This window comes from Amblyraja radiata, chromosome 32 (genome assembly GCF_010909765.2).
Source record: "Amblyraja radiata isolate CabotCenter1 chromosome 32, sAmbRad1.1.pri, whole genome shotgun sequence".
Classification (NCBI taxonomy): Eukaryota; Metazoa; Chordata; class Chondrichthyes; order Rajiformes; family Rajidae; genus Amblyraja; species Amblyraja radiata.
Genome location: NC_045987.1, coordinates 22,058,988 through 22,176,356, shown reverse-complemented (window position 1 = coordinate 22,176,356; position 117,369 = coordinate 22,058,988). Strand labels below are relative to the sequence as shown.

The 117,369-nt window shown below is 41.5% G+C and overlaps 1 protein-coding gene across 1 annotated transcript; it reads left to right on the top strand.

The window, feature by feature from the left end:
- Positions 1 to 17,836: 17,836 nt before the first annotated feature.
- On the top strand, positions 17,837 to 116,872 carry scai (suppressor of cancer cell invasion). The gene is made up of 17 exons (XM_033049103.1): positions 17,837 to 18,157; positions 66,534 to 66,670; positions 80,621 to 80,716; positions 81,601 to 81,687; positions 83,992 to 84,090; positions 84,513 to 84,609; positions 85,665 to 85,763; positions 89,949 to 90,101; positions 91,856 to 91,957; positions 95,350 to 95,451; positions 95,818 to 95,896; positions 97,370 to 97,469; positions 99,726 to 99,807; positions 105,724 to 105,796; positions 106,678 to 106,851; positions 108,379 to 108,479; positions 114,538 to 116,872. The coding sequence occupies exons 2-17, from the start codon at positions 66,561 to 66,563 to the stop codon at positions 114,682 to 114,684; spliced, it is 1,701 nt and encodes a 566-aa protein (XP_032904994.1). The 5' UTR covers positions 17,837 to 18,157; positions 66,534 to 66,560; the 3' UTR covers positions 114,685 to 116,872.
- Positions 116,873 to 117,369: the final 497 nt, after the last annotated feature.

Below are 117,369 nucleotides of genomic sequence, written 5' to 3'. Positions count from 1 at the left end.
AATTTTGAGGGGAGTAAAAAATTACGACTGTGCACAGATTGAACCAAACGTTCTGCTGTATTTTCAAAACTAACTGGAATTAAAAAAATAAAATAAAATAAAAGACTGCCATTCTAATCTCAACGTGGATAAAATGGATCTGGAAAGACAGATTTGCTTAGATTTTTGATGATTGACTATTTATAACATAGCTTGTGAGATTGTTTGTTCCTTTTATAACTTGCTAATTCTGCATTGTATTCAATTTGCAATGGGTTTGAACAAAAATGCACTTGAAGCCACACTATAATCTACTTTTGATTTGGTATCCATAACGTGTGTTGTGGTATTACTTTCTCATGACAGCTTTGTTATATGACAATCATGGGTAACCAGTTTTATAGTTGTGGGAAGTATGGACTATCATATATATTGGTGATTTTAACAACATGCTTTAAGGTGTGAGGATGTCTAGTATGGATGGTATTCAGATATCGCAGAAAGCAATACAATCGCATAATTGTGGTGGAAATTGGTTCCAGAGATAATCAGAACTGTACTGAAGCCCTAAATTTCGTCAAGTGCCTATCAAGAACTGGTTCCCCTCTGCATCTATTACTACTTGTACTTCTGAACAATTTATCGTCCACTGTGGTGCATCATAGGTTCACGTTCCCTGCATTAAAATTCCATCTTGTAACAACACAATCTACCATATAGGATTTGATCCAAGATTTATTCTCCATTATGACTTCTAACAATTGTTACGGCAAACGCGAGGAGCTTGCTCGAGACAAAGATTGGACCTGCATTATTTTTCCCCATTTGCCCCGTATACTTGCCTGCATTTGGAAGAGAGAGGGATAATTGGGGAGAATCAGGGCGGCTTTGTCAATGGCAGGTCATGTTTAGCTAACTGAGTTTATTGAGGAGAGGATGAAAGTAGTTAAGGAAAGGACAGTGGATGTTGCTTACATGGATTTTAGTAAGCCATGGTATGCTGAAGCGAAAGATGCATGGTATTCATGGTGATTTTGAATCTGATCTGACTCGCCCACAGTTGACAGAAGGTAGTGGTGAATGGGTTTTCTTCTGGCTGGAGGTGTGTGACTGGTGGTGTTTTGCCGGCCTTAGTGATGGGACCTCTGACATATTTATGTTTTTATATACAGTACATCACAATGTTGATAGGTCGGTTAATACATTTTCAGATGGTACCAAAATTTGTGCCGTTGCAGGCAGTGAGGAAGGCTGTCGAAGGAAGCAGCGGTGTGGATCAGTTACAGATATGGGGGAGACCTGGCAGATGGAGTTTAATCCAAGCGACTGTGAGGTGTTGAACTTGGCAAGTCAAATGTATGGGAAATTGTACCGTTACGGGTAAGACCTTCAGCATTGATGTGCATAGGGATCTTCGGGTCTAGCTCTGAAAGTAACAACACTGCTCGATAGTGTGGCATGTCACATGTTGCCTTCATTGATCGGGACATTGAGAATAAGAGTCAGGAAGTTGAGATGCAGCTTTATAGGTCATTGGCTAGCCTCCACTTGGAGTATTGGGTACAGTTCTTTTTGCCCCATTACAGGAATGTTATGGAGGTTTGGGAGAAGGTATGTAGAGGTTGCTGACTTTGAGTGCTGCCTGGACTCGAGGGCATTAGCAAAAGAGATGAGGAAACTTGGATTATTCTCTCTGGATGACATGAGAATGAAGGGAGATATGATAGAAGTTTATCAAGTTTGAGGTGTTGAGGGTTTCCAGAACCTTTCCCAACAGGGTGAAAATGTCAAATATTAGAGAGCACAGTTGCAATGTCAGAGGGGCACGTTTAAAAGAGATGTGCAGGGCAAGTTGTTTTACAGTGGTGGGTGCCTGGAATGTACTACTAGGGGTGGTAGTAGAGGAGATAGAATAGTGGTGTCTGAGGCTTTACCCAGACGCAGGGAATGGAGAGATGTGGATCATGTGCAGGAAGACAAGATTAAACTGAGGTGTTCAGCACAGACATTGTGGGCCGAGCGACCTGTTCCTGTGCAGTTTTATGTTAATTGTCTTTCTGCCTTAAATGCAGCAATGATTCTTCCTTTACAGCTCTCTTGGGTAGACAATACCAGAGGCGTAACCCCTTGAGAAGTTCATTATCTATCTAAGATAGGCAACCTTTTACTCCAAAGCTAAGCTTCCAAGTCCTGGACACCCATGTCAGAAATCTTTCTACATTCGGCCTGAATTTTGTTTCCATGGTATATTCTGCCATAATCTGATGGCTGGAACTGTTGTAGTGCTCTGGTAATGGCTCATCTGCCTGCTTACACCATCTCTACTTTTATGCTCCATAGCCACTGCAATAAAAGGCAATGTTCCTTTTTACTGCTGCTAATTGCATGCTTCACTTGCACGCTAACTTTGTTTCATGTACTAAGACGCCCACCACAGCCATGTCTAGCCTCCTATTTAAATAACTTTGCTTTTGTATTAGTGCTTTACAAATTGGTCGGTCCACCTATTTCCCACTGTCACCATTTGGTGTTTACTTGTCCACTCAAATTATTTGTACAGTGCCCTCCAATTATTTATTTGCCTCTCTGTACTCCACAATTTGAAAATAGAAAATAGAAAAAAATCACATGTGGTTAAAGTGCACATTGTCAGATTTAATAAGTGCCATTTTTATACATTTTGGTTTCACCATGTAGCTGTGTTTATACATATTCCCCCCATTTCAGGGCACCATAATGTTTGGGACTTATGGCTTCACGGGTGTTTGTAAATGCTCAGGTGTGTTTAATTGCCTCCTTAATGCAGGTATAAGAGAGCTCTCAGCACCTAGTCTTCCCTCCAGTCTTTCCATCACCTTTGGAAACTTTTATTGCTGTTTATCAACATGAGGACCAAAGTTGTGCCAATGAAAGCCAAATAAGTCATTATGAGACTGAGAAACAAGAATAAAACTGTTAGACATCAGCCAAACAGGTTTACCAAAATTAACTGTTTGGAACATCATTAAGAAGAAAGAGCACTGGTGAGCTTACTAATCGCAAAGGGACTGGCAGGCCAAGGAAGGACTCCACAGCTGATGACAGAAGAATTCTCTCTTGTATTAAAGAAAAATCCCCAAACACCGGTCCGACAGATCAGAAACACTCTTCGGGAGTCAGGTGTGGATTTGTCAATGACCACTATCCGCAGAAAACTTCATGAACAGAAATACAGAGGCTACACTGCAAGATGCAAACCACTGGTTAGCTGCAAAAATAGGATGGCCGAGTTACAGTTTGCCAAGAAGTACTTAAAAGAGCAACCACAGTTCTGGAAAAAGGTCTTGTGGACAGATGAGATGAAGATTAACTTGTATCAGAAAGATGGCAAGAGCAAAGTATGGAGGAGAGAAGGAACAGCACAAGATCCAAAGCATACCACCTCATCTGTGAAACATGGTGGTGGGGGTGTTATGGCCTGGGCATGTATGGCTGCTGAAGGTACTGGCTCACTTTGTTGATACAACTGCTGATGGTAGTAGCATGAATTCTGAAGTGTTCAAACACATCCTATCTGCTCAAGTTCAAACAAATGCCTCAAAACTCATTGACCGGCGGTTCATTCTACAGCAAGACAATGATTCAAACATACTGCTAAAGCAACAAAGGAGTTTTTCAAAGCTAAAATATTGTAAATTCTTGAATGGCCAAGTGAATCACCTGATTTGAACCCAGTTGAGCATGCCTTTTATATGCTGAAGAGAAACTGAAGGGCCTAGCCCCCAAAACTAGTATTAGCTAGTGGCTGCAATACAGGCCTGGCAGAGCATCACCAGAGAAGACACTTAGCAACTCGTGATGTCCATGAATCACAGACTTCAAGCAGTCATTGCATGCGAAGGATATGCAACAAAAATACTAAACATGACTACTTTCATTTACATGACATTGCTGTGTCCCAAACATTTTGGTGCTCCGAAATGGGGGGACTATGTATAAACACAGCAGTAATTTCTTCATGGTGAAACCAAAATGTATAAAAATGGCCTTTATTAAAATTTGACTCTGCACTTTAACCACATGTGAATTTTTTTTTCTATTATAAATGCCAAATTGTGGAGTACAGAGGCAAATAAATAAATGATGTGTCTTTGTCCCAAACATTATGGAGGGCACTGTATCTCGTCACAGGCATTCAAAACTGTACTCAATGTGCTAACAAGCCTAGCTATGTAGCCTATTTCTTGCAGAGCATTTCATCGGTCACATTTTCCTGCAACATACTCTTGCATTTCCATCAATTGCCAATTCTCCTGTCACCGCAATACAGTCAGGCAATATAGATCAATCAATTAACCCATTCCTTTGGAATGTAAAAGGAAACCAGAGCACCATGGAGAATCACACGCAGTCGCAGGGAGAATGTACAGATTGCACCAGAGTCCTGGTCAAAGCCAAGTTAATTAAGCTGTGCAGCACTAATTCTAACTGGTGTTCTTTCGAGGATAGCAATTTTGTAGGTCTCATTTCCCCACACTTTCCTCCGAGACCTGTAAATCCTCTCTCATATGCCTACTAATTCCATTTTGAGGCACTGATTGAATTTTGATTCCACCTCAACAGTCATTAATAGTCACACAATCTAATATTCCCCCCCCCTGCTTAAAGTTGACCAATCCAAAAGCAGATATTTTGGCTCTAACCAGTAATTATGTTCCTTCATTAACCTCCATGACGGGAGGTTTAAATCTGTGATATACAGCTTTACATTATTGGACTTTAATAGTCTGTGTAACAGAGCACTGTGACTCACCAACTGAGCCCTGCCTTTTCCCCAGCTGAAACCCAGACCAAAAGATTTCTCGCCAGCAATTTCAAATGCGTTCTATCTTCTCAGCACCTTAAATTATTCCAAAAAATAAAATCACAGACTGCATCCTCTCGATGTTGCAAAGTTATACTGCAGAAGCACACTTTCTTTTCTCACGCAAGGGAATTACTGCTGCCTGTAGAAACAAGGAACTGCGGATGCTGGCTTAACCAAAAGGACACAAAATGCTGGAGGCAGCATCTCTGGGGAAAGTGGATAGGTGGCATTTCAGATTGAGACCCTTCTGCAGACTCCAACATATTCTCTTTGCCTCCCATGTCAGTTCAACACCAGAAAGTGCATCCTTTCAAACTTGGCACCTCGTCCTTTCTTTATCCCACTCTTCCATTTCTCTAGAACACTGTAATAAAATAATCAATCCATTTTTGTTTGATTGTGATGTTTTTCAATAACCTGTATTTTGCCCCTAATCACTTCATAATTACTTTTGAAAATAAATTCACGTCTGGTTTGCCTCGAGGTATAGTTAGTATGTTCTGGAAAATATATCTAGTGTGGCCTTTAAGGGAGCCAGAGATGTTTGTGTATTCCCAGGTACAGAATATAATTCCACCCACACAGAATGAGGCAGAATATAATAGAAGTTTGTCCTTTATAAATTGATGTAAAGTAATCCGCTGTACCCCTGGCAAACATTGCGTGGGTAGCAGTCAGTGTATGCATTTATTGCACTATAATTCAACAAATATTCCACCTTAATTGGATATGTAAATCTTGTATGGAGGCTGGATAAACTAATTTACTTGTACGCTGCACACTAACCAAAGACATTTTTCTCAAGGCTGGGAGTAAAACTTTTTATTTCACTTCAAAATTTATGTCATAACATTCCTGTGATCTCAATTTAACAGGAGAATGAATGAAGCGTAATTTGGTTTTAATGTGTGAAGAATTATCTAAGGTTAACTGTTGCCAATTTTCACAGCTAAAGAAGACATCTGCTACATTTAGCCACAGTTGCTTTGTTGTAATCATTTAATACAAGAAAGAATTGTCTGACATATTGGGCTTTTTCCCCAAAACATTAACCCCTTTTAACAAATGGCATCTGTCCATTAGAAGACCTAATTCTCCTTTGAACTGAAGAGATGGTAGGCATATTTTTTGATAATTACTTAAAAGAAAACAAATAACAGATGAGATGCTTGCACAGGAGAAAAAGCTGCTGCAAGTAACTTGTTATAATGTTTTCTTGGTATAATGTTTGTTTATTTTGTTAAATCTTTCAACTGATTGATGAAATCTACTCGGTAATCTACGGCAACAGTGGTTCATTTGGTAGAACTCTGCTTTAAGTTTAGAACTTTCGAACGTTATGAGTAAAAGACCCATTCCGGCGAGGTGTACAAGTACTTTGGCTGACATTTTATCTTCCACATGAAACCAAACTACCACTTGCTCACACAAGTAGGCACGGCTAAGAGAGCTATTCCAGAGTCCTGGCCAATGTTTATATCTTCAACTTTATTAAAATGGATTTTGCGGTCATTCCATTAATGTTTTTGAGAACTGCTTGAGCACAAAACGGATGGCCAACATGACAACAGTGATTCAGCTCAGATGTACTTTGGCTGATATTCCTTTGGGATGAAAGGCACTATAAAAAAGGAGATATTTCAAGGCTTTTGTTTTAACGCCCTTGGCCTTGAAATGGTATAGATTGTAAACCTGAGCAGCTTCACAGCTCATAAACATCATTCCAAAGACAATTTTTAGTGCAATGTCCTGACACGATATCATAAAGTGCAATTTGATATCTATTTGTCATGGCTGATTTAAAAAAAAAAAAAATCATATTTGATATATGAAAATTCAATTCTAAACTGAGTTCTGGCTCCAACCTGCAGAGACAATGCTAAAATGTGGTTACTTTTTGATCTGATCACATTGGTACATATGCTTATACAAGTGAACACAAATAATTACATCAGTTGCCAAAATAAAATGCAACTACAATTTGCGATATCCATACCCAAATTAAGGAGAATTGCAATAATTAGAAAAAATCCTGTTGAGGCAAACTTTGCTGTGCTTTAGAGTCCCATGTCGCACATCAAGGAAAGGGGCCCTTTGTCTATGATAACCATTAGGTATACTATTCCCATTTACCATCACTTGATCTGTTGCATGACTCTAGATTTAGTAAACATTTTAATTGAAGGTTACTATTGCAATTACGATATGAATAATGTGCCATTCATTAGGGTCAAGGCTGAATTTTGTTTTACAACAGTGGTGCTTTCTATGTCCCTCATTCTCTTAATGACTAAAAATCTATTGATCCCAGTCTTGAATATATGCAGTGACTGAGCCTCTTGGGGAAATAATTCTAAAACCTGTACTTTGGAATGGGAATTCAATGCAGTAACGTTGATTCACTATTTAATTATTTATGTGTTTTACAGCTAAATGCAATTATTCTTCATTTCCACTAGTCATGCATTTCTGCCTTGACTATCACTGCCGTGCAGCCCGTCAAGCATTAGGTTGCAGCCAATCTGTACAAAATGTTACGTTTCCTATGACTAGTACGCACTTCAGAGCAGTCTCTGCGGAAGGCGGAAAGTGGTGGGGATGGGAAGATGTGATTGGTTGTGGGATCGTGTTGAAGGACACGGAAATGTGGGAGAATGATGTGTTGCTTGAGGAGGCCGGTGGGGTGAAATGTGAGGATCTTTACTTTTCGATAGATGAGTAGACACTTTGTTTTGGCCTGTTTTTAACCGGAAAAAACCCCATTTCTTCCAATCTTGACTTTATTCTTTGTAATCTTGCCGATCTTTTCCCAATTACATTTGTAACACTCTGATGCCCTCTGTTACTTTGATTGTTACATGGTCCAAACTAGCGCACATCCACACCAGTGCTTCTGGGCAATTATCCTTTACCAAAGCCAATGGGGCATTGACCCCATTCTTCACCACTGTTTATCAGAGTATTATTAGAGACACCCTTCTCATCTTTCACGTTTCACGGATAATCCTGTGTAATTCTTGCTTCCTTCAAAGAAATGGCATCCGATAATTTCACCCCCACACCATCAGAAGGGAGTATTCTGAAGGGATGTTTTCTCTCTGAATCTCTGCTTCGATTCACCAGCACTCTTTCTCATGTTGCTTTCGCATGCAACTGTAAAGGATACACGTAGAGTTGTTGAGAGCCTGTCTGAAAAAGGGTTTCAACCCGAAATGTCACTCTTTCCTCCTCTCCAGAGATGCTGCCTGTCCTGCCGAGTTACTCCAGCATTTTGTGTCTATCTGCAAAGTTGTTATACTGACAGAATCTTTCACCTTTTCTCTTTCCTGATTGTGTTGCTATTCTTCCCTTCTAGGTCATACAATAGATGAACACGGAGCAAAATGTATGAAGCATTTAACAAATCTTTGTTTTTGTGAATGTCATGGCTTCCTAATTTTCTTTCCTTCCTTTTACCTCTTCCCATCCCAGGAACCCAAACAATCCTTCCAGGTGAAACAGTTCTTCTGGTCTTGTACACCTCATTCAGTGCTCACAATGTGGTCCCCTCTCCTTTAAAAAAAAAACCATACACAGATTGGGTGACCAGTTTGAAAGATACTTCTGTTCAGTCCACAAGCATAACTAGACTAGACTAAAGAGCAAAGCTTTAAGATGAGAGAGGCAAAGTTTAAAGGAGATATGCAGACGAAGAGGGTTTTGGGTGCCTGGAACGTGCTGCTAGGGGTGGTGGTAGAGGCAGATGTGATAGTGGTGTTCAAGAGGCTTTTAGACGGGCACATGGACATGTAGGGAATGGAGGGATATGGCTCACATACAGGCAGAGGAAATAAGCTTGGTATCATTTTCAGCAGTCAATGTGGGCCAAAGAGTCTGTTCCACATTGTTCTATGTCCTATAACCCTGAGCTTTGTGTTGCCTGACACTTTAATTCTCCAGTCCATTCCCACTCTGACTTCCCTGTCTTTATTCTGCTGCATTATTCCAACAAAGCCCAACTGAGGTTAAGAAACAGCAGCTCATCAGTCATCTGGTCGTGTTGCAGCCTTCGAGTCTCCATATTGAATCTGACAGATGCAGAGAATTAGCCTTTCCATTTTGTGTCAGAACTGACCAGTTCTGAAGGTAAGGTCAACCTGTAATGTTAATTCAGTTCTGACCTGCTGATTTTTTTCCAGCTCTTTTTTCATATTTTCAGCAGCTGTTTTTTTCTGCATCTCTTAGTTCCAGCTTTATTCTTTTCCATCCTCAGACCTCATTCACCTCCCTCTATTGTTGATGAAAAGGTACATCATGGAAACAAGCCCCTTGTCCCACCGAGTCGACGCTGACCATCGATCACCCATTCACACTAGTTCTGTTATCTTACTTTTTCATCCACTTCCTACACACTAGAGGCAATTTACAGTGGCCAATAAACCTACAAACTGCACGTTTTGGGGATGTGGGGGGAAACCGGAGCACCCTGAGGGTGATCACAGGGAGAACGTACAAACTCCACATGGACAGCACCGAGGTCAGGATCGAACCCAGGTCTCTGACGCCGTGAGGCAATGCGCCGTGGTTCCGCCCTTTACTTCTCCTTTGGACAGATCAGCCGTAATTAAAGTATCTGTTTTATCTGGGCTCATGAGGTCTTTACTGATCAGAGACATTCGTGTTTGAAGGTACACAAATATGCTGGAGAAACTCAGTGGGTGCAGCAGCATCTAAGGAGCGAAGGAGATAGGCAACATTTCGGGCCGAAACCCTTCTTCAGACTGATCACCGAGGTGAGGTTAATTATTTTTCATATAAGAATGTCATTAGTCGCTGGAACTCAAAGGACAGTGAAAGCAGAATATTTGGTCTTTTTCAAGGAGGTGGCAGGTAGATTATTGATAGCAGACTGACGAAAGGTTACAAAGTGCTGGAGTAACTCAGCAGGTCATGCAGCATCTCTGGAGAACATGGATAGGTGACATTTTGTTTTAGGATTATTCTTCAGACTTTGTTTGTAAATCAGTATCTGCAGTTCCCAGATTCTACCGATGAAAGGTTCCCACCGGTTGACAGGAACGTGGAGCTGAGGTTTAATTCAGGCCACCGTCTTCTAAACGGCATATCAGGCTCGATGAGACGGGAGACTTAATGCAAACATACGAATACATGCATTCGTATGTTTGCATTATTTCATTTCTAATATTAAGATGCTAATCGTTATATTCTTCCAATCTGGTTTAAAGGTATATCATTTTTTTCAAATAGAGTCCCGAGTCACAATTGTGTCTCAGAATTCAATTGTGCGAGTTTAAGTAACTGCAATTCACAGCTGAACCTGTCCAAAGTTAACTTTCAGAACAGATCTTGAGATCGTGATTACACCGATAATTTACCATCTGTGGAAGAATTATCAGTCTGACGCCACACACTCTCCAAGGCCAGCAACAGCATTGATGCAAGCCTCAGATTTATGGCACAATCCAACGTTAGAATTTAATGGGAAGACAATAATAGCAGACCAACAGTTTGAATTTTTGGGTTTCAAATTACGTCGAAACTTTGCATAATTATGTTAATCTGTGCTTGTACCTGGAAATCTGGAGTTGGCATAAGTAATTCCCAGCTACTCCAGTGTTTTGGAGATTTTTCCAGTCTAATCTCAATTGCTGAACTGTTTTTTTTTTAAACACTGTTTTTGTGTAGTCTCCTCAAAAGGCGTTTTGTGGCAAAATATGTAAATGAGATTTCAATGGTGCACAAAGCCATCATTACTGTTTATCAAGCTCTCTATCTCTGCATTCAAGAACTACCCAGCTTAATCTCACTTTCCACAGAAACAAGAAACTGCAGATGCTGGTTTACAAAAAAAAAGACACAAACAGCAGGTCAGACAGCATCCCTAAAGAACATAGATAAAGGTCCTGACCTGAAATATCACCTAATTAAGTTCTCCAGAGATGCTGCCTGACCTGCTGAGTTACTCCAGCACTTTGTCTTTTTTACACTCACCTTCTGCAGGTCAGGCTCTCCAAGTGCAGTGTGGATGTGATGAAGGACTCTGCCTCTCTCACTTGAGGCAGGGAATTGCAGACTCCACCAGCTATAGGTGAATTTATTTTTTCATTTTCTCTCTAATGCTTCTAACAATTACTTCATTTTTATGCCTCTTGGTTTATGATTCCTATTTGCTCTTTTTACCCCACTCATAATTTCATGCACCACTACGACTTCCTGTGTTCCACTAATCCAACTCAAATCTATCCACCATTTTCACACAGCCGTTTTTGTTAGACCTGGTAATATGGGCAGAACAATGGCACAGCAGTAGAGTTGCTACCTCACAGCGCCAGAGACCCGAGTTCGATCCTGACAATGGATGCTGTCTGTACGGAGTTTGTTCATTCTCCCTGTGATAGAGTGGGGTTTCTCCCACACTCCAAAGATGACATGTTTGTAGGTTAATTGGCTTCGGTAAAATTTTAAATTGTCCCTAATGTGTAGGATGGTGTGAGTGTACAGGGTGATCGCTGGTCAGCGGGGACTCGGTATGCTGAATGGCCTTTTACTGAACTATATGCAGTACTTAAGCTGAGAACTAACTTGTGTATATAGTTCAACCACAACTTCCCCTGATCTGCTATTCTATAAGAAAACGGACACAAGGAGTCCTCTCTTCCCATCGACAACTCCTTTTCCCATCTCCAACCTCCTCCTCCTCCTCATGGACTACTCCTGCCAACCATCTACCCTCTCTAGACCTTTTTCCAACTACTGGTGTGACATCAACTGAGTTTACTTCTCCACCCCCCCTAACCACTCCAGCGTCACCCCCTCTCAATGCACAGCCCTCTGCTCACTCAGCAACATTCCCAACATTGTTATTAAAACTGCTGACAAGGGAGGTGCCGTTGTAGTTTCACGGGCTGATCCCTACGGTGCTGAGGCCAGGTGCCAGCTCTCGGACACCTCCTTATATCCACCTTTTGACCATGACCCCTCAGATGAACACCAAGCCATCATATCCCTGACTCTTTCTCATCTCACAGAGCAGAGCTCTGAGGAGTGTTGTGGAGCAGAGGGATCTAAGAGTGCAAGTGCATAGTTCCTTGAAAGTGGCACCACAAGTAGATAGGGTGGTCAAAAAAGCTTTTGGCACATTGGTCTTCATCAGTCAGGGTATTGGTTTTAGAAATTGGGATATTATATTACAGTTGTACAAGACATTGGTGAGCTCACATGTGGAGTATTGTGTTCAGCTTGGATCACCCTGCGATAGGAAAGATCTTAAGATAGAAAGACTGGAAAGGTTTACAAGGATGTTGCCAGGACTTGAGGGCCTGAGCTGTAGGGAGAGGTTACACAGGGTAGGACTTTATTCCTTGGAGCGCAGGGGGATGTGGAATGTTTTTATAGAGGTGTATGAGATCATGAGGGAAATAGATAGGGTGAATGCACAGTCTATTCCTCAGAGCAGGGAAATCAAGAACCAGAGGACCTAGGTTTAAGGTGAGATCAGAAAGATTCAATAGAAACCTGAGGGGAAACTTTTTCACAAAGAAAGTCGTGAGTATATGGAACAAGCTGTCAGAGGTAGAAGAGACAGGGACTATAACCTCCCCTATAACCACTCTCCTCCTGGACTCAACCCATATTTCACCTGATGATCTCATAAACCATCTCAACTCCACCTTGTCCACCTCCCTTAACACTATGGCCCCCCTCAAAACAAGAACCGTAACTTTCAACACATCTTCACCCTGGTACACACCTGCACTTCGTAAACTGAAACAGACTGGTCACCGACTTGAACGACTCACAAAGAAATCATCTCTCACAGTCCACCTTGAAGCTTACAAACTCCACCTCACTGACTACAAAGATGCCCTAATTGCTGCAAAGTCTGCCTACCTCTCCATATTCACCGATCCCTGCCTAAACCACAGAACCCTCTTCTCCACAGTGGGCAACCTCCTCAAGCCAACACTCTCCCTACCTCTACTCCGGATCTCTGCAACTCATTCCTCCACTTTTTCGCTGATAAAATCAGCACCATCTATCAATCTTTATTCCCTGTACCCGACTCCCCAGCATCTACTCCACCACCTACCAAGGCCCCTCCTTTCAACATCTCCACTGACCTCCTTACCCCTCCTCCACACTGCTTCCTCTCCCAGTTTGACCTGGTCACCCCTACTGAAATCTCCAAACTCATCAGCTCTTCAAAACCCACTACCTGCTCCCTCGACCCTCTCCCCACTCCCCTGCTGAAGTCCTGCCTCCCCGTTCTCTGCCCCTACCTCACTAATCTCTTCAACTCCTCATTGGCCCAAGGAATTGTCCCCTCCGCTTTCAAAACTGCTGCTGTCACACCAATCTTAAAGAAACCTGGTCTTGATCCCTCCTCTCTCATTAACTACCGCCCAATCTCAAACCTCCCCTTTCTTTCAAAAACCCTGGAGCGTATCATTGCGTCGCAACTTCATTCCCACCTCCTTGCGTATAACCTACTTGAACCCCTCCAATCTGGCTTTCGCCCCCTCCATAGCACAGAAACTGCACTCCTCAAAGTCCTCAACGACCTCCCCACCTCTGCTGACACTGGTTCCCTCAACATCCTCATCCTCCTCGACCTGAGCGCAGCCTTCGATACAGTGAACCATAACATGCTGCTCACCAGACTCAAAGACCTCGGCATTGAAGGCTCTGCACTCAGCTGGCTCCGTTCCTACCTTTCCAACAGATCCCACTTCATCTCTCTCCACAACCACACCTCTGCTACAGCCACAGTCACTCAAGGCGTTCCCCAAGGCTCCGTACTCGGCCCCCTCCTCTTCATCATCTACATCCTCCCCCTTGGTCAGATACTCCGCCACTTCAACCTGGACTTCCACTGTTACGCCGATGACACCCAGATCTACCTCGGGACCAAATCCCCTCACAAACCCCCCCTCTCCCATATCAACTCCTGTTTGTCAGCTATAAAAACCTGGATGCAACATAACTTCCTCAAACTCAACAGCGATAAGACAGAATTCCACCTCATAGGCTCCAAAGCCACACTCAGCAAAATCAATAACCCCACTCTAACCATCGACGGCACCACTGTCTCCCCATCTCCCCAGGCCCGCAACCTTGGCGTGATCTTTGATTCCACCCTCTCCCTTGAGCCTCACATCCGCCATGTCATTAAAACCTCCTTCTTTCATCTCCGCAACATCGCCAAACTCAGACCCTCTCTCACACCTCCCGCTGCTGAAAGACTCATCCATGCTTTCATCTCCTCCCGACTGGACTATTGCAACTCACTTCTCCTTGGCATCAGCTCCACCTACATCAACCGACTCCAACTGGTCCAGAACGCAGCCGCCCGACTCATCACCCACACCAAATCCTGGCATCACATCACTCCAGTCCTGAAACAACTTCACTGGCTTCCCATCTCCCATCGGATCACCTACAAAATCCTGATCCTCACCTACAAAGCCCTCCACCATCTGGCCCCCCCATATCTCACTGACCTCCTCTCCCCCTACCAACCCTCATGGTCCCTCAGATCCACATCAACCGGTCTCCTCTCCATCCACAAGTCCAACCTCCGCAGTTTTGGGGACAGAGCCTTCTCCAGGGCAGTTCCCAGGCTCTGGAACTCCCTCCCCCAACTGATCCGCAATTCCGTGTCCCTCACCATCTTCCAGTCCCGCCTCAAGACCCATCTCTTCACCTCTGCCTATCCTTAGCCCCACGTCCCCCTCCCTTTTCATCTGTGCATTAATTGCCTCATATTGTGTTTTGAATTGAATTCTGTCTTTACTTTGTGTACTAGTCATGTCTCTACTATTTATTTCATTCCCCTTACATGTTTTTCCTCTACCTGCTAAATTTTTGCAAGGTGTCCTTGTGACTCTTGAAAGGCGCCCATAAATAAAATTTATTATTATTATAACAACATTTAAATGACATTTGGACAGGTACATGGAACAGTTTAGAAGAATATAGGCCAAATGCAGGCAGGTGGGACTAGTCAAGATGGAACATTGTGGTCGGCATGGGTAAGTTGGTTCAATTAGCCCGTATGCCTCTATGACTATGACTCATCACCTCCGAAGATCTCCCCTCCACAGCCTACAACCTCGTCGAACCCCAGCTCTGCCTGCATCAATCTCCTTCCCAAAATCCATAAACAGGACTGCACTGGCAGACCCATTGTTTCCAAACTCATTTCCACATACCTCGATTCCATCCTATCCTCCTTTGTCCAAATGTTGTCAGCCAAGTCCCTCCCCAGATGCTTCCTGACCCACTGAGTTCCTCCAGCACTTTATGTTTTGCTCATGATCCCAGCATCTATAGTTCCTTAGGTCTCCAAAACATCCAGTATACTTGTTTAATCACTGTCCCTTTACCTTAAGATCTGCGTGCATCCACTCCAAGGCCCATCTGTTCTCCATAGTTCCCCCATTTGTTGTTTATTCTTTTGCTTTGATGAGTCTTCCTAAATACATCACCTCACAGCCATTTGGATTTAGTTTCATTTGCCATTTTTTGCTAACTGAGCAGACCATCTTTACCTTCCTGCAGTCTAATATCTCCCTCCTCACTGTCATCCACAAGACCATCTGCAAACTTCTTTATCGCTCCCTCAACATTTTACTAATTTAAATCATTAATATATATATATATATATTAATGATTTAAATTAGTAAAACGTATATATAAGAAAAAGCAAGGAACTAAACAAATAATCCTGTGGAATTAGATTACCAGAATACTTGTTTTTGCCACCGATACAATTTTGGATCATGTTTGGAACTCCTCATTGAATCCATTTGTTGTTTTATTTCTTTTCTGGTTGGCCTGTCAGGTGTGATCTTGTCAAAGCCCTCTTAACATCCTATTTGATAATATTAAACACACAGTCTTAATCAATTCTCCCTATTTCATGAAAAAAACATTCAAGTTAATAAAATTGGATCTTCCCTTATCAAATGTATAGCCCTGCTTTCTCACAGCCCCAGCGACTTGATTTAATTCTGACCTCTGTTGCTCTGTGTATAGAGTTTGCACGTTCTCCCTGAAGAAGGGTTTCGGCCCGAAACGTTGCCTATTTCCTTCGCTCCATAGATGCTGCCTCACTCACTGAGTTTCTCCAGCATTTTTGTCTACCTTCGATTTTCCAGCATCAGCAGTTCCTTCTTAAACAACTCCCTGAGACCACATGGGTTTTCTCCGGGTGCCCTGGCTTCTTACCATGTCCCAAACAGGCGCTTGTCTGCCACTGTAAATTAGACCGAATGTAGGTACTGTAGTTAGTAGAGGTATCGGACATGGGAGCAGTCTGGGTGATGCTTCAATGGTGAATGGGACCGAGGAGATTACGCCGATAGCCAGCATTCGCCGAATGGCCTCTCCTGTGTCTTGGGAAATATGCCATGACATGACTGGTCCAGACCAATCCGTGCCCTTTACCTGGTTTTATCACGTACCCTTGAAATGAAGGGCAAGGAACAGACTAGCCATGTTGTACATGACTCAAAAGGGAATCGTGGGCATAACTGCAGATAGATACATAACATACTCAACAGAAAGGAGAACAAGAAAGAGAAATTATATGCAAATAGATATCCCATTCGCCAGGACAGATATTTATAAGAACTCATTCTTTGTAAGAACCTTTAGGGAAGGGAATAAACTAGACAGCAATATAGTCAAATCACCTTCACTAGACAGTTTTAAGGGGACATTAACAGCACGTTAGTATGCACAACACATCCAAGTTGGCGATATGCAGAGTACTACCAAAGATCCTATAGGTAGATACTACTGGGAAAGATTCTACTGCCCTGCCGACTACAAATTCAGAAGAATGAATCCAATATTTTGGCCACCACCAAAGTTAAACGAACTGACTTTTAATTACTTAAGAAAGAACTGCAGATGCTGGAAAAATCGAAGGTAGACAAAAATGCTGGAGAAACTCAGCGGGTGAGGCAGCATCTATGGAGCGAAGGAAACCTTCGCTCCATAGATGCTGCCTCACCCGCTGAGTTTCGCCAGCATTTTTGTCTACCTTTGACTTTTAATTACGGTGATCAGTTTATCCCTCTCCGCATTTCACAAAAAATGCAAGCTCCTTGTTTGTATCCGTGTACTACTGACGATGTTGCGTCCCACGACATTCAGGACCATAGCAAAAAGAAACATGTTCACTTCTATAATTGTGTGTGTGTATGTGTTTTTGTGTGTGCCGGTCTTTAAACTGGCAGTCAGGTATCGGGGCAGAATGTCGAGTAATGGAAGGAGAAACACTGTGAACGTGACCACGATTTCTCTCTTCCCTCGCTGTTGAAAAGTCACTGACCTGAAACGTTAACTCAGTTTCATCCACAGCTGATGCTGCTAGATCTGCAGAGAATCTGCCAGCATTGAAAACAAAATTAGTTCAGTTCTCCAGCATCAGCAGCATTTTGCTTTTGTTTTGTCTTCCTTTTCCCTTTCTTTGTTGGTAAAATGGAAACTTGGATAGGTGCCAGCATTTTTTTTGTACTCTGTCTCTCCGACAGGCAATTTCAGATCTGCTTCACTGTGGGATTGGATGGGAGCAGCAAGAGAGAATTCGTGCATGCATCCAGGGTGAGGCTTGCAATTATTTTCTGGATTTTGTCGCATTGCAATTGCAGGGTCTTCTGGTAGGATTCTATTTGTGCATCTTTGCAACGCGTTACATAAGGGGGAAAAAAATAGTGAAAGGAGTAAATAGATGAAATCAGCCGCTCGCTGCTCATCTTATGAACGACGCCTCTCACTGGGCGGCGCGGCATTGGCTGGAGGTTTCCAAGCACCCCGCAGCCCAGCCGTAACGCCGGTGTCAACCAAACCTGATGGGTGCTGGACCCGCCCACCCTCTGTGACGCCGCGTGATCGACGTCCGTCTGATCGAAACACAAGGCGGGATGTCTGGAATGGGGGCGGGTCGGTTGGAGGCGCGGACCAATTGGTGCGCAGAACCCGGGGGATGGGCGGTGCCAATCCAGCAAGCTTGTGTGAGCCGCGCGTAGTAAGAGGCGGCAGCGGCGGCGGCAGCGGGATCGATGGCAGTCGCTCGGCTCCGTGTGTCGGCGGCGAATGGACTGAAATAAGCGGCGCGGCCTCAGCCTGCGGCCTCGGGGGGAGTAGGGTGCACGGACGGGACGAAGGCGCGGAAGGCGGGCTGGACGCAGCCGGAGCCCCGTGGCCACGGTGACGAGCCCCCAGGTGGGGGTTGAGGGGGGCGGCCGCTGGAGGCAGCCGGTTTGAGCCTCTCGTTGGCTGCCCGGTTGGTGCCGAGGGTAGGCCGCGTGCCGGCGGTTCCAGGTGAGCCCGGGGCCGGGACTGGGACCGGAGGGGGAGCTGGGGCTGACAGCAGGTGGCACCGGCCGCCGGCGCTGCGACCGCCCCTCCAGCCACCTGCCCGTGTCTGAGATAAATACAGATAACGTGCACACACACACACACACACACGCACACACACACACACACACACACACACACACACACACACACACACACACACACACACACACACACACACACACACACACACACACACGCCTCTCTCTCACACATAGAAACATCGAAATTAGGTGCAGGAGTAGGCCATTCGGCCCTTCGAGCCTGCACCGCCATTCAATATGATCATGGCTGATCATCCAACTCAGTATCCCGTACCTGCCTTCTCTCCATACCCTCTGATCCCCTTAGCCACAAGGGCCACATCTAACTCCCTCTTAAATATAGCCAATGAACTGGCCTCGACTACCCTCTGTGGCAGAGAGTTCCAGAGATTCACCACTCTCTGTGTGAAAAAAGTTCTTCTCATCTCGGTTTTAAAGGATTTCCCCCTTATCCTTAAGCTGTGACCCCTTGTCCTGGACTTCCCCAACATCGGGAGCAATCTTCCTGCATCTAGCCTGTCCAACCCCTTAAGAATTTTATAAGTTTATATAAGATCCCCTCTCAATCTCCTAAATTCTAGAGAGTATAAACCAAGTCTATCCAGTCTTTCTTCATAAGACAGTCCTGACATCCCAGGAATCAGTCTGGTGAACCTTCTCTGCACTCCCTCGATGGCAATAATGTCCTTCCTCAGATTTGGAGACCAAAACTGTACGTAATACTCCAGGTGTGGTCTCACCAAGACCCTGTACAACTGCAGTAGAACCTCCCTGCTCCTATACTCAAATCCTTTTGCTATGAAAGCTAACATACCATTCGCTTTCTTCACTGCCTGCTGCACCTGCATGCCTACTTTCAATGACTGGTGTACCATGACACCCAGGTCTCGCTGCATCTCCCCTTTTCCTAGTCGGCCACCATTTAGATAATAGTCTGCTTTCCTGTTTTTGCCACCAAAATGGATAACCTCACATTTATCCACATTATACTGCATTTGCCCACTCACCCAGCCTATCCAAGTCACCTTGCAGTCTCCTAGCATCCTCCTCACAGCTAACACTGCCCCCCAGCTTAGTGTCATCCGCAAACTTGGAGATATTGCCTTCAATTCCCTCATCCAGATCACACCACACTCTCTCTCACACACACACACACCACTCACACACCACACACACCACTCTCACCACTCTCTCTCTCTCACACACACACACACACACACACACACCACTCTCTCACACACACACACACATACACACACACACCACTCTCTCACACACACACCACTCACACACACCCACACCACTCACACACCACACACACCCACACCACTCACACACACCCACACCACACACACACACACACGTCAAGAGAGTGTATGTAGGCTGTGCATCGTCTCTACGTTCACCCTACAATGAGCTGTGATGACAGAGCCAGTATTCCTATTCCAGTATTGTATGGTGTGACTAGAGGAAGGCTTTTTAAAATTATGCTTGGCAGGTTATTCCCATGTGACAAAATCATATTTTGGCGTTGATGGTGCATCTCACGAATAATTATGTTGTGCACTTACTATGGCACTATGATATGCATACAATTAAGCCCTTTTATTTATATATATATATATATAGATATATATATATATATATACATACATACACACTTATACATATAGACGGTTATGTCGAGCAATATAGACCAAATGAATGAAAGATAAACAAAAAAGTAAGGATGATAAAGGAAATGGTCCGTTGTTAACTGGAAGCTCGGTGATAACGAGTTTTACATACAGTGAAACTCACCAGGACAACAATGAAGCTAGTACAACGACTAGGGTGCGGGAGAAGGGTTACTTGAAGTTAGAGAAATCAATATTCATGCTGCTGGGTTGTATGCTGCCCAAGCAAAATATTAGGTGCTGTTTCTCCAATTGGCTCAGGAGAGAAAGGTCAGTGTGGGAAGGGGTGTTTGTCAACCGGAAAATCGGGTAGGCCCATATGGACTAAGCGAAGGTTTCGGTGAAACGATCGCCTAATCTATGTTTGGTCTCCCGATGTACGAGTCTATACCTAGAACAACGGATACGGTTGATGAGGTTGGACGAGGTGCAAGTTCCCCATACTTGATACGATGCAATAGAACTCTATTTATCCCAGGAGGGAAATTCCCATACTCATCACCCATACTCAGTTCCCCTCTATCTCCAAAGTATCGTCTGTCTATTTTCTTCCACGGTTGCGTTCCACGGTTCCTCCAGCATTTTGTGTTTTTATACTTTTTGATCTCTTAAGCCCTGTTGTGTACCCTGCCAACCCTGGTCCATTTTTCTTGGAAAGTCATGTCTAACTCTTTGGCCTTGGGTTTCTACCCCTACTACAGTACTGGAAACGATATTATCAATGGAATTGATGGCATCATTGGTGACTATGACAGTAACAATACCCTTTCTCTGCTTGTCTGCAGCCTTGATGTGGTGGAACATGCCATCTCCTATCTGTCACCAGCACTGGCAACATATGCATTCCATGCCTGGTTTGGCATTCCCAGAGATTTGCCTGCATTAGTTTGTCATTTGCTCTAAGAACAGTATATCTGATGTTCCTCCTTCTCTTTCTTTACCACTTCTTCCTTCCCTCCCTCCCTCTCTCCCACACCATTTCCCAAAATCATTCCCTTAACCCATCCTATTTCTCATTCACATGTAGCCCTGTGGCAGCCCCATCCAAGAACACATCTCTAGTGTCCACACTCACATTTTCCGTTCTCCCTTATGCTACTTTGCCACTGACTTCCTCCCTCCTGCTGTTCTCAAATTTTCACACTGATCATCTGTTTTATTTTCCTCCAGCTAAATGTCTAATCATCAAACTTCTTTCCCAAGGCACTCCATCCCTCTGCTTCATAATTGTTTAAAGCGCATCTTGTTCTGCTCTCTTAACTTGATGTTCTGAAAATCTGCTGCTTCATTCTGAAACATCACCTATCCTTTTCCTCCAGAGATGCTGCCTTATCCGCTGAGTCACTCCCGCACTTTAAGTTTATCTTTGGTATGAACCAGCATTGCTGTTCTTCGTTTCTACATTCTACACGCTTGGATTTGGTTACGAACATTGGCACCTGGTTCAGCACCATCTCCATTTAAAAATTCTCATCCATTTTTAATGCGCCTTGACCTTCCCCAATTTCCAACCTTAAATCACTCAATTTTCTGTAGTGCTCGCTTTGGAGCCATTGTCCATATTGTTGTGATGCATGAAAACGCAGCGCTAATTTGTGTATAGCAGTCTCCCACAAACACCAGGAAAATAAATTACAATAGATGTGCAAGGAATGCAGTTGCTGGCATCATGTACAAAACACAGAGCTGGAGTAACTGTGAAACATAGAAAATAGGTGCAGGAGTAGGCCATTCGGCCCTTCGAGCCTGCACCGCCATTCAATATGATCATGGCTGATCATCCAACTCAGTATCCCATCCCTGCCTTCTCTCCATACCCCCTGATCCCTTTAGCCACAAGGGCCACATCTAACTCCCTCTTAAATATAACCAATGAACTGGCCTCAACTACCTTCTGTGGCAGAGAATTCCACAGATTCACCACTCTCTGTGTAAAAAATGATTTTCTCATCTCGGTCCTAAAAGACTTCCCTCTTATCCTTAAACTATGACCCCAAGTTCTGGACTTCCCCAACATCGGGAATAATCTTCCTGCATCTAGCCTGTCCAACCCCTTAAGAATTTTGTAAGTTTCTATAAGATCCCCCCTCAATCTTCTAAATTCTAGCGTGTACAAGCCAAGTCTACCCAGTCTTTCTTCATATGAAAGTCCTGCCATCCCAGGAATCAGTCTGGTGAACCTTCTCTGTACTCCCTCTATGGCAAGAATGTCTTTCCTCAGATTAGGAGAACAAAACTGTACGCAATACTCCAGGTGTGGTCTCACCAAGACCATGTACAACTGCAGTAGAACCTCCCTGCTCTTATACTCAAATCCTTTTGCTATGAAGCTCTTATACTCAAATCCTTTTGCTATGAAGGGACTGGACTGGTGACATTTCCTGTTAGGACACTTTTGACCATTTTATTTCAATGGTTTTTACTGTTGGGGGCACTGGGAGAGCTTCCCTGCACACCTTTTGATTGTCTCGTGGGATCTTCAGTAGGCAGCTGAGCTTCCGGCTCTACGTATCATCTGAAAGATAGCATGTTGTATGCATTGTACTGCAGGTCCGGTAGTCTGAATAAATTCTGCAAATCTCTGAGCAGGGGCTTTATTTTGAAGATGGAGAAAATAATAATAGAAGTGGATGTAAGATATAATCATGTTTTGGGATATCTTGTCAAATTTGGCAACTTTTTGGCCAGACGTTGATATAAATTGAACGAGAGTAATGAGTGGATTTTCACAGTCCCTGTCAAAAGCCATTAGATTTATCAACTCTGGAAATAATTGAATGATCTTGACTTCAAAATCTTTCTGTAAATATTTTCTTTTTTCTAATGTGCAGGAACTAAAATGCAAATTATCTGAACTAAAAATAACATACTAATTAAATTGCAATTTGTTTTTCTGTGGGTACTCATTTTACATAGTGAAAACCAGAATAAGAAAATTTCCTTTCATTACTTGTCCAGGATTAGAGCATCCTTGTGTTTTCATGTAGGCAGAAAAGAGAAATGTTATTATAGATGTTCTCTCCGATTCATTATTTAATTGAATCAAAATCAGATATTTTGAGCCATCTAACTATTGTGGCGCATTGGCATAGTGGCGCAGCGGTAGAGTTGTTGCCTTTCAGCGCTTGCAGTGCCGGAGACCCAGGTTCGATCCCGACTACGGGAGTAGAGTTTGTACGTTCTCCCCGTGACCGTGCGAGTTTTCTCCGAGATCTTTGGTTTCCTCCCAACTCCAAAGATGTACAGGCATGTAGGTAAATTGGCTTGGTAAATGTAAAAAGTGTCCCTAGTGTTTGTAGGATTGTGTTAATATGCGGGGATTGCTGGTCGGCATGGACCCGGTGGGCCGATGGGCCTGTTTCCGCACAGTATCTCCAAACTAAACTAAAAAACAACTTGCATAATTGATAGTTATATCAGCATATAGATGGTTAATCCTTTTCAGTAAAAATCTAATTAAAATCCAGTTATATGCAATTACTATATTATGCAAATGTTTAAGAGGCATTTAAACATGCACTTAAATAGGTAAGGTGTAGAAGGATACACTTCTAATGCAATCATACAGCATGGAAATAGGGCATTCAACCCAACTTGCCCATGCTGACCAAGATGCCCCATCCAAGCCAGTCCCATGCATTTCCTATCCATGTACCTCTCCAAATTTCTTGTAAACTGAATTAGTGCAACTGTGCTGAATGGTCAGCATGGTTCACGTGGGCCAAATGGCCTGTTTCCGCTGCACAGCTCTGATTCTATGACAAGATTTCCAGATTGATATGTTGCGGGGCTGATTGGAGAACAAGCTATTTTAGATATAGTATTGTGTGGCAAGAAAGGGTTAATTGATCTAGTTGTAAAGATGACCATGAATTGATTGAATTTTACTTTGCTTAAAAGTGATGTGATTGAATCTGAAACCAGGATTTTTAATCTAAAATGGAAAACATGAAGTTTTGAGAGATAGATTGATTGGTAGATTGGGAAACAAAATGTAAGGGTATTACATAAAGAACACCTGAAATGTCACCCATTCCTCTCCAGAGATGCTGCCTGTCCGGCTGAGTTATTCCAGCATTTCATGTCTGTCTTCGATGTAAACCAGCATCTGCAGTTCCTTCCTATACAAATAAATGATTTATTTCAGTTGGATGGCTGTGAATGTTGGAGTACTGCAGAGATTGGGCCCTGACGTTTTGGAAGTATAATTTGATCCCTTTGGCTAAAGGGATCAAATATAACATTTCTTGGTGATGATATAATGAATCTTCAAGAGGATATGGACAAGCTGAATGAATGTGTAAAAATATGGCGGAACAATGTGAGATTATCTACTTTGGTAGAAACATTCAGATATGTCGGGTTCTTAAATGATAAATAAATTGGGATATGTTGATGTTCAAGGGGATCTGGTATCTCTGTATTCAAGTCATTGCATGCCAACAGACAGGTGTACAAGGGCAAAGAATCTTACTACAGTTACATTGGCATCTGGTGTGACCAAATCTGGTGTATTGTGCACAATTTTGGTCTCCTTACCTAAAACAATATACTTGCTATTAGCAGGAACACCATAAAGATTCACGCAACTGTTTTCTGGGGTGACGGGGCTGTCTCATGAGATGAGATTGAGTAGGCATGGTCTCTAATCTCCAGATGTGACCACATTGTACCATGATAAATCAGACAGCTTGACGAGGTAGATGTTGGGAGGATATTTATTTTGCGAACGATTATAGAAGTGTGGGTTTGTCAGAATAAGGAGTATATTATTTAAGGTTGAGAAAATCAGAAATTTCTTCACTTAGATGGTGGTGATATCTTGGAATTATCTGCATCAGAGAGCAACGGAGACTGTTATTGATTGGATTCAAAATATAGATCAATTAGATTTCTGGATATTGAGGTCGATGATTAGGCAGGAAAATGGTGTTAAAGGTAGAAATCAGAGGATTGTTGAATGGTCATAGAGTGATACAGTGTGGAAACAGGCCCTTCGGCCCAATTCGTCCACACCGGCCAACAATGTCCCAGCTACACTAGTCCCACTTAACCATATAACCGTATAACAATTACAGCACGGAAACAGGCCATCTCGGCCCTACAAGTCTGTGCCGAACAACTTTTTTCCCTTAGTCCCACCTGCCTGCACTCATACCATAACCCTCCATTCCCTTCTCATCCATATGCCTATCCAATATATAACCAATATATAACTTGCCTGCGCTTGGTCCATATCCCTCTGTCCTATCCCCCTGTCCTATCCATGTACCACTACCTCCTCTGGCTGCTTGTTCCATACACCCACCACCCTTTGTGTGGAAAACTTGCGCCTCAGATTCCTGTTAAATCTTTTTCCCTTCACCTTGTACCTATGTCCTCTGGTCCCGATTCCCCTACTCTGGGCAAAAGACTGTGCATCTACCTGAGCTATTCCTCTCATGATTTTGTATACCTCTATAATTTTTCCCCTCATCCTCCTGTGCTCCACGGAATAGAGTCCCAGCCTACTCAACCTCCCCCTATAGCCCTAGTCCTGGCAATCTTTTTGTAAATCTTTTCTGAACCCTTTCAAGCTTGACAATAGCTTTCCGATAACATGGTGCCCAGAACTGAACACAATGTTCTAAATGCGGTCTCACCAACATCTTATACAACTGCAACATGACCTCCCAACTTTTATACTCAATACTCTGACTGATGGAGGCCAAAGTGCCAAAAGTCTTTTTGACCACCTTATCGACCTGCGACTCGACCTTCAAGGAACCATGGACCTGTACTCTTAGATCCCTCTGCTCCAGAGGCCTGCCATTCAATGTGTAGGTCCTGCCCTTATTTGACGTCCCAAAATGTAACACTTCACACTTTTCTGTATTGAATTCCATCAACCATTCCTCTGCCCGCCTGGCCAATCGATCCAGATCCTGCAGCAATCTTTCACAACCATCTTCACCGAATGGTGTAGTAGACTTGGTATACTCTTGGTCGTAATGTTTATCTATGTTATTATTTAGGTTATTCCTATTAACGAATTGATATTTAACTGTAATTGAATGCGAGTATAATCTGTTGAAAGTAGGAAGAGTTGCATTTGAAAAATATATTCCAGGGCTGATTGTTGGAATTGTGTGTTTGATTTCTACCAAAGATGGAAGTATAATATGAGAACAGAATGTACTGGAACCAGCCAGCAAAATGGACCAAGGGTCGTCAAACTGAAATCATAACTCCTAGTTCCCCTTTCCATTGAATCAGCCTGAACTGCTGAATGTTCCTAGCATTCTGTTTTTATTTCCGATTTCCGAAGCTAAGTTATTCATTTAAATTTTCATCATCACAAATGAACATAACATTGATGTATCGTGTACCCCGTTGAATAAAATCTGCAATAAAAGGGCTAGGGGTGAGAACCAAATGTTGGGAGCAGCTGGTTAAATCACCTTTTGTGGAGATAACAGATGATTTTTGTGTCTTGCGATGTTAATGAGCACCGAACCCTTTGATGCTTTATTGATTTTTGTTTCTAATATGAATATTCTTTTTAGTTATGCTCTTCTTGTCTAGTTTCTCCATAAGCGTAATCAGGATTTATTATCATGGTTTCATTCTGATAATGAGTTCAAGAGTAGTTTATAGTTAACATTAGATCTACCTTAAAATACTCAGTTCTTTTCAACGAAGATAGGATGTTTAGTTTTGTGTGAAATGTCTCATTTTGTGATGGTGCAGACAATAGGTGCAGGAGTAGGCCATTCGGCCCTTCGAGCCAGCACCGCCATTCAATGTGATCATGGCTGATCATCCCCAATCAGTACCCCGTTCCTGCCTTCTCCCCATATCCCCTGACTCCGCTATATTTAAGAGCCCTATCTAGCTCTCTCTTGAAAGCATCCAGAGAACCTGCCTCCACCGCCCTCTTAGGCAGAGAATTCCACAGACTCACCACTCTCTGTGAGGAAAAAGTGTTTCCTCGTCTCTGTTCTAAATAGCTTACTCCTTATTCTTAAACTGTGGCCCCTGGTTCTGGATTCCCCCAACATCGGGAACATGTTTCCTGCCTGTAGCGTGTCCAAACCCTTATCAATCTTATATGGTTCAATGAGATCGCCTCTCATCCTTCTAAACTCTAGAGTGTACGAGCCCAGCTGCTCCATTCTCTCAGTATATGACAGTCCCGCCATCCCGGGAATTAACCTTGTAAACCTTGTAAACTCCCTCAATAGCAAGAATATCACTTAAAATTCAGGAGAATTTTTGCATTCAGGAGAAGTTTGGCAGTTGAGCTGTAATTGATGTGTCAGTAATAAACCTCTGGATTTGATCTCTAGGAAATGAAGAACTGTAATTGAAGCATTAGTAATTTAACATTGATCTCTGTCTTGATGAACTGGTGGATAAGGAAATTGCCACCTAGAAAAATAATTAGGTCATAGATTATACTCCTTGACTGAGCTAAATTTACTTGTATAAGATCTGATGATAACACTTAAAGCAGGTGGGTGATGGGGTAGAATTTATTTTTGCTCTGGAAGCTCTTCGGTGACTGGTGTCTCAGCCCATGTTGGGTGAAGGCTTGATGAGTAGTCCACCTACTACCAGCCATTGGTGGTCACCAGGAATACTTGTTGAGACTGTAGAAAAATAATTTGCTTTCAAATCGTGAATTGAGTACTTTGGGGGAAAATTTAACAAATATATATGTTACTATCCTATCTTGTGTTTAATCCCATATCTAAAAAAGCTTGTAAGGCCAAGAATTTGCATCATATGATGTCACCGATATGTACATAGTTGAATTTCTCTGGTTCTGTTAAGTCTGACAGTTGAGTTACTTTGTCACTTGTGCTCACACATAGAGGGCTGATCAATTTAAACATCTCATCGGTGATTTAATCCTCCAAAGATTTCTTTAATGAGATTAATTTTCCAAGGGAATCAAAGGGATTCACCGGTCTAATACTGCTTAACTTTAAACTGTAATTGACGACGCAGAGCTGCAGCAAGTTATTCAAAGCGCTACACAGTTGTCTTAACTCAGGGATCATTGATTTGCCTGCAAATAAATTCCAAACTATGCATGAACGTTTTCAGAATATAATTCATAACTTTGCACTCTGGACAAGGGACCAAGCACTTATTGCGCACAGCTGCCTTTTGTGTATTGTGTAAGTAGTTGCTTACATTTTCATAAGTTACTGGTTCACTTGTTTCAGCTTTCTCAGCCAATTCTAATTGAAGGTGTGGGTAACGATTTTGGCAAAAATACTTCTGTCGTTTTCCTGTGCAATTTTGAGCCTAGACTCGGGCAGGGTAAAGTTGGCAGTATATCAGCAAGCGTGTTTTCTGACTGGTATGTTTGAAATGGCAGAAAGGGGGGGAGGTGTCTAGGGTGTGGAAATGCACAATAGTGCAAATTTAAGTGTCAAAAGAACAATTACTTTAAAAACATCAGTTAGAGACAAATAAAGCAACTTATTGAAGTGGAGTATAACTGTTTAAAAAAAGAAAAAAAAAGAGACACAATTATCTGAAATTGTATGATTTAGTATTATGTCCTGAGCCTGCAATATACTTGGGTGAAAACAATTGGCCTATGATTTGCTTGTGTTTAAGTTTAGTTTATTGTCACAAGTATAAAGGTACAGTGATAAGCTTTTGTGGGTCTTGGGTAGAGGATAGAAGCAGACTTTACAGGGTTAGGGCTGAATTTGAATGCTGTGGCTATTTTCCTCATATTGCTGTTGCTCCACAGAAGTTATTTCCTACTCTTGTTTCCCCTCAATTACATCCATGGCATCATTGATGCTCTCGGTGATTTCTAAGTTTTGAGCCTCATCTAACACATCTTTGCAATGGGCACCAATCTCGTATACATCTGTCCCACAACAGGGTGATCTGAATCCATTTCACTTCTATCTTGAATAGAAGACATCATTCTCCTTCCACACCCACTTCTTTTCCTGGCTGAGCTCATATTTAGATTCCATGGTCTCTTTCCATCAACCACTCCCTTTCTCATGGCACTTGATGTAACCTGCAGCGAAAAGACATCATCAGAGCAGATGTGACTTGAACATGGAATGCATGTTTTGCAGAAAACAGGTGGGAGATTGTGTAGAGGATAGAACTATGGGAGTTGGAAAGCTAATGGATATTGATAGTTTACCTATCTCTTCAGCTGGAGATAGTGATGATAAGATAGAAAATAGTGGAATAGAACGAAGTTGAGAGTAGGATGGAAATTGGCAACAAAATCATAACATTTTCAAGTTCTTTACGAGTGCAGGAAGCCTCGTCAATCCAATCCATGTAGTGGAAAAATAAATGTTAGGGGTGCTAAATAGGTCTGAAACTAGGACTTGAATGAAAAGAAACACTTAAGATTCTTCTTCATCACAAGTGAGCAGATAGAGCACTGCTTAAAACAGGACTTGTATCATTCAATCTGTATAAACTGTTGTCATTACAGAACATAAAATAATTGTCACTTTATCAAATTGACTCTGGACCTAACTACATTATTTTCCCATCTGATAGTAAGCTGCACATGCAGCTTTTAGCTTTTAAAAACCCAATTGATCTTTGGTCTTTACCAATCCTTTCTGAACTCAACACCAGAGAGGAAGATCTACCCATTTCTTTGCAATAGAGAAATTGTGATAAGTTTACCAATTACTGAGACAAGTCATAAAAATAAAAATCCCAGTGTGGACAGGTTGTGGAGAGTTTCAACTAATTTTCCCAGTTCCCCTTTTTCAATGTGTGTGACGAGATCTTTGAAACACTTGCCCTTAAACGTGTCATTTCACCTGTGTCCATTCTGTGTGTAGTTGTTCAAATAAAATAAAAATTGTTCATGTTAAATCAAGGCCTTTTATTACCCTCTGAGCTTATTTAAAAGGCAATATTTCAAAGAACAGCACTATCTTGGATCTCAATCACTCGGGCCAATGAAAATTAAATCAATTATCTGGTAATTATCGCATAGTAAATTGTGAAATCGTGCACATAAAATGACGTTTCCCGATTTACGATTGTGATTACATTTTGAAAGTATTAGTTGGCTTAAAACACATTAGTATATCTAGAGATATAGACATGTAATTTATATGATGGTTTTCATTTATTTATTTTAAATTCTTACTTTGTATTCAATCAAACATAATTTAAATGTGCAATATAAATAAATGTATCACCTGTTGAGTTCCTCAATAAAATCTATCAATCTGGTATTGACTGCAGCTCGGCCTTCAATGCTGTTCAAGTTCATCCTGCACCCTGACCTTGGGGCCTCAAACTGAAACTGGCTTCTGAAATTCTTGGCCGGCAGACCTCAGTCAGTTAGAATTGGTCATAACATTTCTTCCACCCTGACCCTTAACACTGGTTCCTTTCGAGTTTGTGTGCTCAGTCCCTTGCTCTACTACAGGTGCATCTCTGATTGTGTGGCCAAGTACAACGCCAACTTGATTTTAAAGTTAGCTGATAGTGCCATTGTTGTTGGCTTGATCCACAATGATATTGAGACAAAGTACAGGAAATCAATCTACAACCTAATGTCATAATGTCAGGAATAATCCAGCCTTTGATGTCCACAAGATGAAAGGGGTGCTTGTTGACAGGAAGCGATGAAGTGAACAGTTCTCATCAGCAGTAGACAAAAAATGCTGGAGAAGCTCAGCGGGTGAGGCTGCATTATGGAGAAATGGAGTAGGTGATTTTTTGGGTCGAGACCCTTCTTCAGACATCAGTATTTTTTCAACATAAGTTTCTCCAGCATTTTTTTATCTTCTTTTGATTTTTCCAGCATCTGCAGTTCCTTCTTAAACAGTTCTCATCAGCAAAGCTGTTGCAAAGATGGTCAACAACTTCAAGTCCCGTGGCATCTATGATGCCAGGCGCAAGCTAACCAGGTTCCTTTGCACTGATTTAATGATCAAGAAAGCGCATTAGTGAATTAACTTTTTTTGGGGCATATGAGCTTTCCACGAGAATCCACGAGGATTCACTCAAACATCTGCAGACGTACTGTTGAAAGTATTCTGATGGGGTATATCTCACTTTCTGCAAGTTTGTGCTATTTGCTTAACTCGCATCATGCAAGGCCAACGATGGTCAGATTAGATTATTGAATTATCAAAATTTATCCTGTAGTGCCAGAAAATTGCATCCTCCTTGTGTTCTAGCACAACACTATTTGCTATCACATACTTAAGATAGACACAAAATGCTGGAGTGATTAAGAATAGGGAGTAAGCCATTTAGAACGGAGACGAGGAAACACTTTTCTCACAGAGAGTGGTGAGTCTGTGGATTCTCTGCCTCAGAGGGCGGTGGAGGCAGGTTCTCTGGATGCTTTCAAGAGAGAACTAGATAGGGCTCTTAAAAATAGCGGCGTCAGGGGATATGGGGAGAAGGCAGGAACGGGGTACTGATTGGGGATGATCAGCCATGATCACATTGGCTCAAAGCGCCGAATGGCCTACTCCTGCACCTATTGTCTATTGACAGGCAACATCACTGGAGCGAAGGAATGGGTGACGTTTTCGAGACACCTCAGTCATCACATACTTATAGAACTGCTGGCATAGTACGGTGTACAGCTCTACACCCATTACTATACTTGTCCCACACAGAATTAACAACTTTTACATCATCAGAATTAACTTGATGGAAATTGTTTATGTGTTTCATGTCTATTTACTAAAAGTAGCAATTGACGCCCAAGTGGGACAGGCCCTAAAGTTTAAAATTACCAGCTTATTATGTTTTGGTATTTCTAGATGTTAAGTAGGGGTAGCAGATTTCCATTGTTCCATTTGAGATGTGAGTAAAACCACGAAGGGTGGAGTTTATTTTCAACCTCGTTACTAAGATTCCCACCTGCTTTAACAAGGTATCAATAATATTGGTGCCCGAGAAGAGTAAGGTAACATGTCTCAGTGACTATCAACTGGTGGCACCAATGTCCGTGGTGACCAAGTGCTTTGAAAAGTTGATTATCGCACATATCAACACTTACCTCAATAGGGAGAACACTGATGTGCCTTCCCGATCTATCATTCGTCCTGACGGTATTACAGTCACAGAGGCCGACGTCAGAAGATCCTTCGGGGGGGTGAACCCTCGGAAAGTGCCTGGATCTGATGGTATACCCGATCGAGTTCTCAAGACCTGTGCAGACCGATTGGCGGGAGTTTTTGCAGATATTTTCAACCTCTCACTTCTGAGGTCGGAGGCTTCCACCTGCTTTAAGAGGGCATCAATGATATTGGTGCCCAAAAAGAGTAAGGTGACGTGCCTCAATGTCTATCGACCAGTGGCACTAATGTCTGTGGTGATGAAGTGGTCTGGTTATGGTGCAACTCCTACCTCGACAAGAACCTCGACCCACTACAGTTCGCGTACCGCCACAACAGGTCAATGGAGGATGCAATTTCATTGGCTCTCCACTCTGCATTGAACCACTTGGACAATAAAAACACTTACGTCAGGCTGTTTATGGACTACAGCTCGGCGTATAATACCATCATCCCTTCCAAGCTGGTTACCAAGCTCACGGAACTGGGCCTCTGCGCAGCCCTCTGCAATTGGATCCTCGCCTTCCTCATCCACAAACCACAGTCTGTTCGAATTGGCGGAAACAACTCATCCTCAGTAACAATTAGTACGGGAGCACCTCAAGGCTGCGTGCTAAGCCTCCTGCTTTACTCGCTCTCTACCCATGCCGGTCATAGTGCGAAGTTCGCTGACGACACCACTGTTGTTGGACGAATCACAGATGGGGACGAGTGAGAGTATAGGAGTGAGATCGATCAACTGACCAAATGGCGCCAGCTCAACAACCCGGCTCTCAACACCAGTAAGACCAAGGAACTGATGGTGGACTTTGGTAGGGGATGGATGAGGACCCACAATCCTGTTCACATCAACGGGACGATGGTGGAGAGGATCAATAACTTCAAATTCCTGGGCATGCATATATCTATATATATATGCATATATTGTGTGCTGCAAAATGGCAAAAAGCATTTCACTTCATTACACCTCGGTGTATGTGAATGTGACTAATAAAAACCTTTGAATACTTTGAATCTGAAGATCTCTCCTGGACCCAGCACACCGATGCAATTATAAAGAAGACGCATCAGCGACTCTACTTCCTGAGAAGATTACGGAGATTCGGCCTTTCGAAGAGGATTCTCCTAAACTTCTATAGGTGCACGGTAGAGAGCATTCTGACTGGTTGCATCGTGGCCTGGTTCGGCAACTTGAATGTCCAGGAGCGAAAAAGACTACAAAAAGTCGTGACCACTGCCCAGTCCATCACCGGCTTTGACCTCCCCACTGTCAAAGGGATCTATCATAGTCGCTGCCTCAAAGGCAGCCAAAATCATCAAAGACCCACACCACCCTGGCCGCACACTCATCTCACCATTGCCATCAGGAATAAGGTACAGGAGCCTGAAAACTGTAATGTACAGGCTCAGGAACTGCTTCTTCCCCACAGCCATCATGCTATTAAACACAACATGGAACAAGATCTGCAAAATACCATATTATTATTGCACTATACTTGTTGTTTATTGAACTTTTTTTTCTCTTCCCCTGGTAGGTACCATGTTTATTTATTCACAAATTCTGTTGTGCTGCAGCAAGTAAGAATTTAATTGTCCCATCCGGGACATATGACAATAAAACACACTGGACTCATTGCAATTTGCCTCCTGCCACAACAGGTCAACGGAGGATGCGATCTCGCTGGCTCTTCACTTACCACTGGGATAATATAAAAACACATATATTGTGTTTGTTGTTCGTTAACTACATTTGTTGTGCTGTTGTTCGTTAACAACGGCTCGGTGTTCAACCCCATCATCCCCTCCAGACCCGTTGCTAAGTTCAGGGAACTGGTTCTCTATGCATCCGTCTGATTTCCTCATCAACAGAACACAATCGGTATGAATTGGCAGCAACAATTTCTGCTCGATGACCATCAGTACAGGAGCACTTCAAGGCTGTGTGCCCATCCCCCCCCCCTCTAATCACTAGATGTCCATGACTGTGTAGCTGGACATGGTTCCACCTCCAACTTCAAATTTGTCAATGACGCCTCCATTGTTGGACTAATAATGGAAGATGACGAGTCAGTCTGGGCGGAGATTAATCAACTGGTGCTGGTACAACAACCTTGTTCTCAGCATCAGTAAAATCAATGAACCGATTGACATTAGAAAAGGAATGCTGAGGATCGACAAACCTGTTTTAATCGGGACGGTGGTGCAGAGTCAAATATTTCTAATTCTTGGGTGGGCATAGCTCTGTCCTGACCTGAACCCAGCACATTGATGCAATCATAAAGAAAGGCCACCATCGCCTCTACTTCCTTAGAAGATTGAGGACATTTGGTCAGTGGATACTCTCGAACTTTTCAAACTTTCAGCTTTTGCATCCTGGGCATAGATTAAATCGCACACTGGCACAGCGGCAGAGTTGCTTTCTTACACTGCCTGAGACCCAGGTACAATAGGTGCTGTCCGTACGGAGTTTGTATTTTCTCCCTGTGGCTGCATGTATTTTCCCTGGGTGCTCCGGTTTCCACCAACTCTCCAAAGCCAGGCAGGTTTGTAGATTAATTGGCATCTGTAAAATTGTAAATTCTTCCTAGTATGTAGGATAGTGATAGTGTACGGGGTGATCGCTGGTTGGACTCGGTGGGCTGAAAAACATGTTTCCACACTATATTCTAAAGTTCCACAGGTGCACGACAGAGCGTATTATAGAATGGGTCTAAGAATATCTGCAATCTCTGGCAAATCGTGTGTCTGGTAATTTATTTTTATTTTACTTCCCCCCCCCCCCCCAATTCTATAAAACAGAAGATGCACGGATCTATTTCGTGCTTCGATATGGAATTGTGTGCACGCGGTAACTTTGGAATGGTCCAAAACACACCTGGCTGCGCCTCGTGTGTTTAAACCATTCCACAGTTCCCTTGTGCACACAATTCCTACCGACCCACTCAGACCTGTGCATCATTTGTATATTGACTCGTTACATCTCAGCCTGGTTCAGCAACTTGAAAGCACAGGTTCAAAGGAGATTATGATTGGTGGTGAACACTGGCCAATCCAACACGGGTATTGACCCCATCCCACTATCGAAAGGATTTACCAGAGTTGCTGCCTCAAAAGGGCATCCAGCATCATCAGGGACCACACCACCCTGGCTGTGCTCCCATTTCACTCCTGCCATTGGGAAGATGGTAGAGGAGCATGAAAACTGTAAAGCCTCTGTCCCACTTACGTGTCCTTGGCACGCTAATTACGTGACCTTGTGGTCGGGTTGAGGCGCGGCGGTCCCGCGAAGGTCGCGCGATTTCATGCGCCCGCACAGCCGTCTGGAGCGCGTGACGTCATTTGAAGATGGACACAAAATGCAGGAGTAACTCAGCGTGACCGGCAGCATCTCTGGAGAGAAGGAATGGGTGACGTTTCGTGTCGGGATTCTTCTTCAGGATGAAAGAAGGGTCTTGACCCGGAACGTCATCCATTCCTTCTCTCCAGAGATGCTGCCGGTCCCGCTGAGTTACTCCAGCTTTTTTTGTCTATCTTCAATTTTCTTGGCCCCGCTCTGGGAGTAGGAGTGGGGGCGGATCCGGACCACAACGGCCGTGAGTCCCAGGCCGAGCTCGGCGATCGTTTGCCTGCTTCTGCTGCTTTGGAGGTGAGACATTGCGTCGCGCCAGGGTCTTGGGCTTGTCCCACTTTGGCCGTCAGTTCCGCGACAGGCCGTTGGCGCGCGAAGATTTTGTTCACTACAAAATTTTCGGAGCCCCGCGCGATGTCGCGCACAACTACATACCCCTCCGTGCTTCTCAGTGGGACCGGCCCCGCGTGGCCACACGATGCCCGTGCACCTCAACGCGACGACGAGGTTGCGTAATTTGTGTTCCAAGGACACATAAGTGGGACAGGCCCTTAGCTTCTTTCCAACAGCTATCAGGCTGTTAAACACTACAACCTCCAAATAAGCTCAAAACAAGATAAACTTGGGGCATTGTTTTGTCTTAGCACCTTTTTTTATATATACTGAAGTTTTGTTGTTTATCATAGTGTTTACAGAGTACTATGATAACATGCTGTGCTGTTGCAAGTAATTTCATTTTTCCATTTTTAGACACTCAATAAAACACTCTTGATTCGTCATGATGTGGTCAACTGTGTTAAAGGCTATAGAAAGGAAATGAGCGACAAAAATTTGACTTTTCTGTCGCAGTTCCATTGATCAGCATTGTTCCTTCATTGATAAAAGGATTCAAGCAAGCTGTCGCTTATTCATCAGGCGTGTATTTGAAAGGTTTGTGCACCTTCAAGGATTTTAGAGTGTAAACAGCTGTTGGAAACAAAGTGTTTCTAATGGGCATGTGGTGTGGGGCGCAGCAAAGGGGGGTTGCTTAGTGCAAAGGAATGATGACATTTGAATGCTGAATGATTAATATCAGTTTAAAAGTCAAGAATCATACTCCCTTCTCCAGTCAGGGCAAGGAATTTAGGAGCTAAGAGGTAATGAAAGGTATTTAAGACCTCGGTGAGGCTGCAAAAGGAGTATTGTGTGTATTTCTGTCCACCGCATGAAAGGAAGGTTGGATGGTACTGGAATGGGTGCGGAGGGGATTCACCAGGTTATTGCATCAGTCATGAGGAGAACATTAATCACTTCCCTCTGGACGGCGACTCCGGACTGTCAAAGCTGCCACAGCCAGACATAAAAACAGTTTTTTTCCACATGTACCTGTAGTAGCTCTACTCAATAACCAAAAATCTGTAGCCTCCTTTTGCTCTGGTATTTTATTTAATTCGCATGTTTAATCAATAATGTTTTATTATTAATGTTTAATGTTTTATGTGTCATTCCTAACTGTCACTGTATGTCATGTCATTTGCGGGCGGAGCACCAAGGCAAATTCCTTGTATGAATACTTGGCCAATAAATGTATTCACTCGTTCATTCATGAACAGGCTGGATTTATTTTCTTTGCAACTGAAATGTTTAAAAGGAAAAGCCGATTACTGTGTACAGGATTTTGAGGGGCAGTTGTGGTCGGTATATGGTGCACACTTCCTGAGGGGATAATAAGAGCAGGCATTCTCATAGTGTTTAAGAATTTGCATGAACAACTGAAATGCAGTAGCATAAAAGACGATGGAATGGATGCTGGAAAATGAGATTGGAATAGTTCAAATATGTTGGGCTAAAGGGCCTGTTGTGCAGTGTATCTGTGTTTTAAGTCATCTTCAGGTAAAGTTAAACCATTATTGTATCCAGTCGTGCACTAGCTCTTTTTGTTTGAGACTAGGAATAGGTTGTAACATATTCATCTTTGTGTTTAATGTATGGAATAATTGGTTACCATAGTGGCAAGCATTTTATTGCTGGTTCTTTGCTAAATTAAATATAGCCTTTATCTCAGGCCATTTTGTTATGAACATATCTATAAGAGTGCTGCAAAATCAACTCTGGTTGGGATTGTTTAATAAAAAACACACAATGTGATAGAAAATTATTTTGGCAATCAAAAATTAGACAACTTGCATACCTTTTGAAATAGGCAAAATAATTGAAACTATACTTTGAGCTTTTACCTCATGGGCATAGTTTAAATTGTGCAGCTAATTTATTAAATGCATTGGGTAAATAGTGAAAGATAATACTAGCCAATATTGATCATGCTGAGTTTGTTGAATGCCTCTATTTCTGTGCCAGTTCTGTTAGCAATTTGACTTTCAGTCCAATAGCTTCTGCAAAATCTTTAAGTAAAGTTGCCATTGACATTAATTTGCATCGACAGAACAGGCAGACTTCAGATTCTGTTTTTTCATTTGCATGAGTTTTATTGATTATTTTTCCATTAACTGCTTTAAAATTCAATTTTAACCAGTTTTCCAAATTAAGCAATCCATTATCTTTTTATTAAGATTGCTTATCAATCACTTTAAAAATGCATACTTTTTCCAAGCAATTGTTTGGTGTTAAGCTATTAGGTTAAAGGAGGATACAGAAGGTGAATGTAGTCATACATTATTGCTTTAATTTAAAAAGTTTGAAAATGAGATTAAGATCACTGATAAATTAACAAGCGTTACATAGGAAATAGAAACATAGAAAATTGGTGCAGGCGGAGGCCATTTGGCCCTTTGAGCCAGCCATTCATTATGATCATGGCTGATCATCCACAATCAGTAACCCGTGCCTGCCTTCTCCCCATATCCCTTGATTCCGCTAGGGCCTAGAGCTCATACTGGAAGAATATGGACACAACTAAAATGCAAGTCATTTTCGTTGTTGTTGGGCTACTTTATGAACAGAATTTTCTTTTCCTATCCAACCAGAGAAGTTTAAAGGCTTAACTTTTCTCTTGTAAAAAATGTTGAATTTATACCCTTTTTTCACTTGCATGTGGCTATTTACAGTTTGTCATTTGACTGTTATATATTGGTCATTTTTGACAGAATTACAACCTGGAAACACTGTGTCCATGCTGACCCTATGGGTCTTTTGTTGTATAGGAGGAACCCATATAGACACAGGAATAACGAGCAAACTCCACACAGGCAGTACCTGAGATCAGGGTTGAACCGGGGTCTCTTGCACTGAGGTCGCGCTCCCTCTATTATCTGTACCTCTGGGTCATCATCGAAAACTTTGATAAATTACACCAAAGTTTTGCATTACTAACTTATTTTGCGAGACCCTAGGTGTTCATCAATATAATAAAATGCTCACAGACATTTTCAACAGTTAATTTTGAGCGTTGTGAAATAACGTTGTGGTATGTGACTGGTACCTTGTTCATCAAAGTGGTTTTGAGGAGCATGTTGAAGAGATGTATGTGGAAGGGATTCCAAAGCTGTAGCACAGGCCACTGGTGGCATGACTGCTGGTGATGGAGTATTGAAAATTGGGGATTTGCAAGAGGGTGGCGAAGTGCACAATTCTGAAAGCAGTTGAGCTAGAGAGCATTAACAGGTTTGGGAGGGGTAAATTGAAAACTTTGATATTAAAATATCACCAGAGAGGGAACCAAGATGTGTCTTTTGTTGATTTTTCTTTTTACTCAACTTCCCTCGTGGTTCAGAGTATACTAGACGTTCTATTCTGTCTAAACATTTTCTGTAATGAGTTTATAGAAGCTTATCTTTTAACTTTTTTCCTAAAGTTAGTATATAAAAGAACAAATCTAAAGTAAATGCAAGTCCCCTGGAGATGGAGTAAATATGATGAGGAAGTGGCTGAGGTTTCTAATTTCACATTCAAATACATAGTGGAAGTCTGGAAAAAACATACGGTATGTAAAATGTGTCTTTGCAAACTGAGGCATCAGGGTCCAGTGAGAGTGAAACTTAAAAAGAGGGCGAGCACTTGAGATGTTAACTATTCTAAAATTCAGCAAATCCCTTGTCATTTGGATTTTATTTCAAGGTTCCAAAACAGATGGCCACCTTTTTGAAAATTCTTTGAGTTCTGCAACAGTCCCATTGGGTTGGAAAGGACCTACTGTAAAACCTCCAAGGAGAGTGTGGAAAATCTGGAACAATAGACCTGCAGCTTGCCGTCTGTTGGTGAGGATATTATTAATAAACTAATAACATGGCATTTGGAAAATCGTAAAATGACTGGGCAAGCCGGAGTAGTTTTGTGAAAAGAAAGTTTGACTTTGATTTTTTTCAAGTGGGTGATGCAGTTTGAGTATTCTGGCTTAGAAACTGCAGCACATTTTGTTAATACACTGTGTGCTATTGATGGAGAGGGTGAATGCTTAGGATGGTGCATGGGTGTCAATCAGGTTGCCTGCTTTGTCCTGGACAGTATTGAGCTGCTTGAGAATTGTTGGTGTTGCAGTCATCCAAGTCAACAGCATATTGTACCATGATCCTCTTTATGGATGGAAGAAAGGAGGAATGACAAGATGTTTGCTGCTGAATTGGGCAAGTTATTGAGTTGAACAATTGGTTCACTCTGCCCATTCAATGGCAGTTACTATCACTTTCACACCCATTTGGGGGGGGGAATGTATGAAGATAGTCATGGAGCCCAGCACACAGCATGTGGCCTTGAAACTTGTGGCCTGCTAGGCAGAAGTGATCTCTGCCCTCTTGTGGACGACTGAAACATAGATTTTCTACAGCATATACCATGAAGCACTGGGAAAGTCCTGCCAGCACTGTCTTGACAAAATCCCACAAATGAGCTTGTAGAATAAATGAACTAACATCAGCAACTTCTTCCAGGCCAACATTGCTAGCATTGGAGCCCAAATTACTGTTTGTTGGCTCCAATAGGCAAGCTATGTCATGTATGATGTCAGGCTCCCCAAATGGATGTTCTACTTTGAATTCTGCCGTGGCAGTACAATACCAAGAAAATGGTGAAAACATTTCAAGGATGTTTGCAAAGCAGCCTCCTAAAGTGCAGCATCTGCATCGAGTCGAGTGGCCCTGTCAGCTCAGTGGAGAAGGTGCATTCCAGGTGACATTGAGAAACACAATGAAGATGGTAGACGAGGCATTACCTCCGATTTACCTGCCCTATCAGCTGGTCATGCTCCACCAGTGACAGCATCTGTAAGTGCCACAGTGACCTCATTAGCAACTATAGACTCACAGCTTTAGAGCAGAAGCAAATCACCTTCTATTCCAAGAGACTGCCCAAGTCGAAGGAAAACTGTAACATTTACTTGCAGTTTGATGACTGGTTCTGGAAGGCGATTTGTCACACTATACAGTAAACCCTTGCAATTATGGACCTCTAATAGACTTTGGTTAAAAGTGTTCATTTGTGGTGGCAGTTGGTGGACAGCATGCAGTGCAGCGGAAGAGTGACGATGGGGAGAAAAGGCGAGCAGAAAAACACTCGACGAGCATTGCATTGGGACACTGGTTTGCAGTGGCTGTTACAAAGTGAGGTCCCATGTGTTGGATGCAGATGCAGCACGTACCACTGCACCCGGGCTACGCTTGCCTCGGTAGCACTGCCCACACATCCACCAGATTACCAAATGAGCTGGTGCCACGTGGCGTGCTTCCGGTGGCGGGAGCAGAGAGAGCGAGCAGCATGAAGGTGGCATGAGTACCGGGCCTGACCCCAGTGCACCATGTGTGGGGCCGGGGTTCTATGAATTCCCACTGGTTTAAACACTCTTCCCCCGACCCCTCACCCACCCTGGATGCCGCGTTTTATCCCGCCCAACTTTGGGTTAACAATTATTATTTAGCCTCCACTCCTGCACCCCCGGTTATAGTGGACGATCAGCAATAATGAACACCATTCCCTCCTTCAACCACCAGTTCATAGGGAAAGGGAAATTAAGCTAAATTGTGGAATCATGTAGCATACCTGCCAAAGACAACACAAGATGAATGCTGTTAGTACACGTCCACGAGAAGCATTGTTTGTGTGAGACGTATCGAGGAAATGTTGAGAATTCTTCAATATGGGAAGAGACAGCTGGATACCACATTTGATGCAATTACCCAGGCAAGTCGTGAGTGTGCCATTTTGCAGCTTTAATTAATGAGGCTGTTCACAAGGGAAATTGAGGTTTTGATCAGAATTTATTCCCGTTGGCAATTTTGGAGAACATAAATAACTAACTCTTAATGGGAATGATTGCAAATACTTGTGTTGATGGTTGTATCTGGTTGAATTTTGCATTGAAGAAGTATTGTGAAAAAATATTCCTATGTTGGAAATATAAAATTAAAGTAAGAAGCTGAGCATTTGTAGTGAGAAGAAAACTATTAATGTTTCAGATTATTGACCAGTTCTGATCAAAGTATGTTGATCTGAAGTGTATATTGTTTAGCTGTTTTTTTAAATGCTGTCTTATTTACTGAGTATTTCCAGCACAACCTGGTCTTTACACTTACAGCATGTCTACACACTTCAAGATTTGTAGTATAGGTTAACCTTATTGCAATTTATGTCAAATGTAGTTTGCACGTATTTAAGGCAAGTTACCTTTTTTGTTGTACTCCACTATGAATCAGTGCCGTGCTTGCACATAGTTTAGATGTATACTTTTTACTTCTCATTCAAGAAAATATTAGGTGTGCTTGACCATTTGGAATCCGAGAAATAAAACTAATTACTTTGAGATTGAAATTATGATAATTTGTGCAATGTATATTTCATGGAGTGTAGTTAATATTTCATAAATATATTGGAATGTTAATTATCCCCTGGTTCCAAAAAGAAAAGCCGAAACTCTCAATCAGCAAAATGTGACTATAGCTGTCTGTCTGCCAGTCCCTGCCTGTACACTTCACGCAATTATAGCTTCCAAGGAAGAAAAGTCATTAATGTGCCACCACCAACACCAAAGAACATGATAACTCATTTATCAACTTGATTTATTGCTGTTTGATACAAGTATTTGGTTACGCTATGATAGAATTCTATCTTCTCTTAATTACTGCTTTTCAAGTTTTGTTTCAAAATCTCCCAAGAAGCATTTACATAATATAGACCCCACAGCCATAATTTATATTAAAGTAGGGTAGACTACCCTAATCAAAAGTACCATCATGCATATGTTTTTTTTTAATTGCTCTGTTTGACGTGCAAAATAAATGGCGAGTAAATGTCACAAAATGGGAAAATAACTGGAGATGCAAGGAACTGCAGATGCTGGTTTACAAAATGCTGCAATGCTGCAGCGGGTCAGACAATATCTCTGGAGAACATGGATAGGTGACGTTTTGGATTATGACCATTCTTCCAATTATAGAACTAGAAGTAGTCAGCTGACTACTCAACATGCCTTTTCTAGTAAACTGTCATAGTAAATTCAGAACTTAGCTTAATGGTTTTGAAATAATGTAATTACTGAAAAATGTGATTGGTAAAGATGTGGATTTGTGAAGCAATAGTTCATCTAAGATGAAAGAACAGATTTTAAAGATGATAGTTTAAAGCTTTGTGTTGAAAATTGGTTTTATCTTGTTGAAAGCCTAAATTTCCGTACGTTGGCACGTGCTGCATTACATGTAGGATGAAGAGGATGCCTTGGAGCACTTTGCTTTTGACACTCTTGTCCAATTGAGCGTCCAAAGATCCAGATCAATTCGTATTGTGATTTATAAGTAAGGATAGGTAATATTGGGCAAAGATGAGAAGAAATCTCTTTGCCCAGAACGTAGCTATGCTTTGAAATTCTCTTAACCAAGGTGTTGTGGTGGATTGGTTATTTTGTTCATTAAAAGCCAGTTAAAGTTTTTAGACATGAGGGAAATCAAATGGGATAGAGCAGGGAAATGAAGCCAAGGGTTTTGAATGGCAGAGAAATCTTTAATGAACAGCAGTCTTACTGCAGGTTCTTCCGAGTATTGCTTTCTTTGAGTCATAGTCATACAGCACAAAAATAGACCCCCCCCCCCACCCCCCACCCAAATAAGCACAACTTGTCCACTGTGACCAAGAAGCCCTTCCATGCGATTCCCTTTCACTAGACTTTGACCATGTCCCTCTAAACCTTTCCTATTCATGTACCTGTCCGGATGTTTTTTAAATGTTGTTGTTATACCTTTTATTTCAATTATTTCCTCTGCAGCTTGTTCTACTATCTGTGTGAAAAAGATGCACCTCAGGTTCCGATTAAATTTCTCCCCTCCCCCCCCCCCCCCTCACCTTAAACCTATACCCTCTAGTTGTGGATTCGTCATTCTTGGATGGGGATGGGGAGCATGTGCATTCACCCTATCTATGCCTTCAATTATTTTATAAACCTTCCTAAGGTCAGCCCTCAATCCTCTATGCACCAAGAAGTAAAGTCACATTGAATGGCGGTGCTGGCTCGAAGGGCCAATGGCCTACCCCTGCACCTATTGTCTATTGTCTCAGCTTACACAGCCTCCCCCTATAGCTCAGTCCCTTGAATCCTGGCAACATTCTTGTAAATCCTTTCTGTACTCTTTCCAGCTTAATAGCATCTTTCCTATAGCAGGATGACCAAAACTGAACACACTACCCCAAGTGAGGTCTTGAATATGTCTTGAACAACTGTAACTTAATGTCCCAACTTCTTTACTCAGTACCCTGACTGATAGAGGTCAGCATGTCAAAATCTGCCTTTCTAGCAGCGATGCCACTTTCAGGGAATTATGCACTGGTATTGCTAATTCCTTCTGTTCTGCAACACTCCCTAGGGCCCTGTCACTCTGAAAGTCCTACCTTGTATGTCATCGCAAAAAGCAACCCCCCTCTCCCTCACCCCATTTACCCAGGTGACCAAGGTTAGCTGCAATTCTTGATAACCCCCTTTACTGTCTGCAATCTTCTTCTTGCATATGGCGTGCACAGCCTAAAGTTGAAGGACCACTTGTTCTATTTGATTTTATTAGATTGTGCACGCCGGGTTGATTGCATTCGTCGAAACAGGGCAGATCATGTGAAGGTTGCAATCTCCCACCCCACTGTCTGCAATACTAGCTATTTTAGGATCATCTCCAAATATGTTAACTATGTGTTGTTGATATGGATGACAAACAAACAGCATCAACCCCTGAGGCACACCACTAATCACAGACTTCCAGATCGAAAAACATCCTTACACCATCACCTTCTGCTTCCTACCATCAAACCAATTATGTATCCTATTTTATTTTTCTGTTCTTATGTTTCACCCCTGGGAACCACTTGGCACTTTATTTTCCGCAACAGATGGGTATAGAACGACAGAGGACACCCAAAGAACTCTGCCCCATGTCTGTCCTGCCAGCTTTGAATGCGTGGATATAGATCTTTTTGTTTAATTGATCTCAATAAAGACAATACTTCTAACAAAATGTTTAAGAAGGAACTGCAGATGCTGGAAAATCGAAGGTAGACAAAAACGCTGGAGAAACTCAGCGGGCGCAACAGCATCTATGGAGCGAAGGAAATAGGCAACGTTTCGGGCCGAAACCCTTCTTCAGACTGAGTTACTCCAGCATTTTGTGTCTATCTTCGATTTAAACCAGCATCTGCAGTTCTTTCCTATACATTGTATTTTTAGTACAGGTATTATGAAAGACCATCAATCTGTGTTGCATGTTCTGAAAAGCTCCAAGCTTTTATATCCAGAGTAAGCTATATAACTGGAGATGCAAGGAACTGCAGATGCTGGTTTACAAAAATGCTGCAGCGGGTCAGACAACATCGCTGCAGAACAAGGATAGGTGACGTTTTGGATTGTGACCTTTCTTCCAATTATAGAACTATAACTAGTCAGCTGACTGCTCAACATGCCTTTTCTAGTAAACTGTCATAGTAAATTCAGAGCTTAGCTTAATGGTTTTGAAATAATGTAAATACTGAAAATGTAAATGGTAAAGACGTGGATTTGTGAAGCAATAGTTAATAAAACCCCTTGGGACATTTTCCTGAAAGTCTATTTGAACAACAGTGGAGAGCAACATTACATCACAAATCTTGAACAAAGAGGTAGGGTTTGAAGAGGAACGGTGCTTTTGAGGAAATTGTGACGTGACTAACAATTTTGAACGTCTCTTTCACTCCACAGAAAACCCTTGGATGTCTCATTTGGAGGTGAATTAGAATCTACAGGGATGGAGTGAAAGTAATTGGAAGAGTTAATCTCAGAATAATAATGGTGGATGTAACGATGTGTTTAATGAAGAAAACATAGCAGTTGTACCTTGACCAAAGTAGCCTTATCTCAGTCTATTTTTAAATGAAGTTGATGTTTGTGGAATTTGAAAATTTCAATGCTGGATCAAGTCATCCAAGAATAAAGGATGTAGTGACAACATGGCTGGATTGCTTTGCCGATGACCCTTTAGCCATCTTGCTGTTGGTACTGCTTAATTTTGGGCTGGTGTTTGAATTTGGATAAATGTTTCGGGATCAGGATTTGGTTATTGGCAGTAATGATGGCATTGAAAACTTATTTCACTAGCCCATTCTTGTTACCACAGGGACTGCTATTTTGCAGTGTAATTGAAAAGCAAAAAACTGCAGATTATATAAATCTGAAAGAAAATCAGAAAATGCTGGAGGTGATCAGCAGTTGAGGTGGTAATTCTGATAATGGATCATTGACCTAAAATGATAATTGTATTTCACTCTCCTCCCATGCTGCTTGACCTACTGAGTAACTCCAGTGTTTTCTATTTATATTAATACATCTCCAGACTTGATTGGAATGTGAGTATATGTGAGAATGTAACATGTCACGGGATGGCGCCTGTTTGGTCGTGAGTAGTGGCCCAAAGAGTCGTACCTTTTTCTGGTTGCCACCGGATTTTCAACATGTTGAAAATGTTCGGCAACCTGCTTGCGACTATGACGGGTGCCGGCAAGTCACTGAAAAAATCGCTTAAGTGGGATAGGCCCTTAAGACTGTTAATGTTTTGTAAAATCCCTTCGTCTATGTTGAGAGGGAGAAGGAGAAATCGGAGGTGTCAGTGATACAGTTGACTAAAGGGGACTATGGAGCCATGACGGTGGAGCTGGCCAAAGTTGCCTGGAAAAATATCCGAGCAGGGATGACAGTGGAACAACAATGGCAGATATCTCTGTGAATAATACAGAAGGTGCAGGATCAGTTCATTCCAAAGAGGAAGAAAGATTCCAAGGGGAGTAAAGGGCGACTGTGGCTGACAAGGGACATCAGGGACAGTATAAAACTAAAAGAGAAGAAGTACAACGTAGCAAAGATGATTGGGTAATGTTTAAAGAGCAACAGAAGGTAACTAAAAAGGCAATACGGGGAGAAAAGATGAGCTAGCCAAGAATATAAAGGAGGACAGTAAAAGGTTATTTAGGTATGTGAAGAGGAAAACATTAGTTGAGACCAAAGTTGGACCCTTGAAGTCTGTAAAGGTGAATTTATTATGGGGAACAAGGAAATGGCAGATGAGTTGAACAGGTACTTTGGATCCGTCTTCACTAAGGAAGACACAAACAATCTTCCTGATATACTAGTGGCCAGAGGATCTGGGGTGACGGAGGAACTGAAGGAAATCCACATTAGGCAGGAATGGTGCTGGATAGACTGATGGGACTGAAGGCTGATAAATCCCCAGGGCCTGATGGTCTGCATCACAGGGTACTTAAAGAAGTGGCTCTAGAAATCATGGACGCATTGGTGATAATTTTCCAATGTTCTATAGATTCTGGATCAGTTCCTGTGGATTGGAGGGTAGCTAATGTTATCCCGCTTTTTAAGAAAGGCGGGGGAGAGAAAGCAGGGAATTATAGACTAGATAGCCTGACATCGGTGGTGAGGAAGATGCTGGAGTCAATTATAAAAGATGAAATAGTGGCACATTTGGATAGCAGTAACAGGATCGGTCAGAGTCAGCATGGATTTACGAAGGGGAAATCATGCTTGACTAATCTCTGGAATTTTTTGAGGATGTAACTGGGAAAATGGACAAGGTAGCCAGTGGATGTAGAGTACCTGGACTTTCAGAAAGGATTTGATAAGGTCCCACATAGGAGATTAGTGGACAAAATTAGGGCACTTGGTATTGGGGGTTAAGTGCTGACATGGATAGAAAATTGGTTAGCAGACAGGAAACAAAGAGTAGGGATTAACGGGTCCTTTTCAGAATGGCAGGCAGTGACTAGTGGGGTACCGCAAGGCTCGGTGCTGGGACCGCAGCTATTTACAATATACATTAATAATTTAGATGAAGGGATTCAAAGTAACATTAGCAAATTTGCAGAAGACACAAAGCTGGATGGCAGTGTGAACTGTGAGGAGGATGCTACGAGAATGCAGGGTGACTTGGACAGGTTGGGTGAGTGGGCAGATGCAGTTTAATGCGGTAAATGTGAGCTTATCCACTTTGGTAGCAAAAACAGGAATGCAGATTACTATCTAAATGATGTCAAGTTGGGAAAAGGGGAAGTACAACGTGATCCGGGGGTCCTTGTTCATCAGTCAATGAAAGTAAGCATGCAGGTACAGCAGGCAGTGAAGAAAGCAAATGGCATGTTGGCCTTTATAACAAGAGGAGTTGACTACAGGAGCAAAGAGGTCCTTCTGCAATTGTATAGGGCCCTAGTGAGACCACACCTGGAGTATTCCAATAATTTGAGGAAGGACATTCTTGCTTTTGAGGGAGTGCAGGCTAGGTTTACAAGGTTAATTCCCGGGATGGCTGGACTGTCATATGCTGAGAGAATGGAGTGGCTGGGCTTGTATACTCTGGAGTTTAGAAGGATGATAGGGTATCTTATTGAAAGATATAAGATTATTAAGGGTTTGGACACGCTGGAGGCAGGGAACATGTTCCCGATGTTGGGAGAGTCCAGAACCAGGGGCCACAGTTTAAGAATAAGGGGTAAGCCATTTAGAACGGAGACGAGGAAGCACTTTTACTCACAGAGAGTTGCGAGTCTGTGGAATTCTCTGCCTCAGAGGGCGGTGCGGCCGGTTCTCTGGATACTCAAGAGAGAGCTAGATAGGTCTCTTAAAGACAGCGGAGTCATAGGATATGGGGAGAAGGCAGGAACGGGGTACTGATTGTGGACGATCAGCCATGAATGGCTGGCTCGAAGGGCCGAATGGCCTACTCCTGCTCCTGCTCCTATTGTCTATTGTTGAAGACAAAATCTTAATCAATTGCAGCATTTTACATACTTGGCATATTCTTCTTGTTTAAAATTTGATTTATTAAACAAAATCAAGCATTTCCATTATTAACATAGCATTTAATCTAATACATAGAGTATTGTTCGTGTTTATACAACCTCTTGAAGTACTTTACAAACTTCTCAAGTATTTTCTTAAGCCCAGTCACTGTAATGCAAAGAAGCAGCAGCTTCATCCTACAAATGGCATGAATGATGATATAGGATATGGTAATATTGTTGTAAGTAGTGCCATGACTAGACTTGATTGTATCCATTAATTGAAGTCCCACATGGCAAATAAGGAATTTAATTTCCATGTAATAAGTTTGAAAAGAGTAGCTATTATCAGTAACTGTGACAATGAAACTATTAGATGATCAAAATAACCCAACAGTCCTAGGGTTTGAAGAAGGGTCCTGACCTGATATATCGTCTATCTAGGTTCTCCAGGGATGCTGCATGACCAGTGAAGAGTGTTACTCCAGCATTTTGTCTTTTCTTTGTCCCAGGCAAATATGACTTTGCCCTAGCTGTGGCATAGTTGTGCCTTAACTGCTTTGTGAAAAGACCTTGCATAGCTGCTCAATACAAGTGGCAGTTAAGGACAGCAGTATCTGTTGACTTGGCCATAGATGCCTGAAAGTGGCGTTGCAAGTAAACAGGGTGGTGAACAAGGCGTTTGGTATGCTGGCCTTCACCAGTGAGGGCATTGAATGTGGTAGTTGATATGTTCTGTGGCAGTTGTACAAGATGTTGGAGAGGCCATATTTGGACTACAGTGTTTAATTTTACTATTGGAAAGAACGGACTAAGTTATAAGAAAAGGCTGGATATCCTAGGACAGGAGGAGACTGAGGGGTAACCTCACAGAGGAGTATAAAATCATAAGGGGCATAAATAATGTGAATATCCACAACCTTTTTCCTAGGGTTGGGGAATTAAGAACTACAAGGTGTACTTTTTAGTTAAGAGGGGCAAGTTTTAAGGAGGGGCATCTTTTTCCACACAGGGTGGTACGTATATGGAATGAACTGTTGGAGGAAGTGGTTGAGACAGGTACATGTGGACAACCACATGGATAAGAAATGTTCATAGGGATATGGGCAAAACCTGTGCAAATGGGATTGGATTAGATGGGCACTTAATCAGCATGGATGAGTTTGGCAAGAGGGCTTGTTTCTGTGCTGTATGATACTATTAACTGGAATTATAAATGGCTGTTAGGTGAGTCACCATGTTGTGGATCCACTCCCCATGTGGGAGCACATATTGCATTGAAAACTTGTATTTTACTGAGAAAATGTCAGTGTTAGAGGTGCTGTCTTCAATTAAAATATTAAACCAAGATCTTGACTTTTCACTTGGGTGAGTGTGAATGGTACTTTGGCACTATTCAAGAACTGGCATGTGTTGATGGACATTTTTGTGCGGTTACTATATGTCCATGAAATATGAAATTAAAATTAATAATATGACATTTCACCTCTATTATTTGAGAGATGGTGAATGTGAAATTCACTGCTGTTTTAATTTGCCACATTACAATTATGCTTTACCCTGTAAAATCATTATTGCGGTTGAAATAGACAGAAAGATAATGTGCATTTATGTACTGTTTATTATGCAAAGTAACATCGTAGTGGTGAGAATTTTGTGCTATGAGGAGCAGTTGAATTGACAAGTGTTACCTAATTATTACTCTGCTGTAAATTCAATGTGGTACAACATGTAAAATGTAGCTGGTCTTGGTTTAATTGATGATATCTGTATGGCAAGTGGAAAATTTAGATCAACCCTTGATAAAACTGGAAGAGAAACTCTTTCTCAGCCTGACTCCTCCCCTTATCACATACTTGACACACTTGAATGTATGTAACATAACCATATAACCATATAACAATTACAGCACGGAAACAGGCCATCTCGGCCCTACAAGTCCGTGCCGAACAACTTTTTTCCCTTAGTCCCACCTGCCTGCACTCATACCATAACCCTCCATTCCCTTCTCATCCATATGCCTATCCAATTTATTTTTAAATGATACCAACGAACCTGCCGCCACCACTTCCACTGGAAGCTCATTCCACACCGCTACCACTCTCTGAGTAAAGAAGTTCCCCCTCATGTTACCCCTAAACTTCTGTCCCTTAATTCTGAAGTCATGTCCTCTTGTTTGAATCTTCCCTATTCTCAAAGGGAAAAGCTTGATCACGTCAACTCTGTCTATCCCTCTCATCATTTTAAAGACCTGAATCACTTCATCTTGCATGAGGCTTTGAGAAGGGGTTGTGTTATTGTTTTTTTTAAGTGGGTTTTTGGTGATTCTGTGGAATGCAGGGATAGAGAAAGAAAATTGAGCGCATTGGGTCTGGGTAATATTGGAAGGAATAGCCAATAATTGTTTAACCAAGGTAGTGGGGAGAGAAATTTCTCAACCTTTACTACTTTGGACTTGGAGATCGTGAGTATTTAGCACTTCAAGCACTTCAAGCTACACTTCGAATTTTCGAGCTGGAAACCGATAGGGGCTATGATGGGCGGGCAGTATTGACGGCTGCATGCGTCTGGGAGGAATGTAGATTAGAAAGAATTGCCAGGAGAGTTTCAAAGAAATGAAATGAAGGCTTGATTAAGGTTTCGGCATCTTTGCTACACATTTATAATGTTAACGTATTGGTCATTAATGTGCAAAGAAGCAGATACATTAGCATCAGTCATGGCCTTTTTTCAAAGATAACTGAAGGGAATATCATTGTACATGACAATTGCTTTATGTAAAGCAGAGCTACTTTTATACATGGAAGAGTGTAGGTTTAATTTCTAGCATTAAGTGAATAAGAAATAATGTAATATAAAGGGGGAGAAATTGTGTGTTTTTCAGTTACTCAGCACCTGAGCATTTATTATCCATTCAGTCCAGCATTTATTACCTATTCTCGATTTCGAGGACACCGGAGTGCATTCATGAATACACAGAGGCTGTGAGTGACTACATCAGCTGGTGCACATCTATATGTGCCCCTCCCAGAACTGTGCGTGTGTTTCCAAACCAGAAACCTTGGTTCAATGGAAACATAAAACAGAAGATCAGGAAAAGGCAGGAAGCTTTTAAGTCAGGAGATCAAAGGGAGTACAAGAAAGCCCGGTACGAGCTACAGAAGTCCATCAGAGCTGCAAAGAGGGCTTATTCCCAAAAACTTGAAAGCTTTTACCTAAGTAACAACACACGCAGTATGTGGCAGGGAATCCAAGCAGTCACAAACTACAAGAAAACAGTACCAACCACAGACCCCCAGGATGTCACCCTCCCAGACAGCCTTAATACCTTCTACACCAGGTTTGACAGACTGAACACAGACACCCCCTCAAAAGCCCCATGCAACCCCACGGACACTGTTTTTCAGGTGACACCCATACAGGTCCTGAAAGCTCTGAGGCAGGTGAACCCCCACAAGGCTGTGGGACCAGATGGCGTCCCTCCTAAAGTTCTGAAGGCCTGTGCAGAACAACTCACGGGAGTGTATGTAGACATCTTCAATCTGTCTTTAAACCAAGCAGTGGTCCCCCGTATTTTTAAATATTCCACCATTGTACCAGTTCCAAAAAAATCAAACCCATCCACCCTGAATGACTTCAGGCCAGTGGCACTCACGCCAGTTGCCATGAAGTGTCTAGAAAAACTGGTTCTCACACACATCAATCACATGGTCCCGGGCACGATCGACCCCCTCCAGTTCGTCTACCGCCCCAACCGCTCAGTGGACGACGCAGTGGCCATTGCTTTACACCATATCCTGCAACACCTGGACAGCAGAGGAACATACGTCAGAACGCTGTTCCTGGATTACAGCTCGGCCTTTAACACCATTCGCCCGGGCAGGCTGACTGAGAAGCTGACAGACCTCGGCGTCCCGACTCCCACCTGCAACTGGATCTTAGATTTCCTGACTGAAAGACCACAGGTGGTGAGGATGGGAAGGAGGGTGTCTGCAGAGCTCACCGTCAGCACAGGATCACCACAAGGCTGCTGTCTCAGTCCCAAACTTTTCACCCTGTACACACACGACTGTGTCTCCACCCAGGAAAACACCATCATTATTAAGTATGCGGATGATACCACCATCCTGGGCCTCATCAAGGGGGGGGGACGAGTCGGGCTACAGGAGTCTAGGTGAACGACATTCTTGCCTATGGTGAGGTGAACGACCTAAGCCTCAACACAGACAAGACAAAAGAAATAATAATGGACTTCAGAAAAAATCCACCCCCCCTGCAGCCCCTCATCATCAAGGGGACTGTGGTGGAGAGGGCTGACAGTTACAGATACCTGGGACTACAAATAACATCAGATCTGAACTGGACTTTGAACACTGCAGCCACAGTGAAAAAAGCCCAGCAGAGACTGTACTTCATCAGGCTGCTCAGAAAAGCTGGTCTGCACTGTCGCCCTCTCACCCAAGTCTACAAAGGACTGGTAGAGAGCATCCTAACCACAGGCATCACGGTGTGGTATGGAAACACCACACAGACAGAGAGGAAGTCTCTGCAAAGAGTCATAAAGACTGCAGAGAGGGTCATCAGAACTGAACTCCCCTCCATGGACACAATCTACACACAGCGCTGTCAAAAAAGAGCAGAGAGAATCATTAGAGACACACTACATCCAGCTCACTCCCTGCTCAAACACAAAAACCGTACATACAACCTCAGGCACAGACGAGCGGACAGTATCGCCACAAATAGAACACGCTTTTTTAAGAGCTTCTTCCCTGCAACAGTGAGACTCTTGGCCAAAACACAACAAAATGAACTGATGTCCTGATATAGGGGTTGTGCAAGTTACAATGTTCTGTGTGTCTTTTTAAATTTAAAAAAAAAAAATCAAAATTTTTTTTAATTTTAATTTTTAACTTAACTTGACTCTGAATAGCCGCACAAGAGTTCCTATGTGTGTAAGCACAAATGGCAAATAAAGTTTTTGACCTTTTTGACCTTTGAATCAATTGTTTTGGAGTCACATAGTCCAAACTAGGTAAAGATGGCAGACTTCCTTCCCTACTATGTATGATGTTTGAAGTGATTCAGGTAGTTTTGTCATGGTTGTTTGTAATTAATGGAATTCATTTTCATATAAATTCATGATTACTGGAATTGGGAGTTATATGGTAGTTGTACAAGATTTTAGTGAGGCTGCACTTGGAGTGTTGTGTTACATTTTGGTTACCCTGCTAAACAAAATATGTCATTAAACTGGAAAGAGTGCAGATTAAATTTGCAAGAATATTGCCAGATCTTGTGGATCTGAGTTATAGAGAGAGGTGGGAAGATTAGGACCTAATTCCGTTTAGTTTAGAGATACAGTGCGGAAACAGGCCCTTCGGCCCACCATGTCTGCGCCAACTAGTGATCCCCACACACAAACACCATCCTACACACACTAGGGACAATTTACATTTATGCCAAGCCAATTAGCCCACAAACCTGTACATCTTTGGAGTATGAGAGGAAACCGGAGCTTCCTGGAGAAAACACACGTAGGTCTTGGGGAGAACGTACAAACTCCGTGCAGGCAGCACCCAGAGTCAGGCTCGAACATGGGTCTCTGGTGCTTTAAGGCAGTAACGCTAGTGCTGTGCCACTGTTAGAGACTGAAAGAGACTGAGGGCTGGTCTTACAGGGTATAAAACCCTGAGGGGCATAGATGTACATAAGATGATGTACATAGTCTTGTTCAACAACTAGAGGGCATAGGTTTAAGTTGAGAGAGGAAAGATGTAGTGAGGAGCAACTTCTTTAACAGAGAGTGGTGCATATATGGATGAGTTGCTAGAGAAAGTAGTTGTGGCAAGTACAAAAACAACATTTAAAAGGCATTTGGACAGCTACATGGATAAGAAATATTTAGTGGGATATGGGCCAAACACTGGCAAATGAGACTAGGTCAGATGGGTGAAAAGCAGAAATTGGGCCTAAGGGCCTGCTTCCGTGCTGTATAACTTTGTATTATGGGGTTTAATCCTCACACCTGGCAATTCAGCATATGTTACATTAAAAGTCATCTTGAATTTTCACTGAGAATACTCTGTATAATTATGCCTTGATGTTATCCAATGTACTTCAGTCCAAAGAACTAACCTTTAAATTATGTAAATTCCTTGTTCATTTCTTTGGGAGGGGAAAATCACTTGAACTCTCAAGAGAATGGTCGTCTACCAGTCTGACCCTGCACCACAACTCTGCTGCCAGACGGTAAAGGCACATGGGAATACCTTGAAAAATGTGGGGCATTTGGCATAAACCTAGAGCTACCTTCTGCAAAGGAAGCCTTGGCAGAAATCCTTTACATGTTTAAAACACCAGCACAGATTTTATGCAACTGAGAAAATTTATTTTTTGTAGATCATGACTTCAAACTTTGTTCAGAGTAGTGTCTACAGTGCAGCAGCATCACTAATGCCCTGATCCTGAGACCTAGACTGCCATGACCAAACTTGTCAGGACACTGTCCCCAAAATGCTCAATTCAGTGAAACAAATGTCAGCACGTTGATATGGGCTACAGTATTTGAGGCCCTAGTTACGCTTGGGTCATCTCCTTGGGCAGATGAACACTTTTAGACGTTAGTCTTTAGAGATACAGCATGGAAGCAGGCCATTCGGCCCACCTTGACGGCGCCGACCGCGATCACACCATACACTAGTACTATCCTACACACTAGGGACAATTTACAGAAGCCAATTAACCTACAAACCTGTACGTTTTTGGAATGTGGAAGGAAACCAGAGATCTCTGAGAAACCCACGCTGTGACGGGGAGAGCGTACAAACTCAATACAGACAGCACCCGTAGTCAATATCAAAACCGCTTCTTTGGTGCTGTGAGGCAGCAGCTCTACCACTGCATGCAAAATCAGACTCCCAAAACTGATATTGCAGATTCTCTTAGCAAAATCCTGTTGCTAGCTCTGCCTGCACAAGGGATTACCAGGCAGACAGAAGAAAGGAGTCAAGCATATTTTCCAAGACACCTCAAATGTACCAAATCCCCATTGCTTCACAGTGTGGAATGAGCATAAATGACAGAAGGAGCACATCACATTTTAAAATGTCGACCAGCCTGTTCAGTGATGCACTGCCTGTCCCACCTGTGGCACAGTCTGTAGTTTCCACAATGACCTTCTTTTATCTTTGGAATTGGAATGGAAGCAAGTCATCATTGGTTCAGAGGGGCTACCCAAAAGGAATTGATGTAATAGTTACAATCCATATCTGATACTTATTCTTAACGAGACAGATTACAGGTTAGACAGGTGAACGGTTTATAAGGTGGCCTATAGAAAAATAGATGCAGGAATAGTCCATTCGGCCCTTCGAGCCAGTACAGCCATTCAATATGATCATGGCTGATCATCAAAAATCAATACCCCGTTCCTGCTCTTTCCTCATATCCCTTGATTCCGCTAGACCTAAGAGCTAAATCTAGCTCTCTCTTGAAAACATCCAGTGAACTGGCCTCCACTGCCTACCGTGGCAGAGAATTCCACAGATTCATAACTCTCTGGGTGAAAAGGTTTTCCTCATCTCAGTCCTAAATGGCCTACCCCTTTTCCTTAAACTGTGACCCCTGGTTCTGGACTCCCCCAACATCGAGAACATTTTTGCTGCATCGAGCCTGTCCAATCCTTTAATAATTTTATGTTTCCATATATTCATAGTGGCCTCCGAATAACTATATTCCTTTCCATTACCATTGTTTCTACCTTATACACTTATAGAAAGCAAATTGCACCAGGTCCAGGGGAAAACCATCAAGCATTTTGTTAATGTTTGGTTAGTTTAGAGATACAGCTTGGAAACAAGCCCTGCGGCCCACCGAGTGTGTGCCGACCAACAATCAACCCATACGCTAGTTGGATCCTACACTTGGGACAATTTACAGAAGCCAATTAACATACAGACCCGCACGTCTTTGGAATGTGTGAGTAAACCGGAGGATCCGGAGAAAACGGGCAAGGTCACAGGGAGAACATGTAAACTCCATACAGACAGCACCCGTAGTCAGGAATTAAACCGGTTCTCTGGCGTTGTAAGGCAACAACTCTACCTCTGCGCCACTGCGCACCCAATTTTCTGTTCTGTATTGGTCAGAAGGAATATATGACAGCTGCAATGAACGCAGTCAAATAAAAGAAAGCTGCAGTCTCTAGTTATATTTGTATTGATTGCTATAAAAGGCATGCATTAAGGAAATTGGTGCTGAAATACACATCCTGTCTCGCACAATGATACAATTATTTCCAAGCGAGCAGTGGTGCTGGTAAAAAAAAAAGGCTGAGTTTATTACATACTCATCCTTGCTAACAAGCAGGTCCTCCACTGTGGTGTATCCAAAAGTTATGCCAGATTGATTTACCCCTTCACCAGTCGGATATTGTTTACTCTCTTCCATATTGCTACATTTTTCATTGTTTTTCATTTAACTTCACTTTGTATTCTCTTACTGTTTGTTTGCCAATTTCTCGCCTGTCATTTTACCACAGTTAAACTGTTCCTTCTGACTGGGATGGAACAAAATGATTAAATAGCTTAATAAAACAGAAAATGTTGTAAAATCTCTGGGACAGGCAGCAGGAAAGTGAAACAATTAATGTTTCACGTCGATGGCCCATTATCGGAACCTTTTTTGATTTTGATTTCAGATTTCCAGCATTCACAATTGGTACTGGGTGATTGTTTTGAATTGATTACCTATGTTTCAGTTTTGCAATGACCAAATCACTGGATTTTCCTCCTGTTGCATTGCACAAAAATATATGGGTGGAAAAATTGGGGGGAAAAGCATTGTTTAACTTGCATCCACCTTTTAACCCACATTTCTCCTCCAGATTCTTGAATTCTAAATTCTTGAATAAAGGGAGCTGCTAACTGATATTTTGTTATCTACCACATTAAAATTATATATAACATTATATTAAGCACCTTTCTTTACACATTCATACTCTCATACATACTCCCTCCTCTCTTTACACCTGTGGAATTCTGAGTTTCTTTTGATACTCTGCAATGTAAGTCGAGACTAGTTTCAACATGGGGGAGTAAAATGATTGATTTAAATATTTTATTGAAGCTTCGGTGATCATATGGGGATTATTGAGTAGGATTCACCTTAACTGAAGTGTTTGCGGTGGTAGCTGGTCTGATATTGCAAAAGAATACGGTAGCAGGAAAATTAGTAACAATATGTCATTGCAGATCTAATAGAACCCATGACTCGCAAGACTAGTTCTTTTTTTTTATACTACAGCAATAATCTGTCCATTGATGAGATGAAATGTGTTTGTGGTATGAACGGAAAGATTGGAGAAATTCCTCATGAGTGTTGAGAAAGTAATCTTAAGAAGCCTTGCTTGTACTGCCTTGTAACTCATTGTCCTTGATTTTCTAGAGCTGCCTTCAATTCTGGAAGGACAATAGTAAATTGATACTTGCCACTTATTTTGATAATCTATTCCAAAGGTCAGTGAATCCGTCTGAAAATAAATACTTCCTGGCATTATACCTAACCTGTGGCCCCTGTTTTGTTTAATGACCCAGAGAGATTGTCTTTCTCTTATTTTAGAAACTTCAAGGTTTCAAGGTTGGTTTATTGTCAAATGTACCAATTAAGGTACAGTGAAATTCGAATTGCCATACAGCCATACTAAAAAAAAAAGCAACAAGACACACAACTACATAAAAGTTAACATAAACATCTACCACAGCGGATTCCCCACGTTCCTCACTGTGACGGAAGGCAATAAAGTCCATCTTCTTCCTGTTTTATTCTCCCGCGGTCGGGGCAGTCAAACCATCCGCAGTCGGGCGATTGAAGCTCCCGCAGCCGGCGGTCGAAGTTCCCACGTCGGGGCGGTCAAAGCTTCCACGTTGGGGCGATCGAAGCACCTGCAGCTTGATGTTCCCGAAGTCGGTCTCTAACCAGAGACCACGAGCTCCGTGATGTTAAGTCTGCAAGCTCCTGCGGTGGAGCTCACGTAGTCGGTCTCCAGCAAAGGACACCAACTCCTCGATGTTAGGCTGCAGTGCGGACGGAGATACGATACGGAAAAAAAATCACATCTCCTTCAAGGTAAGAGATTAGAAAAAGTTTGCCCCAACCCCCTCCACCCCCCCCCCACCCCCCACTAAAAACATACATTTAACACATATAAACAAACAACAAAGAAGGAAAGGACAGAGACTGTTGGCGAGGCAGCCATTGCTGAAAGCCTACACTTCCTAGGAAGCTTTTGACCGATGGTAGCTTTGCTCCAGAAGCAAGGTTAGTCAAACTCTGCATTTGAGCAGCAGAATGCAGACGTAGCTTACTGCTTTTGTGCACTCTGAGGCAGATATACAAGCCATCGTCAACTTTCCCAATGAAACATAGGAAAGGATGACTGAACACTATGAGACATAGACCCTTCTACCTGTCTTTCCTTGCTGCACCACATCAACCTCTGACAAGAAAGGTTCACAAAACCTGAGAACCATAGATTGCTTGCTAAACCTCTGGAGCCTCCAACGCTGTCTCCAAACTCCTCCAAGTTGAATGGAAGAGCAAGCAAACTGATGTCAATGTCCTCTCCCATTGTTGAAGGTCAGGATGCACTCATTCAGACTTGTTGGGTCGTCACTCTTTAGTCCAAGCTCTATCTTGGGGAGAGTGGGAAGGAGTAAAGGTTGTGCTCAAAGTGCCCTGGAGAAATGCAAATTCCCCATGACTCCTGGGTATTGCTGACCTATGGTTGCTCATACTGGAAAAGGAACATGCAGAATGGTATTGAGCTTGTGCATTGGGAGCTTACCGAGGCCATGCACGGACAACAGACCATCTTACAAACCACCTATCTAACCTATCAACTTCCACGTGGCCCACCTATCTCACCTATCAACTTCCACGTGGCCCACCTATGCCCACCTGAAGTTGCCATATGGGCTTCAGTAACCACCTCGTAATTCTCGAATTTGTAATGGAAATAAGTTGTCCATGGTAACCAGGAACTGCCGAAGAAGAAGACGACATTATGAAAAGATAATGCCTTATTTCTTCACCTGCTGTTGCATTTTACAAGCCCGAAAGCATGTTACTTTTTGCTGCCCTCCAGGTGCCCTCCTGTCCCTGCCGTGCACACGCAAAGCTGAGCTCGCCACACTTTAAATGTGCCTTAAATAAGGGCCTGTGCAACTTCAGTGCAAAATTCCAAGTTATCGGACAGTACGTGCATTAGATTGAGTTTGATTGTGTTTTTGGATTGTTCCTCTCCAGTAGCCTTTCTGGTTTTTAACCTGGAATTACCCAGCACAATTATATCACTTCACTTTGATGGTCATCTATCAGACGGAGGAGAAACTGCAACAGTTCATTATTTCACACAATCTTCAGTTCGAAAAGAACAGAAAAGATTTTTATTTCCATGCCGCTTGTCAATTTTCTCTCAGGACATTCCAGAGTATTTTAAAGTCAAAATATACTTACAGTTCCAACTTTGTGCACAGTACTTTCTCTCAAATGGCAGCGTAATAATGACAATATAGTCAAATTTAGAATGCTAACTGTAGAATAACATTAGCTGGGGCACAGGTGACCACTTTGCATCTAATATTCCCTTGTGGCCGTCAGCAGCTACTTGAAGGCAATGGCATCTAATATCATCTAATGCAGAAGATGGCATTTCCAATATTAATGTGCTCGTTGCACTGGAGTGTGTGTTCAGATCTTAAAACTCTGACAGCAGTAGGGTGTAGTGGTGTAACGGTAGAGCTGTTGCCTCACAACGCCAGAGACCCCAGGTTTGATTCTAACTGCAGGTGCCGTCTATGGAGTTTACATGCTTTCCCTGAGACTGCATGGGTTTTGTCTGGGTGCTCTGGTTTCCTGCTACGTTCCAAAGAAGTGCAGGTTTGCAGGTTAATTTTGCCTCTATAAATTGTCCTTACCATGTAGGATATGAAAGTGGGGTAACGTGGAACTAGTGTTTGGATGCTCAATGGTTGGTGTAGACTCAGTGGCCCAAAGGGCCTGTTTCTCTAAACCAAAAATAGATGAGATTAGTCCGAGATTGCTAAACATTGATGCAACGCTAAGATTTTAAAAATATATATATCCTTCTCATTTTACAACTCCTTGACTTGCTTAGCTTTTCCGATTCGACAATCATTTCAGGAAGTTGGATTTTTAAACCAACAAGTCAATAGAGCATGATTTTGCTGGAGCATTCCCTGTCCATCATTTATCTAGGTAATCTTATTGCAAGAGTATAGTGTAGAGAGATAAAACTTGATGGTATTTAGCTCCCCCACCCCTTAAATTTTGAAATGTTAAAGATAAATGATGGAGTCTCAGTAATCCATTAACTTAGTGCAGGCTACTGATCAAACTTGTGGTAGTTTGGTTGTCCCAGTTATTCATTCCAAAAGAATACAGCAGATCTCGTTTGTTTAAGCATTATTCTAGGTTTCTAAGACTCTTTTAGTTTTGATTTATCTGGTGGATTCTGACTTTGGGTTAATAACTGTTCAGACTTTTAAACTCCTTTCACCGAAAGTGTCATCTTAAAGCCTAAAGGACCTGTCCCACTTACGCAGTTTTATTTTCGGCGACTTGTTGGCACCCAGCGGCGACCAGAAAAAGGTACGACCCTTTGGGCGACTACTCACAACCATATAGGCGTCACCCCGCGACCATGTGGCGACAGCCTAGTTGTCTTTAGTCGCCAAAAAAATTGCGTAAGTGGGACAGGAGTAATTAAGAGTAATTATTTTCAAAAGTAACTATGTATATTTAAAAAATACTGGGCAACTTGTTCAAGATTAATATGATTTTGATGTAATTTGTCAGCTGGCTCTTAGAGACTGCAATACTGTGACCTTGCTATGCAGTCATGTTGACATTTGTGAGATAAAAATGATTTATTAAACTGTATATTGACCTTTAATAAACACACATTCTATAACGGCTTTTTAGCGAATTTTTAAAAATGCATAATTTATAATTTTGTTGTTTAGCTTAACATTGTAGAAGTGTTAATAAAATATTTATGTATTGATAAAATTAAAAATTATTTCCATATATTCAAAAATAGTTATATTGGCATTTATATTCAGAGATATTCTATCTCATTATCAATCCGACTGGTTAAAATAAAATTAACTGGCATTATTAGCTCATTTTGCAAAGTGCTGGTGCAAAAAAAAGTAGATTATGTGTTATCTCCCACTCTTGATTTGCACGTCAGCTATGCAGCCTTGAAATGATGTGTTGAAGACATCACAAGGCAGGATGCAAGTAAAATAAATCATGATTGCTTTCCTTTAAGAATTACAAGGAATGAAAGGTGCAGAAATGGGCAGTTTGGCTCGTGTTAATGCATGTGCTGAATGCAAGTATCCTTCCATTCATTCCATTCTCCTAATTTTAGCCCTTTTCAACGTGTCTTTCTAGTCCTGTTTTCTTCACTTCTCAGTAAGTAGAATTTTTTGTTCTGAGATGTAAGGTTTTGTATTGAAGTTGTGTTCTAAAGTATCGTTAAGGGTGAGGACCCATGCAAAACATGTTGCACACTGGGTAAAAGCATTTTCAAATAAGACGTTAAACAGCTGCTGCCAGCTCAATCCTAAAAAGATCCCATGATAGAATTCTGGGAAAGAACAGGGAATCTGTCCCTTGTATGATGGCCAGTCCCTTAATTTAAAATCCCTAAAACAGATTATTTGATTATTGTCTGTTCTTGCTTGCTGCAGTTTTTGTAAGTCAGCTGCCTTATTTTATTTGTTACAACATCGGCTATTCTTGAAAAAGTATTTCATATATAGAATGTTTTAAGATGCCAGTCATCATGAATGTGTAATTTTCTTTTGAAAGCATCTAAGTATCCGACCAACTGTATCCAGCTGAAGTGAGTTCCACTATGACTGAGGGAGTAAATTTCGAATTTTCCTTTTGGATTTATTAGTGACCACCTTGTTCCTGAGGTGATGTTTCGGGTCTGAAGAAGGGTCTCGACCCATCTGAAGAAGGGTCTCGACCCGAAACGTCACCTATTCCTTCGCTTCATAGATGCTGCCTCACCCGCTGAGTATCTCCAGCATTTTTGTCTACCTTCGATTATTCCAGCATCTGCAGTTCTTTCTTAAACCGTGTTCTTGAGAGCTAGTTCATGAAAAATATTCAACGATTTTAACAGTTTTAACATGCCATATGGAGCTCAGATTAAATGGAGGAAATAGAACAAAAAGATTCATGGTTTTTGTGTTGTGTAAACCTTTGTACACATAATGGTTGCTAATTATTTTATTTGAATGAGATTCAGAAAATGGATACCTTACTAGGAATTCTAAATGTTTTTCTAATTAATATGTGTGCCTACAAGAGTATTTTTTTCATTTTGAATGTATTGCTTCAATTCTACTGCTGGTGGTTTACTTTTTCATGGAGACTTCAGTACTCGCGTTTAAGTTCATGCATTTGAATTGAAAAACACAGCATTGAAACAGGCCCTTTGGCCCACCAGTCCACGCCAACCATCGATCACCTATTCACACGAGTTCGATGTTATCTCACATTTAATTCACTCCCTACACACCAGGGGCAATTTATAGAGGACCAATTAACCTACAAACCCACACGTCTTTAGGATATGGGAGGAAACTGGAGCACTCGGAGGAAACCCACATAGTTTCAGGCACACGTGCAAACTCCACAGAGACGGCACCCAAGGTCGGGATCAAACCCGGGTCTCTGGCGTTGTGCGGCAACAGCTTTACCAGCTGCCCTACTATGCTGCCCCCACCGGCTGCGCCATGTGCAGGCACAGTTGTAAGTGGAGCTATGGTTGGGGGTGGGGGGGGTGAACTTTATCAACATTTGCTCAAACAAGGTCTCAATATTAAAATATAAATGATGTGCAGCATACTAAGCTGGAATCCGTTTATCAATTAATTCATTAAGTAATTGCAGTATATTCCACATTAATACATTGAAGTCTGTTCATGCGGTCCTCCAGAGATCGTCTTGAGCAATATATTCTGTGTTATTTGCAGGCCACCAAACAGTAGTTATAATATTGATGATGGCGCAAATCAGGGTATCAGAGACGCATGTAAGAGTAATCATGGGAAACTGTAATGGGAAATTGGTGATAGATTTGGAGATGTTGAGATACAAAGGGATCTATGTGTTGGGATAGAAATGGGTCTAGGTGCCCTTTGATGCCAGTCACTGAAAACAGGTTTTGCAGTTGTACAAGCATTTCAGTTGGCAAGTATTATGTATGCTAGCCTTCACTGCAGGCCAAGATACATCAATTGTTTTGTGTGGAGTAGATTACTACAGTCGTATAGGATCTTGGTGGGGCCACGTCCAGAGTATTGTCTGAATTGTCGTCTCTTGAAGACGAGACATTTATTATAGAAGGACTGCGGTAAAGGTTCAATAGATTAAATCCTGGGATGTTGGGATTATTGTATGAAGAGAAATTTGGTTTATAGGCTCCGTGTTCACCAGAGTTTAGAAGAATGAGATCTCTTTGAAATGTACAACATTCTGACGGCTAGATTTGCTGAATGCTGGGAGGATATTTCTGCTGACTGTCAAAAATCTGGGATCTTGATCTAACATATTTAGGACAAGATATGAACAGAGGAAGGTGAATTCTCCACTACAGAAGACTGAGGAGCCGTTGAAGTATTAAAACAAAGATGTTGGGTATATGTGGATAAATAGGTTTCTTGACAGAGTATGGGTATGGGGGAAAGAGTGGGACTAAGGTATTGGGACAGGATCAGGCATGATCAGATTGATTGGACTACAGGCCATCCCCAGGTAATGGACAGGTGCCGTTTTTACAGGCTAGTAGCTTATTTTGTCTGCGTCAGAAAATGCACAAAATCTGCTCAACATGGTAACCATTCCTCTTCAGTGGTGTAATAAATGGCACAAACAAAAGATTAATAGAAAGAACAATTACGGAATTCGATCGAGAGAATGAAAACTAATTTTGTTCATTGGAACAAATGTACGTGCGCACATCTGACCTCTGAATTAAATAAGAACTGCCGACATTAAACATTTTGTCTACTCCACTGCGAAATCTCCTCAAGGTGTGTCTATTTTGAAGACGTTCTCCTCCTCTCTCTGAAGACAGTTTAGCTCCGCCTCTTCTTTTTCCCACCCCCCCCCCCACCGATATCAGTCTGAAGAAGGGTCTCGACCCGAAACGTCGCCTATACCTTCTCTCCATAGATGATGCCTCACCCACTGAGTTTCTTCAGCATTTTTGTCTACCTTCTGAATTTAATAATGTTATTTGAGCTATTTTGCATTTAGAAATGTCCATAAATTCTGTGTTCTTAATTTGGGGGTAGCCTATATTCCTATTTGTCTGTGTTTCTCAAAAATATTATTTTCTGGTTACTTACCATTGGTAATGGGGCTCTTTAAGCTGTTTCATGAAATTTATTTTTAAATAGCCTCTTTTGTGTGGGGAGAGTAGGTTAATTCTGTTTTGTTTTCTGAAATTGGCTTGATATTTAATAAATGTAATCCTGTTTGGAGACGCTTAACATGCTATGCCAAGATGAATTCTGTATTATTAGTTGCATCTACTTGGAGAAAGGGTTTACACAACAAATAGTACTTTCTTGGTTTTACGTATGTTTAATATTAAAAGCTGGTAATTGTGTGAAACAGTCATTATATGGAAATGATAGCTTTTTTATTATTGTGTATTACATCTTTGAATGATATTTGTGCTATTTTGTTATTTGCTGGACAAGCTTTGCCTTTGTGCTGCTAATGTTTAACACTGCCGTTTAAAGAGCAGTTTTATTTCTAAGTCTTATTCTTATCACTCTTTTAACATTTCTGATTCCTTGTTTCTTCCCGTTCTGTTTGATAATTTGCTCATTTCTACAGAAGATGATTAAACCTTTCTTGGGAATTATCCCAATTTTTCTCTAATTGGCCTTCACCCACATGTTAACTTGAGGGGATACCAGACTCTTTGACAGAGAAAGTTTCTATTACAGTTGATCTAGATGATTTATTTCATGGTGCCACTATGGTTGATCTTGCTCGGGTCTCCGGGCAGTGTTCATGTTCAGAAATTAGTCAACGTGTTTTTTTATGTTCTCTTTAGTTCAGTTGCAGAATTCCAATGACATTCCCAGGCTAAACAGGCAACAAATGTGTTGCATTGTGATCTTAGAAAAAAATGCTGGAGAAACTCAGCGGGTGAGGCAGCATCTATGGAGCGAAGGAAATGGGCAACGTTTTGGGTCGAGACCCATCTTCAGTCTGAAGAAGGGCCTCGACCCGAAACGTTGCCTATTTCCTTCGCTCCATAGATGCTGCCTCACCTGCTGAGTTTCTCCAGCATTTTTGTCTTATCTTCGATTTTCCAGCATCTGCAGTTCCTTCTTAAACACGCATTGTGATCTTGCTGTTCTCTTTGGTTTAGCTCCTTGTGGAAAGGTCAGCTGGCCCATCAGAGAAAACTTTACAATTGCTAGATGTGAATAATATATAATTGCATTACTTATTGTAGCACAAATTAGATATGGCTCAAATGGAGTTATACAGTTGAGCCTGTTTCCATATTGTGTCTCTAAACTAAATGTTGTGTATTTATGTTTAAATAATAGTATGCACTTATTTAACCAATGGTGCTAACTACACATCCAGGGAAAATAAATACCATTAAACCATGTGTAACTTAGTTAAGTGTCTGTGCAGTAGCTTGTATAACCTTGCGATTTAGAATGGGCAGTGTCTCCTATTGCTTGTCACAGTGACTTGGGTTTTTGGTCATGTGTTACCATTCACATGGATGGAATGCTAGGAACTAATTTTTAATGTTGATGCATGTTAGTTTAAATACTTTATTATAATTTATATGACAAAACTTGCATTTCAATCTCTTAATTGAAACTTTGTTGTTAGTTTTCAGCATTGAATCTGGAAGGAGCCATGACAGCAGGAGGGGGAACAGATGATGATATTCCATTGGGAGAGAGGAAGACTGTTACTGATTTTTGTTACCTACTCGATAAATCTAAACAGCTCTTCAATGGCCTCAGGTCAGTCTTAAATCTGGTGGTTTCGCTTTCAACCTCCAATGGTTGTTTTCCTTTGGTTAAAGATTTGTTATCTCTTTAAAAAAAATTCCAGGAAGAAATTGCAGTTGATTGTATATTTTGTTCATTGTGCTGTATAAGCGTTATCTTAATCGCCTTTAATGCTTGTCTGCTGTAAAGATACGGCTTCAATAATGTTTAGATGAATTTCCTCACATTGTCACCCTTTCATAGATACACATGCCAGTTTGGTGATTTCATTCATATATAAAAATAATTTCTAGAAGAAATCTATATATTGAAATGTACGAAGAGAGAAAACTGCTGATATGAAGGGTGTTCTAATCTCAAAATGATGTTCCCTCTACTTAGTTTCTAAATTTAATGAAAGGGAATATGTGGTGTAACAATAATATAGATTTGATTGAATGCACATCTCTTGCTAGATATTAGAACATTTTGCTAAAACTGGTTCACATAAAGCTTAATGAAGCAGATGCAATTAGGAATTGCGATGACAATGAATGGTGCAGAATTAATTGCATTTGTGATGCCTAAATATGGAAAAAGTTTGATATTGACTGTCAATGAATATGGTAAAGTGAATCACATTTTACATTAAAAAAGGCAGATGTTGGCAAATCTTGCAATTCAGCTGGTGCTGGTTGCCTTAATTCAGCATACTACATGTATTTTTGATGCCCAAAAAGTGCACCTGAAGATTGCAGTTATTCTAGATTCACATCCTCAAATTCTCTGCTTCCTAAATATTTAATCAGCCCTCAATGGTCTTGGTTCTCCTGAGGTTTTGTGACCCTTTATAACATATCAATATCTGCATTTTCTTACCTGAACCCCAGGCACTGGAATTCATTCCCTTGTTTCCTCTTTGCATCTTGTGTCAGTTTTTCATTCGGCTGGTATAACTAGACATTTGGTGATTCCTTCCTAATCTTTCTTCCTTGGGCACCATAAATACATTTTTTTACAGTCTAAAATTTTAAACAAACAGCTGGGAAATCTGTAGATATTTCTTATAAATAATAGGAAACTGCAGTAAAATGAGGTGGTGGCGTGTTATTGCAATTCATCTTGAAAGGCAAATTTCAGATCGGCTACAGCGCTAGCTTAAAGATAACCGCAGTCAATTAAAGCACACAAAATGAAGAGAGCATTGCCTTGAGATGCCTCCTGATGTAAAGTATTGCTGACTGCTATACCCTTTACCCTCCTACTGACTAGCCTTGTTGCTGCATGCAATGTGTAAAACATTGACAAATAAAACATGAACTGTAATGTGTGACTACTCAAACAATGATATTTATATAAATGATATTTAAGGGTAACTTACAGAGAAGCTTTGAATATTTTTGGAGTTGGCTTTGCCTTACATATTTCAACTATATTTTGAAATAAAGCCTTTATTCCACAAGTAAATAGTTCCTCCTGGAGTTTATCAAAATCAGTGAATCATTTGCTGAAGTTGTCAATCAGTGTCTCTGTAGATCAAATTTAGTATTAGAATACTAAAAAGAAAGGTTGGAATTATTTCTGTTTGAGAAATATGACGGGTTTGAAATAATGGAATGGTGGGAGGGTAGTTGATGGGAGAAGAGCAAATGTGGTAGGGAATGGTGTTTTGTCTTAATAGCTTCAACACTTCAAAATGTTCAAATATTTGGATGTAATTTTATTATGGCCGCCGGTCAGGACTGATAAGGATTTGCTACCACTCTGGACATGTAGATTTTGAATCACTTGTGATGGCAATGTGGGAATGGCTACAAATGGGACAGGAGGTGCGGGACATGGTGGGTAGAGTGTGAGGTGGTGTTCTCCCCCTCCCACCTATGCTGGGCATCTATCTGTTTCTGATGCATAAACACAAGGTTCTCAACGCTGTCTCAAAAACTCCTCTAATTTGAGCAGTCGTGGGCCTGGGACTTCCAAGAATCGGGGGTATTGCAATATTTTTCCCCAAGATGGCTTAAATATGTCTTTGAATCCTAGCCTTGTTTGCCTGGTAATCTTCCTGTGACAGAGTTCAGATTGAGCGTCTGGGATTGGCCGTTTGGTATCAAACCTCTGATCTATGTGACCGGCGCAGTGAAGACAATGGGGTTTAATTATTGCCTGAGTCCAAGGGATTTTGGTGTGATTGTGAAGACTGTCTGGTGAATTTGTGGAATTTTGCTGAGACAGCATTGGTACCATCAACACTTATAATGTTCTTGCACCAATTAGTCCAAGGCTCAGAAGTATATTGCAGGGCAGAGATGACTGCTGTCTGGTGGAGCAATAAGCATTAGAAGGATTTGTGGTCTTCATTTTCAAAGACCCTTTGTCACAGTTGTTCAAAGGATGTGCTGGCACATTGAAGGCAGGCAAAGTTTGCAAATTTCATCTTCAATACCTTTTTTTTTGCTGTCAGATTGCTCCTGAAATATAGGAAGTTATCCAGATACATCAGGACCTTGCTATAAATTTATTATCAGAAGGGTATGTTGTATAGCAGGTAGAGGACTTTTTTTTGTGGTCGTTGAGGGCAAGGCCCATTTTCATTGAATAAGTCTGTGGTGGCTGGGAGTTTGGTGTCCAAGCAAAAGCAAACATTGCCTGCATATTGCAGCTCAACTATTCTATACTGGTTCTGGAGTGTAGTGGCTGTAGGTTTGATAGTTTCTCATAAGTTCTGAAGATTAGCTCTGCTTCCAGCGGACGTTTATTGAAAGTGAGGTGCAACGTTGCAGCCAGAAAATGTCAGATGACAGAGGCAGCCTTGTTTGTTAGTCCACTGAATTGGGCTCCTCTGTAGCCATGTGTTGTTATGGTCATTTCTTGCACATCATCATCATGAAGGGGTCGCAAAATGGTGCTAAATGTCTATGGGCAGCTGAATTTGAGGAAAATATTCCACATCCCATATAACTGATCTAATCCAAAGCTTTAGTGAGGTTGATGGCATAACATTGAGGAATTGCCCGAGTCTGTATGTGCCTTTAAAATACCTCAGCACAGTTTTTGAGATATATAAAATATACTGCATGGTTATCCATTAGGCCTCTTAATTGCAAGTGGGAGACAGGAACATGGAAATATGTGAACATTTGGGGAAAATTAAAAGGTTGATGTCTAGATGACTAATTTCGCCAAAACTAACTGGGACTGACTAGGCCTGAGGTTTAGATGGGACAGTATTTGTTAGGTGCAAGGATGATGAGAGCTGTTGTAAATATATTAATGAATATAAAAGATCGTGAAAAAGGTCTTTGTCCCAAACATTATGGAGGGCACTGTAGAATGGGATGTTTCATTTGGCATTGTGTCAAGCACAGACATTATGGGATGAAGTGCCACTTCATGTGTTGTACAATGTTTAAGCACACCACAAATATTCTGTAATTAGTTCCTGAAGAATCCAGTTACTTGGCTTTCATTAAATATAGTTGGTAGAATTTAAATGGTTCAGTTAATTTCTAAAACCTTGAGCTTAACGAAAATCTTGATAAAATTTCTAAAGTGAATTTCCTGGTTTATTTAAAAACTTCTCATCAAAGCTTTTTGGACTGATATTCCTGTTGTATCATTGATTTGTAATATTTTTTTAAAAAGCAATGGTCCGTAATTTCCTATGATTGAAACTAATGATGTTTACCATGGTTTATATGGCAAAAAGCACATCCACTTTACACGAGGGAGCATTACACAAGAACACATTTTTGCTTCGATTGAACTATCTGGTCTTTGGAGAGCTCACCCTCGGGCTCTTCATCATGGTTTGTCAAATGGTGTGAAGTTAAGGTACTTGTGCAGGAGATAAACTGAACTTGCCATGTTAAGCCTTGACCACTTTCAGGTCTTGAGTCGTAATGATGTCACATGTATTAATTACGTATCATATTGAAATTGAAACTTGATTACGTATTTCATTGCAAATTGTAATGGCAAATACCATTAACCCATTTACTGGCTCATGAATAATAGACTGCAGTTCAGTATGATTTGCTGAAGTCAAATTTCCTGTGAATTTTGCTAATTTGTAGAATTAAACTTTGTCATTTGCTGCTTGATATAAATAATGTGGCTTGCAGCTGCAATTTACTTCTATGTGGTAGTTTTGATTATTCCAGAATGCTACCAAAAACTGGAAAGCAGTGAGATAATGTTGATCTGAAAAGATCATAAACTGATTTGGAAAGTGATTTCTGCCAGTTTTATGCCTGGGCGTCTCTCTGCTCCCCACATTGGCGAGTTGCCCAGATGGTTGGTGGACAGAGTGAATGTGGGGAAGGATTCAGGTTCATTTTGGGAATTCAGTTGAGGATAGGGTTGAATTGTTGGGGTGGGGGAAGGAGTAGTAGGTGGTGTTGCGATTGTCTCAGTTGAGGGGTTTAGATGATGGGTGTAGTTGGGGCAGGATCAAGATGGAGGCCACTGGGCAGAGCCACGGGATGCCAAGAATAAAATGGGGGAGAATGGGTTGGTGTGGTGGAATAAGAATACAGTAGGAAAATCCAGCTGTCAAACACCACAACTGATGGGGTTAGACTGGTCCCTTTGCGGCTCACATAGGTTGCAGACCATGTATCCATGAATGACTTCAGTGCAAATTATGTAAAGCCATGTGACACCTCTGCACATATCTGAATGTGTCTGTGTAAGGATGACCTGGACTCAATTTAACCTGCTGAGAGCTGTAGGTGAAGTGCCCTATGTAATTTAGCAATTGGGTGTTCATTACATTCCTTTACGTGGTACATACAATGTGGTCTGGAAGAAAATTTCTGAGCCATTGCCTTGTCATTCATAACAAACATAAAGCTTATTTTTGAAATGACCCCGTTTGATGGCACGATCCTTCAATGCTTTCTCCAACATAAGGACACTGGATAAAACAGAAAACAAGAAACTGGTTGGAAAAGGACTGAGTAATACAATGAATTCATCACAAAGACGCCCTTGCCTGATGTGAAATACAAGGTCATTTGGCTGATGAGCTATCATCAGAAAAGATTTAATTTCATTCCACGGCCCATTAATTTCCCATCTTTTCAGTCAGTGATAATACGCACATGATATACACGGTAACTGACAAAAACTGAACTCACCAATAACTTAAAAAATTGAAAGGCTAGATCGGTTGCTTTTGTTTTCAGCATCAGTGTTTGGGTGCTTGTTTTTCCAGAGAAGAGAAAGATAATTGATTCTTCTTGTGTGGTCTAATATTACTAAGCAGTTTCCGACCAAAATTTCACATGCCATCTTCTGTTTTAATCAAGTTTATAGAAAAACAAAGGACATTAGCGTTTGCAGCAAAAAACAATCTGCTGTAGGAACTCAGTAGGTTGAGCTATAATAACAGTTTTGGACAGCTGACATCTTGGATAGGGACCCTTCATCTGGACTGAAACAGGGGCGATAGTCAGTATTAAGGGTGAAGAAGAGGTGTGGCAAGAGCTTGCAAACGATGGTCAGATGGAGGTGAGGAAGGGTTGATTGGTAGATGGAATCAGGGAGAGGAGGGTGGAAATACAGACAGAGGCAGGTAGCTGATAGGTGGTGGCAGCAAAGGGCTGCAGATGGAATCTGATAGGAACAGCAGGTGATGCATGGAACCAAATAAGGGAGGTAGGGTGGACGGATGAGAACAATTAGGAAGGGACCCAATGGGAGGAGTATGCGGGTGATAGACAGAGGGAGTGGGGAGGGAAGGGAAAAGAAACTGGGTGAGGGGAGCTGGGGAGAGGGACGAAGTGTTGTAAATATACTGGAAACGTAGGATCTTAAATTTTATGGTTTTGGTTGGTAAACAAATGTGCTGAAGCAGATTTTTTTAACACATATATTGGCAGCACTGTACCACCTTTCTTGTGAATCAGGACAATGTACAGTGGGTGGTTTTTTAAAGTACAATGCCCTCCATAATCAATATCAATATCAATATTTTATTACATGTCATTTGAACCTCAGTGAGGCTCAAACGAAACTCCGTTTCCACAGCCATACAAACAAAGACAATATCCTACAGACATACACACAATTCAATTTACAAAAAACATTGGGTTCACTGTGATGGAAGGCAAAGTATTTTCTCTCCCCTGTTCTCCATTTCTCTCCCAATGTCGAAGCCCCAGGCGGGCGATGATAAGTCCCACGGCCATTTTAGGCCGCGCGGGGCGATGTACGGCCCCGCTCCCGGTCTAAATGTCACCAAGTTGGAGCCCCCGGCGGGCGTTGGAATGTCCCATGGCCATGAGGCTGCGCCGGGCGATGTACGGCCCTGCTCCGGGTCGTTCCAACCCCGCGACACGGGCTAGAGAAGTCGCGTTGCGGGAGCTCCGGAAAGCAGTCTCTCCACCCGGACCCGCGAGCTCCCGATACCCCGACAGTCCACCGGACCTGCGGCTGCAGCTGGAGCCTCCGAGCTACGTGGTCGGGCCGCAGCAGCAAGTCACCACCACTCCCCACGCTCCGATGCCGGCCAGCCCCACGATGGTAAGTCCGCAGCACCGCAGGCTCCGTGACTGGAGCCTCCAGGTCGTTCAGGCTGGAGGCCGCTCCACGGTGCTAGGCCCCAACGACAACGGAGACCCGCCAGGAAAAAGGTCGGGTCTCACGTACAGGGAAGAGATTTTAAAAAGTTTCCCCCTTCCCCCCCCCCGCCCCCCACATATACACTGTTAAAAACTATTAATAAACACAAACAACTACATTTAACTAGACAAAAAATTAAAAAAAAGACAGACAGGCTGTAGGGGCCACTGCAACAGTGAGTCGCGCTGCCACCAACTGTTTGGGACAAAGACACATCATTTATTTATTTGCCTCTGTACTCCACAATTTGAGATTTGTAATAGATAAAATCACATGTCCTTAAAGCGCACATTGTCAGATTTTATTAATGGCCATTTTTATACATTTTGGTTTCACCATGTAGAAAGTACAGCTGTGTTTATACATAGTCCCCCTGTTTCAGGGCACCATAATCTTTTGGGACACATGGCTTCACAGGCGTTTGTAATCGCTAGTCAAAAAGGCCATTGTGTGTGTATGTGTGTGTGTATATATGTGAGCGTGTGTGTATGTGTATATATATATGTGTGTGTGTATATGTATATATATATATATGTATGTGTATAATATATGTGTGTGTGTATGTATATATATATATGTGTATGTGTATAATATATGTGTGTGTGTGTATGTATATATATATATATGTGTATGTGTATAATATATGTGTGTGTGTATATATATATGCCAGGGCTACCACAATTTCTTCTCTTGCTTCTTTCCGATGTTCTTGGATATAGATGGCCAGACCCCAGAGATTTATCAATGTTCAGTACCTCCTCTACCATAATCTTAACTATCCCCAATAACTTTCCCAATTACTATTTTTATGACTTTCCCTATGGTATATCCTGAGGAGAAATATCAATTGTGGACCTTAGCCTATCTCTTGTGGTTCCATGCATTGAAGCCAACTTTGGTCTTCGAAGGGCCTTATTCTCTCTCGAGTTACTCTTTTCCCTTTAATATACTAAGAAAATCTCTTTTAGAATCTCTGTAATCTTCTCTCTCAAAGCTATCACATGTTCCTTTTTTTTTGGCCCTCCTGATTCCCTCCTTGAGTATACTCTTGCATTCCCTAAAGTCTGGGGATTCAAAATACTGCCTGACCTGCTGTGTTATACTCAAGCACTTTGTGTCTATCCCTTATAGTCTTCCAGGAATACACTTGATCCTAGCTGCTTGTTCCTGACCCATATCCACTCTCTTCTGATCATAGCCTCCATATCTCCAGGGTTTCTGCACACTTGCTATATTTGCGCTTTACTTTTGCAGGTAGATGCAGACTTTGAGCTCTCATATCTCACTTCTAAAAGCCTCCCACTTGCTGTATGTCCCTTTACCTGCAAACAGCTTACACTGATCAGATATTTCAAGCTTTTATTAATACTGGCAAAATTTACTTTACCCCAGTTTAGAACTTTAACTTATGGACTTGTTCTGCCCTTTTCTATAAATATTTAAAAATTAATACATCTATGGTCACTGATCCAAAAGTGTTCTTCCACTGACACCTCAATCGCTCACTTGCCCTGCCCAATTCACCCAAGAGCTTTGCCCTTTCCCTAGTAGGGCCCTCTATATATTGCCTGACAAAACTTTCTTGAACACATTTAACAAGTTCCGTCCCAACTAAGCTCTTAACACTGTGTCAGTTCCTGTCTATATTAGGAAATTAAAAATCTTCTATTATGACACCCTATTATTCTTCCAACTTTGTGCATTCTCCCTACATATTTATTCCTCTAACTCCTGTTGACTGTTTTGGGGGACTATAGTTTAGTTTATTATTGTCACTTGTATGTCGGTGCAAACAAGGTTTTTTGTTGCGTGCTATCCACTCAGCGAAAAGCCAACGTGATCATCCTATTCTTATTTCTCAACTCCACCCATAAAGCTCACCGAATGATGCCACAATAATTTCATCTGATTACTGTTGTGATGTTCTCCTTAATCACAAGTCCAAACCCCACCCCTTCTCTTTCATTTCTGCACCTTGCATACTCCTATTATGTTTTCAGCATCCTAGATGATCCCGAGTGCTTGCAGCTCCAGCTTTATTTTCTTCATGTGGTCTGTCGGGAGCTGCAGCTAGATGCACTTCACAGATAACGTCATCTGGGACACTCCATGGTTTACCTGATTTCCCCCATCCTGCTGGTGAGTAAACCACTGCCACCCCGACTGCACTAAGATGAAAGGGGAAAGTTAAGAAGACTCGACTTATCTGACCTTCACACTCTGCTCTGCATCCTCGCCACAGCTTATTGAGCCCAAGTTTCAACACTTGATCACAACACCTTAGCTTGGGCACTGATGCTTCCAAAAATACTCCCAATTGGCAGCTCTGCTCGTGCCTGACTTCATTTTATCTACCACTCGGGGGTTTCAAGCCCAGACTGTAAACAACTGTTTTTCAAATCTCCTGTGCTCATCTTTCTCTTGGCTCTGCACGGAAACATGCACTGTTATTAAGTCTTGTGTTTATATTGTGTTTTTCATATCTTGTAGATATTTCCTATGTGTTTTAAAGGGGCTGTCCCACTGGGGCGACCTAATCTGTGAGTTTAGAAGAGTGTTTTCGACCTTCAAACTTGCAGCATGATCAACACGTGGTCCTAGGAGGTTCTATGAGGTCGCTGGAACTCTCCTTCAGGCTCGAGGGAAGTTCCCGAATACTAGTGGCCTCAGCTAGGTCGCGGAAAATTTTCCGCGAGTAAAATTTGGTCGGCATGGTTTTTTTTAACTCGTAGTACAGTGGAGTGGGGTCGCTATTTAGTTACAGGCAGTCGATGGCAGCCCAAGTGGGACAGCCCCTTAAGGCTGCGCTTTGGAGTTCAACCCCTTGTTAAGATTTCAACACTGCAAACTCATACCAACAGTGTGATAATGACCAGACCATGTTTGGCCAATTAATTGATATTTAAAAACATTGATTGGACTTTGTGTATAACTCCTTGCTAAACACAGACCAAATACATTTATATTGTTAAATGGATCTAGGATGTCTAGATGAGACAACAAAACTGTTTAATATTGGTTAATCATGATCTCATTGAAAGGCTGAACAAGCTTGAATGGTCTGCTCCTAGGATTTATATTTTATGTATCAGTATCATGGGACCTTGAACATATGTCTAAGAGTATAATCTTTGATTAAGATATGATCTGACAGACATCATCTCCGACTGTTTAACACTATCTTGGTACTTCATGGTGTGAGATACCACTTGTAATTTAGCTGAATTTCAGTTAATTTTTTTGTTTGGCTTTAAAACAGGAGATGTTTTAGATTGCTGAGACTAGAGTTGTATATAAGGCAAAGTGTTGGTTTGATAAGTATGCTGAATAATTTGCACACAAAATGATTGATAGGAAAATTTTGCCCACCATTCATTTGCTAGATTTATTAGTGATTTATCTGTTAATATTTCATTTGATATTTTAAATATTAAACAATACAATTATTTTTGTAGTTAAATTATTGAGTTCTCTTCAGACCAGTAGTGCAATTTTTATACTTTTGTTGGGTTTGGGAACTTGTTACTTGCATTCTTAAAACTCACCATTAACATTATGCCATTAATGGCAGAGACAACATGAAGTCTGTGATGATGAATCAGACACCTTGGATGGCAATGACCAGTATTTGTCTTGTAAACAACCACAAGATGGTGAGTGACTTGTAACCAGCTGTAAAATGGAATGTTAACTTTTCAAGAAATAATTTGAAACCCCTTTGTTGTTAAGCAAGTAACTGTTCTGTGTATTTATACTTCTACCGTAGTCTCTTTGGAAAAAGCAAAACAAATGCAGAATTTTGGAGGCAATGACCTGATTGCACAAAGAAACGACAATAACAGCAAGGAATGGAGGACACGAGCACTCCACAAAATTATTTTGGTGGCATGGATGACCCAGTGACATTTTTATGCTTGCTGATGAAAATTTGTTTTGTATCTGCTCATCTGGATTAGCATTGATGTTCTTTGTTCATTGTTTTACTCATGAATAAAGGTTTATTTGCTGTAACTTGTAGATTTGCCTGTCCTTTACTCACACTTGTGTCACACTGAGGAATAATCTGCAGACTCTAATGCATTCACCTACACATTGAACTTGCTGTCCCCCCTCCATTTCATTGGTGGTACTTGAGGAAATAGCACAAACCCATCATTCAATTGATTATGAGATCTTGTGCCTATATACAATGCCCTACATAATGTTTGGGACAAAGACCCATCATTTATTTATTTGCCCCTGTACTCCACAATTTGAGATTTGTAACAGAAAAAAAATTGCATGTGGTTAAAGTGGGCATTGTCAGATTTTAATAAAGGCTGTTTTTATACATTTTTGTTTCACCCTGTAGAAGTTACAGCTGTGTTTATACATAGTCCCCCCCATTTCAGAGCACCATAATGTTTTGGACACAGCAATGTCATGTAAATCAAAGTAGCCATGTATAGTATTTTGTTGCATATCGTTTGCATGCAATGACTGCTTGAAGTCTGCGATTCATGGACATTGTGTCTTCTCTGGTGATGCTCTGCCAGGCCTGTATTGCAGCCATCTTTAGCTTATGCTTGTTTTGGGGGCTATTCCCCTTCAGTTTTCTCTTCAGCATATAAAGGCATGCTCAATTGGGTTCAGATCGGGTGATTGACTTGGCCACTCAAGAATTGACCATTTATTAGCTTTGAAAAACTCCTTTGTTGCTTTAGCAATATGCTTGGGATTATTGTCTTGCTATAGAATGAACCGCCGGCCAATGAGTTTTGAGTCATTTGTTTGAACTTGAGCAGATTGGATGTGTCTATACACTTCAGAATTCACTATGCTACTACCATCAGCAATTGTATCATCAATGAAGAAAAGGGAGCCAGTTCCTTCAGCAGCCATACATGCCTAGGCCATAACACCCCCTACCACCGTGTTTCACAGATGTAGTGGTATGCTTTGGATCTTGGGCAGTTCCTCTCTCATCCATATAATCCTCTTGCCATCACTCTGATATAAGTTAATCTCCGTCTCATCTGTCCACAAGACCATTTTCCAGAACTGTGGTTGCTCTTTTAAGTACTTCTTGGCAAACTGTAAATTGACCATCCTATTTTTGCGGCTAACCAGTGGTTTGCATCTTTCAGTGTAGCCTCTGTATTTCTGTTCATGAAGTCTTCGGCGGACAGTGGTCATTGATAAATCCACACCTGACTCCCGAAGAGTGTTTCTGATCTGTCGGACAGGTGTTTGGGGATTTTTCTTTATTGTAGAAATAATTCTTCTGTCATCAGCTGAGGAGGTCTTTCTTGGCCTGCCAGTCCCTTCGCGATTAGTAGGCTCACCAGTTGTTTAAGAAAGAACTGCAGATTCTGGAAAGATCGAAGGTAGACAAAAATGCTGGAGAAACTCAGCGGGTGAGGCAGCATGTATGGAGCGAAGGAATAGGTGATGTTTCGGGTCGAGACTCTTCTTCAGACTGATGTGGGGGAGGGGTGGGAAGAAGAAAGGAAGAGGCAGAGACAGTAGGCTGTGGGAGAGCTAGGAAGGGGAGGGGAAGGAGGGAGAAAGCAAGGACTAACTGAAATTGGAGAAGTCAATGTTCATACCGCTGGGGTGTAAAAAGTTTTCCTTCTGTGTATCAAAATCTTCAACCTCTGCCTCATTATATATTCATTTCAAAATAAAGAATATTCCCCCTCTTGTGGCTCATCCTTTTGGTATTCATTGCACTGTTTCGAATGCATTTTGGATCATTTATAAGAAAGTCCAATATACCCAAGATATTCCAGCATTTATTTCTGCATTAGTATGCTACATTATTCACTGAAATTCATTAAGTTTCAATTGCCATAGTTCCCAAATCCTGAGGGAATAATGCTAGTTATATTAGCCGCATAGACAAGCCGTTAACATTTTCTACATTAAGAATAATAATTGAGCCTTCGGCAAATCATGGTAACCCAGTGCTCCTTGAATATCAAGTATGGTTTCCAGCAAACATTTCCAGTCGTTCACAAACATATTGGAATTTAAACCCTAATTTTTGCACAGAATTTCTGTAAGCGTTCTCTTTCCATCGGGAAACCATCCACCATTCATAGACTTGGTTTAGGTTTCTGGAAAGTTACCAATGGGTTCATTGAATCACGAGTAATGAAATCTCCAGCAAATAGCTGTCATAGTTTAGTCTGCAGGTTTTTTGTTCTGAACCGATCAGTTTCATAGCCATATCTAACAATTCTCTAGTTTTTTTTCTCAAGTTTGAGTTGGAAGTGGGGGTGGGGGGGAGGGGGATGGACGAATGGACAAATGAACTATTAAGTAACTGTACTAGTCTAATGGAAAGCAATTGATTGTATTTGAGATCAGAAAGTGACTATTAGAATGGTCAGATGAATAACACACCTAAAATGCAGGTTAATAGAAAGCAAGTTCACTGTCGAATGACCAAGAAAAAAAATCTATTTAAATATCAACATTTCTTCCCAATATCATAATTTGGTAATCTTCTTGATCGTCATGAATTTTCTGTGTATTGATTATCCCTGAGATAATGTATAAATATAATGATCCTTACACAGTCAGTATAGATTTTTTGTGGAGAAGGCTTGCATGTAATTTGCATTGGGATTGTAGGGGAGATTCACCAAGATGAAATGAGTCCTCCATGCAGCGAGCCTGGATAATTCTTTGTAGTGGAGACAACTGGGGGGGAAGGGGGGGGGGTGATTAAGGTGTACAAAATTGAAAGTGTTAGACAGGATAGATGGTGAGAAGCTTTTGCCTTTGGCAGAAGCGTCTATAACCAAAGAGCATCAATTTGAAGTAGGCAAAGAATATATTTTCACCAAGGATGGTTGAAATCTGGAACAGGCCGCATGTGAGGGTGGTTGAAGCAAGCGCATTCACAACATTTAAGTGTTCAGGTAAGCACTGAAGCTATAGAAGGATATGACCAGAGGGCTGAAATGTGATCACTATGGCAAGTACTTAATGAGTGACATGGACATGATAGAGCCACAACAGTCTTGCTTCATGTTATATGACTCTTTTATTTGCAATGTTAATTTCATTACAGACTTAATAACACAGTGAGCAGTGATTGGAGATGAGTTCAATGGGGCAGGAGCCGGCAGAAGGAGCGGGAAGGAGCGGGTCTGCCAAGGCAGTCCTGCTTGTGGATTTTGGGAAGGCAATGGAAACAGCCAGTATAGGGTTGGGGAGCTGTAAGGTCTGAGGGGAGATTGCCAGAGTTGGTGCCAGTAATATAGCGCATGGTTTTTGTTTTAAATCTATTTTCTGCCTTACCTAATCACTTGTCGTTGTCTGCTGACTTGAAATGTTACCCACCAAATTTAGATTATTCTCTTATAACAGGGATTTACCTCAATATGGACAAAAACAGTGGCAGTCTTATTTTGGGCGGACTTTTGATGTTTACACCAAGCTTTGGAAGTTCCAACAGCAGCACAGGTGAGAGAAATATTGCCTTGCGCAATCTTCAGTATTTTGTTTTCAACAAATGGTTGAGTCATAGAATTAAGAAATTATAATCCATTTATTCTAAGTTTGATTACATAGAATAACTTGAGCACAGGAAACTTTGCTTGGTGACAGACCTGGCCTTATCTGACCTTTACCCTCTGCTTAGCGTCCTCACCACAGCCTCTGGAGCTTACGTTTCAGCACTTAATCAATACCTCAGTTTGAGCACAGACATCGGCATAAAAATCTTCGACCTATGGTGTTCCTTAACTGTCATTATACACCTTACACTTTCCTCAGTGTTCAGTTTTGAATACCACATGAATCCGGCTGACCATCTCTCTGTGCCTATATACTTCTATCAGGTCTCCCCTCTACCTCCGACACACTAGAGAAAGCAATTGATGTTTCTCCAACCTCTCCTTGTTGCTAATATCTTCTAATCCAAGCAGTATTCTGGTAAAACTCTTCTGCATAGTCTCTGAAGCCTCCACATCCTTCCTGGCATGAGACAATCAAACTGCACACAGTACTCCAAATGTGGCCTAATCAAAGTTTTATAAAGCTGCGATATGACTTCCTGACTTTTAAACTCGATGCCTTGACCAATGATGGTAAGCATACTATACGTCTCCTTTATCACCCAATCTACCAGTTCTGCCCCTTCCAGGGAGATGTGGACTTAGACCCCACGATCCCTCTGTACATCAGTTCTGTTAAGCAAATATACATTAAATGTATATGTATCAATGAAACAAAACTACTTCAGTATCTCTGGAGTTAAATTTGAACGTTCAGCTTATAAAATGTATGATAAGCATACTTGCAAAAATTAGCATGGGATAATGTTATTTGTCTCCCCTTCATCATAGGCAAATCCTGGATAATAGATATGGCCTGAAGCGATGGCAAATTGGAGAAATTGCTTCAAAAATAGGACAGCTGTATTATCATTATTAGTAAGTTTGATTTTTTTGTAATGTTCAAAGGCTAATTAAGTAATATGAAAATAAACAAACTGCTAGTGCCAACTCAGCAGGTTAGACAGAATTTGTGGAGGGAAATGGATGGACAACATTTTGGGTCGGAACCTTTCTTCAAACAGAGGCCAAGATGGGGAACCCCAGACGATAACACTTTTATTTCTCCCCCCCGTCTATAAGAAATGTTAAACAAGCATGTTGAAGTAATAAAGAATGATAGAACATTAGACTTAGGAAATAGAAGCAGGAGTTGGTCATTTGGCCCATGTGCCTTCTCTGTCATTGACTGACTTTTTGCCTTGATACTACTTTCCTCCAGTAATACCATATCCCTTGCTTCTCTTAATATCTAAAATTATATTGTTCTCAGTCTTAAATATAAGCAGCGTCTGAGCTTCCAGAGCCCTCTTGTTTCCGAAGATTCACTATTCTCTGAGTGAAGACATTTCTTCTTGTCTCTGGCTCTGTTATAATCATACAGCATAGAAACAGGCCTTTGACCCACCACGTCCGTAGCAATCTATTTTCCATGTATATTCTCTTGCATATCCTTAATGGCCAAACTCTTATTTTGAGGCTGTTACTCATCTTTCTAGTTACCCTGCTAGTGAATAATCAACTCTGCACCTGTCCTGTCAAGCACTGTAATAATTTTGTGAATACTGATGTGATCTCTTCATTTTACAAAAGTCAAGAGTTCTTCTAAATTCTGTTTAATTTCTCCATGTACATCAAAATTGCCATCCCTAAAATCAATCTGTTGAACTGTTGATGTGTCCCCTCAATTACAAGATAATCCTTCCTTTGGCTGGGACTCCAGTGCACAGTATTCTTAATGCCGTCTCACAATGACCTATATAATTGGGGACATACATCCCAACTCATACTTAAATTCTCCTGTAACAAGGCTAACTATCCAGGCTTGTTTCTGCTGCATGTAAGCTATAATTTATTTATAAGGACACTCAAGTTTCTGAAAGTCATTTCTATTTTTTTACCCCCAAAGTGATTGACCTACACAATTTTTAACATTATATTCTATCTGCCACATCCTTATCCATGTATTCCACCAAAGTCTCTCACCATTCAGTTTGGTATCATCATATGTCGCACTTAATCCCCATCCAAATGATTGGCTTGATTATGAACAACCAGGGAATAATACTGAACCCTGTGGCAGCCTACCAGTCTCAGCCCAAAATTACCTTGATTATTCCTACCCTTTTTTTTAGACTTTAGAGATACAATGCAGAAACCGGCGTTTCGGCCCATCGAGTGCGCACCAACCAGCAATCACCCCATACAGTAGCACTATCCGACCCACTAGGGACAATTTACAATTTTACTGAAACCAATTAACCTATAAACCTATAAGTGTCTGAAGTGTGAGAGGAAGCCGGAACACTTGGAGAAAACCCACCCAGTCACGGAGATTGTGTAAACTTCATACAGACAGACATATGGAACTCGTATCTCTGGCGCTGTTCGGCAGTAACTCTGCCGCTGCACAACGGTGCTGCCCTCTTATACCATGCTCTCTAATGTTGTGTAATAACCCTTCTGAAAATCCAACTGCATCACATTGTCTTGTTTATTTTTCTTGTCTCCTGCAACTTAATAAAAATACATAGACATGATTTCCTGCTCACAAATCTACATCGACTACACCCAAACTATTTATTGTCTTCTGGGAGGCCTATTGCAGGTTCCTTAACAGAAACTATGGGGGATGTGGAGGGCAGGAGAAAGATCTTGGAGAGAACGAGATTCCTTGCCCTACCCTCCCTGGAAGTGAATGGTGAAGATTTTAGTTTAGTTTAGAAATGCAGTGGGGAAACAGACCCTTCGGCCTACCAAGTCCGCAACAACTAATCCCATACACTAACATAATCTTACACATGCACTGGGGACTATTTACATTTATAGGAAGCCTATTAACGGACAAACCTGTATGCCTTTCGAGTGTGGGAGGAAACCGAAGATCACGGAGAAAACCCACGCGGGCACAGGGAGAATGTACAAACTCAGTGCAGACAGCGCCTGTAATCAGGATTGAACCATGGGTCTCTAGCACTGTAAATGCTGTAAGATAGCAAATCTATCGCTGCACCACCCTTGCCGCCCAAATTAAAAAAGCCTTAGTTTGTCACGTGTTTAGTGGGAACCAGCATTTTTATTGATGTTGTTTCTCGTAACCGTTATGTTCTGGCACAACTTGATCTTTTCTGTTTTCAATATGATCTGGTCTTTGTTTTGTTTCCCTGCTACCCTATCACCTAGCTTGCGTACGTCTGAGACCAGTTATCTTAATGAAGCATTTTCCTTCTACTCTGCAATAAGGCAAAGAGCCTATTATTCCCAGGTCACCAAGGAAGATAGGTAAGATCTCATACCTGCAAGTTTTTCAGATCTCTCCGCTTTCCTTGCAGCAAAGAAGGCGGCTTAGATCTAGATAGCTGTGGTTTATCACACAATTAAATTTGGTGTATTTAAACCACAAATGCAAAATACAGGTGTAAATTTATAATGTACTTTGTTATTTACCAGTTTTTTTCTTTTCCTGTGATATGTTATCCAGGACTTGTATTCATGGATTGTAATTTTTAGAATTTTAATAAAATATATTCTTGAAATAAAGTAGTAAATCAGAATCGTAGTCTAAATAACTTACAGATAATTCATTCATTCACTTATAGCTTGTTCATTTTATCCATATAAACATTTTCCATTTGTTTCTTGAATGAATGCATCAAGCAATATTTCTTGCTTTTGAGTTTTCAATTTGCACTGCTCTTTTATAGGCCTGAGCTTGTAGTTAAAAAGCTACGATATTATGCTCGATACATAGTAGTTTGTCTGCTGCTTAACAAAATGGACCTTGTCAGAGATCTTGTTAAGGTATGGAATTTTTGTGAATTGTACATCGTGCTCTTTTTTTTGTGTGAGAACAATTGTTTTGAACTTTTTGTTTTTGGCCTCTTCCTTTATATCTGTTCCTTTATCTGTTTTCCAATATCGCTACTCCCAATATTCTGCCAACCCTCTCCCCCATGGCTTCTTGCCGAGACTCAACCAAATCCTACAAAATCTTGGGACATCTCTTGACCATGAACTTCAAACATCCTATCCTCATGAACTACTTATTTCTTTCCCTGTCTATACTTCATCCATACCCTCCTTAAACCTTTGTCAGTTTGATCTTGAACTGTGTGGAGTTTGACCGTTCTCCCTGTGACTGTGGGTTTTCTCCGGATGCTCCTGTTTCCTCCCACATCCCAAAGATGTGCAGGTTTGTAACTTAATTGGTCTCTGTATATTGCCTTATGCAGGGAGTGGATGCGAAAGTAGGCAAACGTAGAACTAGTGTGAACAGATGATCGGTGTGGACTCGGGACCAAAGGGCCTGTTTCCATGTTGCATCTTTCCATCAATCAGTCAATCGATAATCCCTTTATGATGCTGGACCGTCCTGAATGATTTAGAAACCACCAGTTTGATTTGATTAATCTGTCCAAGAGTTACCCCAGCACACTTTATCTGTGATCTATGTGTTTCTCCATATTGACAAAAAAAATTAAGCTCATAGTTTCTTCTCTAAATGCCTTAGCATTTGTTTTATCTAAGCAATCTTAACACCTAAAGCCTTTCTCAATATAAATTTGCGATTGTTCACAGTTGAATTGATAATGTTCCACCATTGCCATCATTTTGAATACAAAACAAATCCAAGCAGAACAGCATTTCATTACACCACTGCAATTATCACTTCATTCCTGAGTGCAATTACTATCTGATACTGTTTGCCAGGAAAAGTGGCAGCGCAGTGATCTGTTTACAATTGTTTCTGCTATTTCCCATTGCGCTAGTTTAAGTTTACCCATATCACTTTGATAATGGTAATCTCGTTATTATGGCACTATAGTCTACACTAAAGTGGTTTCTAATTTTAACAGGAATTGTCAGATGAAATTGAAGATTATACACATCGCTTCAACACTGAAGACCAGCTGGAGTGGAATCTTGTACTGCAAGAGGTGGCTGCATTTGTTGAGGTAATCATTACTGGTATGAAATAAGACTTTGCGTCTTTACATCATTTCATTGTTTAATATGACATGAGTATTATCATGTACTGATCTGTGTTACTGTGTTTTGTTTTAATTATTGCGGATCATGCTGCAGTGGTAAAAATAATAATGCTGCTAATAGGTTATGGCGGTGGTAGAGCATTGGAATCTTGACAAATGCTCCATTGAAACAGGCCAGAATTTTATCAGCTCATCTTTGAATGATTGCCAAACTGAAGTGGCGGAAGCATTTTTTTAACGAAACTGCTCCAATAATAGGAAAGCATTTGGATGGTGATCAATTATTATCGTTCCATGTTCTGTCATGTTTAATGAAGGAAGGGTGTTAATTAAGTAATGATAGTACAGACCAAATGGTGTGTGTAAAATAAAAGTATTTTTTTCCTCATTAAGTCAATATATCAATTTCCCATCTTTGTTAAAACGATTTATCAAAAGATTTATTCTGTATGTTCATTCTAAATTCATTTGAGGGATTATGAAGGTAAAAATTTAATGTACTAAAAATACCTTTAATTAGAACTTCATCTTTTTGCTGTAATGTATGATGTCTTGTAATACATTCACAAGTGCAAAGGTACAAGATTCAGACAGGCACAGGGACAGCTTTTACTTCAGTTTTGTTTTTCAAACATACCACAAAGCATGCAATGAAATTAGAATCATTTTACGGTAATTTTGAATATTCTGCATGAAATATTTTAGATGTAGTGGAAGTATCAGCTTTCTTAATCAGTGGCGCATTTGGCTTTTCCTTGTTTAGTGTTATCTGCTCGTGTAACTTGTTAACGTTGTCTGCAAGCTTGTGTGTGGCGTTTACTGACATTTGGCATGTTTATCCAGCTGGTAGATTTTCTTTTATTAAGGAACCTTATGTGTCACATTTGAAATGGGAGAAGAGCAGAAAAACTGTTTTTTTGTGAATATTAGAATTATCACTGGATTTGATAAATCTGTGGTCTGTTATTTTTAGTTTGCTTGGTTCCTGCTATATGCCATTCTCTCAGTGTGGCGCTCAGATCTGCACACAATACTTAAAATGTGTAAAACAAAACCTACGTTTTATATGGCTGTAACGTGGCTTCCCATCTTTTATATTCAACAAAAGAACAAAGTGCTGGTGGAACTCAGCAGGTCAGGAGGCATCTTTGGAGGGAAATGAACAGGCGACATTCGGGTCAGGACTATTTTCCAGTGTGAAGAAGGGCCTTGACCTGAAACATCATCTGTGTCTTCTCCTTTAAAATGTCTACTTTTCCAGATGCAGTTAGATCCTAAGCTGAAGAATCTCCTTTGGATTCTCCTCTAGTAATTTCCCTTCAGTGGATGGAAGGTCTTTAATTTCCCATTTTGTCTCCATTATCACAGAGGTTCAACATTGGCTATTCTTCAGTGCTCTGGGAACTCTCCTAGCATGGTGGTGCAGCTGGTTGAGCTGCGGCCTCACGGTGCCAGAGAACCTTATTTGATCCTGACCTCTGGTGCGGTTGATTTGTCTGTAAAATTGCCCCTCGTGTGTAAGGAATGGATGCGTGACAGGGATAACATACAACTTGGGAGTACCGATGATCAATGGCTCACAAAGACTTGGTGGGCCAATGGGCCTGTTTCCATGCTGCATCTCTAAACTAAATAAGATACAAAGAACATTGTCAAGATCCAAGCAATGTCAACTCTTGCCTCCTTCAATAACCTTGGACAGATCCCATTAGCCCTGGGGACATACGCTCCTGCAGAATCTTAAACTTCTCCTTTGCCATCAGTCTTTCTAAGAGTCTCACACTCTTGTCCTCTTCCTCACTCCTGGTCTTGTTCTCCCACTATTTAGATAGGGCCACAGCATATTACATTTCCCATCTGTTTTTTCCCCTTAGTAATCTAATGGCATAACCGTTTTCATAATGCGCAAAAATGGTGGGAAATTGCAGCATGGGGTTTGGTCAGAAAATCTGTGCAAGTGAAAAAAATAAAACAACTGTGAAAGTGAACCGATAGTTTAATAATTGGAGGAGCAGCACCTCATATTTCGCTTGGGTAGTTTACACCCCAGCGGTATGAACATTGACTTATCCAATATCAGGTAGTCCCTGCTTTCTCCCTCTTTCCCCTCCCCTTCCCAGTTCTCCCACAGCCCACTGTCTCCGCCTCTTCCTTTCATCCTCCCGTCCCCCCCCCCCCCACCCCCACATCAGTCTGAAGAAGGGTCTCGACCCGAAACGTTGCCTATTTCCTTCGCTCCATAGATGCTGCCTCACCCGCTGAGTTTCTCCAGCATTTTTGTCTACCTTCGATAGTTTAATAATATGGTTGATTAAGATTTCAATTTTTAAATAAAACCCATGCAACATTTGTCCACTCCAATTATGTAATATTTACAAGAGTGGATGTTTCCATGGTTCCTTCCCGATGGTGAAGTGTCTGTATTTTCACTTGATGTCCTCTGTTCCAGCAGACCCAACATTGGGAATGTGGATGTTGAAATTTGTTCCCTGCCATGTCACCCTTCAGTTCCAGTGTGCATTATGTTTGCACATGAGTGAACAGTAACAAGCCACAGCCTCCCAATTCAATCTGAAATGTTGAAGGTTCTGAAGGTGCTGTCATTATGAGGAAAATTGCCTTCAGCAAAATTCATAACTGTAATACTAACTACTGCTGAGGACGTTTGGGTGTCTGTCAAACTGATCTTAATCTATTCGTCATTCAACTGAAATTTTTTTTAGTAACGTTTAATGCCAGAAACATAAACAAAATGTACTGAAAATAGTCAGCAGGCCAGGCAATATATGTGGAGAAAAAATAATGTTTTTTCTCAGAATGGCAAGATCTTGCAAATGTAAAAGGTTTTAAGCTTTTGCTATTTTCTCCCTAACTTCTCTGCTTCCTTGCCCTGTGAGCACCCCTCCCCCCCATCCCCCCCCCCCCCCCCCCCCCCCCCCGCCCCATACACTTCTCAGCATCACTGTCACATACTCAGTGATATTTATGCTTTCTCAACTATTGGTAGATACAGTCAGTTCAGACAGCGCAAGCCAGGGGTTGCTTGTTCAGAATGATTTAATTACACATTTAATGGTGCATTTACCAACTGACCCCTTGGCAAGGAATAAAAAATGAATTGCAGCGGCTGGTTTATACCAAAGATAGACACAAAATTGTAGTATTTTGGTAAACCTCCTCTGCACCTTCTCCAAAGCTTCCACATCTCTCATGTAATACGGCGACCAGAACTGTACATAATACCCCAAATTTGGCCAAACCAAAGTCCTATAGAGCTGCATCACGACTTCCTGACTCATTTATTCAATGCCCTTGGCAATTAAGGCAAGCATGCCTTCTTTACCACCCTATCTATTTGTGCTGCCACCTTCAATGAGCTATGAAGTTGGATTCCAAGATCACCCTACACATCAATGCTGTTACGGGTCTTGCCCTGAGGAATTTCTAACTGTCAATTGTAATTGGCATTGATGCTTTGATGGCATTGATAACTTGCCATAATTTACAAGGATTTTGCTAAGACTTGAGGGCCTGAGCTATAAGGAGAGGTAGAGCAGACTAGGAGTGTAGGAGGATGAGGGATGATCTTATAGAGGTAGATAAAATAGATTGGGTAAATAGTCTTTTACCCAGAGTAAGGGAATCAAGAACCAGAAGACATAGGTTTAACGTGAGAGTGGAAAGATTTAATAGGAATGTGAGAAGCAACTTTTTCCCACACAGGGTGGTGTGCATATGGAACGATCTGCTAGAGGAGGGAGTTGAGGCAGGCACTATAACAATATTTTAAAAACATTTGTACAGTTACGTGGATAGGAAATGTTGAGAGGGATATGGACCAAAAGTGGACAGGTGTGGGCATGTTGGGCTGTAAGGTCTGTTTCTGTGCTCTATGATTCTGATTATAATTCTGACTTACATTGATGATTACATTTTGTTTATATTTTAACTGATGTTAAGTTCTTATATTCTCCAGCAGTTGGATATTTAGTCTTTTTTTTCACTGATTATGACACGTTGATGGATAACTTGGATTATTTTCTTTGGAGAATCGTGTTACCAACTCTCATCTAATAGAATACACACATAGTTGCCTATTTGATTTAGGTTATGCACAACACTAACCAGTTTTAAATTCTTGTTTTGTAGGCAGATCCTGCAATTATATTAAATGATGACAACAGCATTGTGGTAACCTCCAATCGCCTGGCAGAAGGAGTTGTCCCACCTCTGGAACAAGGGATGGTAGCTGGCCAATTGGCATTGGCAGATGCACTAATTATTGGAAACTGCAGTAGTCAGGTATGCCTTCTCTATATTTCTACTTTATGCTGCCTTCTCTTTAGTTAAGAGACACAGTGGGGAAACAGGCTCTTTGACCCACCGTGCCCGCGCCGACCAGCGATCCCCGCATATTAACACTATCCTACACACACTAGGGACAATTTTTACATTTACCAAGCCAATTTACCTACAAACCTGTACGCCTTTGAAGTGTGGGAGGAAACCAAATGTCTTGGAGAAAACTCACGCAGATCACGGGGAGAACGTACAAACTCTGCACAGCCATCACCCGTAGTCAGGATCGAACCTGGTTCTCCGGCGCTGCAAACGCTGAAAGGCAGCATCTCTACCACTGCGACACTGTGCCGCCTGTTTCTATTGTCACACGTTCAATAGTGTATGGAGCATTGTGTGGCTTATGTTAATAGATGAATTTCCAACCTTCCAGTCTATCAAGTTGTTGCCCTTGCACATTTTGTTTTACTTTGCACTTTCTGTGTAGCTGTAACACTGTTTTTCTCTTGCGCACTACCTGATGTACTCATGTACAATTTGATTTGATTGGATAGCATGCAATACAGATTTTTCAGTGTATATCTGTACACGTGACAATAATAAACCAATGCCAAGAGTGCAATTCCCTCTGTTTATGTTATCCTGCAGAGCAAGCGTGCGATGCAGCTCTCTTTTCAATTCGGGAAATGGTAATGGTTCACACTATCACACTTTCCAACTGAGTGAAGAAATTAGTAAATGGAAGTAAATTAGAAACCCATTTCGGAGTAGTCCACAAAGAAAATAAGATTTTTCAAGAGCTTGTGTTGCCCCCTATAGCATGTTCTAAGAGCTTAAACGTACAAACTATATGCGTTTCAGATCATAGACCTTTTTTCAGAATAGACAAAGGGTCTTTATCCCAAAATGTTAACACTCTCTCTTGCCACAGTTGCTGAGTGATCTGCTGAGTGATTTCTGTTTATATTTCAGATTTCTAGGCATCTACACTTTTTCTTGATTTCTATAACACATTGATCTATATTGAGCTTTATTAAACATGAAGCACTAAGATATGTGTTCTACAGTTTAACAGGTTGTTTGTATCTGCTACACAACAGAACTTAACTTGAAATCGAGATTGCTAAAAGTAATCACCAATTCTGGATTTTGGGAAGGTGCATTGTGAATGATGCAACAGCTGATAGCAACAATGTTGTCTGTTGGGTAGCGCGGAATTATCACAGCTGTGATATCGTGAAGCACAAATGCACCTGCTGGGGTGAATATCAGATGATTCTGAGGTCTCGACCACCTCTATTCCTGGTCAACAGTGGGAAAACTACTGTTGAGAGCATATTGCTTCCTTGTAGCCTACACTGTGCTCTTCTCTTCATTCACTTTGAGACTGAGATGCTTGCACTTGCTATGCACAGAAGCTCATGAGGCATTGCATGTCACATCTTGCACATAAACTGGCCCAGGTCCCCGGTGCATGGCTCTCTCAATGCCCTCTTTTATGCACTGAAATATTTTTTTTGTAGCATTGATTTTGAATTGATACATTTTTGTTGTTGTTTATGGATGCAGAGTGGAATTTGGGTTTTAACTCTTCTTTTTCTTATTGATGAAACTGGGCAGGGTTATGTGATATTCGCTGCTTCTAGGCCATTACAATCCTGGGTGATCATCTGTGTTGGTAGACATCTGTGTTCTAAAGTAGAAGTGTCCGTTTCTGTGAATTTTTATGATTTGCTTTATTTCTTTTTAACTTTTAGGTTAAGTTCAGTGAATTAACTATTGACATGTTCAGAATGCTGCAGGCCCTGGAACGAGAACCTATTAATTTGACTTCACAATTGGGCAAGACTGGATCACAGGTGAGAGATGACTGTTAATCTTTTGGATGATTCTATCTTAATATTATAAATTATTTTCTGCAGGCAAAAGCATCCAATAGAACATGATTTTGCATGGAATATTTAAAACATGTTCTAATTTGCCTCAAGGATAGTCAATAAGTAATGGAGTCATAGAGCATGGAAACGAAACCTTCGGCCCAACTCACCCATGTCGAGCAAGATGTCTATTCAAGCTAGTCCCATTTACCTGCATTTGGCTCAATCCCTCGAAACCCAACACCCGATGTTATTTGAGATCGGAGCTGAGTTACCTTGGCCAGGAAAAAACAAATCAATTGACGAGATTCTAAAACAGAAAACTACTGACGAGGAATGTCTCTAGTTCGCTGCGAATCACAACCGTGTGCCCACTTAGAGTCAAAAGAGCTCAAAAAGCCTCCAGCTGGCAAAAAATTAACAAAGATTGTCTCTTTAAGTGGGTTTGGTTTAATCCATTAATAAATGTAAGCAAAAAAGCAAAATGCTGCAGGAACTGAGCAGGCAGCGGAAGAAAATGGGCAGATAATGTTTCAGGACGGGACCCTTCTAGATATTCTGAGGAAGGGACTGACCTGATACATTATCATTTCCCTCTGCAGATGCTGCCTGACCCGCTGAGATCCTCCAGTACTCTGTTTTTTTTTCCTCCAGATTTTAACATCTGCAGTCTCTTGTGTCTCTATTTGTAAACTTGTTTGGTTTCATTGGTGGAGTTACCCCAATATTTATAACTGGAGATACTACCATTCTGATTGAGCATTGTGCACCTTTAATCGTAGCCTAATATTTCTGCCAGTGACAATTTCCCATGGTCACCACTGACCCCATACAACAGGTCCAGATTTGACTCCTAATTTTCCATAATATTTGCCCTAATTTTCCATAATAATTTTCCATAAATGTACCTTATTGCAGCGAGGCCCTTTATGCATGAATGCAATGATGTAGAATATACATAGGCACACCAATCCTAATAATTACTGCTCATTCAATTTCAAATGTGAGATAAGGAGGTCCTCATCAAACAAGCTTCAAGTGGCCAATATCTGCGTTTACTGATCCCCAATTGGGATTTCTCCAGGAACCATTCAGATCCATCATAGCCTTTGTCCAAAGATGAAGCAAAGAGGAGAAACCCAGAGATGAGATGAGGGCAACCTCAAGTCAGCATTTGGCTAAAGAGGTCTCAAAGATCTCTGGTGCAACTGATGTTAATAGGTATTGGTCCAGTGACTGAGGTCACACCTTGCACAAAGTTGCAGTTGTTGCTCTCAATATCACTAAGACAAAGGAGCTGATTGTTAACTTTTGGAGAGGAAGGCTGAAGTTCCATGAATTTATCCTCATCAGGCTGCTGGTGAACAGGGTTAACAACTTCAAAGGTACACAAAAATGCTGGAGAAACTCAGCGGGTGCAGCAGCATCTATGGAGCGAAGGAAATAGGCGACGTTTCGGGCCGAAACCCTTCTTCAGACTGACGAAGGCTCAAAAAGGCAGCCAGCATCGTCAAGGACCATCCTGGCCATGCTCTCATTTCACTCCTGCCATCAAGTGCAAGGTATAGCATTCTGAAAACTATAACGTCCAGGTTCAGGAACAGCTTCTTCCCAACATCCATCAGGCTATAAACTTTATAATAATAATAATAATAATAATATATCTTTTATTGTCATTGCACGTCAGTGCAACGAGATTTAGTGTGCAGCTCCACTGATGTCCAGGAAAGGTAAATAAATACAATACATAAATAAACAAGCTGAATTGATTGACGTGACCATCTGAGGGAGACTGTCCAAAGGGGGTGGGTGGGGGGGCACTCATTAGGGCCGGTTCAGAGCCGCTATAGCTCTTGGGATGAAACTGTTCCTGAGTCTGGAGGTTCGGGCGTAGAAGGCCTTGTAACGTCTGCCGGAGGGAAGTAGTTGAAACAGACCGTGGCAGGGGTGTGATGAGTCCTTATGGATGCTGAGGGCCTTCCTGAGGCACCGCGTGTGGTAGATGCCCTCCAAGGCTGGTAGCTCTGTCCCGATGATCCTCTGCGCTCTGTTGACGACGCGCTGAAGAGCTCTCCTCTCCGCCTCCGTGCAGCTGAGATACCACACAGAGATGCCATACGTTAGTATGCTCTCTGTGGTGCAGCGGTAGAACGTTGTCAGCAGCTGTTGGGGCAGACCAGTCTTTTTTAATGTCCTCAGGAAGAACAGTCGTTGCTGTGCCTTCTTGACCAGCGCGGCGGTGTTTGTGGACCATGTGAGGTCTTCTGAAATGTGAGTGCCCAGAAACTTAAAGCTGGACACTCTCTCCACACTTTCCCCATAAATGGAGATTGGGTCGTATTCTCCAGAATGGGACCTCCTGAAGTCAATGATAGTATGTCGAAGAATAATCTATTAAACTTCTACAGGTGTATGGTAGAGAGCATATTAGTTGGTTGCATCACAGCCTGGTTCAGCAACTTGAACGCCCAGGAAAGAAGGTTACAAAAAGTGGTGGACACTTCCTGGTCCATCATGGGTACTGACTTCCCCATTATCGAAGGGGTCTATAGGAGGTAGAATGTCGCAGTGGTGGAATCGCTGCCTTACAGTGTCAGAGACCCGGATTTGATCCTGACTACGGGTCCTGTCTGTAAGAGTTTGTACATTCTCCCTGTGACCACGTGGGTTTTCTCCAGCTGTTCTGGCTTCCTCCCACACTCCAAAGGCATACAGGTTTGTAGGTTGATTGGTCTCTGTAAATTGTTAATTGCCCCTAGTGTGTAGGATGGTGCTATTGTACGGGGTGATTGCTGGTCGACGTGGGCTCTGGACCCAAGGACCTGTTTCCATGCTGTATCTCTGGAAGTCTAAAGAGGAGCAGCCTCAAAAAGGCAGCCAGCATCGTCAAGGACCATCCTGGTCATTTCACTCCTGCCATCAAGTGCAAGGTATAGCATTCTGAAAACTATAACGTCCAGGTTCAGGAACAGCTTCTTCCCAACATCCATCAGGCTATAAACTTTATCACTATAAACATCAACTAAACTGAATTACGAACTGTCTGGATTGCACTAGGAACTTCGAGTTTTAGAACTTCGAGCATCATATGCAGGCTGATAAGATTAGTTTATTTTAGCATCATGTTTGGCACAGACATTGTGGGCTGAAGGGCCTGTTCACATGCTATAGTGTTCAAAGTTAAAATAGTTTATTTTAAACTTTGCAATGTTGAAATGACTTTAAATTTAATTTTAACTAACTTTGACAAGACTTAAGAGAGGTTATATGAATTGGGAGTAGCATACAAGCAATCATGAAGACAGTCAGAAATGCAAAAGTACTTCAATAAAAATGGCATCAAAGAATTTGTACTATTTCTCTTATCTCTCCAGGAGCCAACAGAGAAACCATCAAAACGAGAAAATCCACACAAATATTTGCTGTACAAGCCAACATTCAGTCAACTTTACACATTCCTTTCTGCATCATTTAAGGTCTGCTTATATGTTTTGATTTAGTTTGAAGTAGGAAAGTAATAATGCACAATAGCTTGTAATTATTACTGAAAGCAGAGTCGGGTGAATGTAAGAATATGCAAAAATCAAATGGAATGATTGAACTTCTGATGTTTGTGGAAATGTCTCTTGCCCTGTCAATCAAAGATCTTATAGCTGTCAATAAGGATCTTAGAATGTCATTTCAGTTCAATCTTTCATGCTACTATAGTTATTCCAAACTGTTTAGATTTAAAATGATTTTAAAACAGCAATGCTTACTTATTGTAGCCTCCCAGTAATTATTGGGGGAGAACGTCAATAGCTATAATGCTACATGAACTGTCCCTCTATTTTTATTTACAGGAGTTGCCTGGTAATAGTGTTTTGCTGGTTTATCTGTCGGCCACTGGCGTGTTTCCCACGGGTCGTTGTGATTATGAAGGTATCATCCTTTCTAGTCATCTATTGGGATTGGATTGCATTGAGGGCACTTAAACATTAATTTATGTAGACAGTTTGAGATTAATTTGGGCACGGGATAATGTTTTTCTCCGTTTTATCACTTGGTATATGAAATACTTGTATTACACAAATAGCATAAAAATGATTTCCATCAATCTGCAGAAAATTTGATTTTTAAAGTAATTTTACTGTTTAGTTGAAATTGGATCAGAATATTCTTTTTGTTTTAGAAGAGGCCATTTATCATCCCTTCCCGTTCACTACTTTAACCAATTTTCCCCCGATGTGTTTTAGAGTAAACGATCCCTGTCCCTATTGTGGGAGCTAAGACCTTTATCCTTAACATTGGTATTAAAGTTCGAGAGCCTTGCTGCCCCTTTCGAGAGCTCCCCTGTCACCACGTGATGAAGTTCCACAAAGAGTAAGGGAGGCTTACACAGGTGCGCTTTTGTACTCTTAAATTTGTACGGCAATGTCCAAGCTATGGTTTCTAATATTATCAAGGTATTGTTGCAGCACCGAATGAGGCGATTTGGCTCGGGGCCATGCTGGAGTACCGATAGAGGAAATCATTTAGTTCCATTTCCATGTAATCTTTCCACATGCCCTGTAAATTACTTCCCCATAGATCCCAATCCTGTTCCATTTTGAAAACTTGGATTGATTGTTCTCACCACCTGTACAAACTGTACTTTAGAGATGGTTATATTCTTCACAGAAGAAGAAAAAAATCTTCCGTAGTTCCTCCAGCATCTTTTGTCTTTGCTTTAAATTGCCAATGACAACAGGAGGTTTTGGAGAGAGTGAAGAAGAAATGTTACTGGAATGTTTCCAGGGATGAAGGGCAGTTGTTAAGTGAATAAACTAGAGAAGCTGGGAACACGAGTTAGCAGATACTGGAATCTTGAGCAAAAAACGACTGGAGGAACTCAGCGAGCCAGACAGTGTCTTGGAAGGAAATGGTCAGAATATCTGTGGAAGAAAAACTGGGATTAGCCTTGGAACAGAGGAGGTTGCAAGGGAACCTGACGGAATTATTTAAAACCATGAAGTGTTCAGACGGAATACATGAAGCCCATTGGCAGAAAGACCAGAAACTAGAGAATGTTGAATGAAGGTAACCTTGGATTTGAAGGCAAGACCCCCCCAGTGACAGATGTAGGGAAGTTTAAATTGGGGAAGTTCAAGAGGTTGCCACCTTAAATCATTGTGGAGATGGGGAGTAGTGATGCCTTTGACAATACTGTTGTACTGCCAAGGGTTCACTTTGTAAATGAAGAATGCAATAATTATTCAATTTCAATTACCCATGAAACTCTGTCCTGTTCAATGGCATGGTTAGCAGAAGTATAATGCAACAGGGTATGTGTGCAATTGGTGGAGACACCAAAGAATGAAAATATGTACAATCTGACTACGTCTTGCTTGAATGCCTGTCTGTTTTCCTGTTTAGGTCCATATGATTTTGGTGGAGTCCTCACCAACAATAATCGTGACGCAGGAAACATGGAAGTAATACAAAAACGCAACAATTCATTTAAAGAAATGCACTGGTATGTCAAAATGATATTAATTTCAGTGCAGGCAATGATCAGTTTCAAATTTTTATTGACAAGCTAAGTCCAATATGTTTATTACAATCTACAGCAATCACTAGTTTCTAAATAACTGAGATGTATGGAATTGGAGGAGAATCGGCTCCAAATAAAAAATCCTGTTAACAATTTTCATATTTACAGCACTGATGTATTTTATATTAATGAATATTGAAAGATAAGGCATCAACAGCTTTACATTTATCTCTCAGATGGTGAATTGTTGCAACAAAACATTTATAAAATCATCATCTGAGTTTTATCATGATTTCGATAGTATTTGCTGTCTGTGTGCCCAAATACTTTAATCTGCCCCAAACAAAGTTAAATTATTTAAATGTGGTGTTAAACGTGGTCCATCAGTTCACGTACTTCGGCTCCACCATCACCGACAACCTCTCCTTGGACATAGAGATTGACAAGAGGATTGGGAAGGCAGCTACCACTCTCGCTCGCCTCACAACTCGAGTGTGGACCAACCCAAACTGACAGTGAAGACAAAGATAGCAGTCTACAAGGCTTGTGTCAACAGCACGCTGTTGTATGGCAGTGAGACATGGACTACACATGCCAGACAAGAGAGAAGACTCAACACCTTCCACCTTAGATGCATCTGCTGTATCCTGGTCATATCCTGGCAAGACAGTGTTCAACGCCGAGATCCTGTCTCGCGCTGGCCTTCCCAGTATGTACACTCTACTTGGGCAGCACAGACTGCGGTGGCTGGGCCATGTACACCGCATGGAGGATGGCCGTATTCCAAAAGACATCCTCTATGGAGAGCTGACATCTGGGAGGAGAACCATCGGCCACCCCCAGCTACGCTACAAGGATGTCTGCAAGAGAGATATGAAGGCGCTCGAATCGATGTGGAGTCCTGGGAGAGCCTTGTAGCTGACCACACGAGGTGGAGAGATACCCTGAACCAACATCTCAAAACGGGGGAAGTGAAACTGTTGAACGCAGCGGCAGACAAGTGGGCACGCAGAAAGGAGCGCAGCAACTTCAACAAACCAGAGAACGCACACAAATGTGACCTTTGCCACAGAGACTGTCAGTCTCGCATTGGTCTCTTCAGCCGCAAGTGATGCTGATCTAGCCAAGGTTTGGAGCAAGCAGCCAACAACTAGGATGCATCACCCATGGTCAGTCATGACCGAGGGGGGCCTACGCCTACGGTGTTAAAATACTGGTTTAACAATCCAGTGGTTTCACCTGATGATCCAGAGACAAGAAAGTGAACATCCCAGTCAAGGTGTTTAAATTCAGTTGTTCAAACAGAGAGCAGTACAGCACAGCAACAGGCCCTTTGGGCCACAATGTTTGTGTTGAACTTGATGTCACGGTAAACTGATCTCATCTGCCTGTACATGATCCATATCCCTCTATCCCTTACACTTCCATGTGCCTATCTAAAAGCACCTTATAAGTCGCTATTGTATCTGCCTCAATCACCACCACAAGCAATGCAATCAAACTCTGTGTTTAAAAAAAAACACAAAAAAAAAAACTTGCCCTGCACATCTGCATTAATCCTTTCTCCTTTCACCTTATAGCTAGCTATGCCCTCTAGAGTTGGACATTACCACTGTGGGGGAAAAGGACCTGACTTGTCCCGACCCTACGCTTCTCATAATTTAAAATATATCAAGTCTCCCTCAACCTCTGATATTCTGGAAAAAACAATCCAAGTTCATAAAATATATGCTGACATGTAAAGCTGTTCTCATTGTTCGTGACTTGAAACTGATTATCATTGCAAACACAATTAATTTATTAATATCATTTGGGGTAGGGATTCTGCCCGAAATTCTTGGCCAGTGTGTGAATTGCCACTTTCCATGAATGAAAATATAAATGACCTTTATTGGATCTGAAGAAGGGTCTCGACCCGAAACGTCGCCTATTCCTTCTCTCCTTAGATGCTGCCTCACCTGCTGAATTTCTCCAGCATTTTTGTCTACCTTTTATTGTGGCAGCTTGTTTACTGTATAGTTCGTACATTGCAGTAATTACTCTGTTCAATTAAGTCTATATTTGCAAGGTATATTAACTCTATCATAACAAATCACCTAAAATGAAGTTCAATCCATGACATGTTCTGTCATTGTACTTCAAGCATCCATTGTTGGCACATATTAATACATACAAGGCATAATTCTTTTCCTAAAGTTATTCTTAAGATTGTTGTAATACTTCTGTATTTTCCTTTAGTCTTCATCCTGGTGACTTTTTCCCTTTCACGCGGAAACCATTGTTTTTAATTGTCGACTCTTCAAATAGTATAGCATACAAGGTAAGTGAAAATACTTCTTTAAAATGACTTCCCAAACTAGATCTTGGAATGACTGTCAACACAGATATAATCTTGTCGATGCTTTTGCATGCTGTTGTTTTAAAATAGATCTGGTGCTTTAACTTTCTAAATTTATATGATGTTCTTTTACCTAAACAAAAAAAAAATGTTTTTAATTTTCTTTGCTCTGTCTTTATTTTTCAATATTTGCTCCTTCTGACTTCTCCCTCTGTAATTCCTTGCCTTTTTTTCCCCCTTTTGGGGGGCCTGAACTATAAAAACAAGTGAGTAATGCTGTTAAGCTTTAGTTATGTGCAATAAGAAAAAATACAATTTGGTTTCATGAGGAATTTATCAAGATATGTGGGAGTTCTTATAATAAAGAGAAATATAAGATATAAACGATTTTTGCATTGGTTACAAGAAAATTTCAAAGATCTGAGCAGAAGTGCAGTGACGGAAATAACGATGAAATATTTATTTTGATGGGAAGGCAGGAACAGGGCAGCGCAGTAAGCATAATAGGCATACAGCACGGAAACAGGCCCCTTGCACAACTTACCCATGCCCACCAAGATGACCTATCTATGCTTGTTCCACCTGCCCATGTTTTGCCCATATCCCTCTAAACCTTTCCAATCCATATATCTGTCCCAATCACTCTTAAATGTTGTTGTAGTTGGAATATTAAGGCAGAAGCAGGAAAGCTGTCCAGACAGAAACCAGCATATATTTTTTATTTTGCCACAATGTAGTGACATTGAGGAATAAGTTTAGATCATATACCAAATATACAGTTTTATTGGAATGAATGACCAGTCTGTACACCTTGCTTCCACTTCAGCTTATGAACAATAATTAAGAACTAACATAAAAAAAAAAAATTCAACACATTTCAATTATATACCAACTTGTGGTGTTCATGTATTTCAATTTTTGTACCTTTTGCGAGTTTTGTTGCTCCCTTGCTGTCAGTCGTGGGTTTTGTTATGCAATTCTGTCAGATTCCAACAAAATAAAGAGCTCTGAAAACCTAATGCTGAGTCATCACTTCTGCCACCTCCGTCCTCCCACAATTCAGGGGAGGATAAAGTGAACATGCAAAGCTAAGACTGAACAAGTCACGACTCTTCCTGTGTTATTATTCATATCATGGATGTATCTCAACTGGAAATAAAAAATACCATGCGCTTTCACAGTTTCACAAGTGTGATTGTGAGTGATGTGAGCAGCATATCTCCCTAACTTGATCTCTGTTATAAATTCATTTCTGTGCAGCACAGCCCAACCAGTCCATGCAGACCAAACCGCCTATCTAAGCTAATCCCATTTCGTCCATATTTGGCCCATATCCATCTAAACCTTTACTCCTGTGGATAGACTCAAAAAGCTGGAGTAACTCAGCGGGACAGGCAGCATCTCTGAAGAGAAGGAATGGGTGACGTTTTGGGGTCGAGACCCTTCTTCAGACCTACTCTCACTGTCTTTGTCCAAATGCCTTTTGACTATTATAATGCTATCTGCCTCTGTCACCTCCTGCCGCTCGCCCCCTCCCCCCCCCCCCCCCCCCCTTCTGTGTGGGAAACTTGATCTTCAGATTCCTGTTAAATATTTCCCCTCTCACCTTAAGTTTCCCCTCTGGATTTTAGACTCGCCTGTTCTGGGAAAAAGACTACCTTATCCATGCCCTTCATTATTTAATAAACCACCTTTGTTTGAGGGAAAACACTCAGCCCATCCAATCTCTCATCAGAACTCAAACCTCTTGTCCACTCCAACAATAGCCTTTCCTACCAAAGGTGAGAGGTTTAATTTTTCAGGTTAACTAGTTTGTCATGAGGCATTTTATACCACTTCAGTTCTACAACGAGTTAATTTACCTCCAGTAAAGAAGGTAGAAATAATTCCATCTTGCTCTAAAATTACTTCCATCTTTTTGGTTAAAGAAGGAACTGTAGATGCTGGTAAATGGAAGGTAGACAAAAATGCTGGAGAAACTCAGCGGTTGAAGCAGCATCTATGGAGCGAAGGCAATAGGCAACTTTTTGTGTCGATTCCCGTCTTCAGACTGATGAGAGGTTGGGGGGGGGGGGGGGGGGCGGGAAGAAGGGGGGGTTCTGGACCAATTGCTAACCTTTGTTGATGACTGACAAGGTGTCAGACCAATCCTGTCCCCGGAGACGTCATGTCTGTTCGGCTTTGTATCCTTTCGGCGTCGTGTCCGTCCGCCATCGTGACCGTTCGGCATCATGGCCGTTCGATATCTTAGATTTTCGGCGTGATGTACGTTCGGTATCTTGGCTTCCACTTCTTGGTTTTGGATTCTCGTCCTTCGAAGTTCCGTCCGGGTACCGTTTTATTGCATTATATTACCAAGCAAGCATTACTATCTTCACTTAGAGTGGAGCTTACTCCTGTGTCAGCGCGATCAAGGGACCAATTGAGGTTACTCGCGCTGACACAGGAGTAAGCCCTCCTATTATCCATCGCCCGCTGACCCGCTCTTGAGTTGTTCCCCCACTGTCCGGTCTACATTGAAAGACACAGACCGGGCAGTGAACACCAGCGCAGCAAGTGAGGCCATGTCCTGCTCCCGGCGGCTGTCGGAATTTAAGGATTTGCGGGAAGCGGCTGACATGAGCGAGGCCGGCTAGCGGCAGGTGAGAGATGTTCAGACGGAGAGCACTGCCAGAAGTGAGCGGGCCAACAGAGCGCTGAGGTAGCGGCCAGTTCCGCAGTCAACCACAATTTAAAAGGACTTGCCATGCTTGACATTATAATTTTTTAATTTAGCGTTGTATTTGGCTATCCGATATTTGTGCAAAAGTTTTTCCCCTTAATACTGATTTTGGGGTCCTTTGTTCAAGTCTTCAAATGCCTGGTCCATGTTGGACATTTACGTCTCGTTGACGAAAGTCTTGGAACCAATAAATGTAACTACATATGGTGTAGGTCCAAGCACTCTGTACTAACTCATTGTGCCATCTAGTGCACCACAGAATTACTGCAGGTCTTCTGATTTAAAAAAAATCCCAGTGTTGGGTAGAAAATTCTAGGATTTAACCTTAGTGAAATTAAGGAATATTGTTTGTTTTTCCAGGGCAGAATGCTGTCTGGACCAGAGTGAACATTGCAGTGGGCAGTGTCCTCATTGCTTGACCTGGTTGTTTAGTCTGTGGTAGTAATTAACTTTTCCTGCTGCATACCCAACCTTGCTGTTTTGAGTATGATGCTATTCTGGACACGAGATCAGTGGACCAAAGCTTGTTGTTATTTTTAACTTGTGTCATAATTTTTCATCATTCAGCTCCCAAATTGCTCAAGCTTTTGCAAACAGTAACATTATGAGCTACAGACATTCCCCGACATACGTAAGGGTTACTTTCTGTGAACCTTTACATAGGTCAGATTTTACTTGTCAGAATTGCCATCCCCAGCCTGAAATAACTCACTGAATAGTATTCATTGTCTCAGTAGTATCCGGCTGTGGCTGGGGCACTTTCTGCACTGCCATTACCGGCTTGAGTTCCAACTTGCCATTGGGGCAAATTCTGTGGCGAGTGGCGTTTGTGGGAAGCCACATTGCTGCCATGGTTCCGATGTAAACTTGAGTGATCGTACAGTGTTGAGGAAATAACAAACTGCCTCCATTGCACAAGGAACTGAATACAGAATTGTTCATGTAAGTGCGAGTTTACGCAAGTCACTTATTGCGCAAGTTGGGAAGTGTCTGTATTTAATTTACTGATTACACCTCTTGGATATTAGTGTAGAATTTATCTGTAACAGATTTCTGGAAATAGCCGAGATGAGGTTCAGCTTCTCCTTCAATAAGTGTAACTTTTGTTTTATGAACATGCGGTACCTTTTGATGTAACTATACATCCCAAGAGAATTCACAGACAATTCTTAAACAAAAGGAATGATGAGTGTAAGTTTGGTCAGAGTGTTTTAGGAAAGAGAAAGATAGATATATTTCAGAAGGGAGTTTCTAAGTTTAAACCTTGACAGCTAATGATGATTAAATTCAAGTACCAAATGTATGTCAAGATGTATTTAAGAGGGATCCCGTTTAGAGGCAGAGGTCAAGTTTGAACAGTAAAAGACGTATTGCAAGAACCATGAGAGGGGAGAAGCAGATGGTGCTTAGCTTCCTGAAAGTGGCAAACACATGGGTAGAGTGGTGATCAGGCATTATGGTATGCTGTCCTTCATCAGTTGGGACATTGTATAAGATTCAGGAAGTCATGATGCAGTTCAATAGGACTTTGGTTAGGCTGTATTTGGGGTATTCTGTGCAGTTCTGGTCGCCAGGTTACACGAAGTATGGAGAAGGTGCAGAAGAGGTTTAACAAAATGTTGCTTGGATCAGGGTTATTTGTTACAAGGGGTTGGACAAACTTGGATTGTTTCCCTAGAATGCCAGAGGTTGAGGGAAGGAGACCTGTTAGAAGTATATAACATTATGAGAGGCATGGATAGGGTAGGCAATCAACCTTTTTCCCCAAAGTAAAAATGTTAAAGACTCGAGGGCACAGCTGGATGATGAGATGAGCAAAGTTTAAAGGAGATGTGCAGGGCAAGTTTTTTTTTTAAACAGGGCGGTGGGTGCCTGGAACGCACTGCCAAGGGTGGTGGTGGAGGCAGATATGAAAGTCGTGTTTAAAAGGTGTTTAGATAAGAATGTGAATATGCAGGGAATAGAGAGATAAGTTTATTTTGGCATCATATTCAGCACAGATCTTGTGGGCTGCCCTGCCTGTTCCTGCGTTGTACTTTTGTATGTTCACTGTTGTTATGTTGATTCTGGCAACTTGCCATTTGCTAGGAGGATGGTTAGCTTGAATGTGCACCTTGAGGGAAAAAGCCCAGGCACATTACAACGTAGCTCAGATACTTTATGAAGATGGTATTGAACCCTAGAGCGCATCTTCTATTGCTTATAATTAAGAATAGAAATTGTCACCCTGTTGCTTTTCTTCATAATGCCCACAGATGTTCATTGCCTCTCTATTTTCTTAAAGTATTATTTTCTATTTCACGCCTCTTTTACTCATTGTGCATTCTTATGTACATCATACATTTTACCAATTTACAGCATTACCATCTTTTTTATCCTTTTCAAAAGGATATAGCACTTTCAAATAGTTGAGGGACATCATTTCCCAAAAACAATAAAGCCGTTGCCAGGGAATTGCAAAGAAACAAAAACACCAAACTATTGGTGCCCAGAACAAAATACCGCTGGTTTCAGAAACTACAGGGCATTGGTTTAAGGTGAAAGGGGAGAGATTTAAGACAGATCTCGAGCAACGTTTTCACTCGTAGGGTCGTCCATATCTGTAATGAGCTGCCGGAGGAAGCTAAAGAAGTGGATTCAATTACGACTTTTGAAAGGCATTTGGACAGGAAAGCTTTTGTAGGATATGGGCCAAATGCAGGCAAAAGGGACTAGTCCCGAATGCCAACTTAGTTGGCTTGGACAAGGTGAGCTGAAGCGCTTGTTTCCATGCTGTTGTGCTCTATGACTTGAATGCTGAATACCAGCGTTTTGCACAACATTCCAGAATCTCCAGTCTCCCGCAGCTCCAGGAAGAAAATATACCCAATTTAAGCCACCAGAAAGAAAAAGGAATTAAAAAAAAATTCTATTGGGGTTGTGAAGAGAGAAACTGATCCACCTTGGGGGAGAGTACAGATGAAGAGTGGATACGTATCGGATTATGTAACATTTTAAATTCGCTCTGTTAATTGAGACACTGCAATTAACAAAGATGAAGAGCTCAAATCAAATTGCTGTTATTTTATAACACTATACATTTACTGGTAAATGTGTTCACTGTTGCTGTCTTGTGTCATTTCACAATGGCATTCAGGTATTCATATTGAAGTTTCTAATTTCCCTTTGTGTTTCAGAATTTTATCAACTTGTTTGGCCAGCCTTTAGTCTGCCTACTTTCCCCAACAGCATATCCCAAAGGTTTACAAGGTATGAACACATTGAAACACATGACTTTATTATTATGCCAGTTAGCTATTGCACATGGTTGCTCAGGCACATCAGTGCTGCTGTCTCTGTTGCTGTTAGTTTCTAGACTAAAAAATTCAAATTGCACTAAAATCATGTGTTCCATTTAAATATTTGATGTTGTCAGCATGATTAAATTAAGCTTAACTCTTGCATTTTTAATCGTGAAATTGAAATATTTGAGGTTTATAATTTAATGGGTTTAAGCAAAATGGTAAAGATGTGAAAAAGATTTCTGTCGTGGAGTTGCTCAGTGGGTGTCAATAAACCAGAAAACATTGTTTCCCCAAGAAATGGGCTTTGTGATCATCAGATACACACTAGAGCACTACAGTAAACTGAGGGTTGATTTTAAAATTTTAGCAAGTTATTTGGCAGCGAGGCAATTATAATAAAGCCAAATAAACCTTAAAACAGCATGGGCAGAGCTGCTGCCTCGCAGCACCAGAGACCCTGATACAATCATGACTTGTATGGAATTTGCACATTCTCCCTTTGACCTCGTGGATTTTCTCCGTGCTCTGGTTTCCCCCCAAAATGTATGGGCTTGCAGGTTAATTTGCCTCTCTAGATTGCCCTCAGGGAGTGGATCAGAAAATGGGGGGGGGGGGGGGGGGGGGTTATAACACTAGTGTAAATGGATGATCAATGGTCGTCGTGGACTGAAGGGCCTGTTTCCATGCTGTAACTTTCAATGAAACCAAAATGAGAACAGTGTCTTCAATACATCATGAGCAATGCACGTGAAGGATTTTATTTCTCATTTGCATGACCATTGTTGTCTTGAGAACTCATAGTTGTTCTTCCCAAAATGTTATAACATTTGTATCTCTTTTTTGCAGATCAAACTCAACGAGGCAGTCTTTTCACCCTTTTTCTGTACAATCCTTTGATGGCATTTCTCTTCATGTGCCGACTCACAAGTATGAGAAAAGGATTGTGGGATAAATGTCAGGAATACCTTCTGAAGATATACAGAGACATAGCTCACCTGATGACTAAATCACGGACCGTGGGTATGTCAAGTCCTGATAGTTTATGATCAAAAGGGTTCAAGATCAAATAAAGTAATTATTTTCAGTATAAAGACTCATTTGCCGTGCCACCCAAGTAAATATGGCAATTAATTAGGAAAAAGCTGCACTTTTCTTCCCAAAAATATAGACAGGCGGACAAGTATTTGAGTCCTAGTCATTGGTGCTGGGTACCATTCCGATACATTCATGGGCCATTTTCAGTGCAGGAAGCATGCATTTTGGGTTCTTTTAATAACGGAAATAAATGTTATACTTTTTCAACATCGGTTTTGTGCATATAGAATTTGTTCTTCAGATGTGAGTGAAGTTGGTAAACTACATTGATTCCCTGCGTGGAGCTGTTCTAAGGTGTGGTGATTGGCTGTGTTTATGAACTCTATCTGTGTAAAACATTAGGGAGGTTTTATTGCTCAATCAGGGTTTTGGGGAGTGTAGGGTATGTGGGGAAACGTGCATTTAACTTTGCAATATAAATAATGAATCATTTACTTAGCACTGACACAATTAGCTCTCGCACAACTTGTTTCCTTCAGATATTGAGTTTTACATTTGTTTCAGAGTGCTAGATTGCACGATGAGATATGATTTTCCGTCGATGAATATTATGTGTGCGCGATGAATCTCATGATATGCAAGGAGGCCATTCAGCCCTTCGAGTACATGAGATAATCAAGCTGCCAGAGGAAGCTATAGAAGCAGATACAATTATGACTTTCGAGACACATCTGGACAGATATTTGGATAGGAAGGGTTTAGAGGGATATGGGCCAAATGCAGGCAAATGAAACCAGCCCAATGTACCAACTTGGTCAGCATGAACAAGGTGGGCTGATGGGACTGTTCCTGCAATTGTAGAAGTGGTTAGTTTTGTGACTAAATTATAAAAAAACGAAATTATAAAAAAACCTGGCATTTTCACTGAGCAAAATACAAGTGCCATACCCCAGAGACAAACAACATTATTTGAAATTATAAAAAAAGTAAAGACCTAGAGGAAAGAGACCAAAACGTTCTTTCTCATATTCACCACAATTACTGCACAATGAATGCTGTCCTCTGTGTGCCAGTGTCTAATTTGATATCAACTCTCTTATTACATCACAGTGTTTTCCTCTGGGTACAATTGACTGAGGGTACAATTGTGTAAAGGTTGCACTCAAAGGATTTTGCATTTGTAAATTGAAGACTAATTCATGAATACAAAATTATCTGAGTGGTTTAACTGCTGTAACAAATCTAGAAAAACGTATTATTGCATAGCTACATTATATTGTGGTTTAGATTGTGGTTTAGTTCTGTTTGCATCTTCTAACAGGTATTAGTTGATGTAGGAACGTGGTGCTGAGGTAAACCATCAGCCCTGATCATATCGAATGGCGAAGCAGGCACAAGAGAACAAGCAGTCGACTCCTACTTCTGTTTATCATGTCTTTAATTTCACATGCTTGATCAGCTGTCTGAACATCACTCGTTGCCTGTTCAGTCATTTTAATCTTTTTTTTACAGATCAGGCATTTCTCCAGTTTTTTGGTGATGATTTTCTTCGATTATTGTTGACCCGGTTTGTTCTCTGCTCTGCAACCATGAGACTGCACAAAATGTTTAGGGTAAGGTTTTTCTCCTTTGATCTGCAAGAATATAACACCAATTGACTGTATAAATTTGGTCAGATATAGTTTGTACAAAGTATCTGCAGTACCATTAATTAGAAAGAAAGAGTTTTTCCACGCATGATACCATGGTCAGCTTTGGTATAACACAAAGTACTTTAGGAACTTGGCAAGTTAGGCAGCATCTGTGGAGGGAATTGGAGGATGATGTTTTGGGTTGGGACCCTTCTTCAGAGGCTACCTGACCCACTGAGTTACTCCAGCACTTTATATTGTTTACTCAAAATTCCAGCATGTGTAGTTCCTTGTGTCTCGGGTCAGCTTTGGCTGTGTGTTCTGTAACAGGTACGCTGACCATATTCACTCAAAAATGTTATTCATTCGCTGTGTTACTGAGAAAGGCAATATTTAATATGCATCTCTAATTGCCCTTGAAGTGCTGGTGAACTGCCTTGATTACTGCACTTGAAACAAATGCATTTAGGCAGAGAGTTCTAGGACATTGCACCTGTGACGATGAAGATTAGGCAATATATTTCCAAATGAAGCTGGAGTTTGACTTGGGGAACTTGAAGATGGTGATATTTCCATGCACTCGTTGCCCTTGTCCATATGAGCCTAGAGTTTGGGAGATGCAGTTAAAGGAGACTTGGTGAGCCGTTGCATTGCATATTGCAGAGAGAACCAAGGTAAAACGGCAAATAAAAATTGAGACATCTGTAAATGCTAATCTGATATAAAAATGATAATTCTAGAAAGATTCAACAGATTACACTACCTCATTTAAAATTGTTCTGTGATAAAAGCTGAATACAATTCAGCAGGCACAGTCCCCTCCATAATGTTTGGGACAAAGACCCATCATTTATTTATTTGCCTCTGTACTCCACAATTTGAGATTTGTAATAGAAAAAAAATCACATGTGGTTAAAGTGCAGATTTTTATACATTTTGGTTACACCATGTAGAAATTACAGCAGTGTTTATACATAGTCCCCCCCATTTCAGGGCACCATAATGCCTGGGACACAGCAATGTCATGTAAATGAAAGTAGTCATGTTTAATATGTTGTTGCATATCCTTTGCATGCAATGACTGCTTGAAGTCTGTGATTCATGGACATCACCAATTGCTGGGTGTCTTCTCTGGTGATGCTCTGCCAGGCATGTATTGCAGCCATCTTTAGCTTATGCTTGTTTTGTGGACTAGTCCCCTTCAGTTTTCTCTTCAGTATATAAAAGGCATGGTCAACTCGGGTGATTGACTTGGCCACTCAAGAATTGACCATTTTTTAACTTTGAAAAACTCCGTTGTTGCTTCAGCAGTATGTTTGGGATCTTGCTGTAGAATGAACCGCCGGTCAATGCGTTTTGAAGCATTTGAGCCATACATGCCCAGGCCATAACACCCCCTACCACCGTGTTTCACAGATGAGGTGGTATGCTTTGGATCTTGGGCAGTTCCTATTCTCCTCCATAGTTTGCTCTTGCCATCACTCTGATATAAGTTAATCTTTGTCTCATCTGTCCACAAGATATTTTTCCAGAACTGTGGTGGTTCTTTTAAGTACTTCTTGGCAAACTAACCTGGCCATTCTATTTTTCCAGTTAACCAGTGGTTTGCATCTTGCAGTGTAGCCTCTATATTTCTGTTCATGAAGTCTTCTGCAGACAGTGGTCATTGACAAATCTACACCTGACTCCTGAAGAGTGTTTCAGATCTGTCGTACAGGTGTTTGGGGATTTTTTAAATTATAGAGAGAATTCTTCTGTCATCAGCTGTGAAGGTCTTCCTTGGCCTGTCAGTCCCTTTTGCCATTAGTAAGCTCACCAGCGCTCTCTTTCTTCTTAATGATTTCCCAAACAGTAGATTTTGGTAAGCCTAAGGTTTGGCTGCTTGACCTGTTGAGTACTTGCAGCATTTTCTGCTTTTTATAAAAACTTTCTGATTTCCAACATTTTTTTGAGATCAGTTCCCGTGCTGAGACTGGACAGCTTTGAAAAATAATCAGAATAAAAATGGATGGAAAGGCACATGCAGGAAATAAACTAAATATATGTGCTGTTGGAGAGATTAAGTAATGCTGGCATAAAGCAATAGGATACAAGTAGTTTCCATAACATGAATGGGATATAACACGAGTGATGAATTGGGAAACATTATTTACATTTCGTGGGCATCACAGAACATTAAAAGTTACCTTAGAAATTGACAAGCAGAAATAAAAGCTGTATTGGATTTAAACAGTGTAGGAAGGAACTGCAGATGCAGGTTTAAAGACACAAAGATGTGATAGACACAAAGAGCTGGAGTAACTCAGCGGGACAGGCAGCATCTCTGGAGAGAAGGAATGGGTGACGTTTCGGGTCGAGGCCCTTCTTCAGACTGATTAGGGATAAGGGAAACGAGATATAGAAGATGTAGAGAGAATGCCGAACTCAATCACAAACGGCGGATTGAGGAGCACTTCCATAACAACTCTGACCCCAGGCGCATGTGGCAAGGAATCAAATCCCTTGCCGATTACCATAAAGTTAACACCCCTCCCCCAGACAACGCCACCCTTCCGGACGAGCTAAACCATTTCTATGCTCGCTTTGACCGAGATAACAAAACCCCAGCCATCAAAGTTGCTCCACCCCCAAATGAACAACCCCTCAGTCTCTCCACCTCTGCTGTACAAGATGCACTGAGCAAGGTGAATGAGCGCAAAGCTGCCGGCCCCGATGGCATCCCTGGCCGGGTGCTTAGGGCTTGTGCTGGACAACTATCCCAAGTCTTTACCGACATTTTCAATCACTCACTGGCCCAGGGTGTTGTCCCCACTTGCCTCAAGACCTCAACCATTGTGCCAGTGCCCAAACAGTCAGCCACAGGGAGCCTCAACGATTTCCGCCCAGTGGCACTCACCCCTGTCATTGCTAAGTGCTTTGAGCGGCTGATCTTGGCTCACCTCAAAGCCAGCCTCCCCCCCCACACTGGACCCCCATCAGTTTGCCTACCGGGCCAACAGGTCTACAGAGGACGCCATATCGGCGGCCCTACACTCTGCCCTGACCCACCTGGACAACAACAACCCCTACATCAGGTTGCTGTTCATTGATTTCAGCTCCGCTTTCAACACTGTCATCCCCGCCAGCTTGATCACCAAACTCAGTGGGCTTGGCATCTCCACCTCCCTCTGCAACTGGACACTGGATTTCCTCACCAACAGACCACAGTCTGTTAGGGTCAACAACCTCACCTCCACCTCTATAACACTGAACACCGGCGTGCCACAGGGCTGTGTGCTCAGCCCTCTCCTCTACTCCCTCTTCACCCACGACTGCATCCCTAAGTACGGATCCAACGCCATCATTAAGTTTGCTGACGACACCACGGTGGTAGGACTGATCAGTGACAACGATGAGTCAGCCTACAGAGAGGAGGTCCAGCACCTGACAACCTGGTGTGCCAATAATAACCTCGTCCTCAACTCCAAGAAGACGAAGGAACTTATTGTCGACTTCAGGAAGGTCAGAGGGGGCAGACATACCCCCATCCACATAAACGGGACTGAGGTGGAGCGCGTCTCCAGCTACAAATTCCTCGGGGTACACATCTCGGAGGATTTGTCCTGGTCCCTCAACACCTCCAAGCTGATCAAAAAGGCACAGCAGCGCCTTTACTTCCTGAGGAGGCTCAAGAAAGCCCACCTGTCCCCCCAGATCCTGACCAACTTCTACCGGTGTACCACCGAGAGCATCCTGACCGCCTGCTTCACGGTATGGTACAGCAGCTGCACTGTTGCGGACAGGAAGGCACTACAACGGGTGGTGAAAACCGCGCAGCACATCATCGGTGCCCCGCTCCCTGCCATGGATGCCCTCCACCGAAAACGGTGTCTGAAACGAGCTGGGAAGATCATTAAAGACCCCTCCCACCCCAACCATGGACTGTTTGCCCTCCTCCCATCAGGGAGGCGGTACAGGAGCCTCAGGTCTCGTACCAGTAGGATGAGGAACAGCTTCTACAATCATACCGTCGCATTACTGAACTCGGAGTCCCGCCGATAGATTCCTCCGGTCCCTCCGTCCCCATTGTTTAATTATTCTGTATTCTGTATTTTTTATTATTCTGTATCCTCTTTTTTTTTAAATTTCTATATTGCACTACTACGGACTGACGCAAAACTGCATTTCGTTGTACCCATACTCAGTATTTGTGCAATGACATTAAAGTTGAATTGAATTGAATAAAGAACAATGAGTGAAAGATATGCAAAAAAAGTAACGATGATAAAGGAAACTGGCCATTGTTAGCTGTTTATTGGGTGAAAATTAGTAGCTGGTACGACTTGGGAAGGGGAGGGATAGAGAGAGAGGGAATGCCGGGGCTACCTGAAGTTGGAGAAATTAATATACCACTGGGCTGTAAGCTGCCCCAGCGAAATATGAGATGATGTTCCTCCAATTTGTGTTTCTCTATTTATCTATATTTGCCTACGTCTCTTGTTATGTCTATCTTGGATTTAAACAGTCTTGGGAACAAAATACCTGTTTCCCTGTAACCTCCCCACAGTAATCAGACACCATTGTTTCTAATTGAGCTGCTAGTTTCACTACCAGACGCCATTGAAATTGACAAATGATCGTATTGACACTTGTGTAACTAAACCCTATTAAATAATGTAACGTAGTGCTTTTAGTACTTTATACTTGCAGAAACCAAAATGATCTTATTTCTATTGTAAAGACTTTTGTTTTTGAAAGTCCAACAGGGAAAAGTAACCGTGATTGTGGGTCTGAAACTCTAGCCCCGAACCACTGTTCATACATTGACACAATTGTCTTTATAACATTATTTTCTATAACACGAGGTTTCTTAGGAACACAACTATCATGTTATAGCAGTACTACTTGTACACAATGAAAAAACATACAGTGAGACTATGAATGAATATCACAAAGATCAGCAGTAAGTGGCAGGTTCAAACAACCTACGCACCTCTTTTTAACAAATTTGACCAACCGAACTTCACTGCCAGACTGGACCCTCAGTCATGGCTGCTGACGCTGCTCCTAGTTGCTTCCTTGTCCGCGCCAGCCAACGCTACCCCCGGCCCACACAGCTAGCTTCCTCGGCAAGACCTCCTGCTGCCGCCCCCAGCATGTTTCAGCTGAAAAATGGCACCTCTGTCAGCGCAGTTCTTGCTCAGTCTAAACATTATTGTTGGGTCTCTACACGTGAAATACCATATATACACTCTGTTATAGCAGACAATCGGCATTAATGACCACGATTCTACCCCCTCCCCCCATGGTCCTTCATAATGAGGGTTTACTGTATCTGCAGACTGAGCAGGCATCAGAGGCTGAGCAATAAAGAAGGTCCACCAGTTGATTATGGGAGGATGCGGGCCACTTAGATATCCCCACCCCATTGCCCCATTCTCCCTGAGCTGGCACATCAACCCCATGTCATTCTGACAGTAGGACAGTGGAAGTGCTGGTGATGGAAATCACTGTGTTGTTCCTCAAACACTGACGTTTGTTGCAGTAAAATAGCAGTCTGTGAGATCAGGTAGGAATTAGGCCATGAATTCAAACAAGTGAATCTTTCCATGCATTGAACTGCTTCACACCTTTTTCTTTCCACTGTCTCCTCAGCATTAATCTGCTCCACTGTTCATATTGCTCACAAGCATCTTTAGAATGTATAAAATGATTCAAACAGTTTGCAAATTAGCCATATCTTTAACAAGAAATGCCTGCACCCTTCATTGCTCAAGAGATTAGGTCCTTTGTGCTTTACCTGTTATTTTTCCTCAGTTGTACTCAGTGTTAGGTGTTTTTAAACATTATATTGTACCTTGTATCCTACTTTTTTGCACTCTAGATCTGAGCTATTCAGCTGCATTTTCTCATTTTGTTTAAATTCTACTTGAGCTATAAAACTGAGTCTATTGATAAACTTGAGACTATCTTGAGCTGAGATATATTACAGTATGAAGAGTTCCAAGTGCAACATTAAATCTGATTCTTCTACTGCTTTTGTCCCCTCAACAATTCAAAGGAAACTCGGAATTACCCAGAAACGTACCCACAGCTGCAGAAAGAAGACAGTGTGGAGAATCCTGTTCTTCAGAATCACATTCTAGAACTGGCTTCCATATTGGACGTTCGAAACCTTTTCCTGGAAAAGACCACTGATGAATATTAGATCAATGTTTTACTTTGAGGACACTGCTTCTGAAGAAGACTCTTCTTTGTGTTTATGTGGAGGATAACCGAGGCACTTCATTTCCAAACCTTAAGTCCTTTTGGTCAAAGAAATTTGCAGACCCTTGTTACTGCGGAAAGATGTTGTTTCAATAGTTGATGCTTGTTCCATAGTCAGAGTGTAGTAACAGTGTTGTGAATAAACCGTTTACACACAGGACACAAGTATAAAGATGATTTATAGACAAGTAGCTAGAAGGGCATTTACAACAAAAGCAATAGAAGCTTTTTGACTCATTCCGTGTAACAGTGAAACACCCAGACGTTAAGGGTGTCATTTTAAGAGTTTTATAAATTATCTCTTGGCAGCAGATATGTATAAAAAATATCTATCTATAAAATGAACAATTGCCCGTGACATGGTGTTCATTTGTGTATCTTAGTTAATTGTGTGTTGGTTTTGGTCTTATTAATTCGTCCCTTTGATATTTTTTGGTACAATTATGGGGACCCAGCACACCTGCTGTATTTTACTGCAGTTTGGACTACATGCCCTGGAACACTGTATACAGTTGTGCATTGAGTAGTGATGGTGCCCTGAGACTGATGAGCATGCTCTGTTAGAGAATCACAACCAGGAGACACTCAATATAAAATCCAGAAGATTAAGGTAGGTTTGTGTCTATATCCGTATTTTCTTTCTTAGCAGAATTGCTACAGAATGCTGTAGTGTGATGCAATGTGGGCCCTTTGGCCCATTTAGTCTGTGCCATCCATCAGACCCCATTAATACTAAACTAATTCCATTTTTAGTTCCCTCCCATTCCCATCAATATCCCCCAGATTCTATCATTCAACTACACACCAGGGTCAATTTACAGTGGCCAGTTAACCTACTAACCTGCACATATTTGGATGTTCAAGATACTTGTGCACCCACAAAGAGGGAGAATGTACAAACTCCACACTGGATCTTATTTCACTTATTACAGGTTAATATGTGTACATACAAAATAATTGTTTACTTTTGCAGCTAAGTATCATTTTAAGGTTATGAAAGATAAACTTAGCAAATATACCCCATGTGTTTCCTCTTTGAAAGAGAAACAGTTTTAGGTGTAAAATTACTAGCAGCTATAATTTAATGTTGTGTGCCTGAAAGACTGGTAGAAATTAGACGCTGAAAAGTGGGTTGTGTTCTCAGCACAATAACCCTAAGCGTTCACACAGGTTATGGTTATTAGTGTTGTGCTGCATAACTAACTTTTTTTTTAGCCATATGACGCTGCTACATTTTTATACGTAGATACTTGAAATAAACAAGGATTTTTTGTGTCAATGCTTTGATATTCATGTTTTCCAAATATACTTTCTGTATTTGCATTATATAAAGGAAGTTAATTTTCCTCAATAGATATTTAATTTGGCTGTGACAAATAACAATGTTAAAGATGCTGATTTGCTTATGATCCCTTTTTTTGGAATCATGTTAACTCATCATTAATTTACTTGTCATCTTCTGTTTTGAAGCAACTTTGGACTTGTATTGTGTGAAATATCTCTGATATGAATATTTAGTGACTATAGATCATGTAGATCTGGTTTAATATGTTAATGGTACAATATTCAGTCACTTGAATTTGTCTTGTTAAAGTCTAAATGTATTTTGGCTAAAATATAATTTCAAAAAAAGTAAAACAAGAAGGCAGCTTTGTTACAATTCTTACTGGCCAAATGACATGAGAGCATTGTCGTGCTGACAACGCTTTCTACTTCCAAAGTTCTAACAGTGGCCAATAATTAATATGTAAATAATTGCAACAGGAAGATTGTTTCAAGTTTTTTTAAATGAGGATTTCTTTGTGAATCATGTGGTATTCACTTGGTGCAGCCAAACCTCTGAGCTGCAGCTTATCAATGCGTGCATGTATTTGATTTAAGTGTGATCTTTTGCTACTATCTTGAAGCAAAAAAAATGCAAGATGAAGGCCGAGTTCTATACTTTTAGTTATATTTAAAGATAAACTGATGGCACACACTGGAGAAAATATTCTCACTGTCTGCATATTATGTCTTGTGATTAAAGTAGTTTAACTGTTGTACATTTTTGTTTCTATTGTGTGTTTGTAATAAATATGTATTACTCAATCCTCAAACAAAAGGCACAATAAAAAGAAATCCAAAAGCAATTTTAGTTCTTCATATGTTAAAGAACAGTTAATTGCACATTGTCAGTGATGGTGAAATTGAATATTAAAATCAGGATGCAGTCTTGAAAATTCCTTTTATTACAGAGTGTGATTAAAACGAACAATTTTATGATGGTCATATCTGATTTGCATTAAAGCTTGTGAACTTATTAAACAACTTGTGAAATGAGTGTAATACTGGAGCTTCCAAAGACTCGTTCGAACTAGTCACTCAGTAGGCAGACAACTATCAAGCTGAGAAGTTGGTCCAACTACAATATAACATAGAACAGCCCACAATGTCTGTGCCAAACGTGATGCCAACTGATTAAAATGATCTAATCTGCCTGCATATGATCCATTTTTTCTGCCTATCTGAAAGCCTCTTACCATTGTATCCTACCACCACCCCTGGCAGCTCATTCCAGGCACTCATCACTCTGTATAAAAACTTGCCCTGCCCATCTCTTTAAATGTTGCCCCTCTCACCTTAAAGC

Excerpts from the sequence above, each read along its gene's own strand:
- scai (XM_033049103.1), top strand. The coding sequence starts at position 66,561 with ATGACAGCAGGAGGGGGAACAGATGATGATATTCCATTGGGAGAGAGG. Across the intron at positions 84,610-85,664 it reads TTGTCAGAGATCTTGTTAAG|GAATTGTCAGATGAAATTGA; the intron begins GTATGGAATTTT and ends TAATTTTAACAG. Across the intron at positions 90,102-91,855 it reads TTGGAAACTGCAGTAGTCAG|GTTAAGTTCAGTGAATTAAC; the intron begins GTATGCCTTCTC and ends TTTAACTTTTAG.